Below are 137,155 nucleotides of genomic sequence, written 5' to 3' on the forward strand. Positions count from 1 at the left end.
TGGATCACCTGATGTCAGGAGTTCAAGATCAACCTGGCCAACATCGTGAAACCCCATAGTTGGGCATGGTGGCAGGTGCCTGTAATCACAGCTACTTGGGGGGGCTGAGGCAGGAGAATTGCTTGAACCCAGGAGGCAGAGGTTGCCGAGATCGCACCATTGCACTCCAGCCTGGGCAACAAGAGTGAGACTCCATCTCAAAAAAGAAAAAGAAACAGGGGCTCAGAGAGACGGACTTGCCCAGGGTCACACAGGGAAACCTGGGCCAAACCCAGGCATCCTAGGGGCAGTTTTCAGTTTTCATTGTACTCTGCATAAGTCATCTTCAATGACAATGCCTTTGCTTTGTGCCTGGGGCGCATGGATTGTTTGCTGGGAAATTAACTCTCTTCTGTCTCCAGAGCTCATTGTAAACAGCCCAAGGGCAGGACTGGACTTTGAATATCCTGGAGGAATGAAGGTCCAGCTTAAACTTTGCCACCCAGCTCCATGCTGGACATTGTCATATCTGCCATCATATCTAATTTAGGACTCATGAAGTGTCAGAACTGAAAGGGACCTCAAAGAACAGAAGTTCAAGTCCTATTTTCCAGATAAGACCAAGGAAATGGGCAAACGACTCCTCCAACAGCAGGCCAGCATGGAGTTGTCTCCATCCCTAAGACCCAGATTTTCTTACCTCCTGTCCTGTTGTTTTTGTTTGTTTTTATTTTTTGCCTTCCCTGCAGTACCTAGCATTGTGCTGGTTTCATAACTTTTCTTTCTTTCTTTTTTTACTGAGACAATGTCTCATTCTGTTGCCCAAGTTGGAGTGCAGTGTACTGATCTTGGCCTACTGCAACCTCCGCCTCTCAGGCTCAAGCAATCCTCCTACCTCACCTTCCCAAGTAGCTGAGACCACAGGCCTGAACCATCACTCCCAGCTAATTTTTGTATTTTATTTATTTATTTATCCATTTTTTTGAGACTGAGTCTGGCTCTGTTGCCCAGGCTGGAGTGCAATGGCAGGATCTCAGCTCACCGCAACCTCTGCCTCCCGGGTTCAAGCGATTCTCCTGCCTCAGCCTCCCAAGTAGCTGGGATTACAGGCACCCGTCACCACACCTGGCTATTTTTTGTATTTTTAGTAGAGATGGGGTTTCACCCTGTTGGCCAGGCTGGTCTTGAACTCCTGACCTCAAGTGATCCACCCACCTCGGCCTCCCAAAGTGCTGGGATTACAGGCATGAGCCATCGCGCCCGGCAAAATTTTCGTTTTGTGTGTGTGTTTTTCAGACAGAATCTTGCTCTTGTCACCCAGGCTGGAGTGGAATGGTGCAATCTTGGCTCACTGCAACCTCTGCCTCCCAGATTCAAGCAACTCTCCTGCCTCAGCCTCCCGAGTAGCTGGGATTACAGGTGTGTACTGCCATGCCCAGCCAATTTTTGTAATTTTATTAGAGACGGGGTTTCATCACGTTGGACAGGCTGGTCTTGAACTCCCGACCTCAGGTGATCTGCCCACCTCAGCCTCCCAAAGTGCTGGGATTACAGGTGTGAGCCACCGCGTCCAGTCAATTTGTGTGTTTTTTAGTACAGACGAGGTTTCACCATGCTGACCAGGCTGGTCTCAAACTCCTGGCCTCTAGTGATCACTCCCCTTGGACTCCCAAAGTGTTGGGGTTACAGGCGTGAGCCTATGACTTTTTTTGTGATTCTAGATAGGAGTAGCAACTCCCAGACAGCCTAGCAGCATTGTTCAACACACCCATTCCTCTCCTTGCCCCCTTCCAAAGTCCAATCATGCTGCCATCTGGCAGGCTATCGGTTAAATACTTGGCTCTTCTCTGAGATTTATTTCCTTCTACCAAGAGGCCAAATTCACCACTGGTTCCCAGGGTCAGAAGTTCTCCAGCCAGCTTCTAGATCTCATCTGCAGGCTCACTCTACATCAAGAAACTGAGGCAGGGGTGAAGGAGACAGTCCCGTGACCCCTGTTTCCATGGTGAATGGTCCTGGCAAGGATATCTGCTTACCCTAGGGACTCACAACAAAAGACAGTTATGTTGTCTGTAGGAACTTGAGACTGCGTGAAGGCAGAATCATCTCTATATCCCCAGCATCTGTCACAGGTACTCAAGAAACATGACAAATGCATGCTGAATTACTTAGCCCCCACTTACCTGAGAAGAGGAAATCTGAAGATTTATAAGGTACATTTTTGTAACTTCTGGGACATTCGGCCACTGGGATATGGACATGATAATCCCAGAGACCTCCGGAGAAGAAGGCTAAAGCTCTGGGGTTGGGAGTCCAGCTTCATCAGCTCCTGTTCCTTGTGTTAGGGAACAGAGAAACCTGGGTTTGAACCTCAGTTCTTGCTTGTAGAAACTCTGTAACTTTGGACAATTATTTATTTATTTATTTATTATTTTTTTGAGATGAAGTCTCCCTCTGTTGCCCAGGCTGGATGCAGTGGTGCCATCTCAGCTCACTGCAACCTCTGCCTCCCTGCAACCTCTGCCTCCCAGGTTCAAGTGATTCTCCTGCCTCAGCCTCCCCAAATAGCTGGGACTACAGGTGTGTGCCACCACGCCTGGCTAATTTTTTTTTTTTTTTTTCCGAGACGGAATCTCACTCTGTCACCCAGGCTGGAGTGCAGTGGCCGGATCTCAGCTCACTGCAAGCTCCGCCTCCCGGGTTTACGCAATTCTCCTGCCTCAGCCTCCCAAGTAGCCGGGACTACAGGCGCCTGCCACCTCACCTGGCTAGTTTTTTGTATTTTTTTTAGTAGAGACAGGGTTTCACCGTGTTAGCCAGGATGGTCTCGATCTCCCGACCTCGTGATTCGCCCGTCTCAGCCTCCCAAAGTGCTGGGATTACAGGCTTGAGCCACCGCGCCCGGCCTTTTTTTTTTTTTTTTTTTAGTAGAGATGGGTTTTTGCTATGTTGGCCAGGCTGGTCTCTAACTCCTGACCTCAGGTGATCTGGACTTTAGGCAAGCAATTATTAAACTTATCTGAGCTTCTGTTTCCTCATCTGTAAAGTGGGAAGTGCCAAGCCAATGTGCTCCACAAGGCAGTTATTGACCATCGTTTGTCATATTACAGGGGAGATTCTTTTCCCATGTTCTGAGATCCCAAGAGAGAAGATTCTGGAATCTCCCAGTGTTCCCAAATCTTTACTGAGCACCTACTATGTGCGAGGTGACGTGCTAGGTGCTAGAAAGGCAAAAAGATATATGATTTTGTCTCTTTTCTCAATGGCTCATAATCCGTTTGGGGAGACAAAGCACAAGCCTTGAGAAAGCAAAATCCCAACCCAACTCATCCTAACTGCCAGAAGACGGCGAAAGGCTGTGCAAATGCAATAACAAATAGGTGATGTGTGGTAGCTCATGCCTGTAATCCCAGCACTTTGGGAGGCTGAAGCGGGCAGATCATGAGGTCAGGAGTTCAAGACCAGCCTGGCCAAGATGGTGAAAGCCTGTCTTTACTTAAAAAATACAAAAAAATTAACCGGACATGGTGGTGCATACCTGTAATCCCAGCTACTCAGGAGACTGAGGCCAGATAATTGCTTGAACTTAGGAGGCAGAGGTTGCAGTGACCTGAGATTGCACCACAGCACTCCAGTCTGGACAACAGAGCAAGACTCTGTTTCAAACAAAACAAAACAAAACAAATAGATGATGCCATCATTACAGGAAGGAGGCAGGAGGACCCCTATCTTGGAGTGATGTGGGTGACTCCATGGGGTGCCATTTCTGCACAGAGTCCATTGTCCAGATGGAAGGTGCTCAGCTAGATCTTTTAATCTTTTCCTGAAATTGCAGCACTTTGGGAGGCCGAGGCGGGTGGATCACGAGGTCAGGACATCGAGAACATCCTGGCTAACATGATGAAACCCCGTCTCTACTAAAAATACAAAAAATTAGCCAGGCGTGGTGGTGGGTGCCTGTAGTCCCAGCTACTCGGGAGGCTGAGGCAGGAGAATGGCCTGAACCCGGGAGGCGGAGCTTTCTGTGAGCTGAGATTGCACCACTGCACTCCAGCCTGGGTGACAGAGTGAGACGCTGTCTCAAAAAAAAAAAAAAAAAAAAATATATATATATATATATATATGTATATATTTTAATCTTTTAACATTCACTCATTCATCTCATTCCACACATGCTCATTAATTCTTTTTTTGTTCCAGGCACTGTACTGCCCGAAGATGTATAGTTTCTGTGTTCAAGAAGCTTATAGTTGTCTGGGTGTGGTGGCTCATACCTGTAATCTCAGCACTTTGAGAGGCTGAGGCCAATTTCATTATAGTTTAAAGCGGGGCGTGGTGGTTCACCCCTGTAATCCCAGCACTTTGGGAGGCTGGGGTGGGTGGATCACCTGAGGTCAGGAGTTCAAGACCACCCTGGCCAACATGGTGAAACCCAGTCTCTACTAAAAATACAAAAATTAGCTGGGCATGGTGGCACATGCCTGTAATCCCAGCTATTTTGGTGGCTGAGGCACAAGAATCACTTAAACCTGGGAGTGAGCCCAGATTGTGCCACTGCACTCCAGCCTGGGTGACAGATCAAGACTGTCTCAAATAATAATAATAATAATAAAGAAATTTGTAATTTAGAGGACAAGATGGACAATGAAGCATAATGCCATAAATAGATATGTATTTACACATTGTTAGCAGGGTTGATGAAAGCATATATAACAAGGGGATCTATTCTAATTAAAGAACCAAGAAAGACCTCTTTCAGTGTTATTTAAATGAGCTCTGATGGCCTGGTGCGGTGGCTCAGGCCTGTAATCCCAGCACTTTGGGAGGCTGAGGCAGGTGGATCACCTGAGGTCAGGAGTTTGAGACCAGCCTGACCAACATGGAAAAACCCCATCTCTACTAAAAATACAAAATTAGCCGGGCATGGTGGCAGGTGCCTGTAATCCCAGCTACTTGGGAGGCTGAGGGAGGAGACTTACTAAACCCAGGAGACGGATGTTGCGGTGAGCTGAGATCGTGCCATTGCACTCCAGCCTCGGCAACAAGAGCGAAACCGTGGCTCAAAAAAAAAAAGAAAGAAAAAAGAAAAAAAAAAAAAGCGCTCTGATGAATAAATAGGAGTTAGCCAGGTAAAGAGAAGAAGGGAGGGAGGCATTCTAGAAAGATAAAAAAACAGCCTGTGCAAAGGCCCTGAAGAGCAGAGAGCACATTGTTTGATAGAAAGTCACATGGCAGGAGTACAGAAAGCTAGCAAAGAGAGGTGACATGGGCAGGGATCAGATCACGCAGAAATTTTGGTTGTTTCTCTTTTTTTGCCCCCGGAAATATGAGGAAAGGACCAGCTGCAGTAAAAATCCCCTGGAGTGGCCGGGTGTGGTGGCTCACTCCTGTAATCCCAGCATTTTGAGAGGCTGAAATGTGTGGATCGTTTGAGTCCAGGAGCATAAGACTTGCCTAGACCGGGCTCAGTGGCTCATGCCTATAATCCCAGCGCTTTGGGAGGCTGAGATGGGAGGATCACGAGGTCAGGAGTTTGAGACTAGCCTGACCAACATGGTGAAACCCCATCTCTACTAAAACTACAAAAATTAGCCAGGCGTGTTGGCCTGCACCTGTAATCCCAGCTACTCTGGAGGTTGAGGCAGGAGAATCGCTTGAACCCTGGAGGCAGAGGTTGCAATAAGCCGAGGTCACGCCACTGTACTCCAGCCTGTGTGACAGAGCGAGACCACATGGCAAAAAAAAAAAAAAAAAAAAAAAGTCGTCTAGCCTGGGCAACACAGCGAAACCCCATCTCTACAAAAAATACAAAAATTAGCTGGGCGTAGTGGCGTGTAGCTGTGGTCCCAGCTACTCGGAGGCTGAGGCAGGAGGATCGCTGGAGCCTGGGAAATCGAGGCTTCAGTGAGCTGTGATGGTGCCATTGCACTCCAGCCTGGGTGACATGGCGAGACCCTGAAAAAAAAATTAGATGGATGTAATGGCATGCACCTGTAGTGCTAGCTACCTGGGAGGTTGAGGTGGGAGGATCGCTTGAACTCAGGAGTTCAAGGTTATACTGAGCTATGACTGTGCCACTGCACTGTAGCCTGGGAGACACAATGAGACTCTGTCTCAAAATAAATAAATAAGACAAAAAAGTAAAGACAAACATTCTGGTATTTATTCTTTTAGACTTTTTTTTGTTTTCTTTCTTTTTTTCTTTTTTAGATTGAGTCTCACTCTGTCACCAGGCTGGAGTGCAGTGGTGCAATCTCGGCTCATTGCAACCTCCACCTCCTGGGTTCAAGCGATTGTCCTGCCTCAGCCTCCTGAGTAGCTGGGACCACAGGCGTGTGCCATCACGCCCGACTAATTTTTTGTATTTTTAGTAGAGATGGGGTTTCACCGTATTAGCCAAGATGGTCTCGATCTCCTGACCTCGTGATCTGCCCGCCTTGGCCTCCCAAAGTGCTGGGATTACAGGTGTGAGTCTCTCTATGTTGCCCGGGCTGGCCTTGAACTCCTAGGGTCAATGAATTCTCCCTTTTGAGCCTCCCAAGTAGGTAGGACTATAGGCATGTGCCACCATTCCACCATGCCTGGTTAGGCTTTCTTTCTTTTTTTTTTTTTTTTTTTGAGACAGGATCTCACTTTTTCACCCAGGCTGGAGTGCAGTGATGTGTTCTTAGCTCATCTCTCGGGCTCAAGCTATCTTCCCACCTTTGCCCCCCAGCGTGAACACAGGTCTGGCCCCTGGCCAGGCTTTTTGATATACACATATACTCAGGCATATGAATCTAGTTTGTTGTTTTTATAATAATGGAACAATTCAGTAATGCTTGCTTGAGTCCTGATTTCCAAGAAAACAATATATCATGGGCATCTTTTCAGGTCGGTGTAGACCTATACAATTTTTATTCTTCTTTTTTATTTTTTATTTTTATTTTTTTTGAGACAGAGTCTCACTCTGTTGCCCAGGCTGGAGTACAGCGGCATGATCTCCCCTCACTGCAACCTCTGCCTCCCGGGTTCACGCCATTCTCCTGCCACAGCCTCCCGAGTAGCTGGGACTACAGGCGCCCGCCACCACACCCGCCACACCACACCACACCACACTTTTTTTTTTTTTTTTGTATTTTTGGTAGAGATGGGGTTTCACTGTGTTAGCCAGGCTGGTCTCGATCTCCTGACCTCGTGATCGGCCCACCTCGGCCTCCCAAAGTGCTAGGATTACAGGTGTGAGCAACCGCACCTGGCCTCTTCTTTTTAAAAATAGAGACGGTGTCTTGCATGTTGCTCAGGCTGATCTTGAACTCCTGGGCTCAAGTATTCCTCCCGCCTCAGCTTCCCAAATACTGGGATTGATTACAGGCACGAGCCAATGAGCCTGGCCCCTATAAAACTTTTTTGTTTGTTTGTTTTGAGGCAGAGTTTCATTCTTGTTGCCCAGGCTGGAGTGCAATGGCACAATCTTGGCTCACTGCAACCTCTGCCTCCTGGGTTCAAACGATTCTACTGCCTCAGCCTCCTGAGTACATGGGATTACAGGTGCCTGCCACCACGTCCGGTTAATTTTTTGTATTTTTAGTAGAGACGAGGTTTTACCATATTGGCCAGGCTGGTCTTGAACTCCTGACCTCAGGTGATCCGCCTGCTTCAGCCTCCCAAAGCGCTGGGATTACGGGCATGAGCCGCCAAGCCCTGTCCCCTATAAAACTTTAAATATCTGGATAATGTTTTACTGAATCAATGCCTCCTGCTTTGTTTGCCAATTCCCTATTGACGGATATTTCGGTTGTTTTCAACTTTTCACATCATTACACACGATCTCATGTTCATTTTTTAACATAACAATGTTTATTTTTTTGGAATACATTTTTGTTAGTGGAATTGCTGGGTGATTGACAAATTGTCTAGGTCTAATTCAACATGTTCATACTGTGTACCAAGGGGAGATGTAACGTGGATAGCACCAAAGTCAGGGAAGTCTTTCCGGCTCCTGGTCTGCCGGTCTGCCTTTTTGAAGGCCTTGGACTGTTACAGCCATACCCTGGCCTTTCCCAGGCTTTTCTTTCCCTGGCACGGATGCAGTGTGTGCGGTCAGAGATGGCGAGTTCGAGACCTGTCCGAACCATCAACCCCCAGCCAGGCCCCGCTGCAGCCGCTGCGGTGGCACTCCCAGCCCCTGGGAATTCATCCCCAGGTCTCCTCCCCGACCGCGGGAGGGCGTGTTAGGGGAGCAGCTTAGGCAGGCAACGATTGCACCATCCACGGTTTGAAAAGGAAGTCCGGGAAGCGCAAGGAGGAAACTTGTACAACCCAAAGGTTGAGTCCCAGCATCCACACTCGGCCCCTGCAACGACCCTTCCACTCCTACTCGCTGGGTTCCTATCCCTTCCCTTCCATCCCGTCTCAGCCCAACTCTATGCTGGGCACTGGCCCTTTAAGGAGCTGTCACGATGGCGTCGCTGGCCCCGCCCGGCGGGGAGGGCCGAGAGGCAGGGGAGGGGTTGGTGGTGGCTGCGGGGATGGGGCGGGAGGGGGGGTCTGGGTCTATTTTTAGCTTCGGGTCGGGTCACGTGACGGGAGTGACGTCTCTGAATGTTGTTGTTGGTGGCGGCGGCGAGCGGAGCCGGAGGAGCCGCCGCAAAGATGGAGGAGCCGTCGAGGAGGCGCTGCCGTCGCTGCCGCCGCCGCTGCTGCCGCCGCCGCCCGCGAAGCCGGAGCTCGAGCCGCAGCGGGTGAGCGCGCCGCCCCGGCCCAGATCCCGTCTTCCCGGCCCCTTGGACGCGAGGCGGCGCCCCCTCCGCCTTCCGTCTCTGTCCGTAGGCTCCCAGCGCGCGCGCCGAGCTCCGCGCCCCCCTTCCTTCCTCCTGGGCCCGGGTGCCAGCCGGCGCTCCCCGGGAGCGTCGCCAGCCCGGGAGCTGGGCATCGGGGTTGCTGCGCGCGCCCCTCCCTGCTCCTCCCAGACAGGGGCGCCTTCCCTGCAGGTAAGGGAGGGGCCCGCCTTCCTGCGCCCCCAAATGGCTCAGAGACCGGCCGGGGTTGTCAGATTTGCCCCTTCCCTGGCGGCGCATGTTGCGTTGCAGAGCCATTTGAGCCCTGCACCCGGATTCTGTGCAGACCCCTCTTCGCTGGACACCCCTTTCTTGGTACTCTGAGGTGAGGTGTGCTGCCCACCCACAGCGCTTCTCCCCATAGCTACGAACGCATCCTTATTTTATGTCCTTGACTTGTGTGCATGAGGAGGGGGACTGCGGAGTCCACCTTACTTCTCTCTCCATTATTCTCACCCCGTCTCCTCTGAGGCGTTACTGCGTTTGTTTCCACCCTCTTCTCCTGTCTGACACCCTGGAGCCAGGATGCGAGAGCGAGGAGATGAAATGGAGCTCTGCCCCAACCCCTTCTTGTCTGGGGTGGATGCCCCCCATTTTTCATCCCGGGTCTGTATCTCAAGGAAGCGGGAGCACTACCAGTGTCTTGTTAACTTGGGGGAGTCACCTTCTCCACCCCACCCTTCCCTGGGGCCCTGGGGAAGATGAGAAGTGGCTGGGTGTAATTAATTAATCTGGGAGCCTGGTGGGGGCTGTTGGAGTGGAGAGGTTGGGTGCTTCCTTTGGGAGAGGAGATAACCACCTGATACCCCTGACTGATACCCCCTTCTGAGATGAGGTGTGTCCCTAAAGAGGAAGGGTAACAGCTGCAGTTGCTTTTAGGAGGGTGCAAAAGGGACCCATCACTCTTGTCAGTGACTACCATGCTTTTGGGACCTGGAATTAGATTTGGAGCTTGGGTAGGTGGTGATGATTTGGTTCAGTGTCCAACTGGGAGGGGAGGATGGAGCCAGATTATGGGAACAAAAGGAGGTTGGGGGGAGGGTGAGATCCAGGAGTCTTGGTCAGAGGGACCCCTGGCCAGATTGCCTTGCAGGATTGCAGTCTGGGTCTGGGTCCTGCCTTCGGCCTCCTCTTAGGTTCAGAGGATGTAGGCAGGCAGGGATGGTCTTCAGTCTCCCAAGTCCTAGGCACCCTGAGCCGATGCTGGCTGTTGAGATGCTGGGCTGGGCTGGGCTGGGCTGGGCTGGCTGGGCTGGATGGTGGATGAGCCATGTTGGGGACTGCCTGCTTCTTCATTCCAGTCTTCCCTCCTTCCTCTCCCTTCCTAAACACAAAGCTTGGGGAGATCTTGGTTTGTCTCCTTCCTCTTTTCTTGACTCCTCTCTTTGCCTTCTCTTCACTTGAACTTGCATCTGGGCTTTCTTGACAAGGCAGTAGGGGTCTCTCTGAGTTAGAGAAATGGGCTCCCAGCATCTCCACTCTGTCCTGGGAATGTGGGCATGCCGGAGACCAGAGAGACAGATCTCAGGTGCAGGTTACTTGGGGGCAAGGATGGAGGAAATGTTAGTTCTGTGCCAGCCTCCCCTTCTTCTCCAGTATATCCTCCTACTTTGGCTGGATCGTGTAATTTGGAGGGGGGCAGCAGTTTCACATGCCCCACCCACCCCAAGTAGCTGCAGAGACAAAGGTTTGCTTTCCCTTCTCTAGGGGTGGCATCTTAACTGTGTGTTTAGAAATGGGGCCTGGGAATGTTGGGGGGTGTCATTTGTGTTCCTGCATAGTGAGGGAGGGGAATCAGCTATAGGAGCTGGGGGTAGCGCGGTCGGTGCTGAAGTACCAGCTGCTCTTTAATAATTAATTCTTCCTACTCACATCCCTTTGAGGAGGGATGTCTGGAACACAGCATCAGGCTCAGCCAGCCTGCTAGAGGACGCACTCCTGTTGGTGGCGGTGGTAGGGGGAGGGGGAGACAGCAAGGGGGGGTGGTTCTTGGCATTTTTGGAGCACTGTAGCTTGCTCATGAATGAAAACCTGATGCAGCCGGTGAGGGGGCCTATTGTAGCCGACTTTAGCTAATTGAACTTTCTCTGCCTTTCTTCTTCCCCATCCCACCTCACCCCAGGCCCAGCCCCAGCCCTTTCGTGAATGGGGACCCTGTCTGGTAGTGCTGGGAAGAGGGTATCATTCTGCCTGAGGTTTTAGGGCAAACAGACCCTGTCTTCTGCCCTCTGCCTCCGCCTCCTCCCTTCCTCCCCTCTCACCACCCCCCCTCTTTTTTTTTTTTTTTTTTCTAGAAATAGCAGCCTCCTCCATCTGGCTTGTGCAGATGCCTGGAGCTGCGTCTGAGCAGACAAACAGAAATGGGCCGATTGCAAAAATGAATTTGTCAGCCTGGTGCCTTTTTTCCTTCCCTGTCACCCTCCCCCTTTCCCTGGTTTGGGGCCTGGACATCCGACTCTGCCACCCTTCATGGCTCTGATACTTCTGGGTTTCTGTTGGCGTAGCTTGAGGGAGACACTAGGCAACAGAAGCTCTCGGAGGCTGAGGAAAGTGGTAGGCTGTGGCCATGGTCAGGAAGGGTCAAGATAAGTCCCTAGTGCCTATGACCTTTGGGTGGGATGTCTTGGCTTGTAACTTTTTTTTTTTTTGAGACGTAATTTCACTCTTATTGCCTAGGCTGGAGTGCAGTGGCGCCGTCTTGGCTCACCACAACCTCTGCCTCCGGGTTCAAGTAATTCTCCTGCCTCAGCCTCCTGAGTAGCTGGGATTACAGGCATGCACCACTATGCCTGGCCAATTTTGTATTTTTTTAGTAGAGACAGGGTTTCTCCATTTTGATCAGGCTGGTCTGGAACTCCTGACCTCAGGTGATCCTCCCACCTTGGCCTCCCAAAGTGCTGGGATTACAGGCGTGAGCCACCGTGCCTGGCCGGTTTGTAACTTTTTGATGAGGTTGTTGAGGTAGAGTGAAACAATCTCAGACTCCCAAGACTTGGTTCACACTGCTTGACCCTGTCACCTATGACCTAGGGGGTGCCCTGGCCTGGAGCCAGAGCAGGTGTGTTGGGAGGGGTTGCATGGTGGTACTGGAGTCCAGGTTCCAGAGAGGGTCTCCAAGGGACACCTGACTCCCCAGTAATTTTGAGGGAGTTGTTCGAGTGACAAGATCGCTACAGGGTAACATTGTGAACCTATGGCCTTTGGAGCATTGCATTGTACCATGTGCCCCTCACTTGTCTGTCCTCCTCCCACCCTTTGCCAGAGTTTGGGGTTTCCGCCCTACTTCCCCAGGCTCAGCCCTGAGCTTGTAGGGTGAGATGCAGCCCGTTTCCTTCATTCATCCTAGCCCAGCTGTCTTGGCTGGATGTGGGAGGTGGTTTTGGATCCTGGAGTAGGGTAGGGGTCTGTCTGGAAGAAAGAGTTGGTGTGAGGTAGTGGGGCAGGACGCTTGGGGTGGGCAAGGGGTCTGCCTACTTATGATGTCCTGGAAGTTGGGCCGCTCCCTGGTTTGGCATCCAAGTGTTAGGTCATCTGGGACACAGCTCCTGGTCCCTGACTGCCCACTGAGACCCAACGGATTTCTCTGCAGATGTGGGAACAAACAGCTCAGGTTTAAAACATCAGACTCCCCTTCTCCCCTTCATGCCCCACCCCAGACAAGAATCTGTGCTTGTCCCAATCAGACCGTGAACACTGCTTTGTTTCTCAGGGAGGCCCAGCCTGTGGCTCTGGTTCACTTGGGAGACTTGATGGGGGTGTTGGCAGACACTCTTTACAGGTGGACAGGGGCCCAGGGATCTTGCTGAATTTTATAGGATAGGGAGGAGTAGATGTACCTGAGTCCTGAGCCCACCATGAATTCAAGGAGCTACTCCCTTCCTCTTCTGCCTCAGGGGTGAGGATCAGCGCCTTTAAGACCCAGAGAGACAGTGGGTGGCTTAGGATGATGGGGGCTGGGGGCTAAGCTTAATCTGGTTTCTATGCCGCTTGGGGCTGTGCCCCTTCTGAGCACCTTGTTGTGGAGGTGCCTCTCAATGTGGAGATGGGCTGGGCTACTCAGGCTTCTGGGAATCGTGGGAATTTCTGAACCTGTGTTCCCCAGCCCACGGGAAAGGGTGTGAGTGGGACTGGGCGCCATCCCTGGTGTGGGCGCAGGCCGAACTGCCTGCCCAAATGGGCCCTGCCAGAGCACCAGCAGCCCTACCTGCCACATTCCTGAGCTTGGCCTCAGTCCTGCCTGTGTAGCCTTTTTTGTCCTAATCCATACCTGTGCCTGTCAGGAGCAATTTAGCCCCTTTAACTCTGCCCCCCAATCTGAGTGTACCTTTCTCCAGCCGTAGAGTCCAAGCCCTATGGGCAAGAGCAGACAGCAGCAAGCCTGGGACCTCAAGGTCTCGTGTGTGCATGTGCGCGCGTGTGCGCATGTGTATTCACGTTCTTGTGTTTCTGCCATAGCTGGCTTCTGGACTCCAAATGGACCCCACCCTTGGGAATCTGATGAGAATGCAAGGCTTACTGAGAATTAATCCTGCCAGGAGGTGGGGCTGTCTAGGTTGGGCAGAGCTGATTGCTGGTTCGAGGCTTGGGGAGCAGAGTTAGGGCTTAAACTCGCAGCAGCTCACAGCCTCCTCTGATGGCTTCCTTCTACCTTGCTTTCATTGGGTATTGGAAGGCCTGCCTTCATTTGGAAGCAAATGAATGAGATCATGTCTGGGGTGGATCGTGGGCTGTTAAGGGATGGACCAGGTGGCTGTGTGCATAGTGTCTGAGGCTTGAGGACTAACTGTGGGGGAGAGCTGGAGGAGTGGGCATGGGTTGGCAAAGCCATGGTCCTGTAATACCTCCTCCTTTACTATGCTGGCCTCAGCAGGGTTACCGCTGGGCCTTTTGTTGCTTTTGTACAAACTGGGAAAAAATTGTCCCTTGTTTTGGGTGGACTCAGCATGTCAGGCCGTGGCTTGGCAGGCAGGGCACAGGCTGGATTTTATACCTCCCTGGGCCAGACCTCCTTACACAGAGCACAACCTGTACAATATACAGAAAGCCCTGGGCTTGGGCCCTGTACCTGCCAGGCCAGGGGTACTAGATTTGGAATGGAGAGGTCTCTGATTTTCTCAGTTCCTGGAAAGAGAAGCTGTTGTCCTGGTCTGTTGTTGAACTGGGCGAGACCAAAACGGAAATACATCCATATTTCCAGAGTTGGGTGGCACAAGGATCAGAAAGTCAGGAGAAGACCCCTAGAAGTCCCAGCTTAGGCTATGGAGGCTGGGATACCAGTTTGTCCCTTAATTTCTGCCAGGGACTCTAGATCAGCCCTGCATCTCCCCACTGCTATGGACAGAGATCAGAAGCCCCCTGCACTTTCTCCTTTGGTGCACACCTAGTACCATGGCAGGCACTGTTGGGAGTCTATAGGGTCTCCCCACCTGGCAGTAGACACTCACCTGAAAAGAGGTCTGTTGGGTTTGACCACCATAGCCATTTCCTATCTTTTGGGCTCTGGGAGCCTCATAGTTAGTAAGATAAGAAACCGGGCGCGGTGGCTCAAGCCTGTGATCCCAGCACTTTGGGAGGCCGAGCTGGGCGGATCACGAGGTCAGGAGATTGAGACCATCCTGGCTAACCCGGTGAAGCCCCATCTCTACTAAAAAATACAAAAAACTAGCCGGGCGAGGTGGCGGGCGCCTGTAGTCCCAGCTACTCGGGAGGCTGAGGCAGGAGAATGGCGTGAACCCGGGAGGCGGAGCTTGCAGTGAGCGGAGCTCCGTCTCAAAAAAAAGAAAAAAAAGAAAGAAACCAGGGTCTATCCAGTTCTGCTGATTTCCACTGTGCCTGTGGGCAGGTATCCCTCCCTCTCATCCCTCTCATCCCTCTCATCCCCAGGTATAAACTGACAAGCTCCAAGGTCTCCTTCGACTCTCAGATTCCTGAGTTAGGGGCCTCTAACCCTGCTCCATCTCTCCCCAGGGATGCCGTTCTGAGTGCCTGACTGCCTCGCCCCGAAGGATGGCCTCGGATGGGCATTAGAGGCACGGCGGCCCCGGGCTCCCGTCCCGTCCGTCTGTCTGTTATCGTCTGTCTCTCTTGACATCACCGCAGCTCCACCCCCTCCCGTCCCAGCCCCCAACGCCAGCTTCCTGCAGGCCCAGAGCCGGCATGAACTCTCCCAACGAGTCGGGTAAGAGCTGGGAGGTTGGAGAAGAGCACCCTGGGGTAGCTTTGGATGCAATGGGCTGTGTGGGTTTCCCTTCCAGGCCAGCTGACCTTTACTGTCTGATCTATAAGGGAATGAGGGGGTCAGGAGTGGAGAGGTGTTGCAAGAAAAGGCCCATGAGGTAGACCTGGGAATTGATGGATTGATGGTCCGACCTGGTCCTGGGAAGGCAATGGGTCCTACTCTGCCCCCCTTGCTTGCCCTCTCAACTTAGGGGTATTCACCTCCACCTCTGCCTTCCCCTGCTAGCCAAGACAGGCGGGCCTGAAGGGGCAGTGTGTATCCCTGAATCTCTCTCGGCAGTCTGAGACGAAGTTGGAGGAATTTCTTTACTATAGCAGAATGCCCAGCTTCCTTTTTGTGGTGGTGGCTTCTTTACTTGGTGGAATGTTTGTGTTCCACACTTTTTTCTTAGTGGAGGTTTACAAGGGCACTGGGCCTTAACCTCCGTGTATCGGTGTGTGGTGTTGGGTGGGAGTGGGGTGACATGGGTAGAGGAGTCTCGGCTCTCCTCTGAATCCAGGTAGACTGCCTCTCTTCCTCTTGGGCCGTTCATATGATAGATTGCTAATCTGGGGTCTTTTACTCTGAGATTTCCTGTTCCTCTCTGCTTCTAGGACCCTGTCCAGTGCTGCCAGAAATAGTCTATTGGGGGGACTCCAGGCAGCTTGATGTGCAGCTGCTTCTGGATGTGTGCCTGTGAGGCTGTGTTCTAGTGGCCTGAGCTGGACCCTCAGCAGTTTCCCAGGAGGGTCGTGAGCCAGTGTGGTCAGAGTCATGGCTGTCTCCTCCTCTTTGACTGTCTCCTTCTGCAAGGTGTTAAAGGTCCATCTTGCTCAACTTTAGCCGTCCATGGCCCATAATACGCTCCATCTTTTTATGTAGGGGTGAGTGGATATTTCTCCTTTTAGAGAAAGGGCAATTAGGGCCTAGGATGAATACCCATTTGCAGGATTGTACGGAAGCAGCATGAGGGAGGAATCCAGACCACCCCACATTTTCTTCCCCGTCATCCTTCCTGCAGGGTTTGCGGTTCCCCCTCAGATATTCCTGCCTCTGCCCTTGCCCTCATTCAGCCCATAGGGGCTGGACTGGGTGGGCTGCCCGGCTCTGCCTTCTTGCTTCCCCCTCTGAGACTGGATGGCGAAGGGAAAGGAGAGGCCTGGGTCCTCATCTGTCCCTCGTGCATCTCGGTTGAACACTACCCCAGCAAGCTCAGCCATGTTGGGCAGTAGTGCCAGCTGCTTCTTTCCTCTGAGTTGTGACGCTGACCTGTCCAGGAGCCATCTCCAGTCCGTGCTTCCCGTGGGGCTGGGGACTAACTCTTGGCCATGGGAATTGAAGCTGCCGAGAGGCATCTGTTGGTGGCTTGGAGAGGATTTTTCCCAGGTTTGGGGTTTCTTTCCCTCTAAGGGAAATGTGATAAGCAACCCAGGATAGATGAAGTTATTGGGTTACCTTTCCAGACGCTGGCGGTCTGAGTTTCCCTTGCAGCTACCTCTGCGGGAGCTGACAGGAGTGTTGGAGTTGCTGGACGTGTCCACCAGTGTAGGAGGCCAGTGGCTTAAGAGCCACTGCTGAGCCCTGGCCAGGAGGGCATCCTGAGTGGGCCTGTGGAGTGGGCCCCGCCTCCTGGCTGGCTTTCCAGCTCCCCCCAGCAGGGGGAGATGCTGTCTTCTCTGTGTTGGGGAAAGAGGGAGAAAAGGAGGGGGCCAGGGATTGGGAACCTCATTTTAGGATTGTTGAGAGGCTTTGGAGCTGGGGCAGCTGCTTAGGGATGTTTGCTTGAGGCCCTTCCTGCGGAGTGTTTCTGGGGTTCTGGGACTGGCTTTCCCAGTTGTGGGGTTCCAGCTGCCCTGGGCCAGGGAGATAGCCAGCCTGCCCACAGCTCTTTCTTTCTGAGGGGCCTAGCGTCTGCCATTCCCAGAGCTTGGGCTGGCATCTGGGCTAGGACTGGGTTGCCCAGCGCCTGGCAGAAGCCTGGAAACCACATGCCTTGGAACTCGGCGGAAGCAAAATGAAACCACTGATTGTAGCCAGAGCACGTGGGTGTCCACTCCCCGTAGACACCCTGCAGCGAGCCCCAAGAAGGAAAGGTATGGGCCACGGGGCAGGAGATAAGAGGTGGGAAGGATGGAAATGGTTAGTCCCCAGGGTCTGCTGCAGCCCCTGAGCGCCTCCTACCTTCTCCTCACTTCCCTGAACACTTGCTCCTCTTTCCCCAGAGTACAGAACAGCAGGCTGGGTAAGGGGCAGAGCTTCTGGTTTCTCTCAAGTCCTCTCAGCGTAGGAGCTTTTCTGTTTGGCAAGTCTTCACTGAGTATCACCAACAGGCTCAACCTGTGGAAGACAGAAGAAAACATGAGATGGGCCATCCCTGGCCCTCACAGTGAACATGTTAGCAAGAGAGACTGTTTCTGGTGAGGGGCAGCAGGTGGAGACTGTGTGTGATTTCCTTTTGGGGCCCACCAGGGAGGTGGGAGCTGATGACTTCCCTCTTTGACTTTATTTACCTCTTTTGCAGTCTTGGAATCACGGGTGGAGGCTATTGATGGGGTTACCTGCTTCCCTGAGACCATTCGCTGATCTCTGCTTTTTCTTCAGGCCAAAGGGGGCTTGAGGATTAAGGCTTTCTTTATTTTTCTGGAACTGATTGCTTCTGCACGTTCTCCTCAGTGGGGCTGAAAGGCTGACAGAAGTTTCCCTCAGCTCAGACTCGGCCCAGCCAGGTTGGAGGAGCCACCCAGGGGCCTGGGACCCAGGCCAGCTTTGGTTGAACCCTCTTCTCGGTGCCATTGCCCAGAAGAGCAGGCAAGAGTGAGGCCCACTGTGCAAGCCAGTCTGGGTGGCACTGGGGCCATGGGGGAGACGGCCAGGATCCTTCTCCCCAGTGTGAGAGGAAGACAAGCTTCAGGACAACACCTGCCTGCCTAGCACCTCCCAGAACCCTTACACTCTCTCTTTCCCTTTCCCAGGATGGAGGGCAGCAGCCCCCGCCAACCCCTGCTCTCTGGGTGACCAAAGAAACTGGGGCATGGGTGTAGGATGGAGCCAGGAACCTCGGTGTCCTGCCTCCCAGCCTTGGGCTCTGCCTCTAAGCCCCCGGGGAAGGCAGGCAGTGAGAAAGTGGGTCAGTCCTGGCATGGGGCTGGGGTCTAGGAAGTGGACTCCTGGCCTCCCTTCTCTACAGAGGTGTGTCTCCCGACACACGGGACTCACGGCAGAGTGGGACCTGCTTCTCCCCTCCTCTTCCCTGCTCTGTCATTCCAAAGGGATTGAAGGCTTAGAATGGAATGGCCAGAGAAGGCAGGGTCAACCCTGAGGGAAAGTAGAAGATGCCAAAGTAGGTGTTCACATTTTTTCTGAACTTGGCTTCAAATGAGAGCGTTCAGCCAATACTTAGCATGGGGCCTGGCACATGGCAGCTCCCAGACCATGCTGATGGGCTCCAGCACGACTGGGCTCGAAGGGCAGGAAAGAACAGGAGGGCGGGCAGGCCTGATGTCTGGGGCTCAGGGAAGCTGGCATCTCACACTCCATCCAGGGTGCTCCTGGGCCAGCCCTTGGCTTTTTCACTGTGTACTAAGCAGACTTTGCTTTCTTTTGGTCAGGGTCCCCCATCCCCCACAGCCTTTGGGCTCAGGAAATGGAACCTGGAGCCAGGGTTAGGTGCTTTCCTCCTTCAGATTCAGAGGGCTAGGAGGTCAGAGTGCAGCCTTTGAGGGAGGGGCAGAGTGAGTCTGGGGAGGACAGTCCTGGCTCTGGGTGAAGCTCATGTGCCCCATGCTTCGTGAGTGCTCCATAAGGTTTGTGGGATGATACATGGGTGTGCTGGATGGGAGAGAATGGAAAAGAGAAGTGAACTGCAAGGAGGGGGGCTAAAGCATGAAGGATTGAAGTTAGACATTAGGAGGACCTTGTATCACCTGAATCTCAGAAGAAAAAAAGACATTTGTCCGTATCCCAAACCTCCTCTCTTATTCCCTTAGAGGGTTCTGGGAATTGCACTGAGGATTTTCTGGCTGTGTCTGACACTTTGCTTCCTGTTTCTTGGAGGCTGTAATGGTGCTGGGAGCTGGCTGCCCAGCTCCCAGCTCCAGCTACCTGTGGGTGTCCCTGTCCTGGGTGCTCCTATCTTTCCTAAGCAGGAAGGCCTCTTTCTTCGATGTCTGGGTGCTCCAGGTTCTGGGGGCCCTGCTTTTGAGTCCTGGTAACTGATGCCTTCCTCTTTAGAACAAGCCTCTCCTGCCACACTCTCCTATGCCTGGGGGAGGCAGAGAGAGCTGGGACAGGGCTAGCCAGCCCTTCTGGTTGCTCCTAGCGTGGGTGGGTGGAGTCCTGGGCTGGGAGGGGTTGCTGCTCCCAGCTTTCTGGGCTCCCTTTAATCTGCTGCCCATCACCCCACTGATGGAGACCTTCCCTTCCCTTCCTCTTGAGAGAGCCTGGTTGGCCAGGATGAGGTTGGGGCAAGGGGTGGTGAATAAGATCCCCAGCCATACCATGAGATGTCCACCAGCGCTAGGCCCCTGAGGGAGTACTGTTCCTTGCCCTTTTCCTAGAATCTGCCCGGCTTAGAAGCTGCAGCTCTAGACCGCTGTTTCTTTCCTGGTCCACCACTGGGTACCCTCTAGCAACATATACATCTCGCTAGTCTAGGGCTTGGGAAAGCCTGCCTCTGTCTATAGGTGTGGTCCCCCTAATCCTCCCACTCCCAGCCTGAGGGCAGGAGACCCCTTTGCCATCCCTGATTGGCAGAAGCTGGCTGGGAAGTTGGCTCCAGGAGCCACAGCCACTGTGTCCTTGGTTGGCCAGCTCCTCCTGGGCTCCCAACAAGAGGGTGAGGTCATCCAGTGCAGAGGGAGGACAGGTGTCCCTGGCTGCATGCCTGGAGTGGGGGTCAAGGAGGGGGCTCCAAAATAGCAACTGTGACATCAGGAAGCGGGAGGGGGATGCAGACACAGGAATAACCAGGCTATTAAAAGGCTCTAGTGAGGTCAGGGGGCCAAGTGGGATCTTTGTACCAGTGGGAGGCACAACCTGAAGAGCAGGGGCAGGCCAGTGGTGGGGAGGGTGGGTGAGTGGCTCTGGTCCTCATGGCGCATCAGCCCCAGGACCGAGGGAGCAGGGGCTGTGCTGCCAGGCCTGGGGCTGACTGATGGGGAATGGCTGGATGCTGAAAAACTCTTGACTCTCCTTAGTGAGGCTCCATCCTCAAGTCTCTTCCTACTTGAGCACAGGGGTCATTATACCTGTTAATAGAAACCCTGGGAAATGGGAGGCAGTGGAGTGTGGTGGTTAGAGCTCAGACTTGAGCCCCAGACATCCCAGCCCTGCCATGTAAGCAGCTGTATGACCTAGCGTGAGTGACTTCATCTCCCTGTGCCTCAGTTTTCTCATCTGTACCTCTCTCCTAAGGTCACCACACAGAATAAATGAGATGATGTATATGATGTTCTTAGCACTGCACCTGGCACATTGCCAGGGAGGAGCTACCTGTGCTATGAGAATTGGCAGATGTTCCCTGGTCACCTTTCCTGGACTGGGGTGAGGAAAGGGGACCAGGGGACACCTGTCTGCCCAGGAAGAGTATCCCTACAACCTAGAAAGAAGCTGAGGCTGAGCAGCCTCTGGAGGCGACACTCCAGAATGAGCAGGAGTGTTTAGGGGACTCTGTTGGTTGAAGGGGTGGGGAGGCACCTCTCAACTCTGTGGGAGGGCAGAAGTTAAGCAAACCTCCATGGGGCTATTAGAAATCCAGGGAAAGTGCCTGTCTGCCAGCCTCTCCCAGGCCCTTCTGATTCCTTTACCTGCTTTGGAAGGCAAGAAGGAAGACGGAGGCTTGAGTCTGGCTTCTTGGTCTCCATCCCCTGGCTTGCTTGCCAAGAGTAGCAGCCAGAGCCGCTCCCAGATGCATGGGTACCCCAGCCGGTGTCCTTCCCCAGCCCAGCCTCTGGCCACCCAGCGCTGTGGCCTTGGCCCTGAGTGCAGGCCCTCCCCTGTTCCCATCCCCCTCGCCTGGCGCTTCCTCCTGGGGTAGAACCGCCTCCCCCCCCCATGGGGCCTCCTGGCAGCCGGCCCGCAGCTCCCTGAGCATGCTCCACCTATTTATAGACAGGGCCCTCCCCCAACTGCTATTTCAGTCTCCTGCCAGCTGCCGGCGGCGGCTCATTCGGGAAGGAGGAGCAGGGAGCCGGGCCCAGAGCTGTCACCCAGGGTTGGGAGGGAACACAGAGCCCGCCTGCCCGCTGAGCTCCCCTTCCTGTCCCAAGTGCTCATACCCCAGCTCCTAGGAATCAGGGAGAGGCTGGTGGTCAGATGCCCCTCTAGAGCAGAGCTGGGCCTGTACCTCTAGGGACTCCCTGCCCCTCCTGCCGCCAGGAGTGCCCAGGCCGGATGAGGCACTTCCCCACAGTGCGGGTCCCATCGGCAGTGGCCTGAGGGAACCTGCGCAGTGCGGGCTGCCGGACCACCTTCCCTTCAGCCTGCTCCCCGCCTCTGGCGGCCCCCTCCCTGGCATGCTGCTGGTGCCCAAGGCTCAGGGGCTCATGGAGATGCTGCAGACCATCTATGAGACAGAATCCTGTTTCTCAGCAGATGGGATGTCAGGCCGGGAACCATCCTTGGAAATCCTGCCGCGGACTTCTCTGCACAGCATCCCTGTGACAGGTAAGTGCCTTGGTGTCCCTGCCTGCCCTCTGTCATCAGGCATCCTTGTCCCTGGGCTGAGCATCTGGCCCTGAGCCTTGCATAGATACGGTCCTGCATAGATCTGTCTTGAGAGTTTTGTTGAGAATACACGGGGCTGGGGGATCCCTGCTCAGAGAGGCCCCTGTCCTCCCTGCCTAGAACCTGCTGCTCCCCTGTGCCCCGCAGCTGTACTCTGCTGCATCTCTTCCAGTCTCTTCGGTCTCTGGCAGGGTCAGCATCCGCTGCTGGGGGCTGGGGGTTACTGGAGGATCCTGGCCTAGTTGGCACTGTGGTCAGAGGGGAGGAAGTGGGTCAGTGACCCGCCTCCACGCTGCCCGCTCCCCAGGTTTGGACAAGGGAAGAAGGCATAGCTGGGTGTCCACAAGAATAAAGGTTACCCCAGCTCCTCTGTCTTGGTTCTTGGGGCTAGAGGATCGAGTACAGTGACTTCCACAAGTCCCCAGCCAGGAGTCTCCTGAGAATCAGACACTTGGGGAGGCTTGGTGCAGTTGTGATGGAGTTAGGCAGAGGCTGCCAACTCGGAAATTGAGGGGCTTGGCTGCCTTAGCCCCTAGCTGGCTCCCGATAGCGCTTTTCTCCCCATGTCTGGGTTGATTCCCATCTCATGAGGATGAAGAGGTGTTACTCTGGCTCAGATGGGCTTCAGGACCCCCTAATCCTGCCACCTTCTCAGCAGGAACTTTTTTGGCTCTTGGCTAGGGGTGGGGTCCCCCAGAGCTGGGCCACTCCTTCCCTCACTCTCGGGAACCTGCTGGCAGCATCAAGCCTTCTTGGCACAGCCTCCCCACCAGGCCGGCACCACAAGATGCTTCCTCCAGGGAGGGGCCTGCTGGACCTATGCCTGCTCAGCCCCTCCTGGCAGTGGCTTGGCACTCAAGTGTGGGTGTCTGTGTGTGTGCATGTGAATGGGGAGTCCTTGCTTCTGGATATGTGGGTGTGCATCCCAAGCTTCACATTGGAAGGTGGGAACTGTGTGCCTCTGCAGGTGCCTGTGATTTGGCTCTGAGCTACCCAGGGATAAGGTTGCAATGGGACTTGGATGTGTCAGAGCATGAATGTTTTGGGAAGATTCAAAAAATCTCTGGAACATGGACTGTCATCTGCCCAGGCAGGGATGCCCATGCAGTGTTCTCATGTAGAGGCATGGCCCTGAAGACTAGCCCTGCAGGGTATCCATGCAGGCCCCGGGGATAGGGGCATTACCCTGGGGCCAGCCCTGTAGGCTGGGGTGGGGATGGGGGCGTAACCTTGGGGACCAGCTCTACAAGATACCCACGTAGTCCCCTGAGGTAGGGGCATATGCCTGGGGGCCACCTACACAGGTCCCTGGGATGAGGAATAAACCCAGAGGGCTGGTTCTTATCCTAGTCTGGAGTCCACAGGTCCAACTAAAGACGCTGCCTACTGGCCCCCAGCCCATGGCCTCTGGGACTCAAGGTGGTCTCTTGGAAGACAGAATAATCACAGAGCATCTTCTTGGGACAGCTCCACCTTATCTGGCTTATCAGGTCCACCCATCCTGCCCTGTCCCCTCTGTTCTTTGCTACCAGCAGGAGCCAGCAGTTGGCCGGAAGTTTCCTCCCCAGCTTGTTCACTCAACTCCTTTTGTACCCCAGAAACCTTGCAGGCTGGGACCCTGCTCTCTCATCTCCTCCCTAGGCCTGGCTGCCCCTGCATGGACTCCCAGGCAGCCCCTCTCTCCAAATCCCTGTCTCCCCGCTTCACCCCCAACACTGGCTGGCCTTCAGAGTGGTGGCTTGGTCCATGCTGGCAGGAGGGAGGCGTGAGTCACCTCAGCGGCTCGGCTCGGGGAGAGGGCTAAGAATGTTCCCCCTGCGCAGCTCTGATGCTGTGTCTGTGACGCGGCTAGGGACAGATATAGGCCTGGAGCTTGGCTGCCTTGTTTTTTTTTTTTTTTGGACTCTGGAATGTAAATAGATGTTTCAAATAGAAACACTTTAACCTTTGGGTTAAAAAAAATCCACCCCGGATAAACACGGCCATGAGGGCCCAGGCAGCCTGGTGTTTCCCTCCCCACCCGCTTTCCCCGTCTCTTGGTCGGTCTCCAGACAGGATGCAAGAGCCTATGGCTGAAAAAGCAGGTGTCCAGGGAAGCTTCTTGGGACAGTCTGAATTGTGCAGGTCTCCCAAGCCCAGGGGGTTGGAGCAAGGGTCTTTCGAGGGTGGTGCCTGCCTGCCACCTCCAGCAGCATCTTTGGAACCCTATTTTAGGGACAGCCTTTGCTCTCTGGGCTGTCTTGGTTGCTGCCATTGCCCAGCACCTAGCACAGTGCCTGGCACATGGATGAATGAATGTCGCATGGGGAGGGCTGGAGTCCAGAATTGCTGGCAGGATTCCTGGGCTCTATTCTGGGGCTTGGACCTCTGGTTGAATAGAGACAGCTTTAGTGAGTCACCCCAGCGGGTGAGACAGAGCCTTAGCCTACCGAAGGACAGGGGCACTCTGCTGTTCTTGCTTGAAGAGCGGGGCAGATCTCAGCATCTGCTCTTAGCGATCAGAGGTCTCCCTTGATGGATGGGGTCTCTGCCTGGCCACCCTGCCACAGCCCCCCAGTACACAGTGAGCACCACCATCATCCAAGCTTATTTCTGGCTTAGGGAGCCTGGGAGTTTGAACTCTAGTCTGGGATTCTCAAGGACACAGAGGTGGGGAATTTTCTGCCTCCCTTATGTAGACCCTGGATTCCCCTTTGTCCTGTACTGGGTGGAGCTGATGCTCAGACAATATGCAGGCTTTATGAGACAGCATGGAGGAGGAGTCTGCTTTTCCCATGGAGGGAGGGTGTGAATCCTGCTTGTGCCAGGAAGGAATGCTGTGGACACTGGGAAGTGCCATGGGGTCCAAGTTTGGTCTTAGGGCTTCCCCTGGATATTCTTGTTTGTGCTTTTCAGACTTTCTGAGTTTGGCTGTGTGTGTAGGTATGTAGTGCCAGGAGGGAAGAAGTGCAAGACTCAGGGGTGAGATGGAACTATCATAATGCACTAAGTGACAAGGCTATCAGGTACTTTCCCTACTTTTTTTTTTTTTTTTTGAAATGGAGTCTCACTGTTTTGCCCAGGCTAGGGTACAGTGGTGCGATCTCGGGTTGCCACAACCTCCACCTCCTGGGTTCAAGCGATTCTCCTGCCTCAGCCTACCGAGTAGCTGGGACTGCAGGTGCATGCCACCATGCCTGGCTAATTTTTGTATTTTTAGTAGAGACAGGGTTTCACTATGTTGGCCAGGCTGGTCTCGAACTTCTGTCCTTGTGATCCGCCTGCCTCAGCTTCCCACAGTGTTGGGATTACAGACATGAGCCACCACACCTGGCCCTTGCCATATCTCTTTTAGGAAAGTATTGATAGCTGTGGTGTACAATTGAGAAGGATCAGAGAGGTTAAGGAACTTACTGGACATGGTGGCTCATACCTGTAATCCCAGCACTTTGGAAGACTGAGGGAGGAGGATCACTTCAGGCCAGGAGTTTGAGACCAGCCTGCACAGCATAACCAGACCCTGTCTCTACAAGAAAATGTTTTTAAAAAGTTATCCAGGCATAGTGGCATGCACCTGTAGTTCTACCTACTCAGGAGGCTGAGGCAGGAGGATTGCTTGAGCCCAGGAGTTTGAGGCTGCAATGAGCCATGATCACTGCGTTCCAGCCTGGGTGCTATAACAAGACCCTATCTCTTAAAAAAAGGGAATCTGCCCAAGATCACAGAGTAAGTGAGAGCTGGAATTTGAACTCAGGTCTCTGGGTAGGACCGTTGCTAATCTACATAAAAGCTGCTTTTGGTGGGCTGGGTGGCTCACACGTGTAATCCCGGCACTTTGGGAGGCCTAGGCGGGTGGATCACCTGAGGTCGGGAGTTCGAGACCAGCCTGACCAACATGGAGGAACCCCACCTCTACTAAAAATACAAAAAATTAGCCGGAGTGGTGGTGCATGCCTGTAATCCTAGCTACTCAGGAGGCTGAGGCAGGAGAATCGCTTGAACCTGGGAGGCAGAGGTTGCGGTGAGCTGAGATTGCGCCATTGCACTCTAGCCTGGGCAACGAGAGCAAGACTCTGCCTCAAAAAAAAAAAAGCGCCAGGTGCGGTGGCTCACGCCTGTAATCCCAGCACTTTAGGAGGCTGAGGCGGGTGGATCACAAGGTCAGGAGATCGAGACCATGCTGGCTAACATGGTGAAACCCCATCTCTACTAAAAATACAAAAAATTAGCTGGTGAGGTGGCGGGCGCTTGTAGTCCCAGCTACTTGGGAGGCTGAGGCAGGAGAATGATGTGAACCCGGGAGGCGGAGCTTGCAGTGAGCAGAGATTGTGCCACTGCACTCCAGCCTGGGCGACACAGCGAGACTCCGTCTCAAAAAAAAAAAGCTGCTTTTGTGCAGATTTTTAAAAGGTGGCCCTTCTGGGTAGATACATCCTCATGCCAGTGTGCATGGCCTGGCGATTGGAGCTTGGGTTAGGTTTCAGCCCCAACTCACCCCTTTAGATGAGAGCCCATGTGCAATATGCAACCTACACAGCCTTATGTGCTGGGCCTGTCAGTGCGCTTAGCACAGGAACCATTCTGGCCTCGGGGACCTCCTGGGGTTCTGAGAGAAGGCTTTGTTTTCTGTAAATACTGAGGACCACTTGGTCTCTGATCTTCCTCCCTGAGGGGATTTTAGCCCAAGGAGAGAAGGGGGCTCAGGAACAAAGTTGAACACCAGCCCCCGTACAACCGCCTATAGCCCCTCCCCCGCCTCATCCCCTCTTCTTGTTTTTGAGACCCTCAGCTGTCCCTTCCCTGCCACACAGCTGCCAGACAGGAAATCAGATTAACTGTGTCCACACACACAGCTGTAACAGCTGTTAGGTTGGCAGCAGGCAGCCTGGGGACACTGAGACAGTAGTTCTCAAACTTTTGGTTGCATCAGTATTACCAGAGGAATGTATTAAAATGCAGATTCTCAGACCTTGACACCCTCCCCCCTCCCACAAAGGTTTGGATTCCGTAGGGCAGCCCAGGAACCAATGATTTAAACTCATGTCTCAGGTGATTCTGATACGAGTAGACTCAGCCCATCCTTGGAGTAAGAGCTGTGTGGACATGGGTCACAGGGCCCAGCAGTCAGCCAGTGGATGTCCTCAGCATCCCTGGAAGGCCTTGGTGGGTCTTGGGACTCCTGGGAGAAGGGCCTATACAGGAGGAGGGAGGCTGTCACCCCAGAGAGAGGTGAATCCAACTCCCAGCTGCCTGTTAGTCGGGAGAAAGGATGTTTCCAGCCACCAGGGAGCAGGTGTCTAAACCCCAGCGGAATGTGGGATTATGGCAAGCCGCCAGGTGGGCAGGGCACCCTGCTGGACACCCAGGGCTGTGCTGTGCTTGGGGAGTGGAGGCGGATCTGCTCTGGAGCCCCTGCCATTCTACCCCAGGTGTGGAGCAAACAGTCCTAGCAACAGCTGCAGACTTTGAATGGTTAATGTGCCTTTTACTTGCCTGTAGCTTTGTACCCAGGTATATGCCAGAAATGGCTGGACTGGGAAATGTGAGTCTGCTTCCCCAGAGAGCATCCCAGGATCAACTGCTAACTCTATTTGTGCCAGTGAGAGATGCTTTGTGCCCACCATCAGGGCTCTGCATCCCGAGCTTAAGGTCCTTCAGAGTCACAGTCTGCCTCAAGGTTTCTGGGGGTTCCCTGCACTTGATCCCATTCTCCCCTGCACTCCTGGGCTCTGATGTTCTGGCAACCAACCAGGTGTCCTTGTCTAGATCTCTGGATCCTTAATACAGAGTTTGACCCCTTGTTGCATCTCTCTCGTTCAGTTTGAGACCGGGCCTTAGTGTTTCCCCTTCTGTTTTTTAGTGGGGAGCAGACAGAGAGCCAGAAGAGCTGGTATTAAGCCCTGGGTCCTCCATCTCCTTTCCAGGTGACCTTGGACAAGTCTCTTCCTTCTCTGGCCTCACTTTCCTCCTCTGAAAACTGGGGGAATTGAGTTGCTGATCTTCAGGCCCTTCCTTCCCTGACACTCTAAGGGTCTCTGAGGTCAGTTTCACATTGTATCTGCTTTGTGGGAAGAGGGGCTTAGGGCCTCCCATGTCCTCAACCCAGGAGGATGTGGAATAGAACTGGGGAGAGAGGTGTCACCTGCAGTGGGGCTCAGTGAGGTTAGAGCCCAGGGAAGAATTTTGGACTGCTTGCAGCTGGGGGCCCCGAAAGCAAGGCCCAAAACTTGTGCTCATCTGTGCTAAGTAATGTTTTTGAGGGACGAAAGGGATCCCACAGCTGTGGCCTGAGCCACAGAGCACAGAGTGGCCCTTCCTGGAGGTAGTGAGGCAGGTGAGATGGCCTGGAAGTGCGCGAGTGGGAAGGAGGCAGCTCTCAGAGATTCCTCCTCTGGCATTGACACCTAGCTACTGGCTGCACCGGCTTGTGTTGTGTGTGACCCACAGAAGGGCTTTGTTTGTGACAGGTCCACAGAGTGACATTCAGACAGTCTGAAATGAGTGCTAAGACTTCCCTCTGGTGGGAGTCTGAGGCTGGCACCCTTAGAATCCAGGTGGTCTGTGAAGTTGGCCCCACTTAAAAGATTTGGGAATTCTAAGTATTTCATTTTATGCGCTTTATTTTTTATTTATTTTTATTTTTATTTTTTTTGAGACAGAGTTTCGCCCTGTTGCCCAGGCCGGAGTGCAGTAGTGCAGTCTCACCTCGCTGCAACCTCTGCTTCTGGGTTCAAGCAATTCTCCTGCCTCAGTCTCCCAAGTATGTGAGACCACAACTGGTTAATTTTTTATTTTTAGTAGAGATGGGGTTTCACCACATTGGCCAGGCTGGTCTTGAACTCCTGACCTCAAGTGATCCTCCTACCTCAGGGTCCCAAAGTGCTGGGATTACAGGTGTGAGCCACTGAACCTGACCGATTTTATGCACTTTAGAAACATCCTGAGAAGGCCAGGCGTGGTAGCTCACGCCTATAATCCCAGCACTTTGGGAGGCTGAGGCAGGTGGATCACCTGAGGTCAGGGGTTTGAAACCAGCCTGGCCAATGTGGTGAAATCCCATCTCTACTAAAAATACAAAATTAGATGGACGTGGTGGTGTATGCCTGTAATCCCAGCTACTTGGGAGGCTGAGGCAGGAGAATCACTTGAACTTGGGAGGCAGAGGTTGCAGTAAGCCAGGATCATGCCATTGCACTCCAGCCTGGGCAACAAGAGCGAAACTACGTCTCAAAAAAAAAAAAAAAAAAAAAAAACATTCTGAGAAGTGGTCCACAGGCTTCACTAGATTGCCGAAAGAGTTCAGGACACAAAAAATATTAGGAGCCGTTAATAATAGCCCTGCCTGGCACCTCTTGATCTTCCCAGGCTCTGTGCCAAGCTCCTCTGTGTACATTCTCCTGAGCCTAACTACCCTGGCAGGTGGGTGCTCTTCTGCCTCCCAGTTTATAGATGCCTGCATGGAGCGCAGGGTGGTACTCTATGCCTTGCCCTAGGAAGGGGGGTACCTGAATTGAACCCCCAGCGTCCTCTCACTCCAGAGCCCTTGCTCTTAACCACTATGTGTTGTGTGTTCACTTGTGTTACTTAAGGAATTGTGAAAATTGCTCGGTGAGAGTCAGACCCAGCTTGCCTATGTGGAAATAGTATCTGAATTGTGGTAGAACCTGTTGAGCCTAAATTGGCCTCACTAGTCACACAAGAGCACAGAAATAGATCATGGGAAACTGTCCTTGGTGGGGAGGGGTCATTGGTGTCACAGCGTCATGGGCTCAGGGTGTGAAATGCTGTTCTCCGCCTCCTTCCAAACTCCCTCAGGCCAAGACAGGAACAAGAGCCTTTCCCCAATCTCCAAGAGACAGAACAAGGTAATTAGAAGCGGCTGACTCCCCAGCCTGGTGAGGGAGGTCCTGAGGGCCTGGGTGCTGGTGGGAGATTCTGCCCTCCAGGGTAGGCCAGTTACCCAGGGCTGTCTCTTAAAAAAAGAGAACCTGGGCCGGGTGCAGTGGCTCACGCCTGTAATCCCAACACTTTGGGAGGCCAAGGTGGACAGATCACCTGAGGTCGGGAGATAGAGACCATCCTGGCTAACACGGTGAAACCCTGTCTCTGCTAAAAATACAAACGATTAGCCAGGTATGGTGGCATGTGCCTGTAGTCCCAGCTACTGAGGAGGCTGAGGCAGGAGAATCGCTTGAACCCGGGAGGTGGAGGTTGCAGTGAGCCAAGATCACCCCACCGCACTTCAGCTTGGGCCACAGAGAGAGACTCCGTCTCAAAAAAAAAAAAAAGGGGGAACCTGCTCAGGCGTGGTGGATTATGCCTGTAATCCCAGCGCTTTGGGAGGCCGAGGCAGGCAGATCACGAGGTCAAGAGATCAAGACCATCCTGCCCATCATGGTGAAACCCCATCTGTACTATAAAAATATAAAAATTAGCTGGGTGTGGTGGTGCGTGCCTATAGTCCCAGCTACTCAGGAGGCTGAGGCAGGAGAATTGCTTGAACGCGGGAAGCGGAGGTTGCAGTGAGCCGAGATCACACCACTGCACTATTCCAGCCTAGCAACAGAGTGAGACTCTGTTAAAAAAAAAAAAAAAGAAAGGCTGGGCGCGGTGGCTGAAGCCTGTAATCCCAGCACTTTGGGAGGCCGAGACGGGCGGATCACGAGGTCAGGAGATCGAGACCAGCCTGGCTAACATGGTGAAACCCCGTCTCTACTAAAAAATACAAAAAAAACTAGCCAGGCGAGGTGGCGGGCGCCTGTAGTCCCAGCTACTCGGGAGGCTGAGGCAGGAGAATGGCATAAACCCGGGAGGCGGAGCTTGCAGTGAGCTGAGATCCGGCCACTGCACTCCAGCCTGGGCCACAGAGCCAGACTCCCTCCCCCCAAAAAAAAAAAAGAAAAAGAAAAAGGGAACCTGCACAAGGTCACAGAGTGAGAGCTGGAATTTGAACTCAGGTCTCTGGGTAGGAACATTGCTAATCCACATAAAAGCTTCTTTGTGCAGATTTCTAAAAGGTGGCCTTTCTGGGTAGATACATCCTCATGCCAGTGTGCATGGCCTGGCGATTGGAGCTTGGGTTAGGTTTCAGCCCCAACTCACCCCTTTAGATGAGAGCCCATGTGCAATATGCAACCTACACAGTCTTATGTGCTGGGCCTGTCAGTGCGCTGAGTACAGGAACCATTCTGGCCTCGGGGGCTTCCTGGGGTTCTGAGAGGAGGCTTTGTTTTCTGTAAATACTGGGGACCACCTGGTCTGTGGTCTTCCTCCCTGAAGGGATTTTAGCCCAAGGAGAGAAGGGGGCTCAGGAACAAAGTTGAACACCAGCCCCGGTACAACCTCCCCTGCTCCCCTCCCCCTACCTCATCTCCTCTATTATTTTTGAGACCCTAACCTGTCCCAGGGCTGGCTTACACTGAGCACATAAGACACCCCCCACGTGGGAACCAGACTGCACACGTGTGTGTTCAGAGGGAACCTCCCTGTGCCAGGAGTCAGGACACCTGGGTTCAGATTCCTGTTTTGCTGCTGCTTAGCTGGTAGGATCATCTGCAGAGCAGCCTCTTTAAGAGGCTTGGTTTCCTCACCTGTGTCTTGAGGGTATTGAAACAGATCTCCAAGGTCCCTTTCACTCACTCTTCTCCTGTGAAGGCAGCTCCTCAGATCCAGGGAGTGTCTGCACGGACCTCATTTATGTCCTTTATAGACATTCCAAATGGCGTAATAATGCCCCGTGCCTTGTACCCTATGCCCCTTGGGTCCCCTCCCCTCCTTCTAGCTTTCTGGGGCTGGTGGCTCCTGGAGCAGGGTCTTTTTTTTTTTTTTTTTTTGGGACGGAGTCTCGCTCTGACGCCCAGGCTGGAGTGCAGTGCAGTGGCGTAATCTTGGCTCACTGCAAGCTCCGCCTCCTGGGTTTACACCACTCTCCTGCCTCAGCCTCGCAAGTAGCTGGGACTCCAGGCGCCCGCCACCTCGCTTGGCTAATTTTTTGTATTTTTTAGCAGAGACGGGGTGTTTCACTGTGTTAGCCAGGATGGTCTTGATCTCCTGACCTCATGATCCGCCTTTTGCGGCCTCCCAGAGTGCTGGGATTACAGGTGTGAGCCACCGCGCCCGGCCGGAGCAGAGTCTTTTTAAAAATTAATTTTATTTTAGGCCGGGCGTGGTGGCTCACTCCTGTAATCCCAGCACTTTGGGAGGCCGAGGTGGGCAGATCACGAGGTCAGGAGATCGAGACCATCCTGACTAACATGGTGAAACCCCATCTCTACCTAAAAATACAAAAAATTAGGTGGGTATGGTGGCACGTGCCTGTAGTCCCAGCTACTCAGGAGGCTGAGGCAGGAGAATCGCTTGAAGCCAGAAGGCGGAGGTTGCAGTGAGCCAAGATGGTGCCACTGCACTCCAGCCTGGCGACAGAGCAAGACTCCGTCTCAAAAAAAGAAAAAAAAAATTATTTATTTATTCTGAGATGGAGTCTCGCCCTGTTGTTGCCCAGACTGGAGTGCAATGGCGCGATCTCGGCTCACTGCAACCTCCACCTCCTGGGTTCAAGCGATTCTCCTGCCTCAGCTGCCCAAGTAGCTGGGATTACAGGTGTGGGCCACCATGCCCGGCTAATTTTTTGGGTTTTTTTGGTATCTTTAGTAGAGATGGGGTTTCACCATGTTGGCCAGGCTGGTCTCAAACTCCTGACCTCGTGATCCGCCCGCCTTGGCCTCTCAAAGTGCTGGGATTATAGGCGTGAACCACCGCGCCTGGTCTTATTTTTATATTTATTTTATGGAGCAGGGTCTTTTAGAGCCAGGTGCTAAGCCTCTTGGGTCTGCCAGGCAGGTCCACACTGTGCCAGCTGCCTCCCCCGAGGGCTTATCTAGGGGGAACTAAAAGGTCCCATTTCCTTGCTGGCCAGGGTTCTTGTCACAGGGATTCTTGAGTTGGAGATGCTGTCTCTTGAGAGGGGGCTTGGACCTGGGGTGCAGCTCATGGTGTGTTCAGAGCAGGGGGAAGGCTTGGCCTTGCTCTTGGGAAGCTAGATCTGTTTTTTACTGTGAACTTTTGTTCCCAAGGCACTGCTGAAACCTGTCCCTCATGGCCCAGAGCCACTTGTCTGTTTGGAGGCAGTGTCTCTTTGCTTGGACACCGTTTTTTTAGACTAAGGCTGTGCTGGCAGTAGTCTCAGGGGTTGCCCCGCGAGCACCTACATCATCTCCCCCAGAGGACCAGGCTCTGCCTCATGCTGCCTGAATCTACCCCAGAAGCCCCCACTGGGCTGATAGGGTTCCTGAAGAGGAGGCAGGCCCAGCGGGATGGGAAAGAAGTGTCACTCAGGTGGTGCACTGCTCATGGCCACTTGTGCTCATGAGCTGGGCAGGGCAGCTCCTGAGCCGGAACTTGCTATTTTCCTGGCCCCTCGCATGGCTAGAAACACGCAGCCCCAAGGCCGGGCGCGGTGGCTCACGCCTGTAATCCTGGCACTTTGGGAGGCCGAGACGGGCGGATCACGAGGTCAGGAGATCGAGACCATCCTGGCTAACATGGTGAAACCCCGTCTCTACTAAAAATACAAAAACTTAGCCAGGCGTGATGGTGGGCGCCTGTAGTCCCATCTACTCAGTAGGCTGAGGCAGGAGAATGGCGTGAACCCAGGAGTTGGAGCTTGCAGTGAGCCAAGATTGCGCCACTGCACTCCAGCCTGGGCAACAAAGCGAGACTCTGTCTCAAAAAAAAAAAGAAACACACAGCCCCACCCACCCAGCAACCCAGGCTGGGACTTCCCATGGAAGCAGGGTGGTCAATCCTGCAGAAAACCAGAGGTCAGGATGGTGTTGCTGCTTGTTCCTGAGGCCGCCACTCCCAGGAGAAGGAAGGTTCTCAGTCTCGGGAAAGAGGAAAGTATAGAACCAGGTGGGGGGCCCAGGGCTTTCCCCCGATCCTTGCCTCTGACCTCCGCAGGAGGTGGCTTTGCTAGCCTCTTGATTCCTATCAGAGTGAGACCCTGGCAGGTGAGGGAAGGACCCAGGGCCTTGTCCTCCCCTGTGACCCTTTCCCTGGCTTTCTTTTTTTTTTTTTTTTTTTTTTTTTTGAGACGGAGTCTTGCTCTGTCGCCCAGGCTGGAGTGCAGTGGCCACATCTCGGCTCACTGCAAGCTCCGCCTCCCGGGTTCACGCCATTCTCCTGCCTCAGCCTCCCGAGTAGCTGGGACTACAGGCACCCGCCACCTCGCCCGGCTAGTTTTTTTTTTTTTTGTAATATTTAGTAGAGACGGGGTTTCACCGTGTTAGCCAGGATGGTCTCGATCTCCTGACCTCGTGATCCACCCGTCTCCGCCTCCCAAAGTGCTGGGATTACAGGCTTGAGCCACCGCGCCCGGCCTCCCTGGCTTTCTTTTCTTTTCCTTTTTCTTTTTTCTTTTGTTTCTTTTTGAGACAGAGTTTCACTCTTGTTGCTCAGGCTGGAGTGCAATGGCATGATCTTGGCTCACTGCAACCTCTGCCTCCCGGGTTCAAGTGATTTTCCTGCCTCAGCCTCCCGAGTAGCTGGGATTATAGGCATGCATCACCACACCCAGCTAATTTTGTAATTTTAGTAGAGATGGGGTTTCTCGTTGTCGACCAGGCCGGTCTTGAACTCCTGACCTCAAGTGATCCACCCGCCTCGGACTCCCAAAGTGCTGGGATTACAGCCACTGTGCCCAGCTCTGCCTGGCCTTTCACTGAGACTCTTTGCTAGCCAGAGCTCTTGGCCTGTCCTCTTAGGGAACAGTGTGCCTTTGTGTACCCTCTTTTTTTTTTTTTTTGAGATGGAATCTCACTCTGTCACCCAGGCTACATGCCAGGCTAGAGTGTAGTGGCATGATCTATACTCACTGCAACATCTGCCTCCTGGGTTCAAACAATTCTTCCTGGCTTAGCCTCATGAGTAGCTGGGATTACAGGTGCCCACTACCACACCCAACTAATTTTTGTATTTTTAGTAGAGATGGGGTTTCACCACGTTGGCCAGACTGGTCTTGAACTCCTGACCTCAGGTGATCCCGCCCACCTCAGCCTCCCAAAATGCTGGGATTATAGGCGTGAGCCACCTCGCCCAAGCCCATCTATCCTCTTCTTTCCCCAGAGGTTCCCCAGCCTTCCTGGGTCCACCAGGAGGCGGCCAAGAGCCTCTTCCTATCATGACACACCCAGGTGCTTGGTGCTGATGGCAGCTGCTGCCACCTGCTCTGCTCATGCCAGGCTGGCAGAGGGCACAGATCTGAGAGAGTTCAAGGCCAGCCCGGCTCCAGGGACTGTGCCTGGGCAGACTCTATTCATGGGGCTCCATGCCCCTCCTTTCCCTGACTCAGGCAGAGCAGCCATGGCCCCTTCCACTTTGGGTGGAGCAGGTTGCTACCTGGCAAACCCTTGGGGTGCTGCATACCACCCTGCAGGCCCTGCAAATTAATATTCTGTAGTCGCCTGTGCTTCCTGTTTGCATGAGAACGAGGCTGCATGGCAGAGCCCTCTGCCTGCCCTGCCACCTGCATACCAATAGTGGCTCCCACTGCAGCTCCAGGCCTAACATCTCTGCTGCTGCAGTGGCAGTGACAGTCTGGTGGGAGATTCCCCTTGCCTGAGCCCATGTGCTCTCTGCAGGGCTCCTGCAAGGGAAGCCAGTACTGCTGGCGACAGTTCCAGCCCTAGGCAGGGTTATCTGCTGGGAGCCAGGAGTGCTTGGACCCCTGCCCTTCTCTGGGCAGGCGGGCTGGCATCCTGCTCCTACAACCCCGGCATTGCCGGGAGCAGCAGGTTGAAGCCCGTCCATCGCTTGGCTGAGTGATCAGAGTGCCACGGGCCAAGCCAGCCTTGACTAAGAACAGATAACCCTCCGGCCAGCTCAGGGCCTTGCTGAACACTTCACGGGCTGGGGAGACCTGAGCTGGTTGCCATTTCCTTGCCACCATCGTGGACCGTGGCTGGCTACCTCCAGGAAGGCCGTCTGCAGTTTCCAAGGACCCTTCCGCCTGGTGCTGGGGCAGGACATGGGTTGGGAAGGAGGATGAGTATGTGTAACCCCACCCTCTGGCCACATCTGGCCACTTCTGCACATGTGACTCTGGCCTTGTGGCCACAGAGTCGTCAGTACGGCTGGCGGGAAAACCACAAAGGAATGTTCCCAACCATGCTTTGGGGAGAAGAGACTGGTGGGGACTGCCACATCGTGGTGCTCACCCTTTACCTTCTCCCACCCCACGCTGCCTGCAGGGGGTTCCAGAGGCCATACTCTAGGCATGCGGGTGGCATGGCCTTGGCTTCCAGCAGGCTTTGCTCCTGCCTTGTTGACACCCATTCAGTGCTAGGTTCTCTGGAGAGATCCAGACCCATCTAAGCAGGTGTGGGGGCCTCTCTTAGCCTACCCTTTGCCACCTCCTACCTCCCACCTCCCCCTTTTTAAAAATTTTTCGGCTGGGTGTGGTAGCTCACACCTGTAATTCCAGCACTTTGAGAGGCTGAGGCAGGCGGATCACCTGAGGTCAGGAGTTCGAGACCAGCCTGACGAACATGGTGAAACCCCGTTTCTACTAAAAATACAAAAATTAGCTGGGCCTGGTGGTGGGCGCCTGCCGAGGCAGGAAAATTGCTTGAAACCAGGAGACAGAGGTTGCAGTGAGCCGAGATCGTGCCATTGCACTCCAGCCTGGGTGACAAGAACGAAACTCTGTCTCAAAAAATTAAAAGACAAAAAAACCTTTTTTCCCCCCCCTCTCTCGCCTCTTAATGCTGGGGGGTGATCTGGAGAGAGGCCAGCTCATGAGGGCAGGAGATACTGGTAGCCAGAAGGATTTGGGGGGTCCTTTCTTCCCAGGCCTGGGCTGGAGTGGTCCACTTTGCCACAGGAGCATTCCCAGCCCCTCGTGACCTCCCTGGGCTTTCTTTGGAGAAAGAAGTAGAAGAGAAACAGGAATGGGTTGGCCCTGCCTCTCTCACTTCCGCCTTCCCAGGCAGTGGTATCCTGCCTTCCCCTTCCTGGCTGGAGGCTTTGTGGGGTGTGGGCTGTGCTTGGGGCTCCCTGCTGGTGTGGTGTTTGCCCAGTTGTCCTGGCAACCACAGGGCAGTGGTGGGGAGTGACATGCAGTGACCCGAGAACCGAGAACCGTGTGTAGGGACAAAGAAGTGGAGACCTAGCCTTCCCATAAGCCCATTGGAACCTCAAGCCGCTCGGCCCAGTGTCCATGTGGGGCCTGGACCCAAGGTCTTGGAACCCAGCAGGTCCTCCACTGCCTTCCCCTCGCCAGCAGCCTTCCTCTCCCCAGCCAGCTCTCCCTAGGACCAGAGTTCTGAGATATCTGCCGAAGCTCCCGCCCTCCCCCTGCCGTTACCCTTCTTCCTGTCTGATTCCCTTTCCTTTCCTGTCTCCTCCTCCCACCTCCTCCCTGCTGCCTGCCCGCCCATCCTCTCATTCCCCCTCCCCCCAGGCACAGCTGCTGTTTGGCTCACTCTATATATAGCGGCATTTTCAGGGTAATTACAATAAAACTGTTGAAAGGAGATAATCCAGCAAAGGAAGCGAGTCTGACTCCCAGCCCCCTCCTGTCCCTGGCTTGGTGCAGCCCTGCACCCGCTTTCACCAAGGCCTCCTGTTCCCACCCCACTCCCATTCCCACAGCCTCTCTCTCTCCTGCCCAGTGTGCCCCAGATAGGGATGAAGCCCCAGAAGGGGACAGAGGGTAGAGATATCCAGAAGGTCTCCACCAGCCTCTCCTGGGGTTACCAAGGGCACTGTCAGTCCTAGAACCAACCTCTGTGCCTCAGTTTCTCTTCTAGTATGAGGCTTTGCACAGGGCACGGTGTTGAGAAATAGGAGTGGGCACAGTGGTTAAAAGCTTAGGATTTGGACTTATATTGTGGTTCTTTGATCACCTAGCTGTGTCTGGTTGCTACTTAAATTTCTGTAAATCTCAGTTTCCTCATCAGTAAAATGGGGTAATAATAGCATCTAAGTCATAGGTAACCATGACATTTAAATGAGTCATTCTTGTAAAATGCCCGGAGATGTTGACTATCAATGACAATATTATGTGTTGAAGGCTGGGCAGTGGCTCACGCCTATAATCCCAGCACTTTGGGAGGCTGAGGTGGGAGGATCGCTTGAGCCTAGGAGTTTAAGGCCAGCCGGGGCAACATAGTGAGACCCTGTCTCTACTAAAGATTTAAAAATTAGCCTCGTGCATTGGCATGCTCCTGTAGTCCCAGCTACTCGGGAAGCTGAGGTGGGAGAGTTGCTTGAGGTCGAGGCTGTTATGAGCCATGATCATGCCATTGCATTCCAGCCTGGGCGACAGAGCAAGACCTTGTCTTTGATATATATATATATATATATAGGTAGAGAGATACACATACATATGTGTATATACACACACACACATAAAAAATGTGTTGAGTACTCACAATCTGTCAGGTACAGCTTCATGCTTATGCATGTTTTCTTTTTTCTTGAGACGGAGTCTTGCTCTGTCACCTAGGCTGGAGTGCAGTGGTGCAATCTTGGCTCACTGCAACCTCCGCCTCCAGGGTTAAAGCGATTCTCCTGCCTCAGTCTCCTGAGTAGCTGGGACTACAGGCATGTGCTACCACGCCCAGCTAATTTTTTTTGTTTTTAGTAGATACAGGGTTTCACTGTGTTAGCCAGGGTGGTCTTGATCTGACCTCGTGATCTGCCCGCCTCAGCCTCCCAAAGTTCTGGGATTACAGGTATGAGCGACCGCGCCCGGCCCCTTTTTTTTTTTTTTTTTTTTCCTCCTTTCCCTGGAGACAGTCTTGCTCTGTCACCCAGGCTAGAGTACAGTTGCATGATCTTGGCTCACTGCAACCTCCCCCGCCCGGGGTTCAAGAGATTCCCATGCCTCAGCCACCTGAGTAGCTGGGATTACAGGTGTGCACCATCACGCCCAGCTAATTTTTGTATTTTTATTAGAGGGGGGGTTTCGCCATGTTGGCCAGGCTGGTCTTGAACTCCTTGCCTCGGGTGATCTGCCTGCCTCAGCCTCCCAAAGTAACCTGAGATTCCAGATGTGAGCCACCGTGCTTGGCCTATATTTTCCTATTGAAGTTCATGGCTTCAGCCTCATTTAATTAAGGTAAAATGTTGCATCCATGGAGCAGAGGGATTTGATTTCCCCTCTGTCTCTGATCTCTTTGGGTCTCCTAGAATCCTGCCTGGTAGCGTTTGGGCCTCAGGCACGACTGGAGTCTGGGGCTGGGCCCACTAACTCCTTCCTGTCTCTTCTGCCCACAGTGGAGGTGAAGCCGGTGCTGCCAAGAGCCATGCCCAGTTCCATGGGGGGTGGGGGTGGAGGCAGCCCCAGCCCTGTGGAGCTACGGGGTGCTCTGGTGGGCTCTGTGGATCCCACACTGCGGGAGCAGCAACTGCAGCAGGAGCTCCTGGCGCTCAAGCAGCAGCAGCAGCTGCAGAAGCAGCTCCTGTTCGCTGAGTTCCAGAAACAGCATGACCACCTGACAAGGCAGCATGAGGTCCAGCTACAGAAGCACCTCAAGGTGAGCGAGAGGGGTGCGGGGGGCCTCCCAGGCCTCCGCCCCCCGCCCCCCGCCCAGGCCTGGCTCACTCCTGCCTCCCTCCCCATGCCCCTGCAGCAGCAGCAGGAGATGCTGGCAGCCAAGCAGCAGCAGGAGATGCTGGCAGCCAAGCGGCAGCAGGAGCTGGAGCAGCAGCGGCAGCGGGAGCAGCAGCGGCAGGAAGAGCTGGAGAAGCAGCGGCTGGAGCAGCAGCTGCTCATCCTGCGGAACAAGGAGAAGAGCAAAGAGAGTAAGGCAGGGAGTCCTGGGACCTCCTAGGGCCCCACCCGTGACGCCTGCCCCTGCCATGGTGGGGTCTGGCCCTAAGCAGCCAGGTCAGTTGTGCCCTGTCCTGCAGGTGCCATTGCCAGCACCGAGGTAAAGCTGAGGCTCCAGGAATTCCTCTTGTCGAAGTCAAAGGAGCCCACACCAGGCGGCCTCAACCATTCCCTCCCACAGCACCCCAAATGCTGGTAATGGCCCTGGGCAGGCACGGGTGGGCATAGGTGAGCTGCTCAGGGGCTGCCTGGCTATAGGATGGCAAGGGGCTTCTGCCCCGTGCCCATATATGGGCCCTGCAATCTCTCCTTAGAGACAGGACCTCCATCCCTGGTTTATTTCCTCATTCTTTCCCCGAGATCCATGTCCTCTTCCTATATACAAATGATTTTTCATAAATGTAAATTGCCAGGTGGCAGGTCCAGCAGGCTGGGTGATAACTTAGATCTGCTTCCATCCCCACCCCCACCCCCAGGGGAGCCCACCATGCTTCTTTGGACCAGAGTTCCCCTCCCCAGAGCGGCCCCCCTGGGACGCCTCCCTCCTACAAACTGCCTTTGCCTGGGCCCTACGACAGTCGAGATGACTTCCCCCTCCGCAAAACAGGTAAGTGAGTCCCCCACCTGGCCTCCCAGAATATGGCTCCCAGGAGGCAGAGGTGGGCTTGTGGCAGTGTCAGCCCTGACCACAGTGGGCTCGACTGCAGATGTGTGCTGCTGTGCGTGTATCTGAACCTCGGTTACCTTCTCTCCAGCCTCTGAACCCAACTTGAAAGTGCGTTCAAGGCTAAAACAGAAGGTGGCCGAGCGGAGAAGCAGTCCCCTCCTGCGTCGCAAGGATGGGACTGTTATTAGCACCTTTAAGAAAAGAGCTGTTGAGATCACAGGTGCCGGGCCTGGGGGTAAGGGCTGCTCTCATGTACCGGTTCTGAGGGTCTGGGAATCGGGGGTGGGGGGTAGTTCAGAGCAGGCCCAGGTGACAGCCACTTCTCCTATAGCGTCGTCCGTGTGTAACAGCGCACCCGGCTCCGGCCCCAGCTCTCCCAACAGCTCCCACAGCACCATCGCTGAGAATGGCTTTACTGGCTCAGTCCCCAACATCCCCACCGAGGTACAGGCCTGGCTGAGGGCTGGTGGGGCGGGGACAGAGCTACTCCTTCCCATGGAAGAAAGAGTGCAGCTCCTTCCAGTCTGTCTGCCTGAGTGCCCAACAGAGACCTCTCTGCCCACATGAATAGGCTGGAGGGTCCTTGCTTGGACTTAATTGCATCAAAGGGGAATTTGTCCCACAGGACTATGAAGAGCCGTGATGGCTCAGTCTCCCTCAGTGGGAGCTCAGGGTAGAGGGAACTGGGCACCATTCAGAGAACTTGGTCTTGGCCCCAGGTTGCCCTCCCTTGTTGCCTCCCTTTGCGCACTCTCATTCCTGTCTCTTCTCACTGCTCCCCAGATGCTCCCCCAGCACCGAGCCCTCCCTCTGGACAGCTCCCCCAACCAGTTCAGCCTCTACACGTCTCCTTCTCTGCCCAACATCTCCTTAGGGCTGCAGGCCACGGTCACTGTCACCAACTCACACCTCACTGTAAGTACAGGGCACATACCCCATCTTTCCTCTAGTGTTGAGGTCACAGGTCCTGCATGTCCCCAGCTGGGGTTTTCCCCTTCCAAGGCCCTAAGGGAGATCTGTTGGCCCTACCCAGAGCTGGGGGTAGACAGTGGGTAGATGGGGATGCTGGTCCAAAGTTGGCAGGACTGAGGCTGTATAAGCCCCTCCCTTCACCCCCCAGGCCTCCCCGAAGCTGTCGACACAGCAGGAGGCCGAGAGGCAGGCCCTCCAGTCCCTGCGGCAGGGTGGCACGCTGACGGGCAAGTTCATGAGCACATCCTCTATCCCTGGCTGCCTGTTGGGCGTGGCACTGGAGGGCGACGGGAGCCCCCACGGGCATGCCTCCCTGCTGCAGCACGTGCTGTTGCTGGAGCAGGCCCGGCAGCAGAGCACCCTCATTGCTGGTGAGTGGACAGGCAGCTGTGCAAGGGAGGGGGCTCAGGACCAACAGTCAGGGATACTCTCCAGCCCTGTCACAGTTCCCTTTAGCAGAATCAACAGCATCGGTGATTTCTTCCACATTCTGGAAACATGGGATACCTACAGGATGCCGGGCACTGTTCTTGACAAAATCTGCTGCCATCTTGGAGTTCACATCCCAGAGCAGTGCTGTTCAGTAGAAACAACACAATCTACGTACATAATTTCTAGCATCCACATTAAAAAATGTAAAAAGAAGCAAGTAGAGCCATACATAGTGGTTCATGCCTGTGAACCCAGCACTTTGTAGACCAAGACAGGTTGATCGCTTGAAGTCAGGAGCTTGAGACCAACCTGGCCAACATGGTGAAATCCCATTTCTACTAAAAATACAAAAATTAGCTGGGCATGGTGGTGGGCATCTGTAATCCCAGCTACTCAGGAGGCTGAGGCAGGAGAATCGCTGGAGGCAGGAGAATCGCTGAACCCAGGAGGTGGAGGTTGCAGTGAGCCGAGATTGCACCATTGCTCTCGAGCCTGGGCAACAGAGTGAGACTCCGTCTTAAAAAAAAAAAAAAAAAGCAAGTGGAATTAATTTCACCACATATATTTAACTCAGTATATCCAGAATATTAAAATTTCTGTAATACACGTGCAGTTATTCTTCCTATTTTTAAAGTTTTGTAGAGACAGGATCTTGCTGTGTTGCCCAGTCTGGTCTTTTTTGTCTTTTTTTTGAGACAGTCTCGCTCTGTCGCCCAGGCTAGAGTGCAGTGGTGCGATCTTGGCTCACTGCAACCTCCACCTCCCAGGTTCAAGCAATTCTCCTGCCTCAGCCTCCTAAGTAGCTGGGATTTTAGGCGCCTGCCACCGTACCTGGCTAATTTTTGTATTTTTAGTAGACCTGGGGTTTCACCATCTTGGCCAGGCTGGTCTCGAACTCCTGAACTCAGGCGATCTGCCTGCCTCAGCCTCCCAAAGTTCTGGGATTACAGGCGTGAGCCACTGCACCCTTTCTTTTTTTTTTTTTTTTGAGACAGAGTCTCACTGTGTCGCCCAGGCTAGAGTGCAGTGGCGGGATCTCTGGTCACTGCAACCTCCACCTCCTGGGTTCAAGCGGTTCTTTTGCTTCAGCCTCCTGAGTAGCTGGGACTACAGGCGTGTGCCACCACACCCAGCTAATTTTTTTTTTTTTTTTTTTTTTTGAGACAAAGTTTCACCCTTATTGCCCAGGCTGGAGTGCAGTGACAAGATCTTGGCTCACTGCAACCTCTGCCTCTCGAGTACAAGCGATTCTCCTGCCTCAGCCTCCCAAGTAGCTGGGATTACAGGTGTGTGCCACCACGCCTGGCTAATTTTTTGTATTTTTATTAGAGATGAGGTTTCACCATGTTGGCCAGGTTGGTCTCGAACTCCTGACCTCAGGTGGTCTACCTGCCTTGGCCTCCCAAAGTGTTGGAATTACAGGCGTGAGCCACTGCGCCTGGCCTAATTTTTGTATTTTTAGTAGAGACAGGGTTTCACCATGTTGGCCAACTTGGTCATGAACTCCTGACCTCAAGTGATCCACCTGCCTCAGCCTCCCAAAGTGCTGGGATTACAGGTGTGAGCCACTGCACTCAGCTGCCCGGGTTGGTCTTGAACTCCTGGGCTCAAGCCATCCTCCCGCCTTGGCCTCTCAAAGTGCTGGAATTACAGGTGTGAGCCACTGTGCCTGGCCAATATGCAGTTACCAATGAGATATTTTGCTTTTTGTTTCATACTAAGCCTTTGAAATCTAGTGTATACTTCACACTTATATCACATTTCAATTTAGATAGGCTGTGTTCAAGGGCTCAGTAGTCACATGTAACTAGTAGCTATGGGATTGGACAGCACAGCTTTAGACAGCCCTTAAGTACCTGTTGGCACCAGAAGAGGTTCTGCTTGAAAGATACATGATCCTGGCCCCAGGGCTTCCTAGCCTGGCAGGATCCACGGGGTCCATGATCAGCGAGGCCTTGTTGCACTTAGGGAGAACAAGTCATTCATTGTTCACTCAGAGGGCTCAAGACTACATGTGTGCTCAGTTTATTCAGTTAAGCATATTGAAGGGAAAAGATGGTGAATCCAGGAAGACTTGCTGGAGGCGGTATCTTAGAGCTGTGAAACTCTTCATTCATGGGGAAGAGGGAGAACGGAGCTCAGGTTTGGGTGGAGGGTGCTCCAGGTCCCCCGGTTTTTTCCTGAGTATGTAGGTGGTGATGTTCCAGAGGGGGTTATGGGGGCAAGATGCAGGGTCGGGGGGGCCGCAGTCAGGTGCCCTGACAATGGTGCTTAGTCATCACCCCTAACTCCATAGTGCCACTCCACGGGCAGTCCCCACTAGTGACGGGTGAACGTGTGGCCACCAGCATGCGGACGGTGGGCAAGCTCCCGCGGCATCGGCCCCTGAGCCGCACTCAGTCCTCACCGCTGCCGCAGAGTCCCCAGGCCCTGCAGCAGCTGGTCATGCAACAACAGCACCAGCAGTTCCTGGAGAAGCAGAAGCAGCAGCAGCTACAGCTGGGCAAGGTGAGCCTGGAAAGGCGAATGGCCTGGGGCTGTGGTGGGGGCAGGAGAGCACCAGGCTAGCACGTGTCCTCCTTTCAGGCCAGACACGGTTGCTTGCGCTTGATGGGGAGGCTGAGGCAGGCAGATCGCCTGAGGTCAGGAGTTCGAGACCAGCCTGGCCAACATGGTGAAACCCTCTCTCCACTAAAAATACAAAAATTAGCCAGGCGTGGTGGCAGGCACCTATAATCCCAGCTACTCAGGAGGCTGAGGCAGGAGAATCGCTTGAACCTGGGAGATGGAGGTTACACTGAGCCCAGATCACACCGTTACACTCCAGCCTGGGTGACGAGAGCAAGACCCTCTCAAAAAAAAAGCAAAAATTCGCTGGGCGTGGTGGCGTGCACCTGTAATCCCAGTCACTGGGGAGGCTGAGGCAGGAGCATCTCTTGAATCGGGAAGGTGGAGGTTAAAGTGAGCCGAGATTGCGCCACTGCATGCCAGGCTGGGCGACAGAGGGAGACTCTTTCTCAAAAAAAAAAAAAAAAGAAAAAAGAAAAAAGTCCTCCTCTCAGAGGAGCCACCTTGCCTTTTTCTAACTCACATAGAAGCTCTGCCTGGAAGAAGGGAGGGAGGGAAGGATAGACTGTTCTGGGTTACAGGCTGCACAGCTGCTCCCCAACTCCCAGCTGATGTGCCCCCATATTCTGTTACCAGATCCTCACCAAGACAGGGGAGCTGCCCAGGCAGCCCACCACCCACCCTGAGGAGACAGAAGAGGAGCTGACAGAGCAGCAGGAGGCCTTGCTGGGGGAGGGAGCCCTGACCATGCCCCGGGAGGGCTCCACAGAGAGTGAGAGCACACAGGAAGACCTGGAGGAGGAGGAGGAGGAAGAGGATGGGGAGGAGGAGGAGGATTGCATCCAGGTCAAGGACGAGGAGGGCGAGAGTGGTGCTGAGGAGGGGCCCGACTCGGAGGAGCCTGGTGCTGGTTACAAAAAAGTGAGCCCCATCTCTGGTCCCATCCCTTAGTCACCACCCCTCTGTCCTTCCCCACCCGTGCCTTTGCCCTTGTCTTTCCCTCTCCCCCATCTGCAGTTTCCAGGCTGTGCAGGAGCAGCTTTCTGTAGAGAGCAAAAGGGGAGTGGGAAGGAGGCCAGTGGGGAGAAGGGGGAGCTGTTTGTGTTGATCTCAGAGCTGTGTCTCCTAGGCTGCCAGTTCCCTCCCTGTCTCTGTGATACTGGCCTGCCTCTCTGCTTGTGTGTCTGTGTGTGTGTGCATGTGCGGGTGTGCATGTGTGCACACGTGGCCTGTGTGTATCTGCGTTTCTGCCTGCGTAGGGCCGGCTGTGCGTCGGTCCCTGTGCGTGCCTGTGCGTGTGTGTACACACACGCCCCCGCTGTTACTACTGTCTGCCTCACGCCTAGCTGGCACTCCATTCATTGCGGACACAGCCGAGCCCTCCAGGCCTGACTCATCCCGCCCCCACCCCGCCCCCGCCCCTCCCAGCCTCTTACCTCAATGCTACTCTTTGATGTGACTCATCACATCTCCCCCATCCCTCCCTGTCTCAGGAGATGTGTCTCCTGTCCCTAGAGGGAGCAAGTGGGAGGAGGTGGGGGAAGGAGGAGACTTGGAAGAAAAGGTCTGGATTGGGGCCCCTCTGGAGGCCCTGACAGGGCCTGCCCTCACCCCTGTCCTGGCTGAGTCTGACCCAGGCCCCCTCCCACTCTCCTCCCCTGCAGCTGTTCTCAGATGCCCAGCCTCTGCAGCCGCTGCAGGTGTACCAGGCGCCCCTCAGCCTGGCCACTGTGCCCCACCAGGCCCTGGGCCGCACCCAGTCCTCCCCTGCTGCTCCTGGGGGCATGAAGAGCCCCCCAGACCAGCCCGTCAAGCACCTCTTCACCACAGGTGAGCCCCCACCACTTGTTATGTCCTTCTACCAGGCACCAGAGGGCCTGTGTGTGGTGTCTGCCCCATGGGCAGGGGGAAGAGGCTGCTGGGGCCCCTTAGGCACCCTGAAAGGAGGGGACACAGGCTTTCGTTCTCTCCCTGTTCCCCAGAGCTGTTCGTGGTAGTGGCAGGGCCTTCTGCCTCAGCTGGGAGAGTGGGTAGCATCTTTCTCACCCCGCTGAAGGAAGGACTGCCCCACAGCCTGAAGTGCTGGGTAGAGAGAGCCTGCTGTCTCTATTGGGCCCTGACCTTCCACCTTCCCTTCCTTCTCCCTGTGAGGTCTGGGATGAGACCGGAGTCCTCTTCCCCATGAAGCCGCCACAGGCTGGGCTCTGCGGGGACACAGGCGTGCCTGAGGGTGGGCCTGTATAGCCAGTGGGGAGTAAGACATAGGGGTTTGGCAGGAGGGGGAAAGCAGGAGGTGCTATGAGAAGGGTGCAGCCAAGGAGGCACAGCCGGCAGAGATCAGACCCATGCGGGTGTCCAGGGCAGCCTTACTGGGGCTTGAGTAGCAGGGAAGCTTCTGACAGGCAGTAATGGAGCAAAGGAATTTCAGGAGGAGTCGAGAGGGGGCAAAGGCTGGAGAGGAAAAGCCAGGTGCAGTGACTCACACCTGTAATACCAGCATTTTGGGAAGCCAAAGTGGGAGGATCACTTGAGCCCAGGAGTTTGAGACCAACGTGAGCAACATAGTGAGACCCCGTCTATTTAAAAAAAAAAAAAAATAGGCTGGACGCGGTGGCTCACGCCTGTAATCCCAGCACTTTGGGAGGCTGAGGCGGGCGGATTACCTGAGGTCAGGAGTTCAAGACCAGCCTGGCCAACATGGTGAAACCCCATCTCTACTGAAAATACAAAAGTTAGCCAGGCGTGGTGGCACATGTCTGTAATCCTAGCTACTTGGGAGGCTGAGGCAGGAGAATTGCTTGAGCCCAGGAGGCAGAGGTTGCAGTGAGCCAAGATCGTGCCATTGTACCCTAGCCTGGGCAACAGAGCAAGACTCTGTCTCAAAAACAACAAACAAACAAAAAAACGCTAGATGTGGTAGTGCCTATAGTCCCAGCTACTCAGAACGCTGAGGTGGGAGGATCGCTTGAGCCCAGGGTGGTGGGGGCAGTGGTTGAGGCTGCAGTGAGCCATGATAGTGCCACTGCACACTCCACTCCAGCCTGGGTGACAGAGTGAGACCCTGTTTCAAAGAAAAAAAAAAAAAGCTGGAGAGGAGAGGGTGCAGGTGTGTGGGAGGGTGGCTGCGGTGGCCACGGGGAGGTGTTTGGACCTGGGGGTTGGAGATAGCTCCATGAGCCCTGCTGAGGATCATGGTAGCCACACGGGGACCCGGGGCCCAGAGCAGTGCTGGCTGACACATAGGTCTGTGGCGCAGGTGTGGTCTACGACACGTTCATGCTGAAGCACCAGTGCATGTGCGGGAACACACACGTGCACCCTGAGCATGCTGGCCGGATCCAGAGCATCTGGTCCCGGCTGCAGGAGACAGGCCTGCTTAGCAAGTGTGAGGTAAGGGAGCCCCTCCTTCCTCTGGCCCTCAACTTAAATTCAGCCTTTGTTTCCCCATTAGAGAAGCTTCTCTTCATGCTTCTTCCTCATCCTCTCTTCAGCCCCAGACTTCGGGGCCAGTTCTTCCACCACCCCCTGTTCCATACTTTGCAGCCTGTTTTCCCCCATGGTCCCCAGCTGAGTCAGGGAGGATCTGGGAGTAAGGTCATGACAGAGCCAGGATCTACTTTCTGAAAAATATTTGGATCTCCTGAGGCCAGGAAGTGACTCTGTGTGCCCCTGGCTATGGGGCAGAAAGGGTCTGAGAGCCAGGTGCGGTGGCTCACGCCTGTAATCCCAGCACTTTGGGAGGCCAAGGCGGGCGTATCAGGAGGTCAGGGGTTCGAGATCAGCCTGACCAACATGATGAAACCCCGTCTCTACTAAAAATACAAAACTTAGCCGGGCGTGGTGACCTGCACCTGTAGTCTTAGCTACTCAGGAGGCTGAGACAGGAGAATCACTTGAACCAAGGAGGCGGAAGTTGCAGTAAGCCGAGATTGTGCCACTGCACTCCAGCCTGGGCGACAGGGTGAGACTCCGTCTCAAAAAAAAAAAAAAAAAAAGGGTCTGAGAGAGCTGCGCCTTTGTGTGATCCCTCTTACTGATCCTCCTGGCAGCGAATCCGGGGTCGCAAAGCCACGCTAGATGAGATCCAGACAGTGCACTCTGAATACCACACCCTGCTGTATGGGACCAGCCCCCTCAACCGGCAGAAGCTGGACAACAAGAAGTTGCTTGGTGAGCTGGCACATGGGCGGGCATGTCCAATGTCAGGGTGGGATGGGGGCTCTCAGGAGGACTGCCTGGCTAGGTTAGGAGGGTTGTCCCCATGGGCACAGGCAGGGCATTAGTGCTGCAGAGGTGGCACAATTACCACGTCACACACCTCCAGAGGGCGCCACTAACATAGAGCATGCTGTGGGGCGTGGTGCAGGAGGATGGAAGTGCTCGGTTGGGGGAACTGCTTTGCTCCTCCCCATCCCCCCGCTTATCATGCTCCTCTCTCCCTGCCATCTGCCCCCAGAAGTAGGATGTCCTCAAGGACAGGGGATTGACAACTCCCAACTGGTGTGGGCTGCAGAGGCCTGTCTTGTACTCGGGTCTGAGCCCTCATTTTTGGTGGCTAAGCCTGTAGCCGGGGCAGTTGAGGCCACTTCGTTTTTTATTTTTATTTTTATTTTTTTTGAGACAGTCTTGCTGTGTTGGCCAGGCTGGAGTGCAGTGGTGCGATCTCGGCTCACTGTGACCTCCGTCTCCCAGGCTCAAGCAACTCTCTTACCTCAGCCTCCCGAGTAGCTGGGTTTACAGGTGTGTGCCACCACGCCCAGCTAAGTTTTGTATTTTTAGTAGAGATGGGGTTTCACCATGTTGTCCAGGCTGGTCTCGAACTCCTGACCTCAGGTGATCTGCCCGAGGCCACTTCTAGAGTAGCTCTATCCCTCTTCCCTGCAGGCCCCATCAGCCAGAAGATGTATGCTGTGCTGCCTTGTGGGGGAATCGGGGTGAGTAGGGATTGCAGCAGTGGGGGTGGGTGGGTGGCTCTCCTAGCTCTCTGTCTCTTCCCTGACTGCCACAGTCACTGTCCAGGTGCCCTCCCCTGTTCTTGCCCTCCCCCTACAGGGGGCACGCTGAAACCTGCTCTCCTGCCCTGCAGGTGGACAGTGACACCGTCTGGAATGAGATGCATTCCTCCAGTGCTGTGCGCATGGCGGTGGGCTGCCTGCTGGAGCTGGCCTTCAAGGTGGCTGCAGGAGAGCTCAAGGTGAGCGTGTGCTTGTGACTTTGGTGCCCTTTGGCATGGTCCTGCTCCTCAGAGGCAGAGGACAGGGGCAGCCTTGAGATCCTTTCAGTGAGGCACTGTCCTTTGCAAGCTCAACTCTCAGGCACCAGGGTAGGAAGGAGTTATCAGCTGGGGATTCAGGTTTATGAAGGACCAACAAAAAGACACTAATGCCCAGTTGCTTTCGTGGGTGTCTCGAGGCAGAAATACTGTCTGCCTGCTCAAGCCTCATGGTTGGCATTAAGAATGGTCCATTGAGGCTGGACACCGTGGCTCATGCCTATAATCTCAACACTTTGGGAGGCCGAGGTGGGCAGATAGCTCGAGCCCAGGAGTTCTAGACCGGCCTGGGCAACATAGTGAAATGCTGTCTCTACAAAAAATTAACCAGGAGTGGTGGCGTGTGTTTGCAGTCCTAGCTACTTGGGAGACTGAGGTGGAAGGATTTTCTGAGCCTGGGAGGCCAAGGTTGTAGTGAGCCGTAATCACACCACTGCACTCCAGCCTGGGTGACAAAGCAAGACCCTGTCTCCAAAAAAAACCATAAAAAAACAAACAAACCAACCCCAACAAAACTGTGCGTTGAACATATAGATCTGCTTTTCTGGTTTGTGTTCACTTCCTTGCCTGGCTTGTGCTTCTGTCCTGTGCCACCCCATCCACGGCCTTCCTGCCTGGATCTTGTCCCTCACTTCTGCCTGGCCTGCACCTCTTCAGAATGGATTTGCCATCATCCGGCCACCAGGACACCATGCCGAGGAATCCACAGCCATGTGAGTGCCCTAGGTTCTCTGCCTTCGCCCCTTCCTGTCTCTTGCAAACGTCATGCTGAGGCTAACCTCCTGCCCTTTTCTCCCCTCCTCAGGGGATTCTGCTTCTTCAACTCTGTAGCCATCACTGCAAAACTCCTACAGCAGAAGTTGAACGTGGGCAAGGTCCTCATCGTGGACTGGGTAGGCAGTGAGCTGGTGGGGTTGGGCAGGGGCGGGTAGAGCTGGGACCAGGGTCAGCCTTCAGGAAGTCCCCTCCCCCAGCCCCACCTCCAAGCAGCCCAGTTGTCCTCGTCCGGGTGCTCGGTGCGGGTGCGGAAGGAAGGGCGCTGGGGCTCCTGCCGGATGACTAATGTCACATTCCAACAGGGCTCTCTCCTCAACTATGAAAGACATTTAGCTCCTGTTCCATCTTGGCCCTCACGTTGCAGCTTCAAGCAACGAAGGGGATTTCCTACCTTGAACAGCAGTGACGCCGCTGCCAGTGCTAGTAGCCGATATTTACTCCCACCCCCTACAATTGGGAGCAGACTATATACCAGGAACCCAATGAGTACTTTATGGCCACCTCGAGTAGTAAGAACGAGGTTGTCCATTTCTGTGAATGAAGGTGTTGTTGCATGACTTACCCAGGGCCACTCAGCTGGGGATGTCGGCACTGGGTTTCAGACCAGGCCTCTTGTTCCCAGCACTCTGCTCTTGCTACCATGAGTGCTTCTCAAACCCTGTTCCTAATGGTGGAGGCAGAGGCACACGCCACTCTCTGTAAGCTGGGGAAGTAGCCAGGAGCAAGCCTCAGGAAGGACAAAATATCTTGGAAGCCCAATTCTGGCTTAAAAATTCATGTAAATGTTGGCTCCTCCTTCAGAATCTTCTGTGCTTGTGGTGGTGCACAGTGGCTGTAATCCCAGCACTTTGGGAGGCCAAGGTGGGTGAATCACTTGAGGTCAGCAGTTTGAGACCAACCTGGCCAACATGGTGAAACCCTATCTCCACTGAAAACACAAAAAAATTAGCCAGGTGTGGTGGTGGGGAGCCTGTAATCCCAGCTACTGGGGAGGCTGAGGCAGGAGAACTGCTTGAACCTGGGAGGTGGAGGTTGGAATGAGCCAAGATCATGTCACTGCACTCCAGCCTCGACGACAGAGTGAGACTGTCTCCAAAAAAAAAAAAGAGAAAGAAAAAGGCCGGATACAGTGGCTCACACCTGTAATCCCAGCATTTTGGGAGGCCATGGTGGGTGGATCATCTGAGGTCAGGAGTTTGAGACCAGCCTGGCCAACATGGTGAACCCAATCTCTACTAAAAATACAAAAAAAATTAGCCGAGCATGGTGGTGGGTGCCTGTAATCCCAGCTACTTGGGAGGCTGAGGCAGGAGAATCGCTTGAACCTGGGAGGCAGAGGTTGCAGTGAGCCAAGATCGTGCCACTGTACTCCAGCCTGGGCAACAAAAGCGAAACTCGGTCTCAAAAAAAAAAAAAAAGAATCATCATCTTATCTGCTTGTTTTAAATTCCCTACTAGCCTTAATGTTTTCCCACAAACTGAAGTGGAATGGGTTCTGTAGGGAGATATGCCACATTTATCCCATGGCTTTGAACCTACACAGTGCCACACCACAGAGGCTCAGACCTAGTTAGAGAAGTGTGGGGTGGGCAATACCATTGTGAACAGAATATGGATGCCCTGTGGCCAAGGGTGGACTCCTGGGCTCAAGCGATTCTCCCAGCCCTCAGCCTCCCAAAATGCTAGGATTACAGGCGTGAGCTACAGCGCCCAGCTGACATGTGGAATTTGATCGTTGGGTCAGAGCGAGGGCCATTTTCCTGATGCTTCTACCTCCCCTCATAGGACATTCACCATGGCAATGGCACCCAGCAGGCGTTCTACAACGACCCCTCTGTGCTCTACATCTCACTGCATCGCTATGACAACGGGAACTTCTTTCCAGGCTCTGGGGCTCCTGAAGAGGTACAGCTCCTGGGCGTAAATGCAGACCCTCCTGGCCCCCCTGGGAGGTGGCACAATGGGACCTGGCGGGGAGCCACGGAGGCCCATGGTGGTGTTGGTACCTGGGGAGTCTGGGCTCCTAGTGGGAGGACCACACTGATCTGACTGCCCCTCCAGGCAGAACAGAGGTCAGTGGAGTGAGACCTGGAGGCAGGGGTGAGGGCAGGGGCAATGTTTGTTATCCCCAGGCGGTGAGAATAGCCCTCTCCCCGACTCTGGTTCCAGGTTGGTGGAGGGCCAGGCGTGGGGTACAATGTGAACATAGCATGGACAGGAGGTGTGGACCCCCCCATTGGAGACGTGGAGTACCTTACAGCCTTCAGGTAGGGACTGAAAAGGGCCATAGGAGTCAAGGGGAGCCCCTCTGGGCCCTGCAGTGAGAGGGGCAGAAGGCACTCAGTTCAGTGTGGGTGGAGGGGGTTGTCTCTGGGAGGACAACAGTGGGGCGAGGCCTGGCCTGGCCATCTGCTGGGCTCAGCTTGGGCCATCCCTTTGCAGGACAGTGGTGATGCCCATTGCCCACGAGTTCTCACCTGACGTGGTCCTAGTCTCTGCTGGGTTTGATGCTGTTGAAGGACATCTGTCTCCTCTGGGTGGCTACTCTGTCACCGCCAGATGTAAGCCTGCTGGGGGATTGAGGGAGGAAGTGAAACAGTGAGGATATGGAGTCCAGTGGGGCATGGGGCAGGAAACAGACTGATATTTCAGGGGACAGGGAAAGCAGGGGGCAGAGCCTAGACTTGGAATCATCTTGGTAACTCCCCCAACTTGTCTTTTGCCAACCCTGGCCTTAAGGGGACAGGAGGTGGAGGTGGGGTAGCAGAGGACAGAGGATATATCCTGCTGGAGCTGTAGAGATGGGCTTGTTGGTCCCTGGTGTTTCAGTGATGCTCCTTGTCATTGGAGTCTTTAGCCAATCTGTTAATGTTTTGACTGTGATAGGGCATTTAGTCCATTGACGCTGTATTTTATTATGGATATATTTGGGTTTATATCTCCCATCATATTTTGTGCTATTTGTCCCACCTCTTGTGTTTCTTTTTCTCTCTCTCTCTCTTTTTTTTTTTTTTTTTTTTTGAGGCGGAGTCTCACTCTGTCGCCCAGGCTGGAGTGCAATGGCATGATCTCAGCTCACCGCAACCTTTGCCTCCCGGGTTCACGGCCTCAGCCTCTTGAGTAGCTGGGATTACAGGCACGTGCCACCATGCCCGGCTAATTATTACATTTTTAGTGGAGAACGGGGTTTCACCATGTTGGTCAGGCTGGTCTCGAACTCCTGACCTTGTGATCCGCCCGCCTTGGCCTCCCAAAGTGCTAGGATTACAGGCGTGAGCCACCGCGCCCGGCCTTTTTTGTCTCCTTCTCTTACTGGCTCTTGAATTGATTACCTTTCGCCATTTCTTCTTCCTCCCTTCATCCATCCCCAAAGGTTTTGGCCACTTGACCAGGCAGCTGATGACCCTGGCAGGGGGCCGGGTGGTGCTGGCCCTGGAGGGAGGCCATGACTTGACCGCCATCTGTGATGCCTCTGAGGCTTGTGTTTCGGCTCTGCTCAGTGTAGAGGTAAGGGGTGGGAAGGAGCTGGGAGGTGGCAGGCCAGAGGACTGAGGGGCCAGCAAGGGGTCAGCCAGCACTGGTAGCCCCTTAGGAAGCTTTTCCTTGGTCCTAAGGAATAGCTAATGGCCAGGGAAGGCTTTCTTGAGTATGGGTTTGTCCAAAAAGGCCATGTTTGCCCCTGTCGTGAGGGATATCTGGGGCTAAGTGGGGCAGTTAGAGGGGTATGCATGGCAACCCTACTCCCCACCCTAAACCTTCTCTTCTTTCACCTGCCAGCTGCAGCCCTTGGACGAGGCAGTCTTGCAGCAAAAGCCCAACATCAACGCAGTGGCCACGCTAGAGAAAGTCATCGAGATCCAGAGTGCGTGGGGACACGTAGAGGGGCTAAGGCTGCCAAGGGGGCACAGAGCTTTGGGAGCAGCAGGACTGGGGCTGTTCATGTGGATGTTCTCTGCCCTCCCTGACCCCTTGCCTGTCTCTCGTCCACAGGCAAACACTGGAGCTGTGTGCAGAAGTTTGCCGCTGGTCTGGGCCGTTCCCTGCGGGAGGCCCAGGCAGGTGAGACCGAGGAGGCCGAGACTGTGAGCGCCATGGCCTTGCTGTCGGTGGGGGCTGAGCAGGCCCAGGCTGCAGCAGCCCGGGAACACAGCCCCAGGTAAGCAGCAACCCCTACCACCTCTCTGCCCTTGCCCCTGCTGGTGCGCCCCACTCAATACCCTCCCCTGTGCTTGCCCCACAGGCCGGCAGAGGAGCCCATGGAGCAGGAGCCTGCCCTGTGACACCCCGGCCCCCATCCCTCTGGGCTTCACCATTGTGATTTTGTTTATTTTTTCTATTAAAAACAAAAAGTCACACATTCAACAAGGTGTGCCGTGTGGGTCTCTCAGCCTTGCCCCTCCTGCTCCTCTACGCTGCCTCAGGCCCCCAGCCCTGTGGCCTCCACCTCAGCTCTAGAAGCCTGCGCCCTCTGCAGGGGGTGGGGGTGTCTTCCCAGCCCTGTCTCACGTGTCCCTCCACCCATTTTCCTGCATTCTGTCCTTTTCCCCCTTGGAGCCTGGGTCAGCTCAAGCTGGGCACGGGGGCCCAGACAGTACTGTCCAGTTCTGGGGCCCCCCTGAGTGAGGAGGGAATAGGAAGTCGGTGCCTTGGTTTCATCTGACTTGGGGGGAAATGCCTTAATTTCACCCTCCTCCCTTCTCCAGCCTCAGGGGAGGATCTGGAGGATCCACTGCTGTCTAAGATGCAGAGTGGAGGGGAGGTGGGCACCCACCCTGTGATTCTCCACCCTTTCCCCTTTCGTCCTTACCATCTCTGCACAGACCCCTCTCTCCCTCCTTCTTCTTGGTCTCAGCACTGATGGGAGGCTGGTGCCCAAGCCGTGGCCTGCGGGCTGTGAGGAGGGCTGTCTTGCCTCACACTCCTCACAGCCTGCTTCCCCCTCCCCGGGGCTGAGAGGGTGAAAGTGTGTGGGGAAGGAGAGGACTGGTTTCCTGGGTTCTCGGGCCAGGAGGAGCCGCAGAACCAGGTCTGCTCTCCACCTTACTCGGATGGCCTCCCTGCCCCTCTGCTGGCACAGCCTGGGCAGGGGGAGAAGGTGGTCCCTGCAGGGGGGCTCCAGGCTGGTGAGAGCCCCTCTGCTGTCAGGACCAGATTTCCCCAGCCATCCAGCATGCTGCGGGGAGAAGGGGCAGGGGCTCACCTCCCTCCTGGGGCCTTTTGCTTTGGAGCCTGGGGATGGTGAGAATGGAGGTTCTAGAAGGGGTAAGGCCAGAACCCAGGGATCCAGGAGTCAGCTCTCAGCTGGAGCTTCCATACCTCCTGGGCTCCCTTTGCTGACCACCAGCCCAAGGGAGCTAAGACCAGGAGAGGGCTGGGTGCTGTCCCTTCTCTTTCCCAGGAGCCCTGCCAGCAGCTGTGGGCCTACAAGGCTTCCAGGGAATGCCATCCAGCCTGTAGGAAACCAAAGATGGGAAGTGGCTCCTAGGGGGCTGACTCTTCCTTCCTCCTTCTCCCCAGTACCACATATACTTTCTCTCCTTCTATCCCCAGGGCCCCACCAATCTGTTTACATATTTATTATCCTATTGGGGGCCTGAGCAGGATTGAGGGAGCCAGGGGAGGGGCAGGAGCCCCAGCACCATCAGTTCATTGTGTGCTTGTGTGTTTGTTTTAGATCCTCCTGGGGGATGGGGATGGGGCTAGGTCCAGTGTACTAGGCCTCTCTGTGCTGAGCCCCAGGCTCCCAGCCCCTTACACACTCTCTCCCTGTGGCTGGTCTGGTTCTCATGTAAACCCACTCCTTGCTTTGTCTCCCTGGATATGGATTTCAGTTAAGTATTTTGTAACCTGTTACACTGTGTGTCCTTGTGTAAATAAACTTGTTTCTGGCAGTGCCTTCTGGGGCCAATGTCTCTATTCTCTGGGCTCCCAAATGGAATAGAGGTTCTCATCCTCCTTCCTAGCCAAAAACACTATTTTCTCCAGTCCCTGGACTAGAAGCCAATTTAGGAAACTGGAGGTTGGGGCGCAAGATCTGACCTGTAGGTGAAAGACAGGGTTACACTGAATATAGTCACAGCATCTCATGGGACCTCTCATGTGGCCTAGGCAGTGATGAGGCAGGGGATGGACCTAGGGCTGAGAGGTCTCACCTGAGTTTACAGCCCTCTCCTTTCCTGCCTGTCTGCCCCTGGAAACAGGGCTGGAGGTGGCACAGAGACCACTGGAGCAGCCTGGCAAGGGTTCCGCTTGTGCACACACAGGCAAGGCCTGTGGAGATGTGCGCATAGGCAAGAAAGGAATCTCAAAGTATTCAAGGGCTTTATTGGGGCCGCCCTGGCCGCCCCTCACAGTGTTGCAGGAACCCGCTGGTCTTGCTGTTGCCTTTGCTCTTGGGGGGCTTGAGAGGAAAGGCAGAGGGAGGACCAGCTTCTCTGGGAGAGAGAAGGCCCATCTTTGGGACTAAGACCAGGTGGTGGGGAAGCAGATTTAGGGAGGGGAGGGCCTACTTAGGGGCTGGAAGGTGATGGGGCTGCCTCCTGGAGTGTGGTGGTCACAGAGCGTTGGCTTTGTGGGAGGGAAAGGAAAGGAGGCACACAAGAAGTCAAGAAGAGTGGATGGGCGGTGCTTCCTGGGCACTGAACATGTGCACTGCCCAGGGCACGAGGGCCAGGACTAGGCATGGCCAGAGGGTATACTTGAGGAAATTGAAGATGTAGAAGAGGCTGATCTGAGGGGGGTGGCCCAGCCAGTCAAGGGGGCCCAGCAGCCCCATGGCCAGCACAAGGCAGGCTATCTTCTGGCCATTTCCCAGCTGTGCCCGACGCACCTGGGCATAGCAGGGAGAGTGCAAGGCAATGCCCAGGCCCAGGGCAGCCCCTGAGTCACGGCTCAGGGAGGCAAAGGGCCGGCTATCCATGTGTATCCACTCAGGCCGCTCACACCACTTGAAGGCTAGGCTGATGGACCTGTGGGGAAGAAGAGTCCTTGCCAGGAGAGGCTGGAACGTAGAAGGCCACTGGCTCTTTGCCATCTGCCCTTGGGGCCCACTCCCATGTTCTGCTTTGTGCTTGTGAGGGTCTATGGGAATAGGTAACGTGTCCTTTTTTAGCTATAATGAACCAGAGACATACCAGGCTAGGTGCAGGCGAGATAGGACGGGGCCCAGCCTGCCCAGGCTTCAAAGCGAGACTTACCAAGAAAGATCCAGGCCCAGCGTAAAGAGGATCCAATAGATGAGGCTGGTGCCTAGCATGAGGGCCAGTGCGGTCAACCCATAGAAGCTTAGCTCCCGCTCCACAGGCACCCGGGGAGTCATCAGCCAGCCCAGGACAGCGCCTAGGAGAGTGGAGTGACGGCAGCTTCAGGGAGTTTGGGGATATGACCCTCCCCACACCCACCCCCAGCTGCAGTGCAGCTTGGCAAGGGAACAAACTGAGACATTTTATAACGGGGGGCCTCTTGGCTGGGCTCTACAGAAGCTGGGAGCGATGGGAAGATCCTAGACTGAACCTCCCACTGCCAAAGGCATCCTCTCAGTCCACCCCATTGCCCCAGTTGCTCACCAGTTATTAGGCCAGCCAGCACCTGGTGAGGGAAATGTGCTAAGATGAAGATTCGCGACAAGCCAACCGCCAAAAGGAAGGTGCAATAAGCTAGGCTAGGCATCACCCTTACCCAGCGGCTAGAAAGAAGAGAGGCAAGGAGCTCAGAGTGCGTCCATACACAGCTTAGCCTGCAGCACCCAGGTACCCCATGGTTGAACCACACAACCTAGGGTCCCCAAAACTCCAGCTCCCAGACTGCATGCTGCTGGGTCTTTTAGGTACAGGGTGCCATCACCCCTGCTCCCAATGGTGGGCAATGCCAAGGGCATACCTGCGGGCCCGAGTGGCCACCTGCGAAGACAGGGCCGTCATTATGGGCCAGAGGGCTGCTCCTGTGATCATGCAGTGTCCAGAAGGGCTGCCTGCCAGCGAATCCAGAAGCTTGTGGTGAGAAGATGGAGGCAGGACCCAGGGGCCTCTGGTGATGCCTCAATAATACAGCTGTCTCTCCTGGCTGAGAAGAGAGCTTTTCCCCAGCACTGATCCATAACTGGCTCTGTTCTGAGGCCTTTTTACTGCCACCTGAGGTCACTGCACTCAGGTTTCTGTCCTGGTATGTGTCTCTTGGCTGTACTCTACACAAAGTGGGCAGCTGGTACATAGCATGATTGCCCTCCTCCCATAACTCAGCTTGGTCTCCCTGGGGTTCCTTTGTTCTCTGGGCCAGTAATTGAGAGGCTGGACCTTTGGTTGGGCCACCCAGGCTGAAAAGTACCCTGAAATGTTCACCTGAACCCTAACCACATTGGGAAACGGAGAATGTTTGAGGCTTCCCACCTGGACCAGTCTCACAAGAAGAGGGGAACTGGTGAACCTGGGCTGGAGCCTGGCTGTAGTACCCAGACTCATGGACCCACCAAAAGGGCCTGTCTCCAAAAAGAAACCTGGAAGAGAACAGATGCAAGATGACTCTCCACATGCACACACAGCCAGGGGGGCACAAGGTGGACAGGACATGGAGTACGCTGGAGGGCCTGAGGGGTGAAGTCAAAAAGGGACTACGATTCTGTCCATTGCTCTTAAGGTATCCATGGATACCTTGCCATGGTTTTCTACCTTAGAACGGGAGAAAGAAAGCACACTATTTCTTTTTTTTCCTAACCCTCAGAGCCTGTGGAAACACTATTTTTTTTTTTTTTTTTGAGACGGAGTCTCGCTCTGTCGCCCAGGCTGGAGTGCAGTGGCGCAATCTCGGCTCACTGCAAGCTCCGCCTTCCGGGCTCACGCCATTCTCCTGCCTCAGCCTCCCAAGTAGCTGGGACTACAGGCGCCCGCCACTGCGCCCGGCTAATTTTTTTCTATTTTTTTTTTAGTAGAGACGGGGTTTCACCATGGTCTCGATCTCCTGACCTTGTGATCCGCCCGCCTCGGCCTCCCAAAGTGCTGGGATTACAGGCGTGAGCCACCGCGCCCGGCCAACACTATTTTTAAAAACTAGCCTGGGGTCAGGTGCAGTGGCTCATGACTGTAATCCCAGTACTTTGGGAGGCCTTAGCTGGAGGATCACTTGAAGCCAGGAGTTCATGACCAGCCTGGGCAACAAAGCAAGACCCAGATTCAACAAAAACAAAAAATTAGCTGGAAGTGGTGGTGCACACCTATAGTCCCAGCTACTTGGGAGGCTGGGTGGGCAGATTGCTTGAGCCCAGGAGTTCGAGAACAGCCTGGGCAACATGACAAAACCCCATCTCTACAAAAAATACAAAAATTAGCCAGGCATCTTGGGGTGCGCCTGTAGCCCCTGCTACTCCAGAGGCTGAAGTGGGAAGGATCACTTGAGCTGAGGAGGTTGAGGCTGCAGTGAGCTGTGATTGTGCCATTATACTCCAGCCTGGTGATGGAGTGAGATCCTGTCTCAAAAAAAGAAAAAATAAATAAAATTAAAAAAAAAACTGATACAGAGGCAAGAGATTGTGGTAAGCATGTGTGTGTGCTCTGAGATACTCAGTTGTCCCACTCTATCCCCTCTCACTGCAGGGCCAGCTCTTATCATCCACAGGGAACCCAGGACCCGGCTCTCTCCCACAGGCCCTCACTAACCCTCCTGCTACCCCTGCCTCCATGTCCCCAGTTACAGCCTGAATTATCCACACCTAAATTATTTAGGTGAGCCTCTCAGGTCTGAAAATGGGAGTGGGAAATGGACAGAGAAGGCTGAGAAAGAATAAGGAGGACAAAAATATGTCAAAATCCCCTGGTCTAGTAAGTGCTTGGCTAGGCCCTGGGAACCACACAATGAAGAGGCTGCTGTGGCCAGAAAGACAAAAGATGGGATAGCAAAAGAGATGCTGGCAGGAAACCACGTGCTGGGCAGGGAAACACAGAAGGCACTTGCCTCTCCCCTCTGAAAACTGAGCCTAGTATACATCAAGTGCTCACACAGAAAATGAATGGGGGTGCCAGGCGTGGTGGTTCATGCCTGTAATCCCAGCACTTTGGGAGGCAGAGGAGGGCGGATCACTTGAGGCCAGGAGTTGGAGACCAGCCTGGCCAACATGGCGAAACCCTTTCTCTACTAAAAATACAAATATTAGCTGGGTGTGGTGGTGGGCGCCTATAATCCCAGCTACATGGGAGACTGAGGCAGAAGAATCTCTTGAACCTGGGAGACAGAGGTTGTAGTGAGCCAATATGGTGCCATCGCACTCCAGCCTGGGCAACAGAGCAAGCCTCCATCTCAAAAAGAAAAAAAAAAAAAAAAAAAAAAGAATGCCAGGTTGCTCACACCTATAATCCCAGCACTTTGGGAGGCTGAAGCAGGTGGATCACCACAGGTCAGGAGTTTGAGACCAGCCTCGCCAACAAGGCGAAACCCCTTCTCTACTAAAAATACAAAAATTAGCTGAGTCTGGTGGCACACACCTATAATCCCAGCTACTTGGGAGGCTGAGGTAGGAAAATGGCTTGAACCCAGGAGGTGGAGGTTGCAGTAAGACAAGATCACGCCATTGCACTCCAACCTGGGTGACAAGAGCGAAACTCTGCCTTAAAAAAAAGAAAAAGAGGCCAGCGCGGTGGCTCAAGCCTGTAATCCCAGCACTTTGGGAGGCCGAGACGGGCGGATCACGAGGTCAGGAGATCGAGACCATCCTGGCTAACACAGTGAAACCCCGTCTCTACTAAAAATTACAAAAAACTAGCCGGGCGAGGTGGCGGGTGCCTGTAGTCCCAGCTACTCGGGAGGCTGAGGCAGGAGAATGGCGTAAACCCAGGAGGCAGAGCTTGCAGTGAGCTGAGATCCGGCCACTGCACTCCAGCCTGGGCAACAGAGCGAGACTCCGTCTCAAAAAAAAAAAAAAGAAAATGAATAGGGACTTTGCCACTTGGGGGACATTAATAGTGTCTGAGGGAGATTGTGATCTTTGGGGGACAAGAACTAGAGGGGGAGGCTTATACAGACTTTGAGGGAGGAGAGAGCACAAAGCAAAGGGCAATTAGGCAAGAAATAAGTGAATAGACCACTGTGGTTCCCTTTACATAAGGATGAGGCCCTTGTGGAAAAGAGTGGAAGGGAGGGGAACTCTATGTTGTTTTTCAGCAAGTCATTCGAGCCCATTGAAATACCTCCTATGAGCCTCCCTTTCTTCCCCCAGACTGAGGATCTGGCAACAGAGGTTGAGGTGAAGGGAGGTGTGGCTGCATGCCCAGCCCCAAGGGTTACAGGGCCTCCACCCATGTTCCTGGGATCCCTGGCTTCTAAGTCTCAGTGTGAAGAGTCTACTAGTGAATGAAAGAGAAGGAAGGGAAAGTGTTCCCTGGAAAGCAGTGCTTTAGCCCAGACTTTACTGCACACGCACAGGGAATCACCTGGGAACCCTGTTAAAATGCAGATTTTGATTCTGTCATTCTGGCCCTGGGACTGAGAGTCTGCATTTCTAGTCAGTTTTCAGGTGCTGCCTGTGCCGTTGGGCATGGTCCAGGGACCACACCTTAACCTGCAAGCTGTCTCTGTCCGTAGCAGCTACTGTGATGCCCAGCACAAAGCATGCTTCTTAAAAATTATAGCAAATGAGTGAATAGATGAATGAAAAAGTGAGTTGAGAGGTAGGGCTCTCCACTACTTAAATCACCATAGATATCTGTTAAAATATGAATTCCCAAAAACCAAAAATAAAAAATAAATTCCCAACCCTTTGGAGTTTCTAAATCAGTAAGTGTGAGACGAGGACGAGATATTTACATTTTAGGCACGCCTCTTAGGTGATTTTTTGATTAGACCAGTTTGAAGAACACTGGTCTAATGAGTAGGATGGGTAGACTCTGAGGTTTGAGTCCAAGCGGCACAAAGATGCTCAAAGGGAAAAAAAATCAGAGACTACAGAGTAGGGGGTGGGAAGGCCCTTGAGACAGTTGCTGAGAGAGATCAGGGCTTACACATGACTCAGGGCCCTCAGGGGTGGGGACCAGGATGCCGGAGGGCTTCTCTGTCTCACCACTTGAAGATGAGGTTGAGCCACTCGGTGATGAGGCTGATCCAGAGCACCGCGATGCCCACACGGCGGGACGCGTAGTAGGCCGCGGGGAAGTAGAACAGAAAGAGGATCTTGGGATCACCCAGAAAGGTGACCCACAGCCACACGTTCTCCAGCCAGGCAAGCTGGTTCTGTAGCGCCTCGGCTATCACGATGCCCGCGCCCAGTGTGGACTCCATGGCGGCCCAGCTACCGACGAGGCCAGGGCTTGCTCCAGGACCGAAGCCAAAATGTCCAGACACCGAAGCAGCGTCGGCCCGCGCCTCTCTAAAGCCCACCCCTCTGAGTCCGAGGCCCCGCCCCACCAGCGGTCATCACCAAGCCCCGCCCCCGGACCCGCCCCCGGCAGTCCCCGGCTCCTGCAAGACAGTCCTCCAGCCGGTACTGTTTCCTCCTGCGCTCTGCTCCGGTTTTCCTTCCTACTGGGCAGCGTAGGGGACAAACCTTTATAAAGGCGTTTCCTCAGGGCCCCACGTGGCCGCTGTTGCCGGCACGTGGGCAGCCGGCTAGCGGCGGCAGCGGTGCGGTTCCGGGTCAGGGGACGGACTAGCCGGCGGGCTGCCCGCGCTCCCAGCGTCCCTGCTCTGCTGATGCGAAGGCAGATATGTAATCTTCAGGGCCAGGATTCTTTCCCGACCGGACCCCTCTTCTCCAGTACCAATATCCACCAAAAAAAAAAAAGCAAAAAAAAAAAATCTGAGATCCTCTGGAGAAAAGGCTGCAGACAGCCCCTCCTCCTGGGAGCTGAAGCGGGATCCTAAATTTGCATACACACCTAATTAGTTCACCCCATACTCGCCTACCTCAAGACTCTTCCTTTCTAAATCGCCCGCTATTAATTTGGAGGCTGACAGATAAGTCTCTTGATTTTGAGGGGTCTTCCCTAAAAAGGCGAATTCTCACATACAGCGCAAAGTCACACTTCCTCCCAGTTCTTCCCTTGCTTCCCCCACCCCCATCTTCCTGCCATCCAAAACCCTGCTTAGGCAGATGAAACCAAGAGATAGTAACAGTGTTGGTATGGGAAGAGGATTGGCACACACCCGCGACAGAGTTTGAAACAGTCATCTGGAAGAACACACATAGAAAATAGAAATCTCAGCTATTCTAGGCGAGGTCCTGCCTAGAAGACTGTTGAACAGTGTCTCCTTAGTTTCTTCCTACCTCGATCAACTTTGTTCTTGAAAAGTTTTTTTGTTTGTTTGTTTTTTGTTGTTTTTTGTTTTTTGCCAGGCGCGGTGGCTCACAACTGTAATCCCAGCACTTTGGGAAGCCGAGGTGGTCAGATCACGAGGTCAGGAGTTCCAGACCAGCCTGGCCAACATAGTGAAACCCCATCTCTACTAAAAATACAAAAATTATCTGAGCATGGTGGCATGCACCTGTAGTCCTAGCTACTAGGGAGGCTGAAGGAGGAGAATCGCTTGAACCCGGGAGGCGGCAGTTTCGGTGAGCCAAGATGGCACCACTGCACTCTAGCCTGGGAGACAGGGACAGGGCGAGACTCCATCTCAAAAAAAAAAAACAAAAAAAAGGAAAGTTTTTTTTTTTCTTTTTGAGAGGGATCTTCGTTCTTGTCTTCTATGCTGGATTACAGGCCCGCACTACCACGCCCGGCTAATTTTTTTTTTTTTTGAGACGGAGTCTCACTTTGTTGCCCAGGCTGCAGTGCATTGGCAAAATCTCGGCTCACTGCAACCTCCGCCTCCCGAATTCAAGCAATTCTCCTGCCTCTGCCCTACAGTAGCTGGGATTACAGGCATGCACCACCACGTCTGGCTAATTTTTGTATTTTTAGTAAAGATGGGGTTTCACCATATTGGCCAGGCTGGCCTCAAACTCCTAACCTTAGGTGATCCAACCACCTCAGCCTCCCAAAGTGTTGGGATTACAGGCGTGAGCCACAGCGCCCAGTTCTTTAAAAGTTTTCTAATAGGTAGATTAAAATGAGAATGTAAATCTGTGTTCTTCTCCGAAAAAGATTAATTTCACTAATTAGAAAAGTGTAGGGGGCCAGGTGCGGTGGCTCGCACCTGTAATCTCAACACTTTGGGAGGCAGAGGCAGGCAGATCACTTGAGGTCAGGCGTTCCAGACCAGGTGGGTCAAGATGGTGAAACCCCGCCTCTACTAAAAATACAAAAATTAAGCCAGGCACAGTGGCTCACGCCTATAATCCCACCACTTTGGGAGGCCAAGGCAGGCGGATCACAGGTTCAGGAGTTCCAGACCAGCCTGGTCAACATGGTGAAACCTCGTCTCTACTAAAGATACAAAAAATTAGCTGGGCATGGTGGCGAGTGCCTGTAATCCCAGCTACTCGGGAGGCTGAGGCAGGAGAATCGCTTGAACCCGGGAGGCAGAGGTTGCAGTGAGCCGAGATTGAGCCATTGCACATCAGCTTCGGCAACAGAGCAAGACTCTGTCTCAAAAAACAAAACAAAAAATTAGCCAGGCGTGATGGCAGGTGCCTGTAGTCCCAGCTACTCGGGAGGCTGAGGCATGAGAATCGCCTGAACCAGGGAGGCGGAGGTTGCAGTGACCCGAGCCCTCACTACTGCACTCCACCCTGGGTGACAGAGGAAGACTCCGTCTCAAAAAAAAAAAAAAAAAAAAAAAAAAAGATGCTGGGTGAGGTGGCTCACACCTGTAATCCCAGCACTTTGGGAGGCCAGGGCGGGCGGATCACCTGAGGTGGAGAATTGGAGACCAGCCTGACCAACATGGAGAAACCCTGTCGCCACTAAAAACACAAAATTAGCTGGGTGTGGTAGCACATGCCTGTAATCCCAGCTACTCAGGAGGCTGAGGGAAGTGAATCGCTTGAGCCCGGACGTGGAGGTTGTGGTGATCCGAGATTGTGCCATTGCATTCTAGCCTGGGCAACAAGAGTAAAACTCCCTGTCAAAAAAAAAAAAAAAAAAAAAAAAAAAAAAAAAGAGTAAGGGAGGGAAGCTGGATATAAATCTTAGTTTATTGCCTTTGTAGTGAACAGAATTTTTATTCCTATTACAATGATTGTACCAATACCTCCAACACCAGGAAGTTTTTTTTTTTTTTTTTTGAGACGGAGTATCGCTCTGTCCCCCAGGCTGGAGTGCAGTGGCGCGGACCTCCGCCACTGCAAGCTCCGCCTCCCGGGTTCACGCCATTCTCTTGCCTCAGCCTCCTGAGTAGCTGGGACTACAGGCGCCCGCCACCACACCTGGCTAATCTTTAGTATTTTTAGTAGAGACTGGCTTTCACCATGTTAGCCAGGATGGTCCTCGTGATCTGCCCGCCTCGGCCTCCCAAAGTGCTGGGATTAGAGGTGTGAGCCACCGTGCCCAGACACCACCAAGAAGTTTTTTAATTACCCAAGGAGAAAGTCTACATTGTTTACTGAGTCTTTGAAAGTTTGCTCTGGATCTAGCCTCAACCTTCACCAGCCTATTCCCACACTCTGCTTTGTAATATTTCTGAGCTATACATTCCTTGAAAACACTAAGTTATCTCATCCTAGGGGTCCTGGCCCATGCAGTTCCCTCTGCCTGGAACATGGCCACTCTTTTTCCATGCTGATCCTTCAGGTCTCAGTAGGTATTTTTCACTTCCTCCAAGAAGGCCTTTCCTAATGGCTCCTAGAAGTCTTTTATGAAAACCTATAATCATGATTCCATATAAAAAGTGGAAAACTGGAATGGCGATTATGTATGATTTGTTATGGAGAACAGGACAAAGATGAGAGGCATGAAAATTCTGAGGCTGGCCACAATGGCTTATGCCTGTAATCCCAGCACTTTGAGAGGCCGGCCAAAGCAGGACGATTGCTTGAGCCCAGGAATTTGAGACCAGCCCGGCCAACATGGTGAAACCCCATCTCTACTAAAAGTACAAAAATTAGCCAGGCATGGTGGCTCGCGCCTGTAAACCCAGCTACTCAGGAAGCTGAGGCAGGAGAATCGCTTGAACCTGGGAGGTGCAGGTTGCAGCGAGCCGAGACAGCGTCACTGCACTTCAGTCTGCGTGACAGAGCGAGGTTCTGTCTCAAAAACAAAACACAATAAAACAAAAAAAGTTCTCTGAAAAAGCACACTATGAAGGAGCAGAATTTTTATTCCTATTACGATGATTGTATCAATACCTCCAACACCAGGAAGTTTATGTTTCTTGGAGGGCAAGGAAGTACTTTTGAACTTTGTTCAGGTTAAGCTGCGCCAGGACTGGTCCTTTGCCTCCCTCTGGACTACAGAAAGGTCAACCTGTTTCTCATACATGAAGAGAGGATCCAAAATTTCTATAGTGAGGGGTGGGTGGATTAGCGACAGCAATTGGTAGGGCTTGAAAATACATGCACATAGTCCTTTACATAAGATTAAGAAAATGACTGTTTTGTATATCAGATGGACATTAAAGGGCAGGGGTGCAAAACCCCTCCTCCAAGTTCCTCTTTGTCACTATCTGCTGCTCCTCATTCCTGCCTTTTGCCTGGCTTTCTGGGGGAGAGGGCAAAAAGGAAGAAGGGGAAGTGTCTTGACTTCTAAGAATAATGGATGACTAAAGGGGAACTACCATTTATTAAAGACCTAGTACATGCCATGCACATATACACGTTATCGCATTTAAACCTCCTAACTATGAGGTAGGTATTATTAGCTAACACAGTATAGCAGTAAATAGCACTGTCCTTGAAAATAGGTAGACTGTTTTTGCTAGTTGTGGAACCGTGGACAAGTTTAGTCTAAAACTTAGTTTCTGTAAAAGGAGGACATTGATACCTACCTCAAAGGGCTGTTAGATGCTCAAGAAGTGACAATACAAATGCCTATGAAGAAACAGGATCAGGTAATTTGCTTACTCAAGGTCAGGTGATTTAGTAATAGGTTGACCTGGGATTCTGGTTCCGGCTTATCTCACTCCACAGCCAATGTTCTTTCCACTATCACTCTCTAGTTACAATCATCTTTTTTTTTTTTTTTTGAGACGGAGTCTTGCTCTATTGCACAGGCTGGAGTGCAGTGGCACGATCTCGGCCCAGCGCAACCTCCGCCTCCCACGTTCGAGCGATCCTCCAGCCTCAGTCCTCTTAGTAGCTGGGATTACAGGCACGCGCCACCATACCCGGATAATTTTTGTATTTTTAGTAGAGACAGGGTTTCACCATCTTGGCCAGGCTGATCTCGAACTCCCGACCTCAGGTGGTCCACCTGCCTCAGCCTCCCAAAGTGTTGGTATTACAGGCGTGAGCCACCGCTCCCGGCCGTTATAATCATCTTGTCCAAGTATCGTTAAGTCCTCTGAGGCTCTGATTCCTTGTATGCAAAATGGGGTTAATATATTTTATAAAATTCATTCATTAAACTCTTGTGTGGAAGGGGTGCATATAATGGACACTGCAGCTCTCTCCTCTTTCCCCCTTTCATTCCACGTAGGTCATTTATCCTTAACTTCTAAAATGGACTCTACAAGCATTTAACCGAGCGGACGCAGTTATACAAATATTTTTCAGATTCCCCTTTATTTTCTTTTCTTTCCTAGTCCACCTAGGCTCCCTATCCACCCAGCGTCAGACCACGCCCCGGCGTGTGACGCAAGCACGCTCCGTGCGTCGCGTCGCGTCGCGGCGCTCACTAGGGGCCCGGCTTTCGCCCGCTGCTGCCGCCGCCGCCGCCGGCCGCGGCTGCACTCCCAAGATGGCGGCTCCTCCGGGCGAGTACTTCAGCGTTGGGAGCCAGGTGTCGTGCCGGACGTGCCAGGAGCAGCGGCTGCAGGGCGAGGTGGTAGCCTTTGACTACCAATCCAAAATGCTGGCTTTAAGTATCCTTCCCTACGTGAAGCCCGAGTCCGGGCCGGCGTGTAGGTGCGGTGGTCGGGGGGTGGGGGACGACGGCGGCGGCTGGGGCTCTCTCCGGGCCTAGGGGCGACCGGCTACCGCGGCGCCCGGGGCGCATGCGCATGGCCCTGAGTTCCCCTCCCCCTCCCGCGGGCCCTTCGGTCAGCTTTGGGGATCCTGTCTCCCCTTGCGGGAGCTGGGGCTTTACCGAGGATCAGTGGGTGGAGGAGGGCTTGACACGGGGATGGCTTTTCGGGAAGAACGTTATGAGAGGGGACACTGATTAGGAGAGGGGGTGGTGTTGGGAGGGGGCTGGTGGATTGGAGCCCGGATGGAAAGGAGGGGCGGGTGAAATATTATGGGGAGGGGTGTTTAGGGTAAGGAACTGCTGGTAGGGCAAAGGTATAGAATTTAGGAGGGCATGTGCACTGATGGGATTTCGTCCAAGGAAGGGCGGTGGGATGGTGACCAAATTGGTCCTTGCCTGTTTTGGGGGAGAGTAAGTGCAGGGCAGAGTTTGTGTCTGAACTGGGGATAGTGGCTTGTTTCGCTGATGCGTGTGTATGTGTGGTGGTGGGGGAGGGGGGGGCTGTGCTGACTTTTAGGCTTCTCGGTCATTTGGAAATCGCTGTTTGGGGGATGTTTGCATTGGAAACCTGTTCCAGAGAGGGCTTGCCGGGGCTTATGTGGGTTGGGGATGTGTGAGTTACAGGTGAAAGAGTGAAGTTCTCATGCTGCCTTGATCAGTCCAGCACATGGAGTCCTTTTACGTAGTAGTAGCAGCCTCCCTTTTGAAAGAAGCAATGTTAAATTGATTGGAAAAGGTGGCCTGCTTCTTTGGGGTGGGAATGACTTCTGAATTACTCCAGGAAACTCAGTCTTGGAAACGAAACGCTTCCTTGTTGGGATAAATGTGCCACAGCTTCCCCTTTTATGGGAGCTACAGGTGGGTTTATTGGAATCTTGAAGGAGTAATTTTTTATGGTATCTTTTTTTTTTTTTTTAAGATGGAGTATGGAGTCTCGCTCTGTTCCTAGGCTGGAGTGCGGTGACGCGATCTTGGCTCACTGCAGCCTCCGACTCCCTGGTTCAAGCGATTCTCCTGCCTCAGCCTCCGGAGTAGCTGGGATTATAGGCATGCGCCACCACGCCCAGCTAATTTTTGTATCTTTTTTTTTTTAACAGAGACGGAGTATCACCATGTTGGGCAGGATGGTCTCGAACTCCTGACCTCGTGATCTGCCCGCCTCGGCCTCCCAAAGTGCTGGAATTACAGGCCTGAGACACCGCCCGGCTTTGTTTTTTTTTTTTTTTTTTTTTTTGAGACGGAGTTTCACTCCTGTTGCCCAGGCTGGAGTGCAGTGGCTTGATTTGGGCTCACTGCAACTTCCGCCTCCCAGGTTCAAGCGATTCTCCTGCTTCAGCCTCCCTAGTAGCTGGGATTACAGGCATGCGTCACCACACCCGGCTGATTTTGTATTTTTTTTTTTAGTAGAGACGGGGTTTCTCCATGTTAGTCAGGCTGGTCTCAAACTGCTGACCTCAGGTGATCTGCCTGCCTTGACCTCCCAAATTGCTGGGATTACAGACGTGAGCCACCGTGCCCGGCCATGGCATCTTTCAAAATGAAGTTTCCTACTGAGTCTGCTGCCTTTGAGTGGCAAGTATTTTAATTCATTTAACTGCTGCTTGTAGATTTCTAGTTTAGGAAGATGTCCTTTGAAACTAATTATAGTAAGAGTAGTTGCTTTTTTTTTTTTTTTTTTGAGACAGAGTCTCGCTCTGTTGCCCAGGCTGGAGTGGTGCAGTGGTGAGTGGTGTGATCTTGGCTCACTGCAAACTCTGCTTCCCAGGTTCGTGCCATTCTCCTGCCCCAGCCTCCTGAGTAGCTGGGACTACAGGCGCCTGCCACGACGCCCAGCTAATTTTTTGTATTTTTAGTAGAGACAGGGTTTCACTGTGTTAGCCTGGATGGTCTCGATCTCCTGACCTCGTGATCCGCCCGCCTTGGCCTCCCAAAGTACTGGTATTACAGGCGTGAGCCACAGTGCTAACAATAGTTGCTTTTTCAAAAAATGAGAGGTTACACCTGGAAGAAATAAGACCTTTTACATTAGTGGTTTGGTTGGAAGGGTCTTGGAACTAGGAAATACTTTTTTTTTTTTTTTTTTTTGGTGACAGAGTCTCACTCTGTCACCTAGGCTGGAGTGCAATGGCACGATCTCAGCTCACTGCAACCTCTGCCTCCTGTGTTCAAGTGATTCTCCTGCCTCAGGCTCCAGAGTAGCTGGGATTACAGGCATGTGCCACCACACCCGGCTAACTTTTTTTTTTAGTAGTGACGGGGTTTCGCCATGTTGGCCAGGCTGGTCTCGAACTCCTGACCTCATGTGATTCGCCTGCCTCAGCCTCCCAAAGTGCTGGGATTACAGGCGTGAGCCATTGCGCCTGGCTGAATTACTCAATTTTTAGTTGACATACAGTAGGCTCTTAAATGTTTGGAGAATGAATGTGTGAATGAATGAATGGATTAACTGGCTGGGTCACCTTGGGTGAATTTCCTTTCCAGTGTGTAGTTTTCTCCTTTGCAAAATGGGAAAGCTCACATCTGAAAGAGTAAAAAGAACACTGTGCAGATACAGAGAGTATTATACGAAGAAGAGAAAGGTCTAGCTCTTTTGTCTGACTGGTAGGTTTAAGACAAACGCATTAAATCTGTGTTATGCCTCCCCATAAAGCCAGTAGAGAGAAGGTGACAGAACTCCTTTGGAAGCTTCCAAGGATTTGGGCAGGAGGAAAGTGACAGGCAGAGATTTCCTGAGGAGAGCTGTGATTCTTATAAGGCCTTCATGCTCCTGGCCTGCCTTTTACAAGCCTTGTGTGAATTGTGTTTTCTATGCCCCTTTTGGGATGTGTCAATGCCTCTGCTTGTCCTATTTTTCCTTAACTTTTTTTTTCTCACCAGAATGTCCCTCTTCCAGTGGAAAGCCCAACCATGCAGACATCTTGCTCATAAACTTACAGTATGTTTCAGAAGTGGAAATAATTAATGACCGAACAGAAACCCCTCCTCCCCTAGCTTCACTCAATGTTAGTAAGGTAAGAGTTAAAGGGCAGCTCTAGCTTTCTAAAATGATGGGAAAAATTAGTCTCATTGAGTCTTGGTGATACGTTGTTGTCTATTTTTCATTGTTTTTAAGGGACTTAAAATTGTTGTGATACCTTTTTAAAAATATATACATTTAGTTTTTCGCTTTATTCCTGGATGTTGTCAGTAAATCTTAAGAAATAGCTTAACTCCCAAATAAGTTAGCTTGCTTCTGCCTTAATGAAAGAGGACTTTTTAAATCTTGTAGTTCATTATGAACTTCTGGTGGTGCTGGGGTTTGGGTGGTGGCATTGCCTATGAACATCTTCAAATTGTGTATATGTGGATGTGTGCATACGTGAATATATGCATTTTCTGCGTGAAGATCTGAAGTGTTTTTCAGATTCTTGAAGGGTTTCATGACTTATAAAAGTTTGAAAGCCACTGTCTTAAAGGTTCTTTTTTGTCTTTATGTTTGAATTTTGAGTTCTAACAATTACATGCCTAGCATATTTTAATCTTGCACATACAAGTTGATCTCTGGGAACCCCCAAGTCACTTTTGTGTGTGTATGTATGAGACAGTTTCTTGCTTTGGTTGAACTTGAACACCTGGGCTCAAGTGACTCTCCTGCCTCAGCCTTCTGAGCAGCTGGGATTACATGCATGTGCCACTGCGCCTGCCCAAGTCTTTTTTTTTTTTTTTGAGCCATTGCACCCGGCCTTTTTTTTTTGAGACAGAGTCTCTCTCTGTCGCCCAGGCTGGAGTGCAGTGACGCGATCTCAGCTCATTGTAATCTCTGCCTCCTGGGTTAAGTGATTCTCATGCCTCAGCCTCTGGAGTAGTTGGGACTACAGGTGTGCTCTACCACGCCTGGCCAAATTTTTTTTTTTTGGAGACAGAAGCATACTGCCACACCCGGCTAATTTTTTGTATTTTAGTAGAGACGGGGTTTCACTGTGTTGCTCAGGCTGGTCTTGAACTCCTGAGCTCAGGCAATCCACTTGCCTCAGCCTCCCAAAATTGTAAGGTTATAGGTGTGAGCCACCGCTCCTAGCTCAATTTTTGTATTATTAGTAGAGACGGGGTTTCTCCATGCTGACCAGGCTGGTCTTGAACTTCTAACCTCAAGTGATCTGCCTGCCTTGGCCTCCCAAAGTGCTGGGATTACAGGTGGGGGCCACCATGCCTGGCTCTAAGTCACTTTTTTGACAATTCCGTTTATTTAGTCAAAATTGATGTTAATCAATAATAATGACCCAAGCCCTGTCATAACCTGTGCTGGCCCGTGTACTTGGAACATTTTTCCTTCCAGAAGGACTGGAGCCTTACCACCCATCAGGACTCAGTTAAATGGCATGTCTTCCAAGAAGTCTTCTCTGATCACCCAGGCTAAAGTAACTTGCCTGCGTTATTCTCTCTCATAGTACCTTGTCCTTCACAGTTAAGGTGACCATATCATTTGTAGTCCAACCTGAGACATTTTTGAGAGTAAAGGGGAATGCTTTTATTTTACACTGGGACAACAGGTATAGATTAGGTTACCCTACTCATAGCTTTTTTTGTAATTACATATTTGTTTAGTTGTCTAGTGTCTTTCTCACTGAACTTTATTCTGCAGAAATGGGAACCATACCTCTTTTATTTACTATTGAATATTCAGAGGCTTGCACCAGAGTATTTAGTAAGTATTTGTTGAATGAATAAGTTATGCGTCCGATTTTAGTAGCAGGTGCCTTTCATTAAGTCTCTCAAATTAGTATGGTGGGAGTTTTTCCTTCTAGAGGAGTCTTGCAATAATGGGTACTGCTTTGCCTTTCTTGGGAATGTAGTGTGTTCTGTACAGTACAGCAAAGCAAGGAAACACTTAGGCAACTAAAATAATAGAGGGTAACTGAGGCTAGTGAATGTCGTTACCTCAGATCTGGAGCTCCTATCTTGTCAGATTCCAGGGAAATGCCACACGTTTTTTAGTGATGGCCAGGGACAGATTTGGAAGGCTGTTGAGTTTCATACGGGTGTTGCCTTATATGGATATCCCATTCTTTGAAGCCTTAGCTTAGTAATATACCTTCTACCAGAGTATAGGAGCTCTTTGGGTGTCTTCTGTAAGCTCATGAAATTTTAAAAGACTTGAGAAATAATTTATTCCTAGTTTTTTTTTGAGATGGAGTTTTGCTCTTGTTGCCCAGGCTGGAGTGCGATGGCGCAATCTCGGCTCATGGCAACCTCCGCCTCCCGGGTACAAGTGATTCTCCTGCCTCAGCCTCCCGAGTAGCTGAGATTACAGGCATGCACAACCACACCCAGCTAATTTTGTATTTTTAGTAGAGACAGGGTTTCTCCATGTTGGTCAAGCTGGTCTCAAACTCCCGACCTCAGGTGATCTGCCGCCTCAGGCTTCCAAAGTGCTGGGATTACAGGTGTGAGCCACTGCACCTAGCCTTATTCCTAGTATATTGAAGAACCAGATAGGCTCTGAGTTATTTTTTGGTGTTTATAGGGTATGAGAAGTCTGTCACTAGATCTTTAGTGAGTAGTAAAGATGTGAAAGAGAGATGATTTTCTGAAGTTAGAAAGTTGGCTCTTGTGACCAAACAAGTGCCACCATTTAGAGGGGGTGGGGTAGTGTGGGTGGGACTGTTAAGTAGGAGCTGTTAAGAAGCAGTTCTCTTCTTATATTTGACCTCAGATAGAAATAGCTCTTGGTTAGTTTGGATTATCTTTGCCTTTAGGGTTTTGCTTTCTGCCGGTCAGTTTTCCTTGTTTACTAGCATTGTGGTAAACTAGCTGATTACCCACTCTTTGAGGAAAGCAGCGGGAAGTAATAGCTTGGGGAACACCAGAAATCTTTACTTTTCTTACTCTGTGGCCTGCTTGCCAAATCTTGAAAAAGGTTTGCTGGGAAGAGGAGTCAGAAACTTAAAAACTAAAATTAGGTTGGAGGGTTATCTTTGGATTTCGTTTATTCATTCTTCCGTTTGCAGAGATGTTTATGAGTAAGCTATATTGGCTTTCCCTTGAAACCAACCTCTTAGGATGCTTTGCGATTCCTCTTTGGAGACTGACTTGGAATTAGAGAGAACCTGTTGGGCTGTTGCTGAAGAAAACAGCTATTTTGGGCAGCTATTAATATGTTACATGAATGCCGTGAAAAGTTCGTCTCATTTTTAACAGCATGGACTTGAGTTTTTCTTAAGCTGGAGGATCATTTAGGCATGTGGAAGGCACCTAACGTACTCTGGGATGTCTGGAAGAAAACTGTTGAAATTTCAGATGCTTGCAGTCTGGAGAAGCACTACTTATCTACTCTAACTTTAGTCAAAGGTATCATCACATGTTGGCTCATCTTGCTGACATAGTAAGTTATCTGCTTAATTAAACCTGTTGATATGAACCAGTTATTTGTTGACTCTGACCTAGCAGGAAATGGAAGAGAAAGGCTTATACAGGAAATACTTAATAGCTCAACTAGGAAAGGTATAAACTAGAAACTTCTTGGAAATTGACCTGTTTTGCTTTCGAATGATAGTTCACTTCAGGCTAAGAAGTCTTATTTCTTGTTTTTTTTTTTTTTTTTGAAACGGAGTCTTGCTCTGTCGCCCAGGCTGAAGTGCAGTGGCGGGATCTTGGCTCACTGCAAGCTTTGCCTCCCGGGTTTATGCCATTCTCCTGCCTCAGCCTCCCGAGCAGCTGGCACTACAGGTGCCCGCCACCTTGCCTGGCTAGTTTTTTGTATTTTTTAGTAGAGACCGGGTTTCACCGTGTTAACCAGGATGGTCTCAATCTCCTGACCTCGTGATCCACATGTCTCAGCCTCCCAAAGTGCTGGGATTACAGGCTTGAGCCACCGCGCCTGGCCGAAGTCTTATTTCTATCTCCAGCAGTAGCATGTAAGAGGAAGCTTGGGAGAGGACAGTAGGGTTGTAGTAGGGGGAATTCTTTTTTTTTTGAGACAGGGTCTCAGTCTATTGCCCGGGCTGGAGTGAAGTGGTGTGATCTCGGCACATCGCAACCTCCGATCCCTGGGTTCATGCGGTTCTTCTGCCTCAGCCTCCTGAGTAGCTGGGATTAAAAGTGCCCGCTGCCACCACACCTGGTTAATTTTTGTATTTTTAGTAGAGACTGGGTTTTGCCATGTTGACCAGGCTGGCCTCGAACTCCTGACCTCAGATAATCCACCTGCCTCGGCCTCCTAAAGTGTTAGGATTACAGGCGTGAGCCCCTGCACCTGGCCAAGTCCCCTGTTTTTCTGTTACTTTGTGCTTGGCCCAAGGAACTCATAATTTGGCGACATGAAGTACCCTAAATAATGTATAATGCTAAGTTATGTTTCGTGTGTGTGTGTATATATATGTGTTCTGTTTTTTAGAGATACAGTCTCGTTCTGTTGACCAGGCTAGAGTGCAGTGGCATGATCATAACTCACTGCATTTTCGAACTCCTGGGCTCCTAGGCTCAAGTGATCCGCCCACCTCAGCTTCCTGAGTAGCTGGGACTACAAGCTCCCATCACCACACCTGGGTAGCTGTTTTGTTTTTTTTTAGCTAGTCTCGCACTGTGCCCAGGCTGGAGCGCAATGATGCAATCATAGCTCACTGCAGCCTCAACCTCCAGGGCTCGCCCAAGTGATCCTTCCACCTCGCCTCCCAAGTAGCTGGGACTACAGGCACACACCACCACACCTGGCTAATTTTTTTTTCTTTTTCGAGTCTCACCCTGTTGCCCAGGCCGGAGTGCAATGGTGCCGTGATTTCAGCTCACTGCAACCTCTTCCTCCTAGATTCAAGCAATTCTCCTGTCTCAGCCTCCCAAGTAGCTGGGATTACAGGTGTGCGCCACCATGCCTGGCTAATTTTTTGTATCTTTAGTAGAGATGGAGTTTGACCTTGTTGACCAGGCTGATCTCGAACTCCTGACCTTGTGATCTGCCCGCCTCGGCCTCCCAAAGTGCTGGGTTTACAGGCATGAGCCACTGCGCCTGGTCTAAATTTTTTTTTTTTTGTAGAGACGGAGTCTTACTATGTGGCCCAGGATGGTCTCTAACTCCTGGGCTCAAGCAATCCTCCTTGCTTGACTTCTCAAAGTATTGAAATTACAGGTAGGAGCCACTGGCCCAGTTTCTAAGTAAAGAAAACGTTTACTTAGGTAACGTTTCTAAGTAAAGAAAAACATCTATATTCTGTGGTCAGGGGTGGGGTAGTCTAGTAGAAACGACTTAGGAATGAACCAAGTAGATCATTCTTTAAAGTCATTAGACTTGCCAGATGTTAGTTAACATCTCCCAGGTTTTTTTATTGTAGCTAACTAATGCTCATTGAATTATGGGATGAGATAAGGCAGGGGAAGGAGGGCAGTGTGACAAAGGGCCCATAGAATATTTATGCCATTACATTAGGCTCTCACTTAATGTCGTTGATAGGTTCTTGGAAACTTCGACTTTATGTATTATTATTATTGTTTTTTTATTTATTTTTTTTGAGACGGAGTTTTGCTCTATCTCCCAGGCTGCAGTGCAGTAGCACTATCTCGGCTTACTGCAACCTCTTCCTCCCGGGTTCAAGCATTTCTCTGTCTGAGCCACTGCACCTGACACATTATTATTATTTTTTTTAAGACGGAGTCTCGGCCGGATGCGGTTGGCTCACGCTTGTAATCCCAACACTTTGGGAGGCCGAGGTGGGCGGATCACGAGGTCGGGAGATTGAGACCATCCTGCCTAACATGGTGAAACCCCGTCTCTACTAAAAATACAAAAAATTAGCTGGGTGTGGTGGCAGGCGCCTGTAGTCGAAGCTACTTGGGAGGCTGAGGCAGGAGAATGGCATGAACTTGGGAGGTGGAGCTTGTAGTGAGTTCGCACCACTGCAATCCAGCCTGGGCGACAGAGCGAGACTCCGTCTCAGAAAAAAAAAAGACAGAGTCTTATTAGCCGGGCATGGTGGCTCGCGCCTGTATTACTAGAACTTTGGGAGACCAAGGCGGGCAAATTGCCTGAGCTCAGGAGTTCGACACCAGCCTGGGCAACATGGGGAAACCCTGTCTCTACTAAAATACAAAAAAAAAACAAAAACATTAGCTGGGCATGGCAGCATGCACCTGTAGTCCCAGCCACTCAGGAGGCTGAGGGAGGAGAATTGCTTGAATCCGGGAGGCGGAGATTGCAGTGAGCCAAGATAGTGCCACTGCACTCCAGCCTGGCGACAGAGCGAGACTCCGTCTCAAAAAAAAAAAAGAGTCTCACTGTGTTGCCCAGGCTGGAGTACCATGGGGCGATCTCAGCTCACTGCAGCCTCCGCCTCCTGTGCTTAAGCAGTTCTCCTGTCTCAGCCTCCCGAGTAGCTGGGAGTACAGGTGCGCCCCACCACGTCTGGCTTATTTTTTTATTTTTTTGAGACAGAGTTTCACTCTTGCTGCCCAGTCTAGAGTACAATGGCACGATTTCGGCTCACCGCAACCTCCACCTCCCGGGTTCAAGCGATTCTCCTGCCTCAGCCTCTGAAGTACCTGGGATTACAGGCATGCACCACCACACCTGGCTAATTTTGTATTTTTAGTAACAACAGGGTTTCTCCATGTTGGTCAGACTGGTCTTGAACTCCCGACCTCAGGTGATTTGCGCATCTCAGCCTCCCAAAGTGCTAGGATTACAGGTGTGAGCCACTGCACCGGGCCAGGGTTTTTTTTTTTTTTTTTTCTTCTGTTTTTGGAGACAGAGTTTTCCTTTGTCACCAAGGCTGGAGTGCAGTGGTGAAATCTCAGCTTACTGCAACCTCCACCTCCTGAGTTCAAGCAGTTCTTCTGCCTCAGCCTCCTGAGTAGCTGGGACCACAGGTGCACGCCACCATGCCTGGCTAATTTTTGTATTTTCAGTAGAGATGGGCTTTTACCATATTGGCCAGGCTGGTGAAACTCCTGACCTCGTGATCTGCCTACCTTGGCCTCCCAAAGTGCTAAAATTACAGGCGTGAGCCACTGCGCCCAGCCAATTTTTTGTATTTTTTGTAGAAACGGGGTTTCACCATGTTGGCCAGGCTGTCTTCGAACTCCTGACCTCAAGAGATCCACCCACCTCTGTCTCCCAAAGTGCTGGGATTACAGGCATGAGCCACTGCGCCCGGCCCCCCCAACATTTTTTCTTCCCTCATCAATGTTGTAAGAAAATAATGTTGAATGGCCAGGCACAGTGACTCACGCCTGTAATCCAGCACTTTGGGAGGCTGAGACCGCGGATCACGAGGTCGGGAGATTGAGGCCATCCTGGCTAACATGGTGAAACCCCATCCCTACTAAAAATACCAAAAAAAAAAAAAAATAGCTGTGCATGGGTGGTACGTATGGCCTGTAGTCCCAGCTACTCGGGAGGCTGAGGCGGGAGAATGGTGTAAAAGTCGGGAGGCGGAGCTTGCAGTGAGCCAATATTGCGCCACTGCACTCCAGCCTGGGAGACAGCGAGACTCCATCTCAAAAAAAAAAAAGAAAGAAACAAAGAAAATGATGTTGAATGAAATGACATTGTTTGAGGAACTGGTATATTTTGTCAGTGTTCCCTAGCTTTGCATCCGACATTCAGAGATTGGAACTTACCAGCCAAAGACTGGGGAAAATCAGAATTATACTGGATACCGTTAATATGTAATATCATTAAAAGATGTTTTTAAGAGACTTCTGGTGACACCAGAATTAACATTTATTTCCAAGGCGGCGTTATCAAGTGGCATAGTTAGTTGAACACTTGCCTGAGTCGTGGAGGTTAGATTGAGTAGTCACAGAACTGAAGTGTCTGTGCTTTCCACCACTGAGTCACTTAGGAAGGGACTTGTTGACACAGCCAAGCCCAATGGATGTATTCATTTGTTTGGATGAGTACATGCAATGTATCAAATGATAAAGTCTTTTTTTTTTTTTTGAGATGGAGTTTCGCTCTTGTTGCCCAGGCTGGAATGCAGTGGCATGATCTTGGCTCACTGTAACCTCTGCCTCCCGGATTCAAGTGATTCTCTCCTGCCCCAGCCACTCGAGTAGCTGGGATTACAGGCATGCGCCACCACGCCTGGCTAATTTTGTATTTTTAGTGGAGACCGGCTTTCTCCATGTTGGTCAGGCTGGTCTCAAATTCCCGACCTCAGGTTATCCGCCTGCCTAGGCCTCCCAAAGTGTGGGATAACAGGCGTGAGCCACCGTGCCCAGTGATATGTTAAGTCTTATTACTTTGATGAGTTGGAGAATACTTTTCTAGAGTAGCTGTTAGAGGAAAGGGATGGTCAGTATAAAAAGAGACAAAGCATGGAAAATAGAAATACACAGGTAATACAGAGTTTGGGCAGTCACCTCCCTTACCAAACCAAGGACTGATCTGTTAGCTTCTTTTATCCATTTATTATCCATTGATTCATTATTAACAAATAGAAAGTGATCAGATGGAACCAGGAAGAAGAGATTCAAAGGACTTATCCTTGGCTCCCAGTAATAAATTAGTTTGCTGCCATTGAATTAAAATGATTATCTGGAAATAGATCTGGGAATAGAGGGGCCTGGTAAAGCTGAGAAGGTGGAAAAGTCACAAGGTTCACTTTTTTTTATTATTTTTTTTGAGACAGAGTCTTGCTCTGTTGCTCAGGCTGGAGTGCAGTGACGTGATCATAGTTCACTGCAGCCTCAACCTCCCAATCTCAAGCAGTCCTTCTCCTTACCCTCTTGAGTAACCGGGACTACAGGTGTGTGCCACCGCATCCAGCTAATTAAAAAAAAATTATTTTTTTGTCTGGGGGGACTAGAGACATGGTCTCGCTCTGTTGCCCATGCTGGTCTCAAACTCCTGGCCTCAAGTGTTTCTCCCACCTCAGCCTCCCAAAGTGGTGGGATTATGGGAGTAAGCTACTGCGCCCAGCCAGAGTTCACTTTTTTTTTTTTTTTTTTTTAAAAAGACGGAGTTTTTTTACTCTTGTTCCCCAGACTGGGGAACCTCTGCCTCCCGGTTTCAAGTGATTCTGCTGCCTCAGCCTCCTGAGTAGCTGGGATTATAGGCATGCGCCACCACACCCAGCTAATTTTTTTTTTTTTTTTTTTTTTGTATTTTTAGTAGAGACGGGGTTTCTCCGTGTTGGTCAGGCTGATCTCAAACTCCTGACCTCAGGTGATCTGCCCACCTCAGCCTCCCAAAGTGCTGGGATTACAGGCATGAGCCACCACGCCCTACCCAGGGTACCTTTAGGTATCATGTCACATTGAGGGAAGAATTTGTTTTTTTGAATTCTACCAGTTTCACAGCTAAAATTCAGTATAACCCTATGGCTTTCTGGTGATTTGAGGGTTAAACCCAAGTATCAGTAAATTCCTGGGGTTGATGTGATAATTATTGCATTGTGGCCTATGTTTGTGGACATAGCCTATTAGCAGGGCTCTTGGTTATATCTATCTATTTATATATATTTTTGAGACAGGGTCTTACTCTGTCACCCAGGCTAGAGTGCCGTGGTATGATCTCTGCCCACTGCAACCTCCACCTCCTGTGCTAAAGTAATTCTGCCTCAGCCTCCTGAGTAGCTGGGACTACAGGCACACGCCACCATGCCTGGCTAATTTTTTTTTTTGTTTTGTTTTGGTATTTTTGGTAGGGACGGGGCTTCACCATGTTGCCTAGGCTGGTCTTGAACTCCTGAGCTCAGATGATCCACCCTCCTCAGCTTCTGAAAGTGCTTGTATTACAGGCATGAGCTACTGCACCTGGCCCTTGGTAACATCTTGACCCTAATGTGTTGAGGTGTGAACATGTCCAGTAAAGTCAGAGCTGGCCTGGCCAGCCTATGTTTAGCTATGTATATTTTAGTAGGAAGTAGAAGGTATGTGAATGTGGGAAGGAAGAACCACTTGTCTGAGGCAAGCAAATTTTTGCTACAGATAGTTTTTCTGGCTTCTAGAGGCTATAACCTCATGATTAACTGGGTTAGAAAATGTTTCTGGCTGAGTGCAGTGGCTCACACCTGTAATCCCAGCACTTTGGGAGGCCGAGGCGGGCACATCACAAGGTCAGGAGTTCGAGACCAGTCTGGCCAATATGGTGAAAATACTAAAAATAGAAAAGTACTCTACTAAAAATAGAAAAATTAGCCAGGCGTAGTGTCACACGCCTATAGTCCCAGCTACTCAGGAGGCTGAGGCAGGAGAATCACTTGAACCCGGAGGCAGAGGTTGCAGTGAGCTGAGATTGCACCACTGCACTCCAGCCTGGGCGACAGTGAGACTCTGTCTGAAAATTAAAGAAGGAAAAAGAAAAAGAAAATATTGCCAAGGCCACAGTCCCTGATGAGAGTCCACGGGTAAAACTTGCACCTGGCTTTGAGCAAGCAGCTGTTTCATCATAGAAGTGTCATGAAGATACAGGTGGGAGATGGAGAGGAAGAGCCTCAGAAAGGTGGAATAATTTATTGCCATTTAAAACATCACTGACTTGCTAGGTGTGGTGACTCATACCTGTAGTCCCAGCGCTATGGGAGGCTGAGGTGGGTAGATTGCTTGAGGCCAGGAGGTCAAAACCAGCTTGGGCAACATAGACCCTGTCTGTACAAAAAATACAAAATTAGCCAGGCGTAATGGTATGCCTGTGGTCCCAGCTACTTTGGAGACTGAGGTGGGAGGATCACTTGAACCTGGGGAGGTCAAGACTTCAGTGAGCTGCAATCATGTCACTGCACTCCAGCCTGGGTGACAGAGTGAGACCCTGTCTAAAAACAAGAACAACAAAACCCACTGGCTTTTTGAAGTCAGATTCAGTGGCATTCAATCTTTGGGGTCAACCTCACAGAATCACGATGGGGGTACAGTGCTGCAGGGTAGAACTCGTGACTCGGTTCAGGTTATAGTGCATGACAGTCTGCTGACACAGTGGGGCTCTTGTTAAGCCAAGAGTTTAGTTCCCAAGGGGATCTTCTTGGCCTCATAGGACATGGAAGTGGGGAGTAGGAGAATTGTTGTCCTCCTGAAAAGATAAATTGCTGAGCCCAGGTGAGTCTGGCAGAGTTGTGCCATAGGTGTGTTGTTGTAGCCACCTCTGCACCCTACCCTTGACGTGGAGACAGTTCAAAATAAGGACATTAGGGTGGGTCAGTGGTTGTATTTGCTCCAGTATTAAGGGAAGGGTATTCTAACGAAAACTTTTTCTGGCAGAGAACAGGCTTGGGGTGGGATAGGGGAACCAAACAAGTGATAGAGTCAAATTCTGGCAATGGAATTTTAAGACTAGCTCAGGTAAATATCAGAAACTACCCTGGAGACTGAAGCAAATTCTACTTGAGCTGGAAATTAAAGGGTCTACACATTATGCTAAAAGTATGGTGGAGTAAGATATAGGGATTTTGAAGAACAGCTGTGTTTTTCCAACTGTGCTGTTAATGAATGTGTGACCTCTCATTAGTCCCTTAACCTCTGGGAACTGTTTTATGATCGGTCCTCTGAATCTTTGATAGTCATTGTTTCTTCTCCTTTTTTCTGCCTTCCCTCTTGCATTCTCTCCCTTCAAGGTGCTGGGAAATGCCAGGATGATTAAGACACTGCTCTTGCCCTCCAGAGTCTCACATTTGTTGGGAGTGGTGAGGGACAGCAGCATCTAATTCAGTGATAACAATATGGTGAGACCTGCTCTGCATTAGTGGTCATATGTGCAAGGTACATGAGAGCATAGAGCAGGGAAGAACAAACTTTTTCTATAAAGGGCCAGATAGTAAATCTTTTAGGCTATGTTGGCTATATGGTCTTGGTCACATCTACTTGACCTTGCCTTTGTAGCAAAGCAGCCCTAGACAACGTGTAAACAAGTGGGCATAGCTGTGTTCCAATAAAACTTATCTAAGACAAGGGTTGGCTGAATTTGCCTACAGGAGGCAGTTTGCCAACCTTTGGTATAGAGTAGTGAGCATTTTAGGGAAGACACTTCAGATGTGACAATGGAGGAGGGGCTTGAAAAATAAATGGCAATGATTCAGAGAAAGGGAAGGAAAAGGAAGGGATCAAGCTGATTTGGAAGGCTCAGTTTACCCACCTCTGCAATTTAGAACCTGATGCTTTTCTGTTGAGCTGAACTGGAGGTTGTTCTTAAAAAGGAGGGAAGAGACTATTGAAGAACAGTATTTATTTTTCAGACAGCATGTAGCATGTTGTTTATTTATATTTTTAAGACAGAGTTTCGCTCTTGTGGCCCAGGCCGGAGTGGTGATTTATTTATTTATATATATATTTTTAAGATAGAGTTTGGGTCTTGTCACCCAGGCTGGAGTTCAATGGCACGGTCTCAGCTCATTGCAACCTCCACCTCCTGGCTTCAAGTGATTCTCCTGCCTCAGCCTCCCAAGTAGCTGGGATTATAGGTACCCACCACCACGCCTGCCTAATTTTTGTAATTTTAGTAAAGATGGGGTTTCATCATGTTAGGCAGGCTGGTCTCGAACTCCAGACCTCACATGATCCACCCGCCTCAGCCTCCAAAAGTGCTGGGATTACAAGTGTGAGCCACCACACCTGGCCTGTTTTTTTTTTTTTTTTTAAAGACAAGGCCTCACTGTTGTCCAGGCTAGTGTGCAGTGGTTTGAACATGGCTTGCAGCAGCCTTGACATCCTGGGCTCAAGCGATCCTCCCACTTCAGCCTTTCAAGTAGCTGAGACTACAGGTGCATGCCACCACACCTGGCTGATTTTTTAAAATTTTTATTTTTTTGCAGAGAGAGGGTCTCACTGTGTTGCCCAGACTGGGTTCAGTTTATTTTTCTTTTTAAATTTAGAGACAGGGACCTGCTCTGTTGCCCAGACTGGGTTGCAGTGACATGATCATAGCTCACTGCAGCCTTGACCACCTCGGCTCCAGCGTGCACAACTGTGCCTGGCTAATTTAAACTTTTTTTTTTTTTTTTTTTTGAGACGGAGTCTCGCTGTGTCACCCAGGCTGGAGTGCTCACTACAAGCTCCGCCTCCCGGGTTTACGCCATTCTCCTGCCTCAACCTCCGAGTAGCTGGGACTACAGGCGCCCGCCACCACGCCCGGCTAGTTTTTTGTATTTTTAGTAGAGACGGGGTTTCACCATGTTAGCCAGGATGGTCTCGATCTCCTGACCTCGTGATCCACCCGCCTCGGCCTCCCAAAGTGCTGGGATTACAGGCTTGAGCCACCGCGCCCGGCTAAACTTTTTTTTTGAGACGGAGTCTGGCTCTGTCGCCCCTGCTGGAGTGCAGTGGCCAGATCTCAGCTCACTGCAAGCTCCGCCTCCTGGGTTTACGCCATTCTCCTGCCTCAGCGTCCCGAGTAGCTGGGACTACAGGCACCCGCCACCTCGCCCGACTAGTTTTTTGTATTTTTTAGTAGAGACTGGGTTTCACCGTGTTAGCCAGGATGGTCTCGATCTCCTGACCTCGTGATCCGCCCGTCTCGGCCTCCCAAAGTGCTGGGATTACAGGCTTGAGCCACCGCGCCCGGCCGGCTAATTTAAACTTTTAAAATTTTTTCTAAGATGGAGTCTTTCTCTGTCACCCGGGCTGGAGTGCAGTAGCATCATCTTGGCTCATTGCTACCTCTGCCTCCCCGGTTCAAAAATTCTCTTGCCTCAGCCTCCCAGGTAGCTGGGATTACAGGCACATGCCACCATATTCAGCTGATTTTTGTATTTTTAGTAGAGATGAGGTTTTGTTGGCCATGCTGGTCTTGAACTCCTGACCTCAAGTGATCCACCCGCCTCGGCCTCTCAAAGTGCTGGGATTATAAGTGTGAACCACTGTGCCTGTCCTAAAATTTTTTTTGGTAGAGTCAGAGGCCTTGCTATGTTGCCCAGTCTGGTCTTGCAGCCCTGGACTCAAGCCGTCCTCCTGTCTTGGTCTCCTAAAGTGTTAGAGTTACAGGTATGAGCCACTAATCCTGGCCTGATTCAGTATTTTGATTCATTGTTATTTATTTACTCTTATGTATTCTAGGACATAACTTCAAGTAGAGTATTGTATTTTTTTAGTTCTTAACTGTCCAATTTGTAGGGAACAGTATATGTATATGTTTTTTCCCGAGACAGGGTCTTACTCTGTCACTCAGATTGGAGTGCAGTGGTGCAATCTCACCTCACTGCCACCTCCTCCTCCTAGGCACAAGCTAGGCTCCCGAGTAGCTGGGACCAGAGGAACACGCCACCACACCCAGCTAATTTTTTTTTTTTTTTTTGATACGAAGTCTCGCTCTGTTGCCAGGCTGGAGCGCAGTGGCACGATCTTGGCCCACTGCACCCTCCGCCTCCTACGTTCAAGCAGTTCTCCTGCCTCAGCAGTAGCTAGGACTATAGATGCCTGCCACTATGCCTGGCTAATTTTTTTTTTTTTTGAGACGGAATCTCGCTCTGTCGCCCAGCCTGGAGTGTGGTGACCGGATCTCAGCTCTCTGCAAGCTCCACCTCCAGGGTTTAGCCATTCTCCTGCCTCAGCCTCCTGAGTAGTTGGGACTACAGGCGCCCGCCACCTCGCCCGGCTAGTTGTTTGTATTTTTTAGTAGAGATGGGTCTAGATTAGATTAGCCAGGATGGTCTCGATCTCCTGACCTTGTGATCCACCCGTCTCGGCTTTCCAAAGTGCTGGGATTACAGGCTTGAGCCACCACGCCCAGCCACTTTTTGTATTTTTAGTAGAGATGGGGTTTCACCATATTGGCCAGGCTGGTCTCGAACTCCTGACCTTGTGATCTGCCCTCCTCTGCCTCCCAAAGTGCTGGGATTACAGGTGTGAGCCACCGCTCCTAGCCAATTTTTGTATTTTTAGTAGAGAGGGGGTTTCACCATGTTGGCCACGATGGTCTCGATCTCTTGATCTCATGATCCGCCTGCCTCAGCCTCCCAAAATGTTGGGATTTCAAGTGTGAGCCACTATGCCCAGCCCCACAGCTAATTTGTTAAAAAAATTTTTGTAGAGACAGGGTTTTGCCATGTTGCCCAGGCTGGTCTCAAACCCCTGAGCTCAAAGTATCCACCTGCCTGTCTCCCAAAGTGCTGGAGTTACGAGTGTGAGCTACCACGCCTATCCAGAAACAGTATTTTATTGCAAATGTTCAGGCACACTCGGTGCAGTGGCTCACGCCTGTAATTCCAACACTTTGGGAGGCTGAGGTGGGCGAATCACTTGAGGTCAGGGGTTCGAGACCAGCTTGGCCAACAGGGTGAAACCCCATCTCTTCTCAAAATACAAAAATTAGCTGGGTGTTGTGGCACGTGCCTGTAATTCCAGCTACTCCGGAGGCTGAGGCAGGAGAATCACTTGAACCCAGGAGGTGGAGGTTACAGTGAACCTAGATCACGCCACTAAACTCCAGCCTGAGTAACAGAGCGAGACTCTATCTCAAAAAAAATAGAAAAAAGAAAAAAGAAATGTTCAGGCACAAACTTTCAGCTAGGAACAGTTGAGCTGGGGATGCTGATATTTGGAAGATATGTTTTTGAGAGCCTGTTTGTTGCTAGCTAAGAATGAAGGCTTTGGCCGGGTGTGGTGGCTCACGCCTGTAACCCCAACACTTTGGGAGGCCGAGGCGGGTGGATTACCTGAGGTCAGGAGTTTGAGACCAGCCTGGCAAACTCCCGTCTGGGGGCAGAACCCCGTCTGTACTAAAAAAAAAAATACAAAATTAGCTGGGCATGGTGTCACATGTCTGTAATCACAGCTACTTGGGAGGCTGAGGCAGGATAATTGCTTGCTTGAACCTGGGAGGTGGAGGTTGCCGTGAGCTGAGATCATGCCATTCCAGCCTGGGCAACAAGAGAGAAACTCCATCTCAAAAAAATAAAAAGAATGAAGACTTTCCAAAAGCCTACCCCAGATTCGAAACATAGGGAACATGCAAGGGCCCTTACGATGACAGTTGTTCTTAGCCACTCTGGTCTGCCATCCCTTGACAGGCTTGAAGGCATCACAAACAGTTCCGGGCAGCAGCTGCAGTGTTTCCTAAGCCCTCTGTGAGGGCAGCTGGTTGGAAAACCCAAATACACAGAGAAGACAGACTGAGAGTGGCTCATTGGAGTCAGTAGGTCACACCCAGCAGGCTCCTCTCTGGTTTCTCTGCTTCCCTTGTTGTATCAGCTGTCTCAGCCTGTTAAATACTTGTAGTAGAAATCCCTCTGGATTCCCCACAGCACCTGTGCCTTCCTGGTCTGGGCATGTGGAAATAAGATGGCCCAGCTGGTGACTAAATAACAAGATGAAGTGCATGTTGCTTGGATTTTGTTCTTTTGGCTCCTCCCTTTTCCTTCCATGTCACTGCGTGCAGACGAGATGTATGTCCTTGGTGTTCATTAAATCACTCACTTGCGGGACGCAGTGGCTCATGCCTTTAATCCCAGCACTTTGGGAGGCTGAGGCGGGGGGATTGCTGGAGGCCAGAAGTTCAAGACCAGCCTGGGCAATATAGCAAGACCCTGTCTCTACAAAAGTAAAAAAAAAGTAGCTGGGTGTGGTGGCACACGCCTATAGTCTCAGCTACTCAGTAGGCTGAGGTGGGAAGATAGCTTGAGCCCAGGAGTATGTGGCTGCATTGCGCTAGGATCGTGCCACTGCACTCAAGCCTGGGCAGAAGAGTGAGACCCTGTCTCTTAAAAACAAAGAAACAAGGCCGGGCGCGGTGGCTCACGCCTGTAATCCCAGCATTTTGGGAGGCTGAGGCGGGCGGATCATGAGGTCAGAAGATCGAGACCATCCTGGCTAACAAGGTGAAACCCCGTCTCTACTAAAAATACAAAAAAATTAGCCAGGCACGGTGGTGGGCACCTGTAGTCCCAGCTACTTGGGAGGCTTAGGCAGGAGAATGGTGTGAACCCGGGAGGTGGAGCTTGCAGTGAGCCGAGATCGTGCCACTGCACTCCAGCCTGGGCGACAGAGCGAGACTCCGTCTCAAAAAACAAACAAACAAAAATAAGGGTTACCCAGCATCAGGCATGATTCGAAGCCCCCCCCCCCCCTTTTTTTTTAAGACAGTGTCTGTCACACAGGCTGGAATGCAGTGGCACAAGCTCAACTCACCGCAGCTTCCGTCTCCTGGGTTCAAGCGATTCTCCTGCTTCAGCCTCCTAAGTAGCTGGGACTGCAGGTGTGCACTACCACGCCAGGCGCTTATTTTTGTTTTTTCGGTAGAGACAGGGTTTCACAGTGTTGGCCAGGCTGGTCTGAACTCAAGTTATCTTCCTGCCTTGGCCTCCCAAAGTGCTGGGATTATAGGCATGAGCCATCACGCCCAGCCTAGAAGCCTTTTAATATTGATGTGCTTTGGTATTGAATGCATATACTTTTCTCCTTTGCCCACATCAAGGTGCTATATATAAAACGGGCACAGGAGGAAGCACGGGTTAGTATACAAGGACTGTGTTTTCACTGGGAATCATGCAGAATGAAAGGAGAGCCAGGTAAGCACAGGTTGTCATGTGCAGTGATTTCAAGTAAGCCATATGCATATTAGTAACAAATATTTGTAAGTTTATGCTTCTTGGTTTGCCTGAACCCAGGCTGTTCCTAAACTTGGTACATTTTATTCTTTGAGATGCTAACCAGTTAGTGCTTCTAACTGATTGATAGTGAGGCCAGCAGCTATCGTGTTTGCATTGAAAATGAGTGTAGTATGGGTGATAGTCATGGGCTTTTTATGGTAAACTTTTTTTTTTTTTTTTTTTTTGAGACAGAGTCTCTATCACCCAGGCTAGATTGCAGTGGCGCAAGCTCGGCTTACTGAAACCTCTGCCTCCTGGGTTCAAGCAATTCCTCTGCCCTCAGCCTCCCAAGTAGATGGGACTACAGGCACATGTCACCATGCCCGGCTGATTTTTGTAATTTTTGTAGAGATGGGGTTTCGCCATGTTGACCAGGTTGGTCTCGAACTCCTGGGCTCAAGTGATCTTGAGCCTTGATCTTGATGCCTGCCTTGGCCTCCCAAAGTTCTGGGATTACAGGCATGAGCCACTGTCCTTGGCCTGGAAAAATTTTTTCTATGTTTTGCTGCATAAAGAAAATGAAAAACCGGGCGCGGTGGCTCACGCCTGTAATCCCAGCACTTTGGGAGGCCAAGACGGGCAGATCACGAGGTCAGGAGATTGAGACCATCCTGGCTAACACAGTGAAACCCTGTCTCTACTAAAAAATACAAAAAAACTAGCCGGGCGAGGTGGTGGGCGCCTGTAGTCCCAGCTACTCGGGAGGCTGAGGCAGGAGAATGGCGTAAACCCGGGAGGCGGAGCTTGCAGTGAGCTGAGATCTGGCCACTGCACTCCAGCCTGGGCAACAGAGCGAGACTCCGTCTCAAAAAAAAAAAAAAAAAAAAAAAAAAAAAAAAAAAAAGACAAGCCATAGACTGGGAGAAATAATTTGCAAAACATATATCTTATGGAGCACTTGTGTCTAGAATATATAAAGAACTTTTTTTATTTTTGTGTGTGTGTGTGTGTATTTAATACAGACACTGTCTCACTATGTTGTCTACACCCGTCTCAAACCCCTGGCTCAAGTGATCTGCCTTCCTCAGCCTCCCAGAGTGCTAGGATTATAGGTGTGAGTGACCACGCCCAGCCAAGAACTCTTAATAAGGCAAGCTGGGCATGGTGGTTTGTGCCTGTAATTCCAGCACTTTGGGAGGCGGAGGTGGGAGGATGATATGAGATCAGGAGTTTGAGACCAGCCTGGGGAACATAGGGAGACCCCATCACTACATAAAATGATAAAACAAAAAACCTGCCAGGCATGGTGGTCCTTGCTTGTGGTTCCAGTTGCTCGGGAGCTGAGGTGGGAGCATTGCGTTAGCCAAGGAGGTCAAGGCTGCAGTGAGCCATGATTGTGACAGTACACTCCAGCCTGGGCAACAGAGCAAGACCTATCTCAAAAAAGAAAATAGGCCAGGAGCGGTGGCTCAAGCCTGTAATCCCAGCACTTTGGGAGGCCGAGACGGGTGGATCACGAGGTCAGGAGATCGAGACCATCCTGGCTAACATGGTGACACCCTGTCTCTACTAAATAAATACAAAAACTAGCCGGGCGAGGTGGCAGGCGCCTGTAGTCCCAGCTACTCGGGAGGCTGAGGCAGGAGAATGGCGTAAACCCGGGAGGCGGAGCTTGCAGTGAGCTGAGATCCGGCCACTGCACCCCAGCCTGGGCGACAGAGTGAGACTCCGTCTCAAAAAAAAAAAAAAAAAGAATATAATAATAATGATAATAAGCGTCCAGGCTGGGCATGGTGGCTCATGCCTGTAATCCCAGCACTTTGGGAGGCTGAGGCAGGTGAATCACCTGAGGTCGGGAGTTGGAGACCAGCCTGACCAACATGGTGAAGCCCACTCTCTAGTAAAAATACAAAAATTAGCTGGGCGTGGTGGCAGGGGTCTGTAGTCCTAGCTACTCGGGAGGCTGAGGTAGGAGAATTGCTTGAACCTGGGAGGCAGAGGTTGCAGTGAGCCAAGATGGTGCCACTGCACTCCAGTCTGGGTGACAGAGCGAGACTCCATCTCAAAAAAAAACCCAGTCCAATTAAAAACTGGGCAAAAACTTTGAATACTGTATCAGAAAAGATGCAGTAAATACAAATAAGCATATAAGATGCTTGATATCAGTAGACATAAAGGAAGTACATGTGAAAGCCACAGTGTGAAGCTGCTACACTTCTGCTAAAATGGCTGAGATCAGAAAGGCTAACAGTACCCAGTATTGGTGAGTAGGTGGCAGATTTAGAACTATCAAACATTAGGGCTGGGCGCTGTGGCTCATGCCTGTAATCCCAGCACTTTGGGAGGTTGAGGCGGGCAGATCATGAGGTCAGGAGTTCAAGACCAGCCTGGCTGACATAGTGAAACCCCATCTCTACTAAAAATACAAAAAATTATCCAGTCGTGGTAACGGGCGCCTGTAATCCTAGCTACTTGAGAGGCTGAGGCAGGAGAGACGCTTGAACCCCGGAGGCGGAGGTTACAGTGAGTCAAGATCTCACCATTGCACTTCAGCCTGGGCCACAGTGAGAGAGACTGTCAATAAAAACCAAAAAACTCTCAAACATTACTGGTGACAATGTAAAATGTTACCACCACTGTAGAAAACAATTTGACAGTTCCTTTTTTTTTTTTTGAGACAGAATCTGGCTCTGTTCCCCAGGCTGGAGTGCAGTGGTGGGATCTCGGCTCACTGCAAGCTTGCCTTCTGGGTTCACGCCATTCTCCTGCCTCAGCCTCCCCAGTAGCTGGGATTACAGGTGTGAGCCACTGCCTTTTGTTTTGTTTTTGAGGAAACTTTAATTGAGGAAGACAGTTACTTTAAAAATTAAACATTTACCGTATGACCCAGATATTCTACTCTTAGGTATCTACCCAACAAAAGTAAAAACATGTCCCCACACACACAGACGTCTTACTTTTAAAAAGTAAAATGTTTTTACTTTTACATGCACAAAGACTTGTGTGTGATTGCTGCCAAAAACTGGAAACAGCCAGCTAGGGTGGCTCATGCCTGTAATCCCAGCACCTTAGGAAGCCAAGGTGGGTGGATCGTTTGAGCTCAGGAGTTCAAGACCATCCTGGGCAACATGGTTAAACTCTATCTCTACAAAAAAATACTAAAACTTAGCCAGGCGTGGTGGTGTGCATCTGTGGTCCCAGTTAACTTGGGAAGCTGAGGTGGGAGGTTTGCCTGAGCCCAGTGGGTGGAGGTTGCAGTGAGCTGAGATTGTGTCATTGCATTCCGGCCTGGGTGATAGAGTGAGACTCTGTTTCAGAAAACACAAAAAACAAAACTGGAAACAATTCAGATTTTGATAAATTGTCCATCAACTAGTGAATGAATATATAAAAGATAGAACTGTATCTTCATAGTGGAATGCTACCTAGCAATTTAAAAAACTATTGGTATATGAAACAAAATGGATGAACCTCAGAAATATGCTGAGTGAAAGAAGCCAGAGACATAAGTCAACATACTGTGTGATTCCATTTATATGAAATATCTGGTAAAGGAAAAACTATAGAAATCAACATATTGTATGGTTCAATTTATATGAAATATCTAGTAAAGGAAAAACTGTAGAAATAGATTTAAGGCCAGGCGTGGTGGCGCTCCCTCTTGTAATCCCAGCACTTTGGGAGGCCGAGGCGGGCAGATCATGAGGTCAGGAGTTGGAGACCAGCCTGGCCAACATGGTGAAACCCTGTCTCTACTAAAAATACAAAAATTAGCCAGGCGTGGTGCTGAGCACCTGTAATCCCAGCTACTTGGGAGGCTGAGGCGGGAGAATCGCTTGAACCTGGGAGGCGGAGGTTGCAGTGAGCCGATACTGCACCACTGCACTCTAGCCTGGGTGACAGAGCAAGACTTCGTCTCAAAAAAAAGAAAGATTTTAAAAAGTAATCTTGGTGGCCCTCCCAAACCTAAAAGGCACATTCTACACTTTCTCTGCTGAGGGAGGCTTTTATTGGTTCTCTCCAGTGGTTTGACAAAAACCATAAACTTACTAACTTGGAAAAATTGGGCCATTTATAGGTATATAGTCATTTGCAAAAATATGTGGGAAAGTTTAGATTTGTACGGTAGCTAAATTGAGGGTAGAGTGATAATCATTTGGTTTACAAAAGAAGGCATATTCATGTTCTGTATGAGTTTTCATAACTAAAAAAAGGACAGGGTAATCTTCCTTTCCCCACCCCCAATTTCTTTTATTGACAGCGGTCTCCCCCATTGATGGGGACTCCTAATTGATGGGGTCCTCTCTAGGAGATTTTATCACATTTGTACAGCTTCCTGTTAAAAGCAGATCCCTGTAGCTCAGTCTAGATCCTTAAAGCATTACTGTAGGTTGGGGATATTGGGGGCAAACTGAAAATACGTAGTCAGCTTACAGTCATTTCTGCTGACTTTTCCAAGTGCCCCCTTACATCATTTAGCATTTGGGATCTGTTTGCATTAGAATTGAAATGGAGAATTGTCTAATCCATTCTCCTTTGCTTTTGGAGCGTTTAGGGGAGATTGCACTTGCACAACTGGTATTTTGGTGGGGGTAGGGGGTGTATTTTGAAATCGTTCTATAACCAGTGTGTCATTGTTACTCAGCCTGTCTAAAGAATCACTTCTGGCTGAGATTTATATCCATTTTATTTTCTCTCTGGCAAAAATTCAAGTGGCTCTTCTTCCAGCTTTTTTTCCTCCCCTTCTCTAGCTTAATTTGTCAGTTCCATTCTTAAACATTCTACATAGATGCCTGGTTTCCCGAGCCAACTCTTTTCTCTTACTAAATGGGGTGATGTTATGTTTTTAAGCTACTATGTAGGTGACAAAGACATTTTACTCTTTGAGCGTTCAGACTATCTAGTCAACACAAGCTTTATAGAAGCAGCTTTCTCTGACCCAGCATTCGGAGATGATTTTGATTTTCAGGAATAAATGTTTTTAAAGGGGATTGAGGTTTCAAAGTGAGATCCTCCAGTCTGCTTGTAAGGTAAATGCCTGCCTGACCACTAGATGCTTCCCAGGAGCTCTGCCACCCTCCAGTTTTTCCTTCTTTCCTTGAAGATTTTTTTTTTTTTTTTTTAAATAGAGACAGGGTCCCACTGTGTTGCCCAGGCTGGTCTGTAACTACTTGGCTTAAGTGATCCTCCCACCTCAGCCTCCCAAAATTCTGGGATTACAGGCGTGAGCCACAGTGCTGGCCGAATTCAGATTTTCTTAAGGCATTGTTTGGAAAGCAAGATTCCAGGAAACTCCTTCTTAGGTTGCAGTGAGCTGAGATCGCACCACTGTACCAGCATGGGCCACAGAGCAAGACTCCGTCTCAAAAAAAAAAAAAAAAAAAGGAAACTTCTCCTTGTTACCAGGGTTTTTTTGGTGCTTGAGTAAGCGTTGCTTGTTGCTGCTTAAAATACATCATCAGCAGCTCTCTTTCCATAGAAACTACATAGAAGCTACAAGGCTTTCTTGCTACAGTTGGGATTGCCACTGCTTCGAACGCTGTCAGCCTGTGTGTTTGTCTGTAAAGTTATAGCCTGGTGGGGCCAGAATGGCAGCCAGTCTTGAAAGATTATATATATATTGCTGCTGTATTTGTTTCTTTCCACGTCCTGGAGATCCTGTGAAAAAGGAGCTCTGGCTTCAGATCACTGCAGAGTTTTGCCATCTTCCCTCTCTTACCCAGGGAGGCTGAAATGACAGCATGAGCTGGCCTTCTGTGCTCACACCCGCTCCTCCTTCCTAAGACAGTCTTTGAAACTTGCAAGGACAAGAATACCCAGTGCCACATGGCAGTCGAAGGCCTCCTTTATTTTTCATAGTCAAACTTAAGCCTTGACAAAGTGCTTAATTTTATAAACAAAGAATTAGACACTTGGTTTACTTCCCCTGCTATAAAACTATGCTTGGAGCTGGGTGCGGTGGCTCACACCTGTAATACCAGCACTTTGGGAGGCTGAGGCGGGTGGATCACCTGAGGTCAGGAGTTGGAGACCAGCCTGGCCAACATGGTGAAACCCTGTCTCTACTAAAAATACAAAAAAATGGCCGGGCATGGTGGCTCATGCCTGTAATCCCAGCACTTTGGGAGGCCGAGGTGGATGGATCACGAGGTTAGGAGATCGAGACCATCCTGGCTAACATAGTGAAGCCCCATCTCTACTTAAAAAAAAAAAAAAAAAAAAAATGTAGCCGGGCATGGTGGCAGGCACCTGTAGTCCCAGCTGCTCGGGAGGCTGAGGCAGGAGAATGACGTGAACCCAGAGGCGGAGCTTGCAGTGAGCAGAGCTTGCGCCACTGTACTCCAGCCTGGGCAACAGAGCAAGACTCCGTCTAAAAAAAAAAAATAGCTGGGGGTGGTGGTGTGCGCCTGTAATCCCAGCTACTCGGGAGGCTGAGACAGGAGAATCGCTTGAATCTGGGAGGCAGAGGTTGCAGTGAGCTAAGATCACGCCGTTGTACTCCAGCCTGGGCAACAAGAGCGAAATACTCAATCTCAAGAAAAAAAAGCTATGCTTGGTTTATGGTTTGATGGGTCACTGTAAAAGCAGAATATAAATGTTTGAAGATTCCAAGCATCAAGGTACTTTTGGAACATGCTGTAGGTATGGTCCCCCCGGCTTTTTTTTTTTTTTTTTTTTTTTTTTTGAGACGGAGTCTGGCTATGTCACCCAGGCTGGAGTGCAGTTGCCGGATCTCAGCTCACTGCAAGCTCCGCCTCCCGGGTTTACGCCATTCTCCTGCCTCAGCCTCCCGAGTAGCTGGGACTACAGGCGCCGCCACCACGCCCGGCTAGTTTTTTGTATTTTTTAGTAGAGACTGGGTTTCACCGTGTTAGCCAGGATGGTCTCGATCTCCTGACCTCGTGATCCGCCCGTCTCGGCCTCCCAAAGTGCTGGGATTACAGGCTTGAGCCACTGCGCCCGGCCCGGCTTTTTTTTTTTTTTTGAGAGGGTGTCTTGCTCTGTCGCCCAGGCTGGAGTGCAGTGGCGTGATCTCGGCTCACTGCAGTCTCCTTCTCCCGGGTTCAAGCGATTCTCCTGTCTCAGCCTCCCAAGTAGCTTGGATTAAAGGCACGCACCACCATGCCCATCTAATCTTTGTATTTTTAGTAGACACGAGGTTTCACCATGTTGACCAGGTTGGTCTCGAACTCCTGACCTCAGGTGATCCGTCCACCTTGGCATCTCAAAGTGCTGGGATTACAGGCATAAGCTACCGCGCCCGGCCAGTGCCTCTTCTTATTTAAGGAACTGATGTTTGAGGACAAATTGTGTGTTTTTGTGTGTGTTTGCACATGTGCTGCAGCATTGTTAGACTCAGCTGTTTATGTTCATGGGTCTGAAAAGTCTCCAGATTATTTGTTGGACTTTTAAGATGCATTGTTTGCCTTTGTTTTCACTACCTTGTCTGGCACATTTGTTTTGTCTTACACTCAAACAAATTTGTGCCTCTGGAATCTCTAGCATCCAGTAGTGTGGGGTGGGGATCAGAAGTGTGCTGGAGAGGTGATAGGGATTGACAGGGTAGAATTTACTAGATTGTAATAGACTACTAGATTTTACTAGATTTTCTTTTGATCAGTTTGTGGATTGTTCCACCAGAGGGCAGTGAAGGAACAGAGATGACGTAGAATTCAGACTTCCTTTTTCTCAAAAACTGGACAGGGCTGCCTTTAGCTGAAGCAAAGGTGGACAGCGTTTATGGTTAGATTACTTGAGTCCTGGCTCCTTATGTGAGCACAGATGATGTCCTGTAAGAGTTTTTAGAGGCTCAAATTGTGATCTGTGAAGGTGTAGTATGTATTAATTTTTAAACTGGAGGCTCTAGCACAACAGCTCATAAACATTCCTAATTTTCATCTTGAAATGGAAATTGCGTGTGTGTGTGTGTGTGTGTGTGTGTGTGTGTATATATATATATTTTTTAAGAGACAGAGTCTCGCTTCTTTGCCCAGGCTGGAGTACTGTAGCATGACCTCGGCTCACCGCAACGTCTGCCTGCTGGGTTCAAGTGATTCTGCTGCCTCAGCCTTCTGAGTAGCTGGGATTAAAGGCGTGCACCACCATGCCTGGCTAATTTTTGTAATTTTAGTAGAGATGGGGTTTCACCATGTTGGCCAGCCTGGTCTCGAACTCCCGACCTCAGTGATACACCCAGTTAAAAGTGTGTATGTGTGTGTGTGTGTGAATATATATATATATATATATATTTTGAGACGGAGTCTTGCTCTGTCACCCAGGCTAGAGTGCAGTGGCACGATCTCGGCTCCCTGCAACCATCTCCTCCTGGGTTCAAGCAGTTCTCTGCCTCAGCCTCCCAAGTAGCTGGAATTATAGGAGCCCCCCACCATGCCTGGCTATTTTTTTTTTTTTTTTTTTTGTATTTTTAATAGAAACAGGGTTTCAACCATCTTGGCCAGGCTGGTCTTGACCTCCTGACCATGTGATCCACCTGCCTCGGCCTCCCAAAGTGCTTGGATTACAAGCATGAGCCACTACCCCTGGTCAGAAATGTATATAGTTTTAAATCTCTGACCATCATTTGCCATCACATAGTCCCCCAACCACACTCTATAATTTTAAAAGTGCTTTATTTTCTTCCTAGTGCTTATCACTGTCTGAAATTACCTTGTTTTCAGTTACTTTTTTATAGTTTGTTTCCCCCACCCACTTCAGGCTGTATTTAGCCTAGCATAGTGAATGTCTGGCACATGGTAGGTAGGCAGTAAGTATTAGAAGGAAGGAAGGAACATTTTCTTGGTATACCGTTAACTGTTCAGGTATATTGTGGGTTTTTAAAATTTGTTTCACTTTTCATTTCTGAGAAAACAGAAATCTGTCCAAACCAGTCTTTCCTGGCCTCCTTTCTTCAGCTTAGGTCCTGACTGTTGGGAAGAATGAAGATGAATCCTATTCTGAGTCTCTTTCCTCTCTTCCACCCTAGCTTGCCAGCAAAGCACGGACAGAGAAGGAGGAGAAGCTGAGCCAGGCCTATGCAATCAGTGCTGGTGTCTCTCTAGAGGGCCAGCAGCTCTTCCAGACCATTCACAAGACGTGAGTTGGGGGATCGGAGAGGTCTTTTGTCCTAGGGTAATGCTACCTGGTTGTGCTGTCTGGTGGCAGGCTTTTGGGTGGTTGTCTCCTAAAAGTCTACTGGGGAAGCTGGTAGGGTATTGGCAAAATGCCGGCATCCAGAGCTGTGGGTACTGTAGCCCCCTTTCCACACAGAAAAATAGTGTAATCACAGACAAGTTGTCTTCTCTGGTCTTCAGTTTCTTGTCTGTAAAACTTAGTTTTGGATTAGGTTATCCCTAAGGGTCCCTTCTAGACCTAGTAGTCCATAACTTAGAACTAGTGATTTCTTCCCTTTGATTTTGTTGTTTTGTGCCTTTCTCTAAAAGCTGATGCAGTTTTATTAAGGGAAAGTTGTATCTGTATCACTTTTCCCAATGTAGATTGGGATGAACACGGAGTTAGAGCAGGTCACCTTCTTACCACCTCTTAAAAGACATTTTGTTGGTCAGGTGCAGTGGCTCACGCCTGTAATCCCAGCACTTTGGGAGGCTGAGGCGACAAATCACCTGAGGTCGGGAGTTCCAGAGCAGCCTGACCAACATGGTGAAACCCCCATCTCTACTAAACATACAAAATTAGCCAGGCGTGGTGGTGCATGCCTGTAATCCCAGCTACTCGGGAGGCTGAGGCAGGAGATTCGCTTGAACCCTGGAAGTGGAGGTTGCAATGAGCCGAGATCGTGCCACTGCACTCCAGCCTGGGCAACAAGAGCAAAACTCTGTCTCAAAAAAAAAAAAAAAAAAAAGACATTTTGTCACAGCAGATGTCATTTGACTCTCCACTAGCTTCCCTAGCTGCTGAAAAACTGGAACATTTGACACCCCTCTCCACCCCCGCTCCCCACCCCACACTGCCTTCTGTTACTCTGTTTAACCACCCTGGATCTGGTGCACAGATGGCAGCTCGCATCAGAGCTGTTTGAGGCCGTGGTGTGAGTATCTGAACATTTACAGGTATGTGAAGGAACTCTCAGTCGCATCAGCTGCCCTGGGGCTTCCCAAGTGTGAACTGGAATGGGTTTTCCCAGTCTGGCAAGTGTCCAACTGTCTGATAATTGAGAAGAGCCAGTCTGAAGAGCAGCTCCCATTATGGGTGATAGGGTCAGAGAAGACGGGGAGTTTGTTCTCTCTCTCTCTTTTTTTTTTTTTTTTTGAGTCAGAGTCTCACTCTGTCGCCAGGCTGGAGTCCAGTGGTTCAATCTTGGCTCACTGCAATCTCTGCCTCCCAAGTTCAAGCAGTTCTCCTGCTTCAACCTCCCGAGTAAGTGGGACTACAGGCGTGCAGCCTCACGCCCAGCTAATTTTTGTATTTTTAGTAGAGACAGCGTTTCATCATGTTGGCCAGGATGGTCTCGATCTCCTGACCTCATGGTCTGCCCTCTTTGGCCTCCCAAAGTGCTGGGATTACAGGCGTGAGCCACCACGCCCGGCCTCTCTTTTTTTCTGATACAGGGTCTCACTTTTATCGCCTAGGTTGAAGTGCAGTGGTGCAATTTTAGCTTACTGTAGCCTCGATCTCCCCGGCTCAGGTGATTCTCCCACCTCAGCCTCTGGAGTAACTGGGACTACAGACGCATGCCACCACTACTGGCTAATTTTTTGTATGTATTTTTAGTAGAGACGAGTTTTTGCCATGTTGCCCAGGCTGGTCTCCAACTCCTGGACTCAAGCAGTCTACCCGCCTCAGCCTCCCAAAGCGCTGAGATTACAGGTGTGAGCCACCACGCCCAGCCTGTTCTCCTGTCTTTCTAAAGGTGGTGTTTCTCCCTAGGCCAATGGTTGGCAAACTATGCCAGCACACCAGATCTGCTCATCTGTTTTACCTATTGTCCATGGCTACTGTTGCACAACTGTGGCAGAACTCAGTGCTGGTTGTAACAGACGATATGGCCTCCAAAGCCTAAAATGTTTGTTAAGAGACCCTTAAGAGAAAAAGTTTGCCAGCCTCTGCCCTAGGCTACTATCTTAGTTTGGATTCTTGAGGCTACCATCACATTTTTATGACTCTCCAGGTCTCTGATGCTTCAGAGTAACAATTTCTGGGCTCTCCCAAGAATAAATGTGCATGAGTTTCATTGCTTTTCTAGCCAGTGGCACCCAAGGAATGTTTCTTGGCTACTATATGGGCTGCTGGCGTCTAGTTGTTGGCTGAGTGGTAAGCTGGGAACTTGGGATCAGCCGTCTGGAGTTATTTATTCATCAGACAGGAGATGTGGGATGCCCCTAAGAGGTTACATTTCGCCTGCTGTCTTCTCCTTCCAGCATTAAAGACTGTAAATGGCAAGAAAAAAACATCGTAGTCATGGAAGAAGTTGTTATTACACCCCCATATCAAGTGGAAAACTGTAAAGGCAAAGAGGGGAGTGCACTGAGCCATGTACGCAAAATAGTAAGTAAAGGAGCCTTGAAACTTTAGGGGAGAGAGGATGGTTCCTCGGGCCTTCAGTCTTTAGCACCAGAGCAGGACATTGTGCTACAGTCTCTGCCTCCTGTAGCATCACTGTCTGGCCTCCCTGCACTGTGGGGCTCTGCAGCTGTGGCTTGGCTACTCCTGTGGGAATGGAACCACTGGGTGATATGGAGTGAAGTGAGTGGGTGACCCTATGTCCTTTGCTGGCTTTTTGGAATTAGCAAGGCTATTCCGTGGTGTTGGGCCCGAGCAGTTTCTCTCATCCCATATTGAGTTTTTCTTTTTTAGAGACAGAGTCTCGCTCTGTCGCCCACGCTGGAGTGCAGTGGCGCGATCTCGGCTCACTGCAAGTTCCGCCTCCCGGGTTCAAGCGATTCTCCTGCCTCAGCCTCCCGAGTACCTGGAACTGCAGGCATATTCTACCACACCCGGCTAGAGATGGGGTTTCACCATGTTGGCCAGGCTGGTCTCGAACTCCTGACCTGAAGTGATCTACCCACCTCGGCCTCCCAAAGTGCTGGGATTGCAGGTATGAGCCACCATGCCTGGCCCCATACTGGGTTTTTCTTAGCTGCAGATACCCTTCTAGAAAGATCTGGTTGGTATAAATCAGTTGCTGATGGTGTCTCTGGCCCTGCATATGTCATCGGACTTAGCATTTGTTAAAACAAACTTACAAAACACTCCTGCTTTTTTTTTTTTTTCCTCTGAGGAACATTGAGAGACCAACATTACAGATGTAGGAGGTATGATAAGACTGTAATCCCCCCACCAGCTTTTCATTTTGTACTTGTGTATAGAAGAGAGTAGGAGTTTAGGTCATGATTATCTCCCTTCATTGTATTTTATAGTTTAGTTTGTAGATTCACCTTCTTCTAGCCAATCTTAGTGGAAACTACAAAAAAAATGTAGCTGCAGCAGGAGGCCCTGGCCTACCTTGTGGTTGGGAAGGCCAATAGACAGCAAGGGCAAAGGTGCCTGGATAGTACATGGGCTGGACAGCCAGAATGGGGCTGTGGAAACCTGGGTTGGATTGTTCGGGAGACCTTTCTTGCCCATCTCCTTTATTGACCTGTGTTGCCTGGTCTTTTTCAGGTTGAAAAACATTTTAGAGACGTGGAAAGCCAAAAGATACTGCAACGTTCACAAGCCCAGCAACCACAGAAGGAGGCTACCCTGTCATCCTGAGTCCGTACACATGGAGGACTCTTCCAGCATCCAGCCAAGGAGGCGCTGGTGGTGGCTTCAGCGGAGGCAGGCCGGGGGAGGGAAGGGATCCTATATGTCCTGTTGGCTCTTAACAAAGGGTCAGCATTTCCAAATCTTAGACTTGAACAAACAAAACACCCAACAAAAAAGAACAAGAGAATAATTTAAAAGTTGAATCATTACTTGACTAACAGACTTCGGTCCACCATGTCCTTTTCACAGCCCTCTTCTGGAACAGTCACCTTGTTAATTTTATTTTTGAAAATTATTTTCCCACTCTACCCTTTTACTTCCAACTTTCCTTTCCTAGTCTGTTCCTGCCATTCTGTTTTTATAAGTGGCTACACTTGCCTTCTGAATGATTGAAAGAAACTTTTACATCTTTTCTTCCAAAATAAAAGTAACAAGCTGACTGTGATTCTTAAGTTGAGACCAGAGCAGCAAAGGTCTCACTTTAAATTTTTCTTTGTTTTCTTTTCCTTTTTTTTTCCTTTTTTTTTTTTTTTTTTTTTTTTTTTTGCACAGGGCATGGCTTGAATTAGTTTTATTTTTCTTAACTTTAAATATATATATGAAAATATATATTAAAATGTTCTCTAAATATTTTCTGCTTCTTGCAGGTCTCTTTTTACTAGATCATGGCTATTCTTCCCACCTCATCCCTCTGAAAATAAAAATGTATTGCCCTCCCCACCGTCCATAGCCAGGCCACTAACTTGACTTGGTGCAAGAGATTCTTGCTGTGAACTTTGTAGAGCCAGTGTGCAGATAGAATTTGGCTTTGAGGGTTCCTGATGGCTTTTCAGTCTTTAACTGTGTGTGTACCAGTCTCACATTTGGCCCAAACCTCAGGATTCTCCCTCTGCCTGTCTTACTTCATGGTACTAGAAGAACTTCCTCGCCACTCTCCACATGAGAGAGTCAGCTGCCCTTTCTCCTGTGCCTCTGCAGGAAGAACTCTTTTGCATGGCACATCTCAGCTCCTCTTTGAGGGCTCGTTTTCTTTGATAAGAAACCTGGAGTCCATTTACTCTGACTTCTCTTTAACTATATCCAGAGCCACAACCCAGGAAAAAGCTTGGGTGACCCGTAATTTCTCTTCTCTTGCTGTCCTCTTGCTCTTATGCCCCACCCCAACTCACCTTAAATTTTACAAGCTTATGACAGTTTGTATGTGCTCAGCCAATGAGCAGAAAACCTGGAAAGAATTTCTGGACTTTAGCCCACCAGTTTGTCTGGTTGACTAACCTGCTGAGAGCTAAAATTGGCACCCATTGCCCTGTGCCTTCAGGCAGTCTCATGGGGCAGAGCATGCCACCATCCGAATATCAGGCACTGAGTGGCATGTGGGTGAAGCTCACATGACTGGCTAGAGCTTTGGGGGTGGGGTGGGGGTTAACTACTATTTTTTTGGCCATGATCTCTTTCCCCTTCCTTTTTTTTTAATTAAATAAATGGATCAAAATTAAATAATTCAAGCCCTGCCTTCAAAATGAATTTTTTTTTTAGTATTATTTAGCAAAAACAATAAAACCCAAATTTTTTTAACCATCACTCCTGTCTCAGGTTTGTGCGTCCTTTAGAGGCCCCAAGGGAGAGGATCCAAAGTACCCCTAAGATGGTATGTCTGTCTGGTTTGACCTTTCCCTTTAGAGTCTCTTCTTCCTACTATTTACCCTCTCTTTTCACCCCCAAGGACTCATCCAGAAATATAGTGCAGGGTGTATTTTAAGAAGGCGGTCCAGGGTTTGGAGTGGTGTGTAGGTGGAGTGTGGGGAAAAGGCTATAGTCACATACATAGAACCATTTGTTACAGGACTGTTTGGAGGCACAAATGGTCGGCGAGCTGAGAAGTAAACTTTCAGATCCACCTGCCTCTGGTCAGAACTTGATTTAAAGAACTGAGCCTTTGGCCGGGCGCGGTGGGTCACGCCTATAATCCCAGCACTTTGGGAGGCCAAGGCGGGCGGATCTCGAGGTCAGGAGATCGAGACCATCCTGGCTAGCACGATGAAACCCCGTCTCTACTAAAAATACAAAAAATTAGCCAGACGTGGTGGCGGGCGCCTGTAGTCCCAACTACTCGGGAGGCTGAGGCAGGAGAATGGCGTGAACCCAGGAGGTGGAGCTTGCAGTGAGTGAGATAGCGCCACTGCACTCCAGCCTTGGCGACAGAGCGAGACTCCGTCTCAAAAAAAAAAAAAAACCGGCCTTTGATTTAGCCTACATGGGAATGTAGACTTAGAGAAGGTGAGAAAGGGAGAAGGGAAGAGACCTTGTAAGATCTAGAAAGCCTAAGAGATATGATGAAAGGAGTGGAGGTGATTAATTAGTGGGAAACAGCAAGCTGGGAGGAAGCTCTTCATTGTGTGTCCCACATCTTCCTGTCCCCACTACTAGTCTTAATTCTGTAACTGGGGGGAAGTGAGTATCAACTGGGTTTGGCAGGAAGCACTTTTAACTCCTAAGTTTTAGTTGCTAAAATAATGTGGAGCTTTAAGCAGTTCAAGAGGTGGAGTTAGTGTCGTTGGAAAGGCAGGCAGTGAGTTATGGAAAATAGAACAAAGACTTTGATAACTTAATTCCTGATGTTGTTCCCAGATAAGTCATTTCATCTTTCTTAGCCTTAAATTTCCCAACTGTAAATGTGGAAATAATATCCATCTCCTAGGATTGGTATGAGGGTTAATAAGATATTTTAAAAGCCTAATACTTAGAAAGTGCTCTGTAAATGTTAGTATAAATGTTAGCTTGATCCTTGGATAGTTAAATCTGGAGGTGAGATTGGAGTATATGATTTCCAGAAGTGCCATGTTTGCTTTCGGAGCCTTAGTTTAGGCCAGGTGCTGTGGCTCACGCCTGTAGTCCCAGCACTTTGCGAGGCCGAGGCAGGAGCTCAAGACCATTCTGGGTGGCATAGTGAGAACCCCGTCTCTACAAAAAATAAGTTAAAAAAAATTAGACAGATGCGATGGTACATGCCTGTTGTCCCAGCTACTTGGGAGAGTGAGGTGGGAGGATCACTTGAGCCAGGGAGGTTGAGGCTGCAGTGAGCTGTGATTGTACCAGTGCACTCCAGGATGCATTCCAATCTGGTGACAGCAAGATGCTGTCTCTTTAAAAAAAAAAAAAAAAAAACTGTGTTTAGATGGCATTTTAAGGGAGGCTAATAAGTAAAGCACTTGGGCAGATCTGGTTTAGGCAGGGGTAGGGGTCTCAGAGCCCTGCCCTCGGTCTCACAGATCTCACCACTTAACCCTTCCTTGGAGTGCCTAAGGAATGCTTTTGATTATAATTTTTTGTTTGAGATGGAGTTTTGCTCTTATTGCCCAGGCTGGAGTGCAATGGCGTGATCTCGGCTCACTGTAGCCTCCGCCTCCCGGGTTCAGCTGATTCTCCTGCCTCAGCTTCACGAGTAGCTGGGATTACAGGCACGTGCCACCATGCCCTGGCTAATTTTGTATTTTTAGTAGAGACTGGGTTTCTCCATGTTGGTCAGGCTGGTCTCGAACTCCCGACCTCAAGTGATCCACCCTTCTCGGTCTCCCATAGTGCTGGGATTACAGGCATGAGTCACCACACCCGGCCTTGATTATAATTTTCAAAACTTTTTCAGAATAGAGAATGAGTTCCACTGAGGCCAAATGACTTGTCTAGAGTGCCCCACCTGCCTGTGGTAGCTGAGCTGGAAGAAAGCCCGAGGCTTTATCCACTCATGGGTTCCTAATGCTGGGACTTCCCAAACTGATGGCATGTGTACTGCTCATTTTGTTGGCCAGAATGAGGCTGGAACACAGGAGACTAGTGAGAATGGCAGAAATTGCCACCTAGATTGAAAGGATGCTGAACCACAGAAGAGCGTGGTACAGAGAGCTTACATGTATGATGCAGCATGGACAGTTTTGCAGTGTTTCCTTGGCTTTGTTTTGGGGTGTTCTCCTTTATCCCCAAATACACACTCACACACCTTTACACCCAGCACCTGATAATCTCACCACCACCATGTACACACCTTTGGAGTTACTGCTATTTAGAGCATCCAATTATTGTGGTATAAACAGCCTTACCACAGTGAGTTGATAACTGAATCTGTGCCATTCAAGTCTGAGCAGCTCATTGCTGATTTCTGTTTGGTGCTTTGAAAATTTGAAAATTGCTCAAGCACTTCAATATGAGTTCAGTGGCTGCAGCCTGTGAACTACTGATTGAGGAGGGTAAAGGCTAAGAATGTGTGTCTCATAATCTGTTCTCCTGTGAGACATACTGGTAAAGGAAATAGAGGCATTTCATTCATACACAGATCGAGTGTGCTTGGTATGGCAGCTATAGCATGGAGGGTACTGTGGTGAGAATGTGTAGTACTGGAAGCTGAAACGTACAGGATGAGTGGTAAGGACAGTGGCAGAAGTGGGAGTGTGGGAGAGAGCTGGTTGCCTGGTTGGAGGATGTTAGATTTGCATGGTAGGTTTGCTTTCCTATCACTGCTGGAGGCTGTCAGTGCCAGAGAATTCCTCTTTAAGAAACTTGGATTTGACTGGGTACGGTGGCTCACGCCTGTAATCCCAGCACTTCGGGAGGCCAAGGTGGCCGGATCACGAGGTCAGGATATCCAGACCATCCTGGCTAACATGGTGAAACCCCGTCTCTACTAAAAATACAAAAATATTAGCTGGGCATGGTGGTGGGTGCCTGTAGTCCCAGTTACTTGGGAGGCTGAGGCAGGAGAATGGCGTGAACCCGGGAGGTAGAGCTTATAGTGAGCAGAGATCGCACCATTGCACTCCAGCCTGGGCAACAGAGCGAGACTCTGCCTCAAAAAAAAAAAAAAGAAAAGAAAAGAAAAGAAACTTGGAATCATCTGCACATACTGCCTAAAGTTTAGGGGTTAAACATAATCAGATAAACAGTATGAAGTATCTGAAAAAGATGCTCTTCAGCTGCTATCCACTGGTGATATCCTGTGGCTATCCACTGCTGCTATTCACTGGTGATATCCTGTGGCTATCCACTGCTGCTATCCGCTGGTGATACACTGTGTGGCTGTAATAGTTTCAAAACAAATTTGTTATTTTATGTTATAAAAACCTTACACAGCCAGGCACAGTGGCTCACGCCTGTAATTTGGGAGGCCAAGGCGAGTGGGATCACTTGAGGTCAGGAGTTCAAGACCAGTCTGGCCAATGTGGTGAAACTCCATCTCTACTAAAAGTATAAAAATGAGCTGGGCATGGTGGTGTGCACCTGTGGTCCCAGCTACTTGGGAGGTTGAGGCAGGAGAATTGCTTGAACCCAAGAAGCAGAGGTTGCAGTGAGCTGAGATCGCACCACTGCACTTCAGCCTGGTGACAGGGCAAGAAAACTCTGTCTCAAAAACAAAAAAACGACCTTACATGGCTCATTACAGAAAAACTAGAAGACAAAGCAGACATTTTCATCTACCACCCTCTAAAACATTGTTAATATCTTTTTTATCCTTTCACATTCTTTCCTATGCAGATGATATTTTCTAGATTTTTAAGACACCTTTCCTTGCCCCTTGTGTTTCTGAAAGTGCAGTGCATGATGTCAAAAGAAACTTGCCAACTGGTTCCAGACCACAAAGTTAAGTCAGCGGTATACTCCAATTTATTAGCATCTTAGAATTGATATATATAAAAGGCAAGGGACTAGATGATCTGTAAGATTACTTCCAACCTCGGTGATCTCTTCTCTATCTTGCTCTACAATGCCCTGCTTCAGGGCCACCCATGAAGCCATTCTTGACAACTGGGATGGAAACTGATTCCTTCAATAATTTGTTTCTGTCGCTCATACCATGTTTCATGTATGAGTTGCCTTTTGGATATTTGTTTAGGTTTGTGTTAGGTTTGTCTTTAGTGGTCTATTGGGGTGTCTTGAGGCTCCAAGACAGGGAAAGTTATTCACTCACTCATTTGGGTATTTGCTAGCACCCAGTTGTTGAGACAGAGCAGAAAATAGAGTTTTTAAAGTCATCAGCATAATAACTGGATATGTTGCCTGAGTCAATATGAAAAGTGATCCAGGAGTAGGTTTTGAGGAAAGCTTGGAGTTCAAGTTTGGAAAGAGGACAAAGGACCAATAAAGGATACGGGGGAAGAAAGAGAGATGCACCTGGTTCCAGACTGGAAAGCAGCAGGAATCTACCTTGGGTTTCTCTGGAGCAGACTCTGGCAGCTGGGACCAAGTCTGGTCAGACTGTAGTCCCCCTTCCTATCTGGCGTCTCCCATTTTTCTACAATTTCCAGTTTCATTGAAAAGTCTAAATTGGAGCTAAGTTTCTTAATTTGCTGAGTAAGGTGAGGCTAAGGCATATTTCCAGTGACTAATCAACTAACCTCTTCTTTTTCTTTGGTCCTCTGTTGCGGACTCCTGCAGTGTTAAGACAAGAACTTCTGCCGGGCGTGGTGGCTCAAGCCTGTAATCCCAGCACTTTGGGAGGCCGAGACGGGCGGATCACGAGGTCAGGAGATCGAGACCATCCTGGCGAACACGGTGAAACCCCGTCTCTACTAAAAATACAAAAAACTAGCCGGGCGAGGTGGCGGGCGCCTGTAGTCCCAGCTACTCCGGAGGCTGAGGCAGGAGAATGGCGTAAACCCGGGAGGCGGAGCTTGCAGTGAGCTGAGATCCGGCCACTGCACTCCAGCCTGGGCGACAGAGCCAGACTCCGTCTCAAAAAAAAAAAAAAAAAAAAAAAAGACAAGAACTTCTTACAGGTCTTTTCGTGGAGGGACCAGCAAGTGGTGGGTTTTTTTTACTAATCTGACCCCTTTTACTCTGTTCTGTCTCTTAGCTTAAAGTTGTTGCTTATGCTTACTGGAGGGAGGGGCGTGTATCTCTCTAGAGAGAATATTTATAGATGACCACTGAGATGTGATTTCAGCTGAAATCTGAAGAACAAGGTGCTAGCCAAGAGTGTTCAGATAGAGGGAACAGCAGGTGCTAAAGTCAGGTTGACAAGAGCTTGGGATGTTCAGGAACTGACAGAAGACAGGCGGTTGAAGCCTGCTGAGCAGGACGATAGAGAAGTAGGTGGAGCCAGGTGGTGCAGGACCTTACAGTTATCCTAGAGACTGGGTTCTTTGGGACCATGGGCAGCCACAGGACTTGGTCTGATATCAGACGGTGGCAGCGGAAGCAAGGAGGAGGCTGCTGGGTTAGGGGTGGCACGGCAGTCTGGGTGGGAGACGGTGGCAGAGAATTGGTTTCAGAGTTGACGGGACTTGATGCGCTGAATGTGAGGGCAAGGTGGTGAGGGACAGAGAGGAATGAAGGATGCCTTCTAGGTAGGTGGCAAACAATGGGAGAGGAAGAAGTTTGTGGAAGAATCTGGAATTTTTGAATTGCCATTTTGTCTTGCCCAGGAAACATTGAAGAGCGGATGGCAAATGGGCAACTGGATAACAAGCCTGGGCTTAGAGAAGCATGGGATGGAGTTAGACATTCAATGACTGTCACGTCACCTGTGAACTCTGAGAAGACAAGAGGTTGGGATCTCTGGCCACAGTGGGTAGATTTGCCTCAGATAGGAGGGGCCCTTCTTCCCTGACAGGGCAGTGCTAGGAGGTAAGTCTGTAGATCTGTCAGGGAGGTAAGGGTAAGTGACTTCTTTTCTGGTGGCCCAGTTAACCTGAAGGGGGAATAGGGTAAGACTGTTGAATGCCCTTTTAGAGATGCGTCCTCATGAATTTTGGGGGTAAACAGGCATCCATTGTGTGCCTCTGCCAATCATGTTGAGTGACCTTAGTGCAGACACAGAGAAGGTGAATAGTTGGGTACAGCCAGGTTGAGAGATGTGTCCAGTCTGTACTGTGGAGGGAGAGGGGAGTTGAACTGAGGATATTTATGAAAGGGAGTATAATTTGGGACCCTTCACTCTGTCACCAGGCTGCAGTGCAGTGGCATGATTACGGCTCACTGCAACCTCTGCCTTCACTCTTACAAGTGTGTGCTGTCATCATGTACACTTCAGTTTTGTTCAGATGAGACTTTTCTGAAAGTGTCCTGCTGTTGCCCTTACGTACTGGCTCCAGGCAGGACATGTAGCCATGTAACTCAGCAGTCAGTGTGTCGACGGTGCAAACACAGGATGCTTCCCATGCTGGGGCTGGTATTGGAAGTTTAGAACAAATTTCCTAGCACTTAACGATGCCAGAGATCTTAAGAGTTTATACAGTATAGTCCCGCCTCCCACTTTACATATCCCTTTATAGCATCCTCAGCAGACCGCCTCTACTTGAACTTCCATTGATGGGGTACTCATTACTCAAGGAGGCAACATGTGGCAGCTGTCCGTGCCCTTCTTGTCCTCCAGTGGCGGCTCACCGTTAGAACTAAGGCTAATGCTCAGGTGTCCTGCATGGTAGTCCCTCTTTCAGGGGTTTTTCTTTTGCTGGCAGCCCCTGGGTGAGGGGCACGGGCATTGCTAAATCAGCAAATGTGACTCAGAACTATCTTCTCCAGTCAGATGGCTTTTGAAGGAAGCTTTCCTAGTTTTTGAGTGTGGTCCCAGCGCTGGACATGGTCTGTTAGCACACTGGGACCTTTTCCTGCAACCATTTACTGCGATGTTGGACACTATAGCAACTAGCTCCTTTTGGCAGATACATCACACTGTTGATTCAGTTTGATGTGATCAGCACAATCTGCCCAGACTTCTTCACAGAAGTAGCTATTATGCCAAGTCTTCTCCAGCTTGTGTAAGTAGATTTTAGATTCCTAAATACTGAATTTTACATTTATTGCTGTTAATTTTTTTTTTTTTTCTGAGATGGAGTATCACTCTGTCACCCAAGCTGGAGTGCACTGGTGCAATCTTAGCTCACTGCAACCTCCACCTCCTGGGTTCAAGCGATTCTCCTGCTCAGCCTCCCGAGTAGCTGGAATTACAGGCATGCGCCACCACACCTGTCTAATTTTTGTATTTTTCAGTTAAGACAGGGTTTCGCCATGTTGGCCAGGCTGGTCTCAAACTCCTGACCTCAAGTGATCCACCCGCCTCGGTCTCCCAAAGTGCTGGGATTACAGGTGTGAGCCACCGTGCCCAGCCTGTTATTAAATTTTTTTTTTTTTTTTTTTTTTTTTTGAGACAGAGTCTCGCTGTGTCACCCAGGCTGGAGTGCAGTGGCGCGATCTCGGCTCACTGCAAGCTCCGCCTCCCGGGTTTTACGCCATTCTCCTGCCTCAGCCTCCGAGTAGCTGGGACTACAGGCGCCCGCCACCTCGCCCGGCTAGTTTTTTGTATTTTTAGTAGAGACGGGGTTTCACGGTGTTAGCCAGGATGGTCTCGATCTCCTGACCTCGTGATCCACCCGCCTCGGCCTCCCAAAGTGCTGCGATTACAGGCTTGAGCCACCGCGCCCGGCCTAAATATTTTTAACCAACAATTTTAACCTAAAAAGAGCTTTAAAAAAAATCTTGATTCTGTACCGCAATACACTAGTTGTCCATCCCAATGTTGTGTTATTTTTAATTTTGATAAACTGTCTTCTGTGTTTTCATCTTATCCAAAGGGATATCCTGAGAGATTTTAATAACATCCAGATTTACGATAGACATCTGGTAGCCCTATCAAAAAAGGAAATAAAGTCGTTTGAGTAAAATTTATTTATTTATTTATTTATTTTTTGAGACAGAGTCTCGCTCTGTCGCCCAGGCTGGAGTGCAGTGGCCGGATCTCAGCTCACTGCAAGCTCCACCTCCCGGGTTTACGCCATTCTCCTGCCTCAGCCTCTGGAGTAGCTGGGACTACAGGCGCCTGCCACCTCGCCCAGCTAGGTTTTTTTTTGTATTTTTTTAGTAGAGACGGGGTTTCACCGTGTTAGCCAGGATGGTCTCGATCTTCTGACCTCGTGATCCGCCCGTCTCGGCCTCCCAAAGTGCTGGGATTACAGACTTGAGCCACCGCGCCCGGCTTATTTATTTTTGAGATGGAGTCTTGCTCTTTTGCCCAGGCGGGAGTGCAGTGGTGTGATCTCGGCTCACTGCAACCTCTGCCTCCTGGGTTCAAGCGATTCTTCTGCCTCAGCCTCCCAAGTAGCTGGGACTACAGGCACCCACCACCACGCCCGGCTAATTTTTTTTGTATTTTTAGTAGAGACGGTGTTTCACCATGTTAGCCAGGATGGTCTTGATCTCCTGACCTTGTGATCCATCCTCCTCGGCCTCCCAAACTGCTGGGATTTCAGGCATGAGCCACTGTGCCCAGCCCTGTTTATTTTTTTTGAGACGGAGTCTTGCTCTGTCACCAGGCTGCAGTGCAGTGGCATGATTACGGCCTACTGCAACCTCTGCCTCCCAGGTTCAAGCAATTCTCCAGCCTTAGCCTCCCGAGTAGCTGGGACTACAGGTGCACACCGCCACACCTGGCTAATTTTTTTTTTTTTTTTTTTTTTTTTGTATTTTAGTAGAGGCAGGGTTTCACCATGTTGCCCAGGCTGGTCTTGAACTCCTGAACTCAGGCAATCTGCCCGCCTCGGCCTCCTAAAGTGCTAGAATTACAGGCGTGAGCCACCGCTGCTGCTCCTGGCTGTAAAACTTATTTTTAGTGAACTCATGTGGGCACCTAGTGGTCCTCATGTTTTAGGAAATTGCTCAGACATAATATGTTAAATGAGCCTGTTTTGAGTTTTGTGAACTGTTATGTGACTTGAAAATTGGAAATTTTGGCCTGGCGCAGTGGCTCACACCTGTAATCCCAGCACTTTGGGAGGCCGAGGCAGGCAGATCACGAGATCATGAGATCAAAACCATCCTGGCTAACACAGTGAAACCTTGTCTCTACTAAAAATACAAAAAAATTAGCAGGGCATGGTGCCTGTAGTACCAGGGTGCCTGTAGTACCAGCTACTCGGGAGACTGAGGCAGGAGAATGACATGAACCTGGGAGGTGGAGCTTGCAGTGAGCGGAGATGGCGCCACTGCACTCCAGCCTGGGCGACAGAGTGAGACTCCGTCTAAAAAAAAAAAAAAGAAAATTGGAAAGTTCGCTGAGCCCAAAGCTCTAGCAACCGTCTGTTGGCAATGTTTTCTTACAGATTATTGACAGTTCCTCAAGTTTTTTCCAGTATAATCTGCTTATACAGATCACTTGAACTAATTCTGAGGGGCTTGAGATTAACCAGAGACTCAGACTCATGCCCTAGGTTGATAATAGGTCTGCTACTCTTCCCATTATAGGCATAATCTATGTTATTCACCCCTTTGCTCTTGTCTAGTAGATCTTGACTTTTTTTTTTTTTTTTTAAAGACAAGGTCTCCCTCTGTCATCCAGGCTGGAGTGCTGTGGCACAATCACAGCTTACTGCAGCCTCAACCTCTTGGGCTCAAACAATCCTTCCACCCCACCTTCCTGAGTAGTCGGGATTACAGGCGCATGCAACCATGCCCGGCTAATTTTTTTTTTGTATTTTTAGTAGAGACAGGGTTTCACCATGTTGGTCAGGCTGGTCTTGAACTCCTGATCTTGTGATCCGCTTGCCTCGGCCTCCCAAAATGCTGGGATTACAGGTGTGAGCCACTATGCCTGGAAATTTTTGGTATTTTATGTAGAGAGGGGGTTTCACCATGTTGCTCAGGAATTCACGACCAGCCTGGGCGACATAGTGAGACCTCGTTTCTACAAAAAAAATTATTATTTTTTTGAGACAGAGTCTCGCTCTGTCGCCCAGGCTGGAGTGCAGTGACATGATCTCAGCTCACTGCAGCCTCTACCTCCTGGGTTGAGGTGATTCTCCTGCCTCAGCCTCCCCAGTAGCTGGGACTACAGGCGCATACCACCACACCTGGCTAATTTGTATTTTAGAGACAGCGTTTCACCATGTTAGCCAGGCTGGTCTTGAACTTCTGACCTCAGGTGGTCTGCCCACCTTGGCTTCCCAAGGTGCCTGGATTACAGGCATGAGCCACTACGCTCTGCCAAGCATGACTAGATTCTGTCAGGCCTGAGTTACGTCAGATTTTACTTCTGCCCCTAACTAGCAGTATGACTTGGAAACTTAACTGGCTTTGTCACACATTGGTTTCCTCATCAGTAAAATTAGAGTCCCTGGTTGGGCACAGTGGCTCACGCCTGTAAATCCCAGCACTTTGGGAGGCTGAGGTGGGAAGATCAGTTGAGTCCAGGAATTCGAGAGCAGCCTGGGCAACACAGCAAAACCCCATCTCTACAAAAAATACAAAAATTAGCTGGGCTTGCTGGCACATACCTGTAGTCCCAGCTACTCAGGAGGCTGAGGTGGGAGGATCACCTGAGCCTGGGAGGTTGAGACTGTGGTGGCCTGTGATTGCACCACTGCACTTCAGCCTAGGGACAGAGTGAGATCTTGTCTCAAAAAAAAAAAAAAAAAGAGTTCCTTTCCTCAGTTGAGGATTAAATGAAGCCTTTAATGAGATGCCTGGCCCTTCTGTGTGGCCATTACTATTCTCTTAAGAGTTCACTGGGCAGGGCTAGTGAGCACACTGGGAAACCTGGACAGGAGGTTTGGGCTCCTAGAGCAAGGCAGAGGTACTAGGCACAAATACTGTGTTCTGGGAGATGCTGGGCACAACTCAAATGCCAGGATGAAGTGTTTTGACCTTTGGCCTAGTGAGAAGAAAAAGCATTCCCTTCCTTTATGCCTAGACAAGACCTGGGTGAATTATAGATGATGGCAGATTTCTCAGGCAGGCAGTATAGAATGAAGGAGGAGACACCTGACTCCTACCCGAACTGAGGGAGGGCCCTTGGGCCTCAAGCTGCCATTCTCACAATACAGAGCAGGTTGTGGGTCTCCAGAAGGAAGTGAGGAAAGAGGCTGGGGGCGAGCCCTGCTTCCCTGGATGCAAGGCCATAAGGTGGGGATTTCCTAAGCCTGTCCCACATGCTCACCCCTGGGACTGTGGCGTCCCTGAGAGCTGGTCCTGCTGCTGCTCATAAGGGCAGGACTTTGGCAGGAGGCCAGACAGGCAGGCAACTAGAGCCCAGATTCTTTCCACTGCCATTTCTGGGCTGGGGCTGCACTCAGGTGCACTCGGGTGCAGGTGCTGCCAGGAACACAGGTGAGTGCATTGGACTTTCACGGCCTGAGGCCCTATCCTCAGTGCCCAGACAGGGCCAGGATCTTGTTGATGCTCTGACCTCTGGCAGAACGGGAGCTCCAGAAATGTTGGCTGCTTGAGAGCAATTGAATGCATGTTTGGGGGCCGGGGAAGGCAGAGTTTCTCCTGGGTCCCTCTAGACAGTCAGTGAGAAGCCTGTACTCTCAGGGATCATTGCTGTAGTTAGGAGATAAGCTTCTCTAAACATGCAGAGCAGTAGTAACTATGAGGAGGTGCAGTCTCTCCTGACTGTGACTCTGGCTGTTGGTGTGGCTTTGCTGCAGCTGCCGTGTGCCACTGATGATCCCGCTCCTCTTCCTTCGGGAAAGTAAGAGGGAGAGAAAGCCTGAGTGGGGGTGAAAGTCAGTGAGCTGCAGTGTGGGATGGGAGGAAGGAGGTACAGAGGATTACAGGCAATCTTCCCTGATTGCTCCTCATCCAGCAGGAAGAAGGAATGAGAGGTGGTTAAGGGAGGAGGATCCGAATGCTGGGGTTGCAGGCCAAGAGGACTCTTGCCAGAAGCTTGGGTAACACTTAAAATCATGGGAGATAGAGACAGGGTGTCTTTGAGACAATGTTTGGGCACCCAGCAAATGGTGAGACCCCTGAATGGCATCTACTTGTGTTTTTCTCCCCTAGCATCACTGTGCTTGCCAGGGTCCCAGGCAGAGGAGTGAGGCCTGAAGGTCTCAGCAGCCATGAGTGCTTGATGCCATCCTCATCCCAGCCCTTCATGGAGCAAGGACGGGGTGGGTGTGGCCACACCTCCCTCACGATGGCTATAGTCATAGTGGTGGCATCAGTGTTTCTCACGAGTCTGGCGGCAGCATGCCAAATACCATGCACCTGCCCTATCTCAGGCAGCGTGGTGGACTGTGGGGGCCTCCACCTGCTCCGTCTCCCTTCCAGGCTGCCTGATGGAGTCTGGCTCCTGGAGCTGAGCCACAATAATCTCAGCCATCTGCCGGTTGGCACCTTCCAGGGCCTTTGGGGACTGCGGGTGTTGCTGCTTTCTCACAATATCCTGCGAGATCTGTCTGGTGGGGCCCCAGGGGGCCTGAGTTTCCTGGAGCAGCTGGACCTCAGCCACAACCAGCTGGCCCATCTGCCCCCAGACTTCTCGGCTACCCTGGGCTCTCTGCTCCGCCTGGACCTCTCTCACAACCTACTCACTTCCCTGGACCCCAGCAGCCTGTGGCGCCTGGGGAGCCTGGAGCAGCTCGACCTGGGCCACAACCAGCTGGCTGAACTGACCGCAGGGGTCTTTGGGGGCCTCTTCTGCCTACACTGGCTCTCGCTGGCTGGGAACCAGCTGCAGCGGGTGGAGGGTGCTGCTCTGGCCGTTATGCCAGGCTTGGAAGTCCTATCTCTAGCTGGGAATGACATCAGTGAGCTGGAGGCCGAGGCGTTTGCAACCTTAGGGGCACTGGGCCTTCTCTCCCTCGTGGGGAACCGACTGCAGCACCTGGAGTTCAAGGCAGTGGCAGGCATCCGGACAGCAGGCACGCGGCTGCTGTTGGCCGATAACCCCTGGACATGTGACTGTGACCTGCAGCGAGCATTCGGAAAGCTGGGTCACCTGCGGCACTTGCGTGTGGTAGACCTGGGCAACCTGACCTGCGCTGGGCCTGAAAGGCTGTCAGGAGCAGTGCTGAGTGGTGTGGAGGCCCAGCTTTGCCTGGCTGAGACTGCCACTGTGCTGGGCATCACGGGCGCTGTGCTGCTCACCGGTGGCTGTGGCTGTGTTGATGGCTGAGCGCAAGCGCAGGCAGGGCCCGGAAGAAGCCGGGGAGCTGGGGAGCTTTCTGGAGAGGTGAGGGGTGCTGCAGAGCAAGGTCAAGGCAGCTGGAGGAGGGAGAGCAGAGGAAGGTGTGAGAGAGGAAAAGGGAAGTTCCTCAGAAGTCTGTGGAGCTCAATTGTCTGCGGAAAAGTTGAGGAAACACTTTTCCTCAGTTGTCTGAGGAAAAGTTAAATATTAAATTTGAACTCAGTTGAACATGGACACAAACAATGGTCATGGAATGGGCTGTGTGAGCCCCTTGAGGCATTCATCCAGCGCTGTTTCGGAGAAATCTCTATTTCAATCTATTCCTATATGTTAGTTATTGAAAAACAATAGACACTCGCAAAAACGAGTTGACCATTTTGTGTTCCTTGAGCCTGGTCACAAAGGGCCCTCGTGACTGGAGCTCATGCCAAACAACTCGTTACAAAAAGAGCTAGGGTCCCAGACTGTGCCGAATCTTCATGAGACTCTCCCCGTCTGTGCACAGACGAGTGGCTGACTCTGGAGCCCAGGCCGTTGCTTCCCAGACTGGTGGTGAATCCTCCGTAGTCTGGTGAGTGTAAATGTATGTATCTCTTTTCCCTTCTCCCCTTCCCATTGCAATTTGCTTATTGTATCATTTGCTTATTATATTAATTTGCTTATATCATTCGCTGATTATATCTGCATTGCCATTTACGTCGGATAAAGCTAATTTACCCTTAAAGGTATTGTGTGTGTGTGCCTTTTCTTCTCCCCTCGTGCATCTCTCACACGGAACATTTTTGGTGTCACGAACAGAATCTGAAAGAAACCGCAAGGACCGGGCTGGGAGCTCAGAGACTTCCCATATCCAGGGATGGGAACTCCCCCAGTTCTTCCCTGTGGCCATTGAGTTGTCCAAGGGAATTGGCCTTTGTGAAAATTGGGAATCTAAATTAGTGCAATTTGAACCTTTGTGCGTGAAGTGCTTCAGGGAATCCCAGTTGGTAAAACGGACGCTGAGGGAATTTCCCTGCGTGGATGGTGCTTGCTTACTGCTTATAAGTTAATGTGTCAAGATAGGGACTAGCTGCTACAGGAGAAATGTAAGCTGGAAAAGGAAAATGCTAATCTGACTTCCAGACTGGTCTTGGCCCAATGCCAGGCCTATGTCTTGACTGATCAGGCTCAAAGCTATCAGCCTATTGATGAAAAAAGCATCTGTCTGAGTGGCCCAGTCAGTGTAAAACTGAAGCAGTCAGCCAGGGTTTGGAGCAGGTAAAAACCCAGCTCCTATCTCAAGGATGGAAAATTAATCCTAGTAAAATTCAAGGACCTGCACAAACTGTAAAATTCCTTGGCATCCTATGGAATAAGGGAAATAATCAATTTTACCAAAGGCTAAGGCTAGAATACTAGAATTTGCAACCCCTACTACTAAAAAGGAAGCCCAGAAATTGGCTTGTTTGGATTCTGGAAACGTCATATTCCCCATTTGGGTAACATTTTACAACCTCTGCATGCAGTCCTTAGGAAATGCTATGACTTTCACTGGGGAGAGAAAGAGACCATGGCTTTAGAACAAGCTAAACAAGCAGTGAAACTGGCACTAGATCTATGGCCCATACGGGATGGCCCAGTAGAACTGCAAGTAACTGTCCTAAATCAACATGCTAATTGGAGCCTTAGGCAGAAACAAGATGGGAAGATGGTATCTTTGGAGTTTTGGACCCGGAAGCTGCCAGAGGCCAGCAAAGTTTATACCCCTTTCAAGAGGCAATTGTTAGCTTGCTGTTAGGCTTTGCTGGAAACGGAGCACCTCTGCTTCAACCATGATGTCTTTATGATTATGACTTGGGTCATGAGTTTTCCCAAAACTCACCGGTTCTGATGAAGGAAGCTCTGGTGGGAGCAGCCAGCTGGCTGAATTGGTAGCCGTCCTCAAAGCTCTTCAGGAGGAGGCCAGAGGGATTTGTCACTTGTATACCAACTTTTGGTCAGTAGCAAACGGTCTCACTACTAGGATGCCCCAATGGCAATGAAACAAATGGTTAATTGGGAATAAAGAGGTTTGGGGAAAACAATACTGTGAAGATACCTGAATCCTGGAGCACACTACCATTATCACTGTTTGCCATGTTGGTGCTCATGCGTCTCTGCTTTCTCTTGACAGACTATTCAATCCGCAGGCAGATCAATAGGCCCAAATTTCCACCATAACTGCAAACTTGAATGTGGATGAATGGATTACAGCACGGTCAAGCCTTGCAATGAGAGGCATAGTAATGTATGGTGGTATAATTGATAGTGATTACTGGGGAGAGTTAAAGGTCATTTTATACAATACCACTCCAGATTCTTTTGCTATAAAACCACAGATGCGGGTTGCTCAATTGTTAGTGGTACCTTGTCAACAATTAACCCCCAAGGAAATTTCTGCCCCAACAGAAACAACATATAGAACGGAGACTTCAGGTCCACCAGAGTGGGCAACTTAAATCCGGGAGCCAAAATATGGGTACAATGTCCATCAGATCCTGCCCCTAAGACTGGTGACCTTGTAGCTATTGGAGCCGAATATGAAGGCATAGTACAATTTCCTAAAGATTAAAAACCATATCATGTTCCCCTCCATTTTTGTTATTACAGAGAATAGCCTGTCTGCTAGTAATCAGCACCTGGGTCACCATGGCGGAGGCTGAGAATGAGTTCATCAACTGGGTAGCCACTGCCGCAACAGAAGCCAACTGCAGTCAGTGCTGGCTATGTGTCGGGTTGCCAGAGGCTGCTGGGAATGGGCTACCTTGGAGGATTGTCCCTGCTAACATTTCTGAATGGATATGCCAATACCAATGGGAGTGGGGTAACACTTGGTTTGGTTTTGTTTTGTTTTGCTTTTTTGAGCCGAAGCCTCTCTCTGCCGCCCAGGCTGCAGTGAGGTGACACGATCTTGGCTCAGTGCAACCTCCGCCTCCTGGGTTCAAGTGATTCTCCTGCCTCAGCCTCCCAAGTAGCTGGGACTATAGGCACACACCGCCACGCCCAGCTAACTTTTTGTATTTTCAGTACAGACGGGGTTTCACCGTGTTGCCCAGGCTGGTGTCAAACTCCTGAACTCAGGTGATCCGCCGGCCTCGGTCTCCCAAAGTGCTGGGATTGTAGGCATGAGCCACCGCGCCCGGCCCGGGATAACACTTGTAATCCAACCTCGACTTCTTTTAACCAAACAGTCCATTTTTGCCCAAGCCCAAACAAAACACAGCACCTTTGTTACTTAAATTACACATTACAGCGATACAATTATAGTAGAACTCTTCCTGTTCCCTGGGGGGCCCTCTAGGTATGTGAATCCTACGGGTGGTGATACCTGCCCCGACATTGGATGGGGAAACACACTTGCGGGTGGTCATTAATTCCATTCACCATCCGGGATAATATTCCCCTCCCCAGTAATCTAGATGCTTACAAACATTGCTGGTTATGAATGTGCCGGACTCTGTGGTGATGGTACCCTATCACAGTATTCTCCCCTGCCGCCGGTACAACCCTGCTTCAGCAACAAATTAAAATATTCAGCTTACATGTAGAAACAGCTCTTAATGATAGTAGCATGGAACTTATGTTGTTATCAGATAAATGTGCTCAGCTGTGTACTGTCGTGTTGCAAAGTCAAATGGCATCAGGTTTGCTTACCATAGCCCAAGGAAAGGTTTGCCCCTTACCGCATACTGAATGTTATGTATACATTCCTGAAATTCTCAAAATATGACTCTCCTTGCAAAGCCATGGGGGGTGTGGTTTTTATTTATTATGCTTTTTTTTTTTTGAGATGGGGTCTCGCTCTGCCGCCCAGGCTGGAGTGCAGTGGCATGATCTTGGCTCACTGCAACCTCTGCCTCCGAGATTTATGCCATTCTCCTGCCTCAGCTTCCTAAGTAGCTGGGACTACAGGCGCATACCACCACGTCCAGCTAATTTTTTGTACTTTTAGTAGAGACGGGGTTTTGCTGTGTTAGCCAGGATGGTCTTGATCTCCTGACGTTGTGATCTGCCCACCTCGGTCTCCCAAAGTGCTGGGATTACAGGCGTAAGCCACTGTGCCTGGCTAATTATGCTTTTCATTCTCCTGTGCTTACCCTGTATCTGTAATCTATATCAACTGTGCCTTCCCTATGTATCCCTAGGAGTATTTTCCTATAATTGAGTATCAAATTGAGGCCGAATGTGGAGGAAAAGTTAAATACTAAATTTCAACTCAGTTGAACATGGACACAAACAATGGTCACCAAGTCCCGGAATGGGTTGTGTGAGCTCCTCGAGGCATTCATCCAGCGCTGTTTCGGAGAAATCTCTATTTCAATCTATTCCGATATGTCAGTTATTGAAAAACAACAGACAATCACAAAAACAAGTTGATCTTTTTATGTTCCTTGAGCCTGGTCACAAAGGGCCCTCGTGCCTGGACCTCATGCCAAACAACTCATTACAAAAGAGCTAGGGTCCTAGACTGTGCTGAAGCTTCATGAGACCTCTCCTCGTCTGTGCACGGATGAGTAGCCGACTCGAGGCCATTCACTTCCCAGTCTGGTAGCGAATCCTCCATAGTCTGGTGAGTGTAACTATATATATATCTGTTTTCCCTTCTCCCCTTCCCACTGCAACTTGCTTATTCTATCATTTGCTTACTATATCTGCATTGACATTTATGTGGGATAAAGCTTCTTTACCCTTAAAGGTATTGTATGTGTGCCTTTTCTTCTCCCCACGTGTGTCTCCCGCACAGAACACCAGGCAGGGGTAGGAGTAACTGAGGGTGGGGGGACCACAGGGACAAATGGCTGTGTTCATTTCTCAGGGGCCAGGCCACCCACCCATCCCCCTCTTCTGGCCTGATAGGATGCCAGCATCTGTCCCAGCCCTAGAAATGAGGATTTGGCCCCAGGTCCTTCCCTTCTCAGTATCCCTCTGGAAAAAGGAAAGAGCAGGAAAAGGTAGAGAGGGACTTCAGCCCAGAGAAGGGGCGCAGTGGGTAACAAGGCAAGCTTCCTCAATCCAATCTTCCCCTCCCCCTCACACAAATCCCTGGCCACTGCTGCTGGAGACTTGATTGGAAACTGCTTGCTAAGGTTATGATGGGATGGTGGGGCGTTGTGCCTATAGGGACAACCCAGGCAGACTCCTAGGACTATTTTATGGACATGTTGTACACAATCCTGTACTGGTCCTCCTCAACACTTTAGGGCTGTACACCTCGACCATCTGAAACATGGAGAGGTGAGGAGACTGGAAGAATAAAACCAATTAGAAAGTTGATTCTGTACTATGTGCCTGTATTGTGGTAAAGGAAATTTGTTTTGTATGGTTGTCACTGGTGGGCAGAGACAGACAAAATTACCTTTAACTCAGACTTTTTCTCATTCCCCTTGCCTAGAGACCTCCCCACCCTCCAACATACATGTATACAATCTCATTCCCTAGGTCTTTGCATCTATGTATTCCTCTCTCGTGTCCTTTTACTTTATAGAGATGGGGTCTTGCTTTGTCACCCAGGGTGGAGTGCAATAGTGCACTCATAGCTCACTGCAGCCTCAAATTCCTCGAGGAATCCTCTTGCCTCAGCCTCCTGAGTAGCTGGATTACAGATGCGAGCCACCGTGCTTGGCTTCTCATGGTCTTTCTGATTTACCCAGACCTTATCCTAGTGACTGTGTTTATTTATGAGACAGAGTCTTGCTCTGTCATCCAGGCTGGAGTGCAGTGGAACTCGACTCACTGCAACCACCTTCTCCCGGGCTCAAGCGATCCTCCTCTCAGCCTCCTGAATAGCTGGGATCACAGGCTCCCGCCACCATGCCCAGCTAATTTTTAGTAGAGATGGGGTTTTGCCATGTTGGCCAGGCTTGTCTCAAACTCCTGGCCTCAAGTGATCCACCCGTGCCTCTGCCTCCCAAAGTTCTGGGATTATAGGTGTGAGCCACCATGCCCGACCCTAGTGACTGATTTAAAATGAAATGTGAAAAGAAGTTTTATTGCCCACCTTTCACTGGCTGGTTGGGGATTTTTTTTTTTTTTGAGACAGAGTTTCACTCTTGTAGCCCAGAATGGAGTGGAATGGCGCGAATTTGGCTCACTCCAACCTCCGCCTCCTGGATTCAATCAATTCTCCTGCCTCTCAGCCTCCCAAGTAGCTGGGATTACACATGCCTCCCACCATGCCTAGCTTTTTTTTTTTTTTTTTTTTTTTTGAGATGGAGTCTCACCTTGTTGCCCAGGCTGGAATGCAGTAGCACAATCTCGGCTCACTGCAACCTCTGCCTCCTGGGTTCAAGCGATTCTCCTGCTTCAGCCTCCTGAGTAGCTGGGATTACAGGCATGCACCACCGCACCTGGCTTTTTTTTTTTTTTTTTTTTTTTTTTTAGATGAGTCTCGCTCTGTCGCCCAGGCTGGAGTGCAGTGGCACGATCTTGGCTCACTGCAAGTTCCGCCTCCCTGCCTATTCTCCTGCCTCAGCCTCCCAAGTAGCTGGGACTACAGGCACCTGCCACCAAGCCCGGCTAATTTTTTTTGTATTTTTAGTACAGATAGGGTTTCACCATGTTAGCCAGGATGGTCTCAATCTCCTGACCTCGTGATCCTCACCTCCCAAAGTGCTGGGATTATAGGCGTAAGCCACCGCGCCCGGCCTAATTTTTTTGTATCTTTAGTAGAGATGGGTTTTCACCATGCTGGCCACGCTGGTCTCGAACTCGTGACCTCAGGTGATCCACCCTCCCCTAGGTCTCCCAAAGTGCTGGGATAATAGGCGTGAGCCAACACACCCTACCTGGTGGGAATTTTTTTTTTTTTTTTGAGACAGAGTTTCTATCTATTGCCCAGGCTGGAGTACAGTGGTGCTATCTCAGCTCACTGCAAGCTCTGCTGCCCGGATTCACACCATTCTCCTGCCTCAGCCTCCTGAGTAGCTGGGACTACAGGCGCCCGTAGTAGCTGGGATTACAGCCATCACGTCTGGCTAATTTTTGTATTTTTAGTAGAGACAGGGTTTCACTATCTTGGCCAGGCTGGTCTTGAACTCCTGACCTTGTGATCCACCTGCCTCGGCCTCCTAAAGTGCTGGGATCACAGGCGTGAACCACCGTGCCCAGCCCAACACCTTTTCATTTATCTGTACAGCACATATTTCCTGAGGGCATCCTGTATACTAGACCCTGAGGATGTACAGATGGTTCCCAGCATTGGAGTTTTCAACTTTACATTGGTGCGAAAGCAGATCTGCATTCAGTGGAAACTGTATTTCTCTTGCAATGCTGGGCAGTGTCAGCGAGCCACAGCTTCCAGTCAGCCACACATTTTCAACTTACAGTATTTTCAACCTATGATGGGTTTATCAGGATATAACTCTATCACAAGTCAAGGAGCATCTATAAATAGTAAACAGAAACCCAGGCACTGTGTTTGTCCTTATGGAGCTCGCAATCTAGTGGGGGAATATTGTCAATAAAAGAATCACAAATACATTGGCTGGGTGCAGTGGCTCACGCCTATAACCCCAGCACTTTGGGAGGATGAGGCGGATGGATCGCTTGAGGTTAGGAGTTCGAGACCAGCCTGGTCAACATGGTGAAACCCTGTCTCCACTAAAAATAAAAATTAGCCAGGTGTGGTGGCGGGTGCCAGTAATCCCAGCTACTTGGGAGGCTGAGGCAGGAGAATCGCTTGAACCTGCCTACAGGGAGGTGTAGGCTGTAGTGAGCCAAGATCACACCACTGCACTCCAGCCTGGGTGACAGAGTGAGACCCTGTCTCAAAAATGGAAAAAAAGCATATATATATGTATAATTGTCACCGTGCCAAGTGATTCAAAGGAAGGTAGCTGATGTTATGAGAACATATAAACGGTTCGGGGGTGGGAGAAGGGGCTGAGAACACACTGAAGGGGAATGCAGAGACCACCTGGATGTCCACTGCAATTAAACTGACAAAATATGACAATTTGGGCTACAGTGGGAGCATGGCAGCTGGAGAAATGGACTGACTTGAGATGTCCCAGATGTTCAGATCTCCCTTTTCTCTCAGGCGACAGGCAAAAGGCAAAACCCAAAGAGGTGACTTTGAGCCAGGAGGACACCCTACTTTGCACTTAACAGAAACGGGGATTTCCTCTGGTGCGTTATGTGTACCATTTATTGAACCGCTACCATGTACTAGGACCGACCTTGTCACATTTAAAGTTCACAACTCTGGGCCAGCGCACTGGCTCACGCCCGTAATCCCAGCACTTTGTAATCCCCGCCCCCGAGGGGGGCGGATCACGAGGTCAGGAAATTGAGACCATCCTGGCTAACACGGTGAAACTCCATCTCTACTAAAACTACAAAAAATTAGCCGGGGCGTGGTGGCACGCGCCCAGTAGTCCCAGCTACTCGGGAGGCTGAGGCTGGAGAATCGCTTGAACCCGGGATGCGGAGATTACAGTGAGCCGGGATCGCACCATTGCACTCCAGCCTAGGCCACAGAGACTCCGTCTCAAAAACAAAACAAAACAAAGAAAGAAGTTCAACTCTGAGGTAGGTGTCATTATCCCCATTTCATGATGCGTCTCATAAAGTTTAGGTGATGTGCCCAAAATCACACCGGGTTGGAATTAGGGTTAGTGCCCTGATCGGGCTGCAGTCAAAGACCAGTTTGCTTCAATACATCAAACTACGGTCCAAGACTTCTGCTTTCTTGAGCCCACTGTTCCTAGTTTTCAATTTTGCAGGGACAAAGATGGGTCCTGAAGGCTCCATGAGCAGACGAAAATGTTGGACTTCGCAACTAGATCACCTTAGGTCCGGAACTACAGAGCGAAATCGTTGTTTCCGGGAGGAAAAAAAAAGAAAAAGCGCTTAACCCGGAAGCTGCGTGTCCCATCCCCGCGCTGGCCTCTCTGACTGGGGTGAGGCCGCAGCTGACTGCCCTTTCCCAAGATGGCGTCGAAGATAGGTTCGAGGCGGTGGATGTTGCAGCTGATCATGCAGTTGGGTTCGGTGCTGCTCACACGCTGCCCCTTTTGGGGCTGCTTCAGCCAGCTCATGCTCTACGCTGAGAGGGCTGAGGCACGCCGGTGAGCAGGCCTACGCAGCCGCTAAACGCGGCAGGGGGCAGTGATGTGGTAAAGAAATTGGGGGCTAGAAGTCCGGACCCTTGGATTGGGAGGAACTGGGACGAACTGGGACCTCCCTGGGAGGGGTTCTGGTCTGCGTGTCGGGCCAAATCTGGTAGGGCAGTCCTGTCCATGGGAGGGGAGTCTGGTTTGGGGGAGCAGTGGAGCCTGTGGGAACTCAAGGGGTCTCAAATTTCTTCCCCCACCCCTTCATTCTGTCCTCGTTGCTTCCCCACTCCCGGTCGCAGGAAGCCCGACATCCCAGTGCCTTACCTGTATTTCGACATGGGGGCGGCCGTGCTGTGCGCTAGTTTCATGTCTTTTGGCGTGAAGCGGCGCTGGTTCGCGCTGGGGGCCGCACTCCAATTGGCCATTAGCACCTACGCCGCCTACATCGGGGGCTACGTCCACTACGGGGAATGGCTGAAGGTGAGCGCCTCGACCCCAAAAGGGGCGTCCCTCTGGGTGAGGGGGAATCAGAGGCCAATGCCCAGGGCTGTTGGTGGGAGATGAATGGTGCTGGCCAGGTGCACAGTGTGAAGCCTGGGAGGTTCGAACCCCTAGGCTTATGGAGATTACAGAGCGCAGAAATGGATCTTAGAGACCACACAAACTTCCTCTTCAAAGTGTGGAAACTGAGGTCCAGAGATGGGAACCAGACTTTCCCAAAGCCACACCACAGTTAGGATACCGTTGGGACCAGAACCCCAGTCACCTGGTTCCCAGAATCTTTTAAACTGTTAGTTTAGTAATTTCAGACTCATGGGGTACAAAGGACCTTGGAGAGTACCTAGTTTTCATAAAATAATTTTATGAAAATGTAATTACTCTTAGTATAGCATTTAAGCCAGAACCTGTCCCAGGCCCTGCAGGCTTGGAGATAAGGTTGGACAAAGGCACTGTCCTTGAGGAAGAGACTGTCAGACCCTTAGGGAAGGCAGATGTGTGAACAGCTACAGGGCAGCAAGATCAATGTTTTTGTGGGATAGATCCCATGCCACTAGAATAAAGAACACCAAGATTAGAGTCTACAGATCTGAGACTGAGGAAGGGAGAAGCACATTGTGTTTGGGTTCTGCCACTTACTGGCAGGTAGGACCTGCCAGTTTTCTTTTTTGTTGTTTTCTTGAGACGGAGTCTCGCTCCGTAGCCCAGGCTGGAGTGCAGTGGCGCGATTTTGGCTCACTGCAACCTCTGCCTCGCAGGTTCAAGCGATTCTCCTGCCTCAGTCTTCCAAGTAGCTGGGACTACAGGTGCCCTTCACCACACCCAACTAATTTTTGTATTTTTATTTTTATTTTATTTTATTTTATTTTATTTTTTTTTGAGGCGGAGTCTTGCTCTGTCGCCCAGGCTGGAGTGCAGTGGCACTATCTCGGCTCACTGCAAGCTCCGCCTCCTGGGTTCACGCCATTCTCCTGCCTCAGCCTCCCAAGTAGCTGGGACTACAGGCGCCTGCCACCACGCCTGGCTAATTTTTTTGTATTTTTAGTAGAGATGGGGTTTCACCGTGTTAGCCAGGATGGTCTCGATCTCCTGACCTCGTGATCCACCCACCTCGGCCTCCCAAAGTGCTGGGATTACAGGCTTGAGCCACCGCGCCCGGCCAATTTTTGTATTTTTAGTAGAGACAGGGTTTCCTCATGTTGGCCAGGCTGGTCTCAAACTCCTGACCTTAGGGTGATCCACCTGCCTCGGCCTCCCAAAGTGCTGGGATTACAGGCGGGAGCCACCACGCCCGGCCAGACCTGACAGTTTTCTTGACCCTCTGGGCCTCAGTTTCTACTTCTATATATATATAAAAAGAATGATCTGTCTGTTGCATCTGCCCACCAAGCTTGGAAGTGTAAGAGGGTTCATCAGATGGAATGGGATGTGTAGAGATGGGTGGTTCTACACTCTGGGAAGCCAGGAGAGATGTGGCCGCTGCAGTTCTTGACTGGAGTCCCCTTGCCCTGGCCTAGGTCCGTATGTACTCGCGCACAGTTGCCATCATCGGCGGCTTTCTTGTGTTGGCCAGCGGTGCTGGGGAGCTGTACCGTCGGAAACCTCGCAGCCGCTCCCTGCAGTCCACCGGCCAGGTGTTCCTGGGTATCTACCTCATCTGTGTGGTATGTTGGGGGACTGTTGGTTGGAGGTGCCTGCTAGGAGTGAACTGTGAGTCCAGGCACGGCAGAACCCCAGGAAGGTAGACACAGAACGAGGCCTTGTATGCAGTTCCTGACGGCCTGGCTCCCTGAGAATTGTCCCGGCCAGCTTCTAGGCCTCAGGGCCCTCCAAATGCCTGTTGAGAAGCCCTTCCTCCAACAGTGTTGCCATGAGGTAGACTGGCCATTAAATTCCAACCCTGAGAGCCAGGAGAACAAGATGGGGTGATTCTCTCATGGCTCCAGCCCCCAAAGGACTAGAAGGGGATAAAGGAGAGGTTTGGTGGGAGTCAGGCCCCAGCTGGGACTCTGCCTCCTAGAGCTGATGAGAGCTCCAGGGTAGCCACTTAGGTTCTCCCTGGTGCTAGAGGAGGCCAGGATGGATGGGGACATGGACAGGCCCCAAGCTACTTGGTCTCATCTTAATTACTGAGTATATCTCATGTACAGCTCTCTGTGTAAACTCCCATATTCAGAGGTGGGAGCTCCGGTCTGACTGTGGAAATACACTTCCTTCATAGCCCCTAGGGTGAGGGGAGACATAGACCCTAACCTCCTTGGGCTCCATAGTCTGAGGGGGAGACAAAGGCCCTACTTTCAGAGGTTCCCCAGTCCAAGAGGGGAGTCAGAAGCCCATTTGCAGGTGCCATCTCAGGGGTGGTTTTCCCCAGACAGGCTTCTGAGCCTGTTGGAGAGTCTTAGAGGATGGTATGTCTCCAGGCCTACTCACTGCAGCACAGCAAGGAGGACCGGCTGGCGTATCTGAACCATCTCCCAGGAGGGGAGCTGATGATCCAGCTGTTCTTCGTGCTGTATGGCGTCCTGGCCCTGGCCTTTCTGTCAGGCTACTACGTGACCCTCGCTGCCCAGATCCTGGCTGTACTGCTGCCGCCTGTCATGCTGCTCATTGATGGCAATGTTGCTTACTGGCACAACACACGGCGTGTTGAGTTCTGGAACCAGATGAAGCTCCTTGGAGAGAGTGTGGGCATCTTCGGAACTGCTGTCATCCTGGCCACTGATGGCTGAGTTTTATGGCAAGAGGCTGAGATGGGCACAGGGAGCCACTGAGGGTCACCCTGCCTTCCTCCTCGCTGGCCCAGTTGCTGTTTATTTATGCTTTTTGGCCCGTTTGATCTTTTGCTTTTTTAAAATTTTTTTTTGCAGTTAAGAGGCAGCTCATTTGTCCAAATTTTTGGGCTTAGCGCTTGGGAGGGCAGGAGCCCTGGCACTGATGCCGTACAGGTTTTTTTCCTGTTAGGAGAGCTGAGGCCAGCTGCCCCCTGGATCTCCTGTCCCTGAGAAGGGAGTATGGCAGGACTGGGATGCGGCTACTGAGAGTGGGAGATAGGGGAAGGAAGATGGAAATTGGAAGTGAGCAAATGTGAAAAATTCCTGTTTGAAACTGGCAGATGCAGTTAGGCTCTGCAGTGCTGTTCAGAGACTGAGAGTGAGTGTGTGTTGACACATGTGGATCAGGCCCAGGAGGGGCACAGGAGCTGAGCACTACAGAAGTCACATGGGTCCTCAGGGCATGTTAGGGGCAGAAACAGTACCAGCTCTCTGTCACTCACCTTGCGAGCGGAGCAGGCCCTGGTCTGCTCTGGGCTGTGCAGGGGTGGAACAGGCAGTGACCAGCTTTGCCCTTCCTGCTGTCTCTGTTTCTAGCTCCATGGTTGGCCTGGTGAGGGTGGAGTTCCCTCCCAAACACCAGACCACAGAGTCCTCCAAAAATAAACATTTTATATAGACATTTGGTTTTGCTTTTCTGTTCTCCCCAACAGGGCACTTTGCCATTGGCTAGGATTGATCTTGGGTTTCTTGAAACACCAGATCTCTGGTTAAGCCCCACCTTGGGCCTCCTGTGATCTTTCCCCTGTTCCAAGATTTCCCACAGTTCTTTGGCTCTCTCTCTTTTTTTTTTTTTTTTTTAATTTTTCACTTCTTTGTTTTTTAGAGACGAAGTCTCACTTTGGTGTCCAGGCTGGTTTCAGACTCCTTGGCTCAATCAATTTTTGTTGTCCAGGCTGGTTTCAAACTCCTTGGCTCAATCGATTCTTCAGCCTCAGCTGCAGCCTCCCAAAGTGCTGGGACTACAGGCGGGAGCCACTGTGCCCAATGGCTCTCTTTTTCAAGAATCTCAAAATCTTCACTGTACTATATGCTTTCGATCCCTCACCTCAATCCCTCTTGTTGTAGGTTGTCTTTTTCTCCCCATTTGGAGCTGATTCTTATGAAGACATCTTTGGTGAGAGCTGCTAGAGGGAGAGAACTGTGAAGTGTCCACTGTGAAGTAGAATATTTTACATTTTACACATGAAGGAAATGGAGGCTCAGAGAGGGTAAGCAGTTTTGGTCAAGCCACAGAGCAAATCCAGCCCACAGAGCTGGATTCCAGGTCAGGTCTATGTAATGGCCAGGTCCAGATATGTACTCAGTGTGACCCATCTCCTGAGGGGAGACAGAGTCCACCCTATTCCAGTCCCTACTGTGCCATGATGGTCTCTCTGTTGACCTTCTCCCTTTGTTTTTTTGTTGTTGTTGTTTGTTTTTGAGATGGAGTCTTGCTCTGTCGCCCAGACTGGAGTGCAGTGGTGCGATCTCTGCTCGCTGCGAGCTCCACCTCCCAGGTTCATGCCATCCTCCTGCCTCAGCCTCCCGAGTAGCTTGGACTACAGTTTTTGTTTTTGTTTTTTTTTTGAGACAGAGTCTCGCTCTGTCACCCAAGCTGGAGTGCAGTGGTGGCATGATCTCAGCTTACTGCAACCTCCGCCTCTCGGGTTCAAGTGATTCTCCTGCCTCAGTCTCCCAAGTAGCTGGGATTATAGGTGCCTGCCACCATGCCTGGTGAATTTTTGTATTTTTTAGTAGAGACAGGGTTTCACCACATTGACCAGGCTGGTTTCAAACTCCTGACCTCGTTATCCTCCCGCCTTGGCCTCCCAAAGTGCTGGGATTACAGGGGCGAGCCACTGCACCTGGCGACCTTCTCCCTTCTGGCCTATGTGCGTCTGCCAGAAAGTCACCCCAGCAGTAGCTGGTATGGTGCCTGGTACATCATGGAGCTTCAAAAAATGTCCAGTGAAACCCCTGGGCTTTGGATTTCTGCCCATGTAGTCCTGTAGAGACTGGACACAACTGCTAGTAGGGCCTAGGGGAAAAGGTCCAAGTTTGAGCTTTTAAGCCAAAGTCTTTTTTTTTTTTTTTTTTTTTTTTTGAGGATGCAGTCTTTCTCTGTCACCAGGCTGGAGTGCAGTGGCACGATCTCAGCTCACTGCAACGTCTGCCTCCTGGGTTCAAGCAATTCCTCTGCCTCAGCCTCCGGAGTAGCTGGGACTACAGGTGCATGCCTCCATGCCCGGGTAATTTTTTGTATTTTCAGTAGAGACAGGGGTTCACCATATTAGCCAGGATGGTCTTGATCTCCTGACCTCGTGATCCGCCTGCCTCAGCCTCCCAAAGTGCTGGGATTACAGGCATGAGCCACCACGCCCGGCCCACCAAAGCCATCTTTTAACTTCTCTGGGCTCTTGCAGGTAAACGGTCTGCCACGGATGTCTGGTTCTGGCTGTGAGCCCAGCCTAGAAAGGGAGTTATGGGTGGAGGTACCCACAGGGAAGGGGAGCTGGTGCTGCTGTGGCCTGGTCTGTGGAAGGGAAGATGCTTCCTAACCTCTGGGAGGGAGACGGTGGCAGCATTCATCATAGAAGTCGTCTACTCCCTCCAAGAGTCCTCTGATTCCCCAGCCCTCAAGATCTTACTCCCAGCCTGTAATCCTAGCACTTTGCGAGACCAAGGAGGGAGGATTGCTTGAGCCCAGGAGTTTGAGACCAGCCTTGGCAACATAGTGAGACCTCATCTCCAACAACAACAAAAAAGCCAGGTGTGGCAGTGCGTGCCTGTGGTACCAGCCTACTTAGGAGGCTGACGTGGGAGGACTGCTTGAGCCTGGGAGGTCGAGGCTGCAGTGAGCTGTGATTGCACCACTGTACTCCAGCCTTAGTAAAAGAGCAAGACCCTGTCTTAAAAAAAAAATCTTGCTCCCACGGGGTCACTTCTAATTTTCTTTCAAGTGTGAGCTGACTCTCAGACAAGTATTTGCATTTTAATCAAGGCCTCCTGAAAAACTGCAAAACCCAAAAGAATTAAAATGAATGGTACAATATCACGCAGGCAGGGGTGTTATTTTGGGTAAGGGAGCCTCAAAACATAGCACAGAGGCACAGAAACTGGCCCACCCTTAGGGTTAGTCCTGAGTAGAGCCCTGGAAGGCATCTTCCCCTCCCCTAATCCCCAGGTTGAAAATTGAAGGCCATTTGCTTGTGGCTTTGGAGCGAGTCGAGTTGGGGTCCTAGACTGGCCCCCCTCTTTCCTGTGCTTGTCCCACTTCAGCGCCTCCTCTGGGCAGAGCTGGGGCAGCTTTCTCCTTTGCAGATCACTCAGCCAACAAGCCCCATCCAGCCTGTGGCTGGCTGCCTGGGGTCATCCCCAGCTGGCATGGCTTTTGGTCCACCCTGGCCATTCCAGGGCCTGTAGGGTCCATGGTGAAGGTCAGCTGCCTGGGTCAGAAGCTGGCTTGTGAAAGGAGTCTGGCAGTCCCTTGGCATGGTTGACCAACTCATAGGAGTCCCGGATATCAGCCAGGCCGAACCAGAAGAAGATCCACTGCTTGTTGGAGAAGCTGCCATCACTGTGTTTGAAGTACCTGGGTGTGGGGAGGTGATGCAGGAAAGTTTTTAGGGCAAGGCCAGTGTTCATTACTCACTGGTTGTCTTCAAAGAATACTGATTGAGGACCTACTGCATGCTGGGCACCCAGCTAGGTCCTGCTGTGTGTTATTTTATCTTCACAGCAGAGGCCTGAGCCTGGCATTTTTCAGCTCACAGAGAAGCAGCTAAGGCTCAGAGAAGTTAGGTACCTTGCCAGGCACACACAGGAAGGGAGCGGGTGCCTTGCTCTCCACACTGCCTTGGCTGCTCAGCAAAGAGGAGGGTTCTTGCTCACTTCCTAGTGCTCACAGAGCAGGGTGTAGGGGTGAGGGGGTAGTTACTGAAGGAGAGAGGAGGGTTGTTCCACTGGAGGCACCGCAAGCCTCCAATAGACCCTGAAGGGTTAGGATTCCTCAGGCCCCTGTGAGAGGCGGGCTGCGTGGGGGTTAGGAGGTGTCACATGCTTCCAGGAAAGGAGTGTTAAGCGTGCTCTAACTCGGGAAATCTCAGGCTTTCTGTGAGGTCTGCCCCTGGGAGGTAGTGAAAGGGAGAGCAGTGGACGAAGAGGAAGCCCAGCCTTCCTGGCATGGTTCGCAAGGGCTGGAGAGGAGAGGGAAGTAGGGGCCCAGCCCAGAGCTGGGAGTGGCGGGACCTACCAGGGATTGATGGGGTTGGTGACCCGGGAGCGCCAGAAAAGCGTCTGCAGGTCCCGCCTCAGGCACTCCCACAGCATCTGCCCGGAGCCTTGGCCCTGGCGGCTGGAGCTCACCACAAATTTGTCCAGGTACGGGGTGCCCCCCAGGACGGGCTCCATGGTCAGAATGGCGGCAGCGTTGTACCTGGCGCAGCGGGAGAGCGGCAGGCTGGGACCTCTCCTTGGTCCGAAGCTGCCCTACTGCCTCCCAGACCCTGCCCTCTGGGGTCCGCAGGCTCACCCCTCGGAGACGTAGATGGAGTGCAGCCGCGGGCGCAGCGAGGCCAGGTAGTCGTCCCTGAGCTTCTTGCCGAAGCTGGCGTTGACCAGGTCCACTAGACGGCCCTGGTCCAGCTCGTCCAGCCTGCGCACCCGTAGCATTCGCTCCGCATTCTTGAACAGGGTCCCGGACCCTGGAGGAGGATGGGGAGGGGCTCGTCTGGCTGGAGAGCCGTTTGCGCAGCCTGGTGGGGGCCGCAGGTAGGACACAGGCTGGTGGGACAGTTTCTGTCTTTGGGAGACCTCCACAGTGAAATGATTTCAGTGGTCTGCATAGATTTGTCTGTGATTTTCATTAAAGGAGATGCTTTTCTCAGGCAGAGATCGTGCCCCAAGCTCCTCCTGTCGCCTGGAGCCCTACCCACTTACCTTAGTCCTCCCTCTCTCCTTGAAGTCTGTCTCCCGCCACTGACCCGGCCCACCCACCTAAGCCCCGCCCATCTCTCACGGTCGAACCCCTCCCTCGTGGTCCCGCCCCTCCTGGCCCCGCCCACCGGACCCTTCCTTCCCCCCCCCACCCCGCCCCCGCCAGTCCTGCCCATTCCTTTAATTCCTTTGGAGTTCCCTTCCAGTAAGCTGTGTCTCCTCCTCTCTCACCTCCCCTGGGCGGCGGCAGCAGCAGGAGCCAATGCTGTGACAATCCCCGCCCCCTCTACGGTCCCTGTACAGGAGGAGAAGCCGCTCCTCCTGCCCGCAGACACCCAGCCCCGGCCAGTGCTCACTCCCGGGACCCAGTCCCCTGCCCGCCCACCGCCCTCACCCTTGTTGCTGAAGAGCTCAGTGAGCAGAGTGCTAGCGGCGGTGATGACGGCTGAGGAGTGGTGGGGCAGGCGGCTGAGCACGTCCACGATGAGCCGCATCTGCTGCCGTTCTTTTGTGCTCACCCACTCGGCGTTGCTCACCAGGTCCAGGTCGGCGGGCAGGTTCACGTTACTCAGGACCTGTGTCCGGAGCCAGCGGGTGAGCCTGGCCCACGGCCGGCACGGACTGCGCCCCTGCTCCCACGGACCTCTCTTTTCTCTTACCCCTTTATCCTTCCGCTGGGAGTCCTTGGCTGGGGAGGGCGCAGATCTAGGCACCCGGGGCCGAACTCCTCCCCTATACTCCCTTAGGCTTTTCTACCCACCCGGCTTGCTAGTGAGTCTGCGGCCCGTCGGGGAGAAGTGCGAGGGGCGCAAGAGAAGGCCCAGATCGCCGGGGTGGGCGATGGGGAAGGAAAGGGCCGCACCTTCTGACTGCTGTCGCGCAGGCCGCCTGTGTTATTGAGGAAAATGATTTTGGTGGGCCGCAGCGCCTTGGCCAGCGACGCGGTCACCTCCAGGGAGTCGAGAAGCACGGAGCGGCGCGCAGCCGTCTCCCCGATGGGGCACAGGATGGGGATGCTGCCCGACTCCAGGCACCACTGCAGCAGGTCTGTCTCCACCGAGACGATGCCACCGTAGCTGTGGGCCAGACGTGGTGCTCGAGAGGGCCCCCTCCAGGCCTGCTGGACGGGGCAGGGCGGGCGGAGTAGCGCGCTCTGAGGACGCCTGGGCGGGCAGGGCGGGCACTAACCTGGCATGGGGAGCCGGCTCGGCAGCGCCTAGCACCGACCCGCCGCCAAAAAAAGGCACAGCAGTGGCGGCGTTGTGTCGAAGCGCGTCCACCAGCACCTTGCAGCTCTCAGCCAGCTGCGCCTTGGCCTCCCAGAAGGAAAGACAGCCCGAGGGCGCCGTTGGGGCGGGCAGCCCCAGGACCACCAGCGGCTTCATGTCCATGCGCTGCAAGAAGGCCAGGGCGAAGGCCAGACTGGATACGCCCTGCTGGCACTTGAGTACCTCCTCGTCCACCTGCGGAGGAGTGGGCTTTCAAGGAGTGTGACACGGCCCTGAGCCGCTGGCTCCCACAGCCTGGCCTGCAGGGCCGGCTCGGTGACCCTACGCTTCCAGAAGCTGTCACAACCCACTTCTTGCCACCGGTGCTCACCTGCTCCGCCCTTTGCCCCGTTGGGTCTTGCCACTCCCTTGTCTCACGCTGGGGTACCTCCCGCCCTTCTCCCTGCGACCTTGGACTCCGGGACACCTTTGGGGGAGGGGCAACGCAGGCGGCTCCTGTCTAGGTCCTTCTGAACCCCTAACTGCGCCTTTGTTGGGGGCCTTCTTCAGAGCATCACACCTGGCGGGTGGGGGCCCCCCAGGATCCTCACTCAGGCTGGGCGCGAGGCTTCCGGAGGAGCTTATGGCCTCACCCATTCTCGGCGGCGCTGGTCTGGGCTCTGCCGGGCTCCTTCCCGCTTTCGCTGCGCAGAGCCCGCAGCCTATCCTACCATGCCTGAAGACAGGTGGCCAGACAACCCCATCCCCTCGCTGTGTCACGGCCCACGCCGGGCTCCGCTCACCTCGATGACGGCGAAGGGCTTGTCCGCGGAGTGGTGGCAGGTTTGGAACTGCGTGAGCCAGTGGCGCGCCTCCCCGGGGCTGGCCCCGCACTGGTTCAGGAAGGCCTGGATGTCCCGCTGCACTAGCGAGCGGCCCGAGGGAGGCTCAGGGGGCTCGTGGGGCACCAGGGGCGTGGGACTCGGCACCCACGACGGCTCCTCGGCGACAGGCGACTGGGAGACGTCTTCCGCGCCCGCGTACTCCTCCAGCGGGGGCTGGGGCTGCGACCAGGCGGTGCTGAGCCGGCGCCCCGGGCTGGTGCCCCTCGCCGCCCGCCGCCGCGCGCCACAGCTCAGCCTCCGGGATCCCCCAGTGCCTCCCCGGCCGCTCAGCCTCGGGGCCACAGCAGCTGCCCGCAGAACCGCGGCCATCAGCGCCGTCGCCATGACGACAACCAACTCTTGCCCGCCCAAGAGTGGCAGTCTGTCTGGAGCGTCTGGCACTGAGGGGCTCTTAACTTGCCATTGGGCGGGGCTGGACCTGGTAGGGCGGGGTCCGGACAGGGGACTAGGAGTCTCCTCTGGTTGCGTTTGAGGAGGGTCAGGCCATGGGTCAGGGGGCGGGGCCACTAGGCTCCCCCGCCCCTGGAGGAACTGAACCCACTATCGGTCATGGGGCCGAGACTAAATGTGGCAGGTTGTCTTTAATCTGCTGCCAAGGTAGGTTCCAGGGGCGGCTTTGGGAGTCTGCAGGGCCTTGGATGATTGGCATTCTGACCCGAGAATAAAGGACTGCAGGTGGCTTTGAGCACAGGGCTCGGCAGGGGTCTGGAAGGAGGGAGCTGGAAAGAGTAGAAGGGGGACAGTGGGACGGCGGGGGGCGGGTGGTGCTGGCCTTGTCTGTCCTGTTTGCTGAGCTCAAAGAAGATCCTTGTGAATGACCACGAGGTTACCAGGGTTTGGCAAACTCCAGTCACTGGGTACCAGCTTGAGGAATTCTGTTATATCCTCAAAACACCCCTCCAAACTTATGATACTTTAGTGTTAAAGTATTTTAATAGTGTTAAATTTTTTTTAGTGTTAAAGTTATTCTATATCAAATATCATCTCTGGTAAAAATAAAATAAAATGGAATTTTTCATTTTGTTTTTTGAGATAGGGTCTCACTCTGTTGCCCAGGCTGGAGTACAGTGGCACAATCATAGCTTACTGCAGCCTCCACCTCCCAGGTTCAAATGATCCTCCTGCCTCAGCCTCCCGAGTAGCTGGGACCACAAATGCACACCACCATGCCCAGCTAATTAAAAAAATACTTTTTTTTTAAGAGATGGGTTTTCACCACGTTGCCCAGGCTGTTCTCGAACTCCTGAGCTCAAGCGGTCCTCCCACTTCTGCCTCCCAAGGTGCTGGGATTACAGGTGTGAGCCACCTCACTCAACCTCTTTAACCTTTTTAAACTTAAAATTTATCCATATTAGGTCTGTAACTAGGCCAGTATCACTTGCCATAAGCAGAATGCCTTAAGAATCAAGTGAGGAGGTGGGTGGGTCATTTGAGGTCAGAAGTTCAAGACCATCCTGGCCAACATGGTGAAACCCCATCTCTACT

The 137,155-nt window shown here is 51.3% G+C and overlaps 6 protein-coding genes, 1 long non-coding RNA gene and 1 pseudogene across 18 annotated transcripts; 6 read left to right on the plus strand and 2 right to left on the minus strand.

Moving 5' to 3' along the window:
- Positions 1–8,564: 8,564 nt before the first annotated feature.
- On the plus strand, positions 8,565–54,600 carry HDAC5 (histone deacetylase 5). Of its 7 annotated transcripts, XM_073005246.1 has the most exons (29): positions 8,568–8,702; positions 14,766–14,976; positions 21,607–21,678; positions 27,642–27,757; positions 29,533–29,582; positions 38,995–39,254; positions 39,351–39,522; positions 39,631–39,745; positions 40,027–40,157; positions 40,306–40,452; positions 40,549–40,661; positions 41,001–41,132; positions 41,338–41,560; positions 43,918–44,129; positions 44,826–45,110; positions 45,854–46,019; positions 47,446–47,579; positions 48,239–48,359; positions 49,074–49,123; positions 49,276–49,383; positions 50,119–50,174; positions 50,267–50,354; positions 52,024–52,143; positions 52,408–52,505; positions 52,681–52,799; positions 53,612–53,745; positions 54,016–54,100; positions 54,229–54,394; positions 54,479–54,600. In XM_073005246.1, the coding sequence occupies exons 6-29, from the start codon at positions 39,024–39,026 to the stop codon at positions 54,516–54,518; spliced, it is 3,246 nt and encodes a 1,081-aa protein (XP_072861347.1). In that variant the 5' UTR covers positions 8,568–8,702; positions 14,766–14,976; positions 21,607–21,678; positions 27,642–27,757; positions 29,533–29,582; positions 38,995–39,023; the 3' UTR covers positions 54,519–54,600. The 7 variants fall into 7 exon arrangements, with proteins under 7 accessions (XP_008010653.1, XP_008010654.1, XP_072861347.1 ...); XM_008012462.3 differs by lacking the exons at positions 27,642–27,757; positions 29,533–29,582 and having other exon boundaries at positions 8,565–8,702; positions 21,604–21,678; XM_008012463.3 differs by lacking the exons at positions 27,642–27,757; positions 29,533–29,582 and having other exon boundaries at positions 8,565–8,702.
- LOC140708687 (uncharacterized) lies at positions 17,008–17,422 on the plus strand. Its single transcript, XR_012088894.1, has 3 exons — positions 17,008–17,108; positions 17,238–17,257; positions 17,346–17,422. It is a non-coding gene; the product is annotated as an uncharacterized lncRNA (long non-coding RNA).
- A 1,942-nt stretch (positions 54,601–56,542) lies between the features above and the next one.
- G6PC3 (glucose-6-phosphatase catalytic subunit 3) lies at positions 56,543–62,741 on the minus strand. Of its 4 annotated transcripts, none has more exons than XM_008012474.1 (6): positions 62,279–62,741; positions 58,623–58,729; positions 58,117–58,207; positions 57,804–57,922; positions 57,435–57,576; positions 56,543–57,206 (listed from the first exon to the last, which is right to left on the minus strand). In XM_008012474.1, exons 1-6 carry the CDS (start codon positions 62,494–62,496, stop codon positions 56,843–56,845), a joined length of 1,041 nt encoding a protein of 346 aa, XP_008010665.1. In that variant the 5' UTR covers positions 62,497–62,741; the 3' UTR covers positions 56,543–56,842. The 4 variants fall into 4 exon arrangements, with proteins under 4 accessions (XP_008010665.1, XP_037849220.1, XP_037849221.1 ...); XM_037993292.2 differs by having other exon boundaries at positions 62,220–62,741; XM_037993293.2 differs by lacking the exon at positions 57,804–57,922 and having other exon boundaries at positions 62,279–62,598.
- Positions 62,742–67,841: 5,100 nt separating this feature from the next.
- LSM12 (LSM12 homolog) lies at positions 67,842–102,925 on the plus strand. The gene is made up of 5 exons (XM_008012476.3): positions 67,842–68,112; positions 71,094–71,227; positions 97,623–97,732; positions 100,015–100,141; positions 101,258–102,925. The coding sequence occupies exons 1-5, from the start codon at positions 67,989–67,991 to the stop codon at positions 101,348–101,350; spliced, it is 588 nt and encodes a 195-aa protein (XP_008010667.1). The 5' UTR covers positions 67,842–67,988; the 3' UTR covers positions 101,351–102,925.
- An 8,251-nt stretch (positions 102,926–111,176) lies between these two features.
- LOC140708688 (uncharacterized) lies at positions 111,177–116,956 on the plus strand. The gene is made up of 2 exons (XM_073005252.1): positions 111,177–114,430; positions 115,109–116,956. Exon 2 carries the CDS (start codon positions 115,179–115,181, stop codon positions 116,223–116,225), a length of 1,047 nt encoding a protein of 348 aa, XP_072861353.1. The 5' UTR covers positions 111,177–114,430; positions 115,109–115,178; the 3' UTR covers positions 116,226–116,956.
- LOC119622249 (small nucleolar RNA U3) lies at positions 114,622–114,824 on the plus strand (annotated as a pseudogene).
- A 7,587-nt stretch (positions 116,957–124,543) lies between the features above and the next one.
- TMEM101 (transmembrane protein 101) lies at positions 124,544–129,262 on the plus strand. Of its 3 annotated transcripts, XM_008012479.3 has the most exons (5): positions 124,544–124,784; positions 124,979–125,155; positions 125,611–125,791; positions 127,327–127,473; positions 128,230–129,262. In XM_008012479.3, exons 3-5 carry the CDS (start codon positions 125,648–125,650, stop codon positions 128,536–128,538), a joined length of 600 nt encoding a protein of 199 aa, XP_008010670.1. In that variant the 5' UTR covers positions 124,544–124,784; positions 124,979–125,155; positions 125,611–125,647; the 3' UTR covers positions 128,539–129,262. The 3 variants fall into 3 exon arrangements, with proteins under 3 accessions (XP_008010670.1, XP_008010669.1, XP_037849747.1); XM_008012478.3 differs by lacking the exons at positions 124,544–124,784; positions 124,979–125,155 and adding an exon at positions 125,162–125,323; XM_037993819.2 differs by lacking the exons at positions 124,544–124,784; positions 124,979–125,155 and adding an exon at positions 125,181–125,371.
- Positions 129,263–130,858: 1,596 nt separating this feature from the next.
- On the minus strand, positions 130,859–136,430 carry NAGS (N-acetylglutamate synthase). The gene is made up of 7 exons (XM_008012481.3): positions 135,569–136,430; positions 134,746–135,020; positions 134,420–134,633; positions 133,952–134,132; positions 133,154–133,325; positions 132,875–133,057; positions 130,859–132,214 (listed from the first exon to the last, which is right to left on the minus strand). Exons 1-7 carry the CDS (start codon positions 135,992–135,994, stop codon positions 132,061–132,063), a joined length of 1,605 nt encoding a protein of 534 aa, XP_008010672.2. The 5' UTR covers positions 135,995–136,430; the 3' UTR covers positions 130,859–132,060.
- Between the last annotated feature and the right edge of the window lie 725 nt (positions 136,431–137,155).

The sequence above is a fragment of the Chlorocebus sabaeus genome, chromosome 16 (genome assembly GCF_047675955.1).
Source record: "Chlorocebus sabaeus isolate Y175 chromosome 16, mChlSab1.0.hap1, whole genome shotgun sequence".
NCBI lineage: Eukaryota > Metazoa > Chordata > Mammalia > Primates > Cercopithecidae > Chlorocebus > Chlorocebus sabaeus.

Excerpts from the sequence above, each read along its gene's own strand:
- LSM12 (XM_008012476.3), top strand. The coding sequence starts at position 67,989 with ATGGCGGCTCCTCCGGGCGAGTACTTCAGCGTTGGGAGCCAGGTGTCG. Across the intron at positions 71,228-97,622 it reads CTTCACTCAATGTTAGTAAG|CTTGCCAGCAAAGCACGGAC; the intron begins GTAAGAGTTAAA and ends CTTCCACCCTAG. Across the intron at positions 100,142-101,257 it reads TGAGCCATGTACGCAAAATA|GTTGAAAAACATTTTAGAGA; the intron begins GTAAGTAAAGGA and ends GGTCTTTTTCAG.
- TMEM101 (XM_008012478.3), top strand. The coding sequence starts at position 125,187 with ATGGCGTCGAAGATAGGTTCGAGGCGGTGGATGTTGCAGCTGATCATG. Across the intron at positions 125,792-127,326 it reads ACTACGGGGAATGGCTGAAG|GTCCGTATGTACTCGCGCAC; the intron begins GTGAGCGCCTCG and ends GCCCTGGCCTAG. Across the intron at positions 127,474-128,229 it reads GTATCTACCTCATCTGTGTG|GCCTACTCACTGCAGCACAG; the intron begins GTATGTTGGGGG and ends GTATGTCTCCAG.
- NAGS (XM_008012481.3), bottom strand. The coding sequence starts at position 135,994 with ATGGCGACGGCGCTGATGGCCGCGGTTCTGCGGGCAGCTGCTGTGGCC. Across the intron at positions 134,634-134,745 it reads GAGCCGGCTCCCCATGCCAG|CTACGGTGGCATCGTCTCGG; the intron begins GTTAGTGCCCGC and ends TCTGGCCCACAG. Across the intron at positions 133,326-133,951 it reads TGAGCTCTTCAGCAACAAGG|GGTCCGGGACCCTGTTCAAG; the intron begins GTGAGGGCGGTG and ends ATCCTCCTCCAG.
- LOC140708688 (XM_073005252.1), top strand. The coding sequence starts at position 115,179 with ATGCCATCCTCATCCCAGCCCTTCATGGAGCAAGGACGGGGTGGGTGT.
- G6PC3 (XM_008012474.1), bottom strand. The coding sequence starts at position 62,496 with ATGGAGTCCACACTGGGCGCGGGCATCGTGATAGCCGAGGCGCTACAG. Across the intron at positions 58,208-58,622 it reads TTCTTGTGAGACTGGTCCAG|GCAGCCCTTCTGGACACTGC; the intron begins GTGGGAAGCCTC and ends ATTCGCTGGCAG. Across the intron at positions 57,207-57,434 it reads CTGGGCCTGGATCTTTCTTG|GTCCATCAGCCTAGCCTTCA; the intron begins GTAAGTCTCGCT and ends TCTTCCCCACAG.
- HDAC5 (XM_073005248.1), top strand. The coding sequence starts at position 21,528 with ATGCTGCTGGTGCCCAAGGCTCAGGGGCTCATGGAGATGCTGCAGACC. Across the intron at positions 50,355-52,023 it reads AGGTCCTCATCGTGGACTGG|GACATTCACCATGGCAATGG; the intron begins GTAGGCAGTGAG and ends CTCCCCTCATAG. Across the intron at positions 53,746-54,015 it reads CGGCTCTGCTCAGTGTAGAG|CTGCAGCCCTTGGACGAGGC; the intron begins GTAAGGGGTGGG and ends TTCACCTGCCAG.